Source organism: Mytilus galloprovincialis, chromosome 3, assembly GCF_965363235.1.
Source record: "Mytilus galloprovincialis chromosome 3, xbMytGall1.hap1.1, whole genome shotgun sequence".
NCBI classification, from domain to species: domain Eukaryota; kingdom Metazoa; phylum Mollusca; class Bivalvia; order Mytilida; family Mytilidae; genus Mytilus; species Mytilus galloprovincialis.
In genome coordinates this window covers 17,376,155-17,520,333 of record NC_134840.1, presented here as the reverse complement: position 1 = coordinate 17,520,333, position 144,179 = coordinate 17,376,155, and the positions used below count along the sequence as shown (strand labels likewise).

The following is a 144,179-nucleotide window of genomic DNA, read 5'->3' as shown; positions in this document are numbered from 1 at the left end:
GTCCCTGAATGACAGACGCCCCATATTTCTTGGTCACCTTCAACATCTTGAGGTATCAGCCTAGCGAGTTGATAAGCTCAAGATACCAGCCTTGAAAGAGACATGGTTACTTACACAAGAGTGCACACGCTGAAATGTCTCGCCTTCTTTACTAATCATTGATATTATGTTGATAGTCCTAAATATAAAGCTTTATTACAACTGTCACATAAACTTAACCAAGAAAACTAAACATTGAACAATGAACCATGAAAATGAGGTCAAGGTCAGATAAACCATGCTAGGCAGGCATGTACAGCTAACAATTCTTCCATACAACAAATATAGTTGACCTATTGCACATAGTACAAGAAAAACAGACCAAAACACAAAAACTTAACACTGAGCAATGAACCGCGAAAATGAGGTCAAGGTCAAATAAAACCTGCACGACTGACAAATAAATATTAAAATATTTCCATACACCAAATATAGTTGACCTATTGCAATTAGTATTACAAAAAAAGACCAAAACTCAAAAACTTAACTTTGACCACTGAACCATGAAAATGAGGTCAAGGTCAGATGACACCTGCCAGCTGGACATGTACACCTTTCAATCATTCAATACACCAAATATAGTAGACCTATTGCATACAGTATAAGAAAAACAGATCAAAACACAAAAACTTAACTATAACCACTGAACCATGAAAATGAGGTCAAGGTCAGATGACACCTGCCAGTTGGACATGTACAGTCCTTTCATACACCGAATATACTAGACCTATTGCTTACAGTATCTGAGATATGGACTTGACCACCAAAACTTAACCTTGTTCACTGATCCATGAAATGAGGTCAAGGTCAAGTGAAAACCGTCTGACAGGCATGAGGACCTTGCAAGGTACGCACATACCAAATATAGTTATCCTATTACTTATAAGAGAGAATTTAACATTACAAAAAATGTTTACTTTTTTTTTCAAGTAGTCACTGAACCATGAAAATCAGGTCAAGGACATTTGACTTGTGACTGACAGAAACTTCGTAATATGAGGCATCCATATACAAAGTATGAAGCATCCAGGTCTTCCACCTTCTTAAATATAAAGCTTTTAAGAAGTTAGGTAACGCCACCACCGGATCACTATCCCTATGTCAAGCTTTCTGCAACAAAAGTTGCAGGCTCGACAAAAAATGACATATTGTTTGGACCACGAATAAACAAATGTCTGCTCTAATTCTAAACTGGTGTGTGCTTGGCAGAGAAGAAGAAAACATTGGACTTTGCAAAGGATTTAAAAACCCATGACCTCTATCTTTGGCAAATATGAGACCACTAAGGAAGTAAAAAGGAGTAGGTTCAGTAAGACCCCTTTTTGGCCCCAAAATATAGCAGTTTTACAAAATTGTTAAAATGTAAACCTTTAGTAATTCATTGGACAGTAGAATGCTTCTGCTACATAAATATGGGCTGTTTTTGACAATACAATGCACATATATCCGGTACTACCACCATTAAGTCATGTTAAATTACTGAAATCCTCATAATTCTAGCATTTTAGTTAAATTTTAGACGGTTTTCGTGTAAAGCGAAAGTGGCCGCATTCGTGTTCATCCTTAATATTGAAATGTAAGTTGTATTTTATGATAATACATAACATATATAAAGGTTGAGGATGAACACGGATGCGGCCACTTTCATTTTTACCAAAAACCATCTGAAAAGTGACATTTTTCGGCATATTAGGTAGATTTTTCATATTTGAGCTTGAATCGGATCGTTTTTAATGACTAAATCTGTTAAAATCTTTCATATAAACTAATTAATTCAAATAAAATAGACACTTAAGTGTTTAAAAAGTGGTCAAAATCTTTCGTCAGATGAACCTGAAATTTGAGGCCAAAATCGGTCCTTACCGGACCTACTCCTTTGTATGAACATACTATAACTGTAGACAGTGGTCTAAGTTCCTGTTACATAATGGACACTGAAATAATGGTTGACAACTGTAATAATGATTTATTTAGATTTATCTGTGTTTTCTTTCAGTTCAGTTAGAAATGTTCTACATTTTTTCATCAGGACTTGTACAGCTTCACATACCAGTACATCTGGTGTTAGGACACCTGTAGACTCTACACAAACTGAAATAATATGTAACATTTTTAGTTCATATCAAAAGTGGCATTTTATTATCATTTATTCTGTTTTTCATACTGTCACTTTTACAGATTCTCAATAGTAAAATAATTATAGAATAACTAATCGAAGAATTCAAAGAGAGAAAAAATTTTCAACAAGTGACAAAACAATACATTAATCCACAAATGCATGTAGCGCATGAGTCAATTATCAGTGTTGTTCGGTCAACAGTTGAATATTTACGATATTCTTTTTATTACATTGGCAAATAGTTATTTTTATGAAATTAATGTAGAAAATGTAAGAAATTATATTTTTTCCTACACATTCACAATTTGTTTTAATCCGACTTTATCGACGTCTTGACAATGCCTATTGTTGTATGACGTCAGAGGAGGGAAAAAACACATTTATTTCACATGTGAAATAATTGTTTCTTTTTTCACTGGGAAATCAAAGTAATTCATTGCAACCAATGTAATAATATACTATATGTTGTGTTTATGAATATTTATTATTATGTACACATAGATTCATTGGAGAACAGTCAGAAAGATAACTTCCTTTGTAATATCAGTTCCCAAGGAAAGATGAGCCTCAGTGGCCACAGTGTGTAAGTGGTTTAACTACTGTACCAGTCAGAAAGATAACTTCCTTTGTAATATCAGTTCCCAAGGAGAGGTGAGCCTCAGTGGCCACAGTGTGTAAGTGGTTTAACTACTGTACCAGTAGCCTCAGTGGCCACAGTGTCTAAGTGGTTTAACTACTGTACCAGTAGCCTCAGTGGCCACAGTGTGTAAGTGGTTTAACTACTGTACCAGTAGCCTCAGTGGCAACAGTGTCTAAGTAGTTTAACTACTGTACTGGTAGCCTCAGTGGCCACAGTGTGTAAGTGGTTTAACTACTGTACCAGTAGCCTCAGTGGCCACAGTGTCTAAGTGGTTTAACTACTGTACCGGTAGCCTCAGTGGCCACAGTGTCTAAGTAGTTTAACTACTGTACCAGTAGCCTCAGTGGCCACAGTGTCTAAGTAGTTTAACTACTGTACCAGTAGCCTCAGTGGCCACAGTGTCTAAGTGGTTTAACTACTGTACCAGTAGCCTCAGTGGCCACAGTGTGTAAGTGGTTTAACTACTGTACCGGTAGCCTCAGTGGCCACAGTGTGTATATGGTTTAACTACTGTACCAGTAGCCTCAGTGGCCACAGTGTCTAAGTGGTTTAACTACTGTACCAGTAGCCTCAGTGGCCACAGTGTGTAAGTGGTTTAACTACTGTACCGGTAGCCTCAGTGGCCACAGTGTGTAAGTGGTTTAACTACTGTACCAGTAGCCTCAGTGGCCACAGTGTCTAAGTGGTTTAACTACTGTACCAGTAGCCTCAGTGGCCACAGTGTCTAAGTGGTTTAACTACTGTACCAGTAGCCTCAGTGGCCACAGTGTCTAAGTGGTTTAACTACTGTACCGGTAGCCTCAGTGGCCACAGTGTGTAAGTGGTTTAACTACTGTACCGGTAGCCTCAGTGGCCACAATGTGTAAGTGGTTTAACTACTGTACCGGTAGCCTCAGTGGCCACAGTGTGTAAGTGGTTTAACTACTGTACCAGTAGCCTCAGTGGCCACAGTGTCTAAGTGGTTTAACTACTGTACCAGTAGCCTCAGTGGCCACAGTGTCTAAGTAGTTTAACTACTGTACCAGTAGCCTCAGTGGCCACAGTGTCTAAGTGGTTTAACTACTGTACCAGTAGCCTCAGTGGCCACAGTGTGTAAGTGGTTTAACTACTGTACCAGTAGCCTCAGTGGCCACAATGTGTAAGTGGTTTAACTACTGTACCAGTAGCCTCAGTGGCCACAGTGTCTAAGTGGTTTAACTACTGTACCAGTAGCCTCAGTGGCCACAGTGTCTAAGTGGTTTAACTACTGTACCAGTAGCCTCAGTGGCCACAGTGTCTAAGTGGTTTAACTACTGTACCAGTAGCCTCAGTGGCCACAGTGTGTAAGTAGTTTAACTACTGTACCAGTAGCCTGTCAACACTGATGTGTAACTTTGAATCCTACATTTTGTAGGTGAGTTCAGCTCCAATCGTATTTGGGGGAAAAAGTCCATTATAGCGTTGGCATAATTAAGTACAATCCAATATTCTCCTAGTAAGAATCTAGATATCTCAATTTTTTCAAGTAGATTTTTAAATTCTAATTTGTACTTTGAAGAATCTTGCAACAGATGAATAAATTTGTTACAAGAAATTTATTCAGGATATAATGTTTTTACTTAGATAGATATTTATTCTCATTTAAATGTTAAAAACTTTGAATGGCTTAATTATATCTTTTGGCAGCCAGTTCTTTTTTTTAAATATAGTTAGATGTACAATATTTCACACCAGGGATCTTTTTGAAAAGCATAATATACCAAAACATAGGAAAAACAGATGTTTATCAAATGTTTAATTTCTCATTACAAAGATTAAGTTTTTTCTGCAAATTTCCCACCTATTTTCACAAAACAAAAATGCACAATGTGGCAGTGACACCAAAACAGATCAGGTCATGGTCATAACCTCCAGATTTATACAGGAGAAATTATACCACTTGAGGTCTGAATGATATACTTACATATAAAGTGATCCCTTATTCTTTCTAACTTGACTGTATCTTTCAGATCTTCATGACGAAAGACTTCACGACTACAGGTATCTTTTCTAGAATTTGCTACTCGAGCCTTCTTCCTTCCTAAATCAGTACAATCTATCTTAATACCTAGCTAATTATAGGTGTTTTTCAATACAATGGTAAATTGCCAATATTTGTGCCACTTGAATACCAATGAAGGACTAACATTGCTATGTTTCTCAGTCTGCATGTTATATTATATTTTCGCTATGCTCTGGGTCCCTATTGCTTATATTTATACAAAGTAAGTGTTATCATTTCACATTTAAAATTGGACAAATATTGATATAACCAAACTAGGATATAGCTCAGGATTACAAATATGCAAAAAAATTATTCCTCAGATGCTATTTTTACGCAGACTTCAGCTTGTCCACGAACTTTACGCACAACCCTCGTACAGTCGTAAAGCTCTATTCTTTTATGCAAACATGGTTTAATAATTACACAACTTCATGTTTATCAAAATCACATCTGCAATGAACCCTTAAAGGGGCACTAGCTGTCAAATACATGTTCACCTATTCTAATCAAATTCTCATATTTGATTTACAACAATGTAAAACATTTATCCAAACTATTAAAAGTACTCTCAGATCAGCACTAATTGTCTTTTTGTTGTTTGAATATACAAGTTCCCAGTCACATTCAAATGTTTTTGTCAGATGTATTACTATTTGTATCCATCTGATGAGTTAAGCCTTTTTCAACTGAATTTTATAGTTTGTTCTTATGTTGTACTGATATACCACTGGCCCATGTAAGGGGAGGTTTGGGATCCCGCTTACATGTTTAACCCCACCACATTCTGTTTGAATGTGAAGGTTCCAAGTCAGGAACCTGTAATTCAATGGTTGTCGTTTGTTTATGTGTTACATATTTGTTTTTTGTTCATTTTTTGTACATAAATTATACCGTTAATTTTCTCTTTTGAATTGTTTTACATTCATCATTTCAGGGCCTTTTATAGCTGACTATGCAGTATGGGCTTTGTTCATTGCTGATGACTGTACAGTGACCTATAGTTGTTAATGTCTGTGTCATTTGGTCTCTTGAGGAGAGTTGTCTCATTAGCAATCATACCATACCACATCTTCTTTTTTATATCCTACTTAATATGAACTGCTCATAACTTAATTTTTTCATACCTCCCTTAACTCTGTCTATTTCAATGACACCAGGAGAGAAACATTTCTGTAGTTTTTCTGCTAGAGAGCCCTCTACCGTTTGAAGTAATGTTATTTCTGGTAGGAGTCTATATGATGCTGTTGCTGAAAAAAAAACCACCAGATAAATTAATTTTATTGTACTGATATCAAAAGTCAGCATTTGTGTTATTATAAGACTTTTTATCTTTCTCCAATTTTCTAGTATTTGCTCAAGATATTTTTAAAACTGCTCCTTGTTTTTGTACTATTAAATTATATCATGTGCTTTTTAAGTTGCTCACTTTAATAAGTTGAAATATATTTTAGTTTACTAAAAAAAATTACACTGAAAACAAGAAAAGAAAAAACGAGATTAATTGACATAAAGTCATAAGCCTTCGTCATTGACGTTGCTTTGGAATTTTTTTATTACACATTAGCTGTTCCAAATCTTATATTTACCTCTTATGTTTTTTCCAGCAGTGAATATTATGACTGTGCAAAGAAGACTGTGCTTTTAGCCGAAGAGAAAAGAGACATTTAAAGTCATCTGATAAAATATATTCTTTCGAAAACTAACTTACCAACTGGTGAGAACTTTGCATGATCTTTACCTATACCTTTAACACAATGCATTCTGATGTCTAACTCCTAGAGTGAAAGAATGAAAATTACTAGATGGCATTAATGATTGATTGATTGTTGGTTGCTTAATGTCCAGTGGCAAATAGTTCATGCATATTTGGGACGAGAACAAGTTCACAATAAATACAATAGAACTTAGCCTGAAGTCTAAGTTCCAAACCTAAAAGTAGCCTGAAAGTCTTTGGTTTATAGGTAAATCAAAAGTCTAGGATCAGGTAGGCTGAAAATCTCTGTTTAGCTTAGTTTAGATCTCACAAACATTTATTAACCCTGCAGCAGTTTTGTGCCTGTCCCTGGAGCATCTGGCCTTGGTAAGTCTGTTTTTTTTTGTTTTGGTGCATTTATATGTTTCAAAGTTTAGTGTGACATTCATTTTTGTTGAGTTAGTACACATTCTTGTTTAGGGGCTAGCTGATGAGGGCCTCCAATTGCAGGATTTCCTTGCTGTGTTGAAGACCCATTGGTGGCCTTGGTCTATTTCTGCTCTTTGGTCGGGTTGTTGTCTCTTTCACACATTACCAGTTTCCATTCTCAAATTTATTTGAATAGACAAATAGGCTTTAAGACTTTGGTAAGGTTAGCTGTACATAAGACTCAGGATTTTGCCAATAAAATAAAATTAACTGTCTTTCGGTTATTTTTGTCATCAGGTTCCTATCTCATTGACCTATAGGATCCACATCTTCTTTCACTCATATTGAATTGTAAGAAAACTTCAAGGCCACTGTTACTTAAAATAGAAACTTTTGGAAAAATTGTTTTTATAGATGGTAACTAAGTTCTTCTTTGATGGTTTCAAATAAAACTTGACTGAAAAAGAGGATATTTGTGGGTTGTGGTTGTGAATTTTTTTATTTCTGTACTTCATTGCAGATATATATATATATCCATGTTTCACTTCTACGTTTAGTTCAGAAAATTCAATAAATTTGAAACTCATTTGATTTTAGAGGAAGTTGGTTCCAAAATCTATGCTTCATAGCTATAGGTATAATGCTTACCTGCCCTGGTCTTAACTTTGCTATCAAAATATCATCATGGACTGGCCTGATTTCTCCTTCTTTGAACTGAAACAAAGAATGAATGCATTGATATCTATGTATTACAAATAGTTGCATTTCTCAACAAGCATATATACATGATATTAGCACAATCATAATAAGTAAAATAACTGTGTTTTCCAATGAATTTGGTAGTACCATTAATATGTTAAGATAGACACAGTAGTCAGTTGATTCAAGTTTTATTTGGTTTAGCTGAAGAAGTTGCTGTCAGATGCTGCTACACTACTACCTGATGAATCCTTACAGCAATGTTTTAAAACTAAGCAAGAAAATAGTCCTGTTGCCTCAATTTTTTATTTTAATTTTTAGAGAAGATTTTCCCCCCTTTTCTGTCACCAAAAATGGTTTTCAATGTACCAATCAATTTTGTACAACAGGCATCTTGAAAATATTCTCTGATATTTTGTGAAAAAAGCATGATAAAAATGTAGCTTAAGCTGATTATTAAAAAAATCCTAATTATGATAGATAGAACACTTTGAATGAGGGCTATTCCAGAAAAAAATGTAGGGGGGGGGGGGGGGTGGAAGGCAGTTTTTGTCAGCACCCGCCACCCAGACAATTGTAATTTAGAATTATAGTGCATTATAGTGTGAAAAGTTGCTCCGATACCCATCACCCATGTATTATTAATACAATGTGCCTTCCAACCCCCCAACCCCCCATACATTTTTTTCTGGAATAGCCCTGAATACAATTATTTTTTCAACTCAGCTATTCAAGGGGAGATAACTCAGTTTTTTAAATAATTTATCAAAAAGATGTTTAAATCATGTTTTTTTTATTCAAAAATATAATACTTTCAATATTAAATATAATAAACCAGAGTATACTCATTCTTAAAATATAACATGTGGCCAAATACACAACTTCCAACTGAGTAACTTTTTACCAAGATAAGTTTACTTGAAATACTGTGCTGAATTTTTACATCAAATAACAATTCAAAATAAACTATTAATACTGATGTCAATAAATCAAGCACTTAAAATCTTATACTTAAAGAGGATTTTAAGTAATGAAAAAACTTACAATTTCAGCTTGATTTCCTATTGGAACCCACTTCAGATGTTTTGTTGTCACTGAAATATCATAAACAGCAATTATAAGATTTTTTGAAAATAACCAGTCTTAATACAATAATTTATGTACATGTAGCTAGTGGATATAATATTCTCATTCTATAAAAATTCTATTGTTGAGAAATGGAATTTCTTCACTTGCAACTAATCTATAAATTTTACGATCTGAGGCTTAATATATAAAAAAAAATTTTTTTTATTGGACTCAGGAAATGTTTTCTCCGTGAATTATATAGTGGGAATTACATTTTTCTCTATTGTTTTGAGGATAATAGTTTGGTAAATTTCAACATTCTCTCCAAACAGTCTGTACGAAATGTTGTTTTTGTAAATATTAATAACCTTTTCAGACATGGTTTAATTTTCAGGCAATCACATTGGTAAATTTAGAGAGTTGCAGGGAAATAAAGATCTTAAAGATATTTAAATATCAAGACAATGAGTGCTGTAAACTTTTAAACTACCTACGAATAGGAAATGTCTGTATGTAGAAATGGTTTACTAGTATAAATCTGCAGAACAAATATAAAATAATTCCCTTTCATAGAAATTTAGGATAATTTGACAAAAGTCTTCTACCAAAGGTTTTTCAAATGGACAGACCAACAGACTACAGCTGTTACTAGACCTGCTTTTGCACTTTCAATTTGTAAGTTTTAAAAAACCGGTATTGCTTATTTATTTTGAAAAGAAAAATATATGACCATGATGACACTGAAGATGAATTGTTGGAATTTTTATTTCTATAACTTACTATGTATGTTTTTACTCTTTTAATACATCCTTTCCTGTTTCATTCTGTATTTTTCTTTGTTATATCATTTGTTATTTCATTAAATGCATGGTATAATTGTGCCAAAAAAATCTAGTTACTTTAAATAAGTGTGGATCAATTGTTATGAGATATCAAGTGACTCAACGTTTTTGGGGGATTTACCAGAATTTTTAAAGGACATGGATTTCTGATGTGAAAAACCTAAGTATGAATTTGGACTATTTTTCTTGATTCAATAAACAATTATTTCCAATTCTTGTCCGAACTTTGTGAAATAATTAAAATCCAGAAATCAATATACCTTTGTGGTCTTTATACAGATCATCAGGATCTGTTGTGTCTGCAACCTTCAAACACTTTGTACATTTGACCTTCAACTGAAATTCTAAAGTATCACCAGCTGTTCCCTCTGTATCACCTGAAAAGGTAAAATATTATTTTAGAGATAAATGTAACTAGGTGTTACTGCTAATGTGTTGAGGGCTTTATTTGGCTATAAGTCCTGAATATTTTTATTTACTACCTATTGATTGAAAAACCCCATATCCATATCTGCCTGTCTGATTTTAAGGCACAACCATAAAATCAAACATATCACAATTATAAAGGATGGGAATGTTTTAAACCAAGAATCGTCAAATAATAATTTGTTGTTTCTGAACAAAATATATAAACATAAAAAAGACCTTATCTGTGCTAATTTTGATTAATATTTTTTCAGCAAAAGTAAAACAAATTTTGTTCTTTTTTATTTCATTCACATAGCTTCTATTTTAAAAGTGTTAAAGCTTTGCTGGTGTCTGTCTTTATTTTATTGTTGAAAATACCAGTATCATTTCATTTCAACTCTGTGTAATTTATGATTTACAAGATGGTTGATCTTAAAAATCTGTGTTGAAAAAAATGAAATCAGTCTTAAAGTACATCTGTATGACATCCCTAATTCTTATGAATACCTTCCTGTCGATATTCAAACAGTCTTGGATCAGCTTTAATAGGTATCAATCCCAGTCTGTGTGCTAATACTTCATCTTGTATTATAGAGGTATTATTGTAAATAAACACTTTTTCTATGGCCATTGTGGGTACCTTAAATAATAAATAATAGTAGTGTCAATCCATTACAAACATCTTTTAACATGTATCACTTAAAAGATCTGACTAATAGCAAGAATATGAGAAAACACTTGTTTGAATTTTTGTGTGATTACTTAGTCAACTAGACCACCAGAGCTTGCGTTTATGTTGTTTATTTACTGATTTTAAATAAAGTCAATTGAATTGAAAGTGGCTTTGTTTAATTAATTCTAAATGCTTTGGCTAAAGAGGCATCACTAGTGAGATTTGGGGTTTAACCTGCTATCTTTTACTTACTTCTGAAAGAAGAATCCTTCTAAATGCATTGGCTATAGAAGCATCTACTCCTACCATGTCTACACAAGTGTGAGTTTGGGTGTAACTTGCTATCTTTTACTTACTTCTGAAAGAAGAATCCTTCTAAATGCATTGGCTACAGAAGCATCTACACCTACCATGTCTACACAAGTGTGAGTTTGGGTGTAACTTGCTATCTTTTACTTACTTCTGAAAGGAGAATCCTTCTAAATGCATTGGCTATAGAAGCATCTACTCCTACCATATCAAATTCCAGTTCATCATGGCTCATCTTTACCATATCAATTCTGAACTTCTAAAAAAGTATAATGGTTTACAACTATAACTTTGTTCTAACAAACTACATGCATTGTTCCATTAGTTTAATGTCTTTGCTTCATTTTTCAATACTTTGCAACTAATATTTGTAGCTTGTTTTTATGGTGTACTGTTATTCGACTGTCCCAGTTTAGCGGTGGGTTGGCGCCTTTAAACAAGTTATAACTTTAACTGCCACATTGTATGTGCCTGTCCCAAGCCTGTAATTAAGTGGTTGTTGTTTGTTGCTGAATTAGAATATCATACTTGTTTTTTTATAATTATTTTGTAAATAAATCAGGTAGTAAGTTTTCTCTTTAGTTTTGAATTAGATTTTAGCTGACTATGCGGTATGGCTTTCAATTATTGTTGATGGCCATACAGTAACCTAGCTTTATACAAATCTTACCTTTTCAAATTTTTTCTGACTCCAGGAGTCATCATAATCTTCATAATTTCCAGGAAAGTCAGAGCTATGTGTCTACAAATATAGTTCATGAGTTATGTTTAAATTCCATATTTAGAATAAGAACATGTACCTTAACATAAACTACACAACCACAAAATATCAGGTCTGTCACTGAATTTAAGTACCTTTGCCTTATTTTTAGCATTTGTATGGTCATTTGATAAAGTCATGCTGATTATGAACTTGCACACAGTTTTCTCTGCTTTCTTTGTTTGAACTCGTGCTGGTTTTCTTACTACAACCAGAGACTAAATACTTGTAGTTAAATATTTTTTGGCCAATTATTGAATTTCCTATTGTTATTCCCTGTATAAGGACAAAATTCAGGTGTGATTATGACCTGTGTATATAGTGAATTTTAATTCCAAATACACCATTTTTGGTGGTGCGCCTGACAGAGATAGAATGTACAGATTAGGAAACAGGTGCAGATTGTGCAGTATGTTGACTGACCATGCACGAAAGCATATAAGACAAGGATCGATAATGGTCTCCAAGTTAGAACATTTTTCTAAAAATTTGCACTGTCAAAAGCTTTCTTTAAAGAGTGCTCAGTTCAGGGCGATTTTCAGATACACTTCTTCTTCTTCTTTAAGTTTCTAGCAATCCTTCAATTATTGAAGATTATTCGCCAGGCGTCGACTAAAAAAATTATAATTTACACTATAGCAAAATAAAAAAATCAAAAAAACGTATGTACATTCGAAAAATAAATTTTGATAAAACTTTATACATTTGATAACAGAATAGTTACGGGTAGAATATGGGGATGAGAGCAGATTCTGTGATCATACTCTTAAATCCCATTACTGTACTGCATGATACTATTTGTTGTGGCAGATAGTTCCAATTTATAATTGTTCGTGGATAAAATGAATATTTATAACTGTCTTTAGATGTTTTTATTTGCCTTAATGAGTGTGGATTGCTATGTCTGGTTCTATTGTCTAGTGGGATCAAAAAGTTATGTGTAGGGACTGCAACAATTTCAATTCATGAATAATTTTGTAAATGAAAACAAGTAAATGCCTAGTTTTTTGAGTGGGTACCAATTTAGGTCCGTCATCATTTCAGTAACTGAGCTGGTGTTATGGAAGCAGTTGCATGAGAAGCGTGCTGCTCTTCTCTGAACTTTTTCAATTTGTGTAATTTGCTGTTTTTGATGTAGATCCCAGATTGTTGAGCAGTACTCTAATTTTGGTCTAAAAAGTAACACAGGCTTTGCAATACAGGTATTTACAAATTTATTATTAATTTAAAATTTTTCATTTGAGTCATATTTCGTACTTTCGGTCATATTTTAAGATATTTTTTTCCTTTAATTTTGGTTTCAACTTTTTCATTTTTTGTGGTTGACTATTAATTGGAATGAGTCCTGTTGTGCCATAGGTATCAAACCGTTATTTATGATTATCTATGATTACCTATAAAAAAAACATAATAAATCATATAAATAGAATCATTGCCGGGGAGCGTGTCTCTGTTTAATGCAGAGTATACAAATATCAAATCATTGCCGGGGAGAGTGTCTCTGTTTAATGCAGAGTATACAAATATCAAAGGTAATAATCCTTTAATTAGTACATGTGACTGCCAATTATCAAACAATGTTACAAATATCAATGTGAATTTATATATTTTGACATATAATATTATATTTGACGTTTTTTTTATATTTTTTTGTGCAAAAATACACTATTATATTTTGTATCATAATTTTAAACAAATGTTTTTCGTTCAGGCTCCAGTAGTAATATAAGGACCACCATCACCCTACCAGCACCAGCTTCTACACAACCACTTGATGATACCAGACCATTCATTTAATATTGCACTAACTTTATTGAGTTCATGAATTAAATGATCATAATATAGTACATTTTGGTATGTTTAGTGCTTAAAATTTACTTTTTGACTTTGATAACTGCATGTTTATGTATTTAAGTAAAGTTATGAGATTGTTACTTGAAAAAATGTATATAAGATGAATGTTCTATTGCATATGTATATATGTATTTTCTTACATTTTTGATTTTCTACATTCCTGACCGAAGAGAATATTATGTATGCTGTATGGTTTATATGTTTGTTGTATATTTGTTTATTTGTATGACTAAAAAAATTTTTTGAGGTTAAAATAATCAAAGTTGATGAAATATTCTTCTAAAGTGGGTACAATGTAGATAGATATCATGCCAAGCGAAGTGTGGCGAGAAACATTTGTGGTGAAATGAGCGAGAAATTAAACTTTTAATCTAAAACCGCATAATTTAAATGATAATCTACATTAACCATAATTAACCAAAAAATCTTTTAGTTTCTGTTCATTGATTACCTCTATATATTTACCAGAAAACAGAACTGAACAAAAGTAGAAAAGAAACAATTCTGAGTACACAAACTGATTCTCCATATTAAAAAAAGAAACGAATTATGTCAATGGTTGCTGGGAAAGAGGTAAAGCAATATGTCTCTGTTTCTGCAAAGAACCTTTGGGGTATGATGACAAGGTATCCTTAAAAATTGTAAAATCAACAAGCTACTAACAACCCTAACTAATTTCTGTAAGGTCTAAGGGATTCATAATGCGTATATATATATATCTATTGAATGATTCAAGTTTTATTAAGCCAATGGATTTAATAGTAACATTCGTCTAGGATATTTCCTAGCAAACATGTCCAGAACAGCTTGGATGTCAATGTCAATATCCTTGTGGACAATCAGCAGAACTAAGGCATTAAACCGATCCTCACTCATAGAACTTCTGAAGGAATTCTTTACGAATCGAAGTGAAGAGTTTGCTCTCTCTACTGAACTAGCTGTAACGGACGTAAGCAATAGCAAATTCAAGACCTTTGTAATGTTCGGGAACAACAATGGGCATACTCTGCTGTCGACAAGAGTGTCTTTGATGTTATTGGGTTTATCCGTCTGTGAAGACCATTGCCTTTGCCATAAATTATACTCTTGTTGAAAGCTTGAAGCCATCGGCAAATCATCTTTGTAAACCTCCAAAAGATCGTCTAAAGCGTCTCTGTTGGTTTGTTCTAAATGAGCCGGTATCAAAGCCATCGCTTTAACTGCCTTCTGAGATAGACTATTAAAACGACTACTGTACTCTTGGATCAAAGCATCAATATATGGTAAATAAATGGCCCTTTTAAAGTAAACTTGTGGAGTATCTCCCGGGATGTTACTTCGCTGAGTTTGTCTACCACAGCGACGAGGTATAACAAGTTCGGTGTCTGCTACCTCAGCCATCTGTTCAGCTTTTTGATAAACATTATCATACTCTGAATCATTTCCTCTTGCCGATATCAACATACTCTTAATGTTATCTACCATTGAGTAACCTTGAAGTTAGTCTAATGCAGTGCCTTGCAATTTCCTACTCAAACCATTCAAATAACCGTAATAGTACATGGCAGTTTGGAAACATACAATAAAGGTTGCATCTGTAATACGTTTTAGAAGTCCCTGTGACTCTGTAACGGCTTTGGTATCCCATCCTCTTTCTGTACCGATTGCTGAAAGACAGTCAATAATGGGTTGATACATTGCGTTAAAAACTTGTATTGTAGTAAACTTCTCTACCCATCTTGTTTCACAAAAAATTTTAAACTTGGCACTTTTGATTTTTGAATCTTCCTCCCTGGTGTTGTTTACATCAGTTATACACTTTTCTAGACGTCGACATCTTTTAGGAGAGTATCGAAAAAATATCCCTAACTGTTTTAACGCATCCAGCATAATATGGATTTCTTTTACTTTGCTACTTTTGCATAGTACTAAGTTCAAATCATGTGAACTACAGTAGTGGTAAACGGCCTTTGGGGAGTGTTCGCGGAACTTGGCAGCACAGCCATTATATTTTCCCGACATGTTACCTGCTCCGTCCATGGTTTGGGACCTGCAAAGTTGAGTATCTAACCCAGCATTACTAAGAGACTCTATCAGTTTGCTTGCAATCTCCACTCCAGTAATAGTTTCGCATTCTATGAACTCTAATAAACGCTCCTTTGGTTGCCCATGGACAGTATAACGGATGACAAGACCCAGTTGTTCCCAATTACTAGAGTCTGTTACTTCGTCACATTGTATTCCGTAATACGGGCCAATACCTTGTGCTCTAACTTCGCTGACAATTTTGTTCTGTATGTAATTCTTTAAACACAATAGTAAGTCGTTTTGTGACGTTTTGGAAGTGTAGGTAGCGTTTTTCTTACAAGAGTTAAGATGGTTTTCTAGAATGGAATCACCAGCTTCCACTCTGAAATTAAGCAATGCTTTGAAATTTCCTTTGTTAGTACTGCTTCCCTTATCAGTATCGTCATCCCTGAGGCCACGCAAGGCAATACCTTGTCGTCCACAGAATACCAATGACTTGATTATGGACATGAGTATCTGACGGTTTCGCTGAATAATTTCTTGATTTCCAGAAGTAAGTGTTGCATCAATTCTTGATGAAGGGTCAAGATGTGTAGATCGAAAAGCCTCAAGTTTTGCCATCGATGACTGATGATAGTAAGTTGTAGCGTGCATTTTCATGTCTTCTTTCGCGTGTTTCCAATCTCTGTAGGGTTCTCGTATTAATTTGATGGGTCGTCGATGCGATGAATCCGGAAACAAACGACAGGGCAAACAATATAGACCATCTTGAGAAACAGAATATGATACAAAATTAAAAACGGAGAACCATTCCCGCACACATGATCTTTTGAAATTTCCAGATTTCCTTCTTTTATCCGTGTAAGTTTTGGACGGGAACTTGAAGGAAATATGTGGTTCTCTCTGGAAGTATAAAAGGTATTTCATGTCATCTGGAGCATCATGATCATAGTTATATATATCACATAAAATAGAAGCAGTACTATTCAGTTGAGATTGTGTATTTATATCATCAATGGGAACGTCGTCGTTCTCTTCATGGTCACTATTATCACTTGCATTTTGCTGAGATTGAGTCACAGGTGTACTTTGTGCACTGCTTGTTGTTGCATTTTCATTCACTTGTGAATCTACTCTAGCTTCAACTGAAGGATCTTGAACGTCTTCACATGGTACAATCGGTGAGTGAACAGTATCTAGTGGATAACATGCTATAGAAGTTGCCTCGAACGGCATATCTGACGAAGACAGCGATTTCGCACATTTCTCTGATATAAGTAACAAGCTGATCTAAGGAACGAAATCTTAGTACAACTGCTTTCCCATCTGGGACCGATTTTCCAGATTCATCTCTGCTATGCGAGTCCATTACCAAGTACATCTGATCAGCTGTCTTTTTTGTACCAATTGTATAACTTGGATAGTTCCCAACTGTCATAAAACACATATCTGATTCCTCATAGCACCGCTTAAGGGCTCCTTTGATACTAAAACACAAGGCGTCCAAGTCGTCTACTGCATGAGCTGTTGATCCGCCTCTAGACTCTATAACACGAAATTGTAAACTTCTTCCCGCAAGATTAACGGTACTAGGTATTTCATTTATAAGCATATAACCCCCATGTGTGGATATTGAGTGGTAAAGATCTGTACCAAGTTGAAGGATATGATCAACGTCAGACGGAGTAGATGGTTCGATGGTGACAGATGACATGAAACACAGGGAGACACAAACGCATTGTCTTCCACCATCTACTAGCATACCTTGATGTTGTGATCCTTTGCAAACCAATCTACAATCATGACATCAACACTTGTTGTGAACTCATCTATATAGTAATATTAGGTAAAATATACACTAAACCTTGCAAGATATGACTTTTCTCATTGTTGAAGGCCGTATGGTGACCTATACTATAGTTTTTAATTTCTGTGCCATTTGGTCTTTTGTGGAGAATTGTCTCATTGGCAATACAACAAATCGAAGTTTTAAACGTTTAAAGCCCTTACACGGCCGGTAGTTGCGACCTAAAGAGATACAGGGTTTCTACAAAAATAATTATCTCTTGTTTTGTACAAAGTCGATGTGTCTAAGCTAACTGTACATGGTTTCAATAATGTGGAATTAAATCGGTTAACTTTAAAATTACTTTAACTCTCCATAACAACTAGCCCTGCCAAACTTGGTTAAGACGAAGGAAATGTGAAGAGTTGACAGATAGACAGGCGGACCGACAGACGCAAAGTGAGACGAAGCAAATGACAATAGCTTATCTGACCAATATAAGATTTTGAAAACGAAAATTATTACTGGTACAATTTTTTTATCAATTCATAATACGTGTTTTTATTTTTGTTCTATTTTCGGAGGTCGTGCTAGACTTTTTACATACTGTAAAAAAAAATTGGCCGGCCCGCTAACCACTAACATCAAAATGAGATCCTTAATAAATGGTGCTTATTTTTTTTGGGATCCCATGTAATACTGCAGTACCTACGGGTTTGGTCCTTGACCGTTTAGCATGCTTTGGCAATAATTTATATGTTGCAAGTGAGAATCATATATTGTCACAGATATTATTAAATAATGAGTCAAATTATCAAACTAACCTCTTGCATGAACCATAATCTTTATCTTTCCTTAAGAAAGAATCTAACTTCAACTGCTTTCTTGGTCGTGCCATGATGAAATAACCCAAAAAGCGGGTAGGGCACTGCCACCTTCTTCGTGGGAAAGTGATGTAGGGATGTTTTTGAACTTCGATTATCAAAGAAATTGTTTATTAAAACTGCAACTACAATGTCAGAATTGTTTTATTCTAACTGCTGAAAGCCTATGATATATTTGTCATCAAACGCAGTACCGCGTTTGACACCTTCCCTTTGAAGTGTAACATTTTTATAGAACTTAAATAAACAATAGGTTAGATGATTAGTAATCACGTTAAATAATTCTGTTAAATTACTGTTTTATATAGTAATACTTGTTTGAATGTTAAAACAGATTAAATGCGACGACATTAGGCTAGCTTTAGTCGTCTCTTCGGATACTTATTACGTGCGGACAACCCATGCTTTGCAAATTTTAGGGGGGCGCACGCCCGCCACGCCCCCGCCTAAATCCGCCCCTGCAGTACAATGATGAAACAAGGAAATGCAAAGAGACTAGTTGTTTCAACATATATATATATATATATATAGGCCTTAGGAACAGGACCAAGACATGTATCTTTTCCTCTTTTTATACAGTAATTATAAGAGACTCAAAATTAACCAGAAGCTTACAACCTATACTATAGTATACTAGTTCCATATAAATGCTGGAAAAAACATACATTTTCTACAGCATGCTCCCGAAGAGTAACTTTCCTCCTGACGTCATCTATTAGGTCTGTCATGTCAGACTTGTGTATTTTTTCTAAGCAACATGCATGTTTGTAAACAGCTCCATGTGCTTGGTACTTTAAAAAGATCATCTAAACGCTTTGTAGCAACGTAAAACTCCTTGGTATAAAACGTTCTTCTGACGTTGAATGTGGGAGGTTAATCATTTCCGGTATACGAAATTATTCAGAAATGGTAACATTGCCTCTTTTTATTATATTTTATTTTAAGGCATTACTCATGATTGAATACAAATTATTTGACTGTTACACTTTCTCAGTTGATAAAAACTTGCAATAGTGCTAGGTGTATTCGGAGTTGAGATCCACATTTTGATCTGTTGAGTGTTGACTGTTGTTGACACTGTCACTTTTGACAGAAATAAATAAGCATTTTTGAATATTAACTTACAATACAATTTCTGACTGGTTTAATCTAATATTTTTTGGGAGTTCGTTGCCTATTGATGCTTTTCTTCTGCTTCTACATAAAAAGGCATTAAGGCATTACTCATGATTGAATACAAATTATTTGACTGTTACACTTTCTCAGTTGATAAAAACTTGCAATAGTGCTAGGTGTATTCGGAGTTGAGATCCACATTTTGATCTGTTGAGTGTTGACTGTTGTTGACACTGTCACTTTTGACAGAAATAAATAAGCATTTTTGAATATTAACTTACAATACAATTTCTGACTGGTTTAATCTAATATTTTTTGGGAGTTCGTTGCCTATTGATGCTTTTCTTCTGCTTCTACATAAAAAAAACCTGGAGCCGTTTCTTTCTGCTGAAAGAATAAAGTTCTGACTTCTGTTGGGCTACTTCTGTCTGACAGGCGCACACAAGCAGTAGGGACACATGATATATGTCCACGTAGACTGTGCTGGAGGAACACATATGTCCATGTTTTAATTTATGCTTCTCATCATTACTGTACCTCTTTCAAAATAAAAGACCGAAAATTAAAAAGTGTAATATGTTTCTACAATGACTCTTAAATGTAACTGTCATAATGGCATGACATCATTGTTTGGCATGTCACATCACAAACATTAAGCGGTCATATTTTCTGGCATAATATGATATGAAATGCAACCCTGAAAAACAACTGGCAGCAAGATGTTAGTGCATATACATTGGTATCTGTCTACATGTGCGTTAATTGAGCCTTGGGTCTGTTGCACCTGATTTTTTATTCAAATTTATGTCACTCATGTACTGGTTGGATAGACCACTTTCGAGTTATATCCACCACTGGAAAAAATCATCAATTATGCACACCTTTTTGACAATTGCTGAAATTTAACATAAAAGACGGGCATATACATGTTACATGTATGTACCTATATATTTTGAAGCTTTATTTTAGAGTTATGTGTATTCTGAATTTTTCAAGAGACAAATTCACAAAGGCACGTGGAATATATGACATCTGACTTCCACTTCAAAGGTTCATAAGGTATTTTTATCTTTACTGGTCTTGTGAAAAATGATACCAGGATATATCAATGTTGACCAATGTCCAGCAGTCTGCTCAAGTAATTTAATTAATTAGTTATATATAAAAATTTGCTGCTATATAACTTTATGGTATTAACTGATAATTTTTTCTAGATTCGTTTTATCCTGATACAGAACCGGGCTGGCAAAACCCGTCTGGCTAAGTGGTATATGCATTTTGATGATGATGAAAAACAGAAACTAATTGAAGAAGTGCATGCTGTTGTTACTGTCCGTGATGCTAAACACACTAATTTTGTAGAGGTATGCTATGTGATACTAGCACATGTACATACAATACCCATCATATGAATAAACAAACAATTATTTTTTAAGTGTCTCTTATACAAAATTTTATAGTAATGCAATATAATTCTTGAAAAAAAGTGGACACAGTAAGTTTCAAGTGGTGATCGAATCATAAAAATGCTGAAACATCAACTTGAAACTAAGCACACTTATTACAATTTGAAATACATGTATATAAAAAAATGCAAAATAAAGATTTCGATGCTCATTTTATGGTTCCCTAAACATAGAAATGTTGTTGACACTTTTAATTGTTATAAACATGAAGATGTGGTATGATTGCCAATGAGACACCTCACCACAAGAGACCAAATAACATAGAAATTAAATATTTGTCACCTTATAATATAACCTTCAACAATGATTGCCCATACTGTGAAGTCAGCCACAGAGACTTTGAAATGACACAAATGTAAAACAATTTAAGCGAGAAAACTAAAGGCCAAATGTATTTACAAAATAATGAATAATAATGAATGCTTAACAGTAGTTGTGATTTTCAAATGTATAAGATTTTTTTATTTATAGATATACCTGTGTATAATATTAATATGTATGATTTTTTTACAGTTTAGGAATTTTAAGATTGTGTACAGAAGATATGCTGGTTTATATTTCTGTATCTGTGTTGATGTAAACGACAACAATCTGGCTTATTTAGAGGCAATACACAACTTTGTAGAAGTGCTTAATGAATATTTTCATAATGTCTGTGAATTAGATCTTGTATTCAACTTTTATAAGGTAAAGTATTTATATTGTGTCTCAAAGTTTAACCTTCATTTTGGATTCAAAATTATAAATGTTGAATAATTATTAATTGAGTAGTAATGACAGTATTGAAATTTGTGATCTTCGTTTTGTTCCTTTGCTTCCTCAACCAATAAAGCTTGTCACCATGATTTTGCTGAAAGTGATGTTAAACACTAACAATCAATCTATCAATCTTATCTTATCTTTATGATGTTGTAACTGACAGAACAAGCTAGTGTTGTTCTGATGATCGGAATAAGTCGGAAATCAGTTGGTTGGGCCTGGCGATGTCGATAATCGATTGGGATTTTGTTTAATCGATTGTCGTTAAAGTTCCGGACTTTAAATATCAACTTCCGGTCCGTTTGCGGTTTGCATTTTATATGCGCAGTCAAACAAATAATAACAAAAAAAAATCAGGATCGATGACAATAACAATGTCAAACATCCTATAATTAAAGACTTAACCAATTTCCTTTTTTATAAACGTGACAAATGCATTGACTATAAATATTTGCTGATTGATGGAATGTTATTTAAAATTAATAACTTTGTATGAAACACTTTCTTCCAATACCGGTAGATTCTACTTGTTACTTGAGAGCGTACATAAAATCATTCTGAGTTTAGACAAAATAATTTCTTTGCTTCATTAGAACGTGTTGCAAATTGCCTTTTATTAATGTTTTATCCATTTGTAGCATCAAAAACGTCATATTCCTTTTCAAATTGCTTGCCAAACATCGTTTATTTTTGTAAATTTTCCGAAATTTGTCCGCCATATTGAAAAATATAAGAATCACAAATCGGATACGGTTCAACTATGAAATAATTCCGCATTCTTGCAATTATAAGTTCAGACGCACGAATGACACAATTGACAGAAAAATAATGATCACAAAAGTGAAAAAAAAGCATTCTACACGAATTAACAGACATTGGCTTTGTTTACTGTATATATTATAATGCAAATGCATTGTTTTATTTTTTTCTGTTAATCTTAATTTTTTTAAAGTTAAAAACTTTATATATCTTTTTTTAATTAGAAGCACTCAAATGTTTATACAGCTGTGTTATATTGAAATTGTATTGTGAGTTACACCATTGAAATTTAGAAATGTTAGTGTCACTGTCATACTGTTGGTAATTAATGTTGTAATTATGAGATAAAAAATGTTCAATAGGAATCTTGATTCTTATTAATTCTTTGTTTTAACTGCTAAATAAATAGTTATCAAAGGTACCAGGATTATAATTAAGTACGCCAGAATATATGAAAAGGAAACAAAAGATCAAATATGAATATATAAACTATACAATGAATATACACATTAGACATGTACAATGAGACTAAATGCATGATTTCATTTAAAAAAAGGGCAAGGTATTATGATGCGATTATAACCGATAGTCGGTTGGTTGCTGTTAACCGATTGTAATAGATAATCGGTTGGTAATTTCAACCGATTATCCAACACTAGAACAAGCCATACAATTACAGAATGGACATTTTGAAGTTTCAACTACATTGTTTTTATTTTCTATCTTCTGTGGGTTTTTTTTAGACCCTGCTCCCTTAGGTTTATGGTCAAGAGACTTTCAATCAAATTCAATTACGTTTCCTGCTTGAGTTAGTGTGATAGGATTTAAAAATAAGATAGACAATGCTATTTTCTATAAAGTTGCATTAATTAATATCATGACACAGTTATAAGAAAGTGTGATATTAGTGCCAATGAGACAACTCGCCTTTCAATTCATAATTAGTAAAAAGTAAACCAATATAGGTCAAAGTAAGACCTTCAATACTGAGTATTGGCTGATACCAAACAGCAAGCTATAAAGGCCCCCAAAAATGACTAGTGAGTAGTTTAAAACCATTCAAACATTAAAACCAACGTTTAATCTATAAAAAAAATATGTATAAACCACATCAATGTACGACAACCACTGAACAATAGGTTCCTGACTAAGGACAGGTGCAAACAGGTGCAGTTGGTTTAAATGTTGAAAGTCTCAGTTTGTCAACCATTTAGAAGCCCTGTTACTAGTTCATGATCCTGCAGCTTTGATTTAATTAGCAATGTTGCTATCCATCCGATGTCTTTTCCTGAATTTTCTGCTGACAAACATGACATATATCTGTGTGTCAACAGTTTATTTAATTGTTTTTAACATATTTTGTTTTATTTTCAGGTTTACAGTGTAGTGGATGAGATGTTTTTAGCTGGAGAAATTCGAGAGACAAGTCAAACAAAAGTTTTAAAACAACTTCTTATGTTATCATCATTAGAGTAAATACTGTGTTATAGGACTTAATAAATATAGACCAAAGTGTTGTAGACAGAGATGTCATGCTTGATATTGTGTATGATTTTATAACTATGAACTTTATAATAGTTGGTTGTTTTTCAGAAATGTCACTATAATCAGCTATTTAGATTAATGTCTTAGTCCATATGTAAAAATCTAATTATGTTTCTGAAGACATCATTTGAGTTTAAGGTAAAGAATTTGCCTAAAAAATGGATAAAACTAGATGTGATTAGAGTGAAAAGTGTAGTTTTTATTTTGTTGTAAAGTGATCATTATATTATCCAAATGTTGTTTTGTTGAGAAATGATAATAATGAGAACGTTCATAGATATTGTTCAAATGAATGATACATTCCAAATCACCTAATTATTGTTAATGAAGATACAGAATATTATTGCATCCTCAAGCATGGTTTTGTGTTTCATGCTTTATTTGAGAACTGTATATATATATATATATAGTCAAACCTGTTTAAGAGACCACCTGTATTCATCCAAAACTTGTGTTAAAAGACCACCAATTTTAGATCCCTCTAAAGTACCTTTCATATAAATTGAATCTGTAATAAAAGACCACCTGTCTTTAAAAGACACAACTTTTTTACTCTCCCTTCAATGGTCTCTTAAAACAGGTTTGACTGTATATACTTATCAGAAAGGAATGGAAATTTAGGAAAACAAAATCTAATTGCCGCTAAGAAAAATTGATTAGACTCTTATTATAGAAGTAAATTAAGGCATTTTGGTGAGAAACTGAAGAGGCCTCTGAATAAATTGCATAAATCCCTATATACATGAAACACTATTAATGGTAAATACTCATTTATTCATTATCTTTATGAGTATTGATATATCAATTATAAATTAGAGGTACAAAACTGTTCTTATATTTATGATAACAAAGGTGAAATAAAACCAGAGGTCTTTTTGCCTCTGGTATTTGCTGCAATGGTTTATTGTCATAACTGCAGCATTATAAATACATGTAGTACCATAAAATGGGAATGTGCAATGTACATCCTGAAAATAAAGTATGTAAACATACATGTATATATTGTTGTTTTATATGCATTTATTTGATATTGTTAGCAAATTCTGATCAGGTTGATTTAGGACATATCCACTGTTACAATTTAAAAATGAGATTAGCTTCATTGTGTTATAAGTCTGTCAGTGTCGGTCCGTCAAATCAGTTTTCCGTATTATTTTCTTCATGCTTGAAGATATTCATTTGATATTTCATAATTTGGTGTATTGTTTTATTATGACAAGTTATAGTTTAAATTTTGTTCCGATCTAATGATTTTGTTCATAGTAATGGTCCGTTGACTAAGAAAATTAACTAAAATTACTAGTTTTCCACAAAAAATTTTTAAGATTCTTGAAGATATTGATTTGATAGTTGTGTAGTTTTATCATAAGTTACATTTCGGGTTTGGATTTTGTGCAGAGTTATGTTACTTCTACCTTTATTGCCATTAAGACAACTTTCCACCAAAGACCAAATTATAAGACATTGAATATCCTTCCTGGTGATTGTAATACGGGAGAAGATGTATGAAATGCAGAAATTTCAGAAAATAAACTATAAAACACAGTAAATATAATATTGTTAAAGTAAAGTTATATAGTTTGAATTTTGGAAACATGATTTTATTATAAGGTGTTATTGGCTCTGAGCAAGCTTTTGATAATCTATGTCAATAATTTTGTATCGGTAATTTGTATTGGTTATGGGCATTGCACAAGATAGCATCTTCCTGTATTGTTTACTAGTGTTGTATGAAGTACATCTGCCAATATAAGAGTGTTTGATGGAATGATTTATGTATGAGCAGATTTCCTCTATTTGGCCTATATACGCCTGGAGTTCCAGAAATCTTCACATCATAATCATTGTTTGACTTTATCCTTCCTGGTAATGTTACTTCATGCACTACTTAATTGTAAACATATCAATGCAAAAAATGCAAGACCTCGGAAATAAAAAAATGAAACTTTTTTTATTTCCGAGGTCAATGAAATGGTCTGATAGATTTTGTCTTGTTTAAACTAAAAGTTCTTCTTGTTGGGACATAGGTTATAATTTACCAATCATAGAAACAGTATTGTTAAAAGTAAAATAATGATATTACCAAGCTCCAAGAAAAATTCAAAACAAAAATTTTCTTGATAGATGGCAAAATCAAAAGGCCAAACACACCAAGAGTTAGTAAACACTAGTATTTCTCAAATTTATATTAAATTGTTATTTTGATATCAAATGCTTCTTTTTACTGGCTTTAAGGTAGATTGGGTGCCTAAATTATAATCCTTAGAATTAAAACAAAAACTGCACCACAGAATTTTGAGATAAAATATGAAAAGAAAGCTTTAATAGTATGCTTTCAGATAACAAAAAGAAAGAAAAAATGAGGTCACCGGACCTGTTTTCTTGCTACAAAATAAAATTTAGAAATTCCTAACACGTTCTATTGTAAACCAAGTTTAATCCACCATTTTCCACATTTAAAAATGTCTGTACCCAGTCAGGAATTAACAGTTGTCTGTTGTTGTTGTTCATTTGTTTTTGATGTGTTTTGTCATTTGAATTTTGCCATGATTAGGGACTTTTTGATTTGATTTTCCTCTTAGTTCAGTATTTTTGTGATTTTACTTTTTTTGTAAAAGTACCTTTATCTGAATTATCTGCCCTTACATTTGAGTTGCCTGCCTTTATGTGGCAAAGTTTGTAAAAATTGAATCAAACAAGTTCTGTTTTTTTGTAAAATACAACCATAAATATGATAAAACATCTCATTTTCTATCAAAGATCTAGACCAATGTTTTCTGGTATTTCAAAAATCCAATCCTCCCTTTCTACCTTAAGGTAGATAGGGTGTCTTCCTCCATCTTGGATTTTGAAAATACTAGAAAACAAGGTCTAGATCTTTGATGAAATGTGCAAATTTTTATAGTAGTAGGTAATTCATGTGTAAGAATTTCAATTACAATATAGAAAATGCCATGTTTGATCATATTTATGATTGTATTTTACAAAAATAAGAATTCTTTTGTTTGATTCATTTTTTTCCAACTTTCTCAAATAAGGGGAGGCAACTCAAATGCAAGGGCAGATAATTCAGATAGTGTTACTTTTACAATAGAATGTGTTACGAATTTACCCATTTTTACATGTAGCAAGAAAACGAGTCCGGTGACCCCATTTTTTCTTTTTCAGATGAAAGCATAATATTGGAGCTATCTTCTCATATTTTATCTCAAAATTCTATGGTGTGGATTGCGTTTTATGGCGGAAAAATGGGTTTTCCATGCATAATCTATGCAAAATCTTGACAACTTTGCACAACCTGTAGTGTGAAAATAAGTCTGGTGACCCATTCTTTTTATTAATGTTTTTAAACAAGCAGGATATGAACTACATTTTGGCAAATTATTAAAAGATTCTATGGATTATAATTTAGACACCCCATCTACCTTAAGGTCAAGTAACAGTAAATGAACGCCGTCCAGCGGATTCCGCGAGATATTGCGACGTTTTGTACGAATTACGTCCCTTTGACCAGATTTTGCAATGTTAAAATTGCACCTGGCGACTTTTCGATGGGACAACGTCAACGGTAAATTTGACGGAAAGTGTGTTACTTCTAGTAAATTAAAAATTGAAAATGAATATGAAAACAGTCCTGAAGACGATCTTCAAAATGAAAATCAGGACGTAGGGTGGTAGAGTTTGTATATCTGCCGACCAGTTAAAACAAGTGTGAAAACTGTTGCTCACTACTATTTCTACATAATTGTGATGAGAAAAAAACAGTGTGGTCTCGGAACTATTCTATATGTAGTATGTCAAAACTGTCCTTTCAAAAACCCTATATTCACTGGTAAAAGACATCGTCTAGCAGAAAATAACCAGAAGGGGTGCAAGTTTGGGACATTAATTAATATTAAAGTTAAAACTTAGTATTGTACGGTAAGACTATATATCTCCCATATTTTGAAAACTATCACACCAGTCGGAACAAGTAAAAATATTTTCAAATTAGAGAAAAGGAAATGAACCACATAAACTTAACTTTTTGTGTACTATACATATGTGGATATCTATTTTTCTTTTTTTTTTTCTTTTTGGGCTGCTTGTTTGTTATCTATATCAACCACACTTGTAATAAAATGCATTAGTATTAAAAAAAAACCAACATACTATAGATTCTTTATCTACGTATTCTTTAAGAACTTAAATAGTTCTCGTTTAACTTTTTTTTTTTTTTTATCTCATTGTTTGTATTGTATTATGAAAAAAATATTGATGTTGTAATGTTTATGCCCTTTGGGGCCAATAATTGGAAATAAAAATATCTTATCTTATCTTATCTTATCTTATACTGGTCATAAATTCGCCGCTGCTGTCAGTCAGTCATAGATGGCACTTAACTATGATACACTTAAATTAATTAACCTTGTTCACGGTTGGAACAATAGTTTAATATTTATACACAGATTTTAGACTATAACAAATTAAAAATAAGCAAAAATGATGTTTCACGATCATTAATCCATCGTTACATTTTGTAATCGTTGTTTTTTGTTTTTTTTGTAATGGTGCTTTCTTTCACGTCCGCAATTTCGATGTTAAAAATAGAACACAAATCTTTAAATAGATACATGTATAAATAGTACATGGTTTGAAGATTTATACAGGGCTTAGTATAACTAATAGTATTGATTCGTATGGTTGTCTCCTCAAAGTAAATTGTTATATATATATATATATGGGTAAAAATTAACCGAATAAAAAAAAATGTACCCTAGCTGAAAGTAGCATCTCAAATATACACTAATGACACTAATGAATAAAAAATCACTGGTCAATTTAAAGGTTGTTGTAAGTGATGCAATATATTCTTATTTTCCTGTTCCCCCTTATGTAACTTCCAGTTTTATCAAAGTTTACATTCATCAAAGCCTTAGTTTAATTTAGTTTCCTGTCATTACTACCTCCCCCCTTTTATTTGTCACATGTTGTGTATCATGGACTGATTCTATATATACTTCTAGCATACATATGTACACTTATGATTTCACTTATGGAACAATAACCATTTAGTAAACTTTCTAAAACGTTTTTGTAGACTTGTATACAATAAATTTTATACAGAACAAAAAAGATATTAACAAAGATGTCAGTTTGTCTGCGTGTTTTACTTGTTAACTTGAAGATGTATAAATAACCACACGACACTCTTTCAAGAATTTGTAGAATCATTGATATAATGTTTGCTTATATATGCGATGTTAAGCAGCAGTATATGGACAGAACACGTTCTGTCGTGATGACGATGATAGTACCAAAACACAAGCTATTACATGTTCCGCTGCTAAAAAAAAACGGTTTTTTTTTCAAAAGTGGCCAAATCATATATCGGGACGGAGAAAAAGTGTAAACAGATGACTTACAAGATAGTCTAAGAGATTTATGAATTGGTTACTCAAAAATGACAAAGTTCAACTATCTCTCATTAGAGCAAATATTAATAAAGATCAAAACCCTGACCACATGCAAACAGACAGTAAAGTACGTTCTAGGATTCAAAGTGTAGATTTTTTGCGGAATAACTATAAACTATAAAGGGGGACGGACGGGCGGCCAGACGGAATGACGGACAGACAGACGTACAGGGGTAGTTGAGGGGGGGCATTAAAAAATATAGCTTCAATTACATCTTTTATTGTGTCAACTTGTAGACAGTAACTCTGATGATTTCTTAAGTTTTTACCATTTTTGCGTTCATGTACTTACAACGTATTTTTGTCTGAATTAGTAATTGTTTTATATATGTATATTGATAATGAACATACAGGTATCACATTTTTTACAACGTATAATTTCTTTTTAAAATGTTCCATAAAAGAGGGTCTGATTGGGGTTTACGGAATACAGAATACTGGGCAAAAATTGCAGAATAAAATGCAAAAAAGAAAAAAAAAAGAAAAAGTGTATAATGGGGTGCTAAAATATAAAGAATAAAGAATATTGGTAATACTAAATAAAAATTTATGATAATTATCCAGACTGTTATGATAAAAAGAATCTATCAATACGAAACACATAATCATCGTGCATAATCAACACGAAGAACGTTGGAAATTATTAGCATGATAACTTGACGTTATGTAATAAAAATTACGACGTCACGAATTTTGATGGTTTTTTTTTTTGCCAAAATGTTGGGTTTGCGTTGCTTCTACAGGGAAAACGAAGTCGGTGACCATATTTTTTTTTTAATATCATCTAATTCCTAAGACAAAGAGGAAAAAAATATTAATTTAAAAAAAAATTCTATTGAGCGGTTCTCGTGATTTATACCAGAAACCGAAAATTGTAGAAGAAAAATATAGATTTACCCTATATATGCAATGTAATTTAGTACCCTCTCGGATCATTTTAAAAATGGATTTTTCTTGAAAACGAAGTCACTGACATATACTTTTTTTTACATTTTCTGATGTATATTTTCAATATCTAATTGAGTTCTAAATTTTAAAAAAATCTATGGACTAGTTTATTTATTGATCCTTGACCTTAACAAGAATTAAGAAACCAGTGGTTTTCACCTTGATCCATTATTATGCTGCAGTGGTCTGATGTGACCCCTTCCATAACACAGGCACTTGTCTCGGAAATGTATTTCCTATATACCTTAATATATATTATTAAAGTATATAGGAAAAAAAATCTGAGACAAGTGCCTTTGTTCCATAACCATAGAACGAAGATACATAGACGGATCTAGGCCCCCTTTATGAAAAGTTATGGATCCAACACTGAGATAGGCCCGTCTTACTTTTCGTTAGACCTTTAGCTCTATTTATCGCTGTGCACACTGGTCAGGTTAAGTTTTCTTTATTAGATTTGTTAACTCATCACCATACACAATGAGTGAACGAAATTTTGGTACCAGTGAATGGATAAGTAACACGAGTTTTAGTCTGTCTGATGTCATTTCATTGGGTTTGGTCACAATATCTTGCTTTAGTGACCAGGGTAATTTGAGGACACTGTCTTTACTGTCTTCCTATGATTAAGAGCCCATTTATGCCCTGCTTTGTTGAAAAAATTTAATTACTTGAAACAGTGTTATGTTTCATGAGGGGGGCAAGGGGTTTAACTGTTATGCTTTTATGGGGCATTTTTATTCTTTGTTATCTGTTATTCTGAAAATATATTTACTGTTAGCTGTTATTGTCTTGTTCTTTGTTAGGACTATTATCTATTTTGTTATCTGTTATTGTGAGAATCTATTTGCTGTTAACTGTTATTGAAAATTGGAATGTTAGCATTTTGACATCCAATCTTCCGTAGAAATTGAAGATAATTGAAAATTGTGATTTGAATGGATAATAGTCTCATTGGCACGCTTACCACATCTTCTTACAATGTATATCTATTGGGGTCTTTCTACTGGTAATATCGGGTGACCCTGTATTTGCAGAAGAATTTCAGTAATATACATCACATAAACATATAAAATCAATTGGACCGTGGACCATTCCAGTATTTATTATTATTATCCTTTGTAATAAATTCCATTGTCTGTGAACATGTAGCATTTTGTACAAATTATAATTCACTTATTACTTGTACAATAACTTATAGTATGGATTTTGTTATAAAAAAAGCATTGGTACACCCTATAGATTTTTTTAATCAATGACCACATTATAATCTTTATGTTGTACTATTACACCACTGTCCCTGATTAGGGGAGGATTGAACACCAACTAGCATGCTAAAGTTGACGCAGTCACATTCTGTATGTGCCTATTTCCAATTCAGGAGCCTGGATTCAGTGGTTGTAGTTTGTTACTGTGTTACTAAGTTTCTAGTTCACTATTTTGTGGATAAATTAGGCAGTTAGTTTTCTCCTTTGAATTGTTTTACATTACTAAGTGGTGTGGGTTTGAATTATGGCTTTGGGAATTATACACAATCTTTTTCTTTTAGCATTTATATTATAAGTGCTACTCCCTCTCTTTTCATTTACATGAAAGAGAACCCTGACCACCATATTTTTAAAAGCTTTTTAACTGCTTCACATGGCGAAAATTGAAGCTCAGAAACCATTGATGCAAATACAGATGTGTCTTCATTTTAATTTTTCGACAAATATCCTTTTTAAAATCCTACAGCTTCTCCAATGCTGTACCCAAATTTTCCATATTCTATAATTTCACATAAGATACATGATTGGTGTTTCACTTGGTGTCATCCAAATTTTCACTAGGTCCAATTTCTATTATACTATCAGAATTGTCACTTGAGTCAATTTCTATTATCAGAATAACCATAACTGGCATGCATGTTTCAGTTACATATGTCCTGTCTCCACTGATCTGGGTATTTTTGTATTTTATAAGTAAGTTTTATCATGAGGTCAAAAATAAAAAAAAAATATATTGTGCATCAATGTTTTTTTTTATTACTTGTAAAGTATATATATTGCTTTTCAGAAAAAAATCTAAAAATCAAATTGATAATAAAGTGTCACTGGCTGCACTATTTTCAAAAATTAAATAAAAAAACCTAAATCATTAAAAATTGATCCCTCAAATGCCCTAGATTAAAAATATCCCTATATCAAAAACAGAAACTAGAAATTTCGTTCAGAAAAAATCAACATCCATACTATAGGGTTATTGCATGAATATTGGGGAATATTGTCCCGAGTAGAATTTTATATTGCACGAGCTTGCGAGTGCAATATATGTTCTACGAGGGACAATATTCCCTAATATTCATGCAATAACCCTTTTATTGTATAGCAATATAATATTTGAAAGTAAAAATTGGTTTAAACTAAGATTTAAACGTTGATGACGTCATGAATTTTGAAGATTTATTGCACTAGTGCAATATTAGAATTTATTGCACGCTAACTTTTGGTTACGTTCTATGGGAAATATTATATTGCTATACAATAATATAGGGTTATTGCATGAATATTGGGGAATATTGTCCCGAGTAGAATTTTATATTGCACGAGCTTGCGAGTGCAATATATGTTCTATGAGGGACAATATTCCCCAATATTCATGCAATAACCCTTTTATTGTATAGCAATATAATATTTCAAAGTAAAAAAGGGTTTAAACTCAGATTTTGTCGTTGATGACGTCATGAATTTTGAAGATTTATTGCACTAGTGCAATATTAGAATTTATAGCACGCTAACTTTTGGTTACTTTCTGTTGGAAATATTATATTGCTATACAATAATATACAATTACTGTCTTTTGATGAGGTAAATATGCGGTTTTATTGACTTTTGAAAAAATGATATCCTTGAGGCTGACGACCGAAGTGAATATCAGTTTTTCAAAAGTCAATAAAACCCCATATTTACCGAAACAAAAGACAGTAATTGTTTTATTCCATAGTCCGAGAGAAGAAAATGTATCTAATGACAATCATATACCAATTTTTTTTTTACATGAAACATTTTACCATAACGTTGCATATAAAAGCGCGTGACGTTTAGGCAATAGCGCGGTGAATAACACTTTCTCAGGTGAATATGCTTTTTTATTCAAAATCCAATTCATATAGAGAAACCTACTAAAATAATACCAATATGGAATAATATAACTTATTGTACAAGTTACGGACAAAAATCAACCAAGGCAGAACTGCCTCAACGGCCGAAACGTCTTGTTTACACAAATTACAATTTTCTAGGTCCATACCACAAGTTATATACTAAGATCTACGAGTCATCTACTGGATTGGTCCTGGACAGATTTATTTTCATATTTCATTTACTGTTATCTGTTATTATCCCTTTTCAATTCCTTGTTATCTGTTTTTCACCAAATCAATTCACTGTTTTGCTGTTATGGGTACCCCCTTGCCCCCTCTTTCATGATAATTTCTTTATCATAGTTTGGCAGAAAACATCAGACATATACGGTGTATTGACATTTTTTAATTGATTTCCAAATAAATGAATTTGCGAAAGTACAAAACAACACACACAAAAACATCAACAAATGCAATGCAACTTGGAGTAAAGAACGAGGGGACAATTCACTATATACTGCTTTTTTCTTTCAGAGTAATCTTGAAGCCATTTTGCTACCAACACAAATTTTCGTCTCTACGCAATATCTCAATTACAGCCAATTGCGTTGATTGCGTAGGTAGAGTTAGTATCTTTGGTTAGCTTGCTTGCTAGCTGAACCGTGAAGTCATTATTAAGTAAGGTACACTGCCCTCCTTTCGAAGTAGCCTAGTCCTACAGACAGATATATTGATTATCGGTCGGACTAGTCTACTCTGAAACGAGAGTAGTTTACCTCTAACCAAAGATACTTCCTCTACCTACACACTCAATGCAATCGGCTGTAAGAGATGGTTAATTTCTATGGAACTTCAAATTGTGCGAAACTTACACGCTAGTATGTTTCATTGTCTGAGAAGATTGCAGAACTATCATTGATCTGTGTAAAATATGAATGTATTCTTCTTTCTAATCATTATGATAAATGTACTAGTAACCTATGATAACTCGCATTCACACGTTGAATTTAAATATTCTTATGAAGTTCATTAAAACTTTGACGATAAACATTCTTCTGGAAATGGCTGTTTCAGCATACCAAGGATTAATTTGATGCTCAATTCGCGCTTCAGGCGCATCACAAAATCATCAAATGTCGACCTCTGCGTGTCCTTTTCGAATTCGAATACGTCTGAAAAAGGTAGAAAAAATGGATTCAAGAACCTCTTGTCAGAAAAATGCAGTAGATACTGATATACTTTTGCAGTGATGATCGATGGATGTACATCTTGCTCGCCATAGTTGTTTTTCATTTCTAGCATGGTGTAAAATATGCAATTTTTCAACATATAACTTTTTATTACATTGGATGGTTTGGCTGGCAGGGGTTTCTTCTCTTCAAATTTTATCTGATGAGTTAACAGCTTTGTCCATTTACCTATAGCTTCTAGCTCCACCTTTGGGCAAATCTCTTTGCTTTTCAAAATTTTGGCTAAGGCGTATGCTCGTCGAAATACCACAGGAAGCGATTGCATCAGACATATTTCGGCAGGAGCAGCCGACACACGCAGCATTCGTCTCAAAGATCTATCTGTATCATTGTTGCAAGTGAAACATATATTGCTATCAAAAAGATGTTTCTTTGTATTGAATTCGTTGGATCGAGACTGCAGAATTAAGAAGCAGCCTGATTTCTGGATTGCTTCAGTCATTAAAGGCATTTGTTTAAAATTAATATTAGCGGGCCAAAAGCCTCGTTTGTATACTGCTGGAACGAGATCAATGCTTATTTTAAGTTGTTTGTAGACACATCCGACCCAGTAAACATCAAAATTAAAGACCGGCTTTCCTTTAATAACTTCCATCTTATCCTCATAATTGTAGTATAAATTTCCACTGTTCCAAATGCTACTTTCGTTCAAAGCTCTTTTAAGATATCTGTTGAAATGCTGTAGAAATGGAAAAGCCAGAAAATATCCTTCGCTGTCGCAGAATGACTGAAACGCTGCCGGAACGGGGTTATGGGTAAATTTCAAACATGCAAATCCGCTTTCGATGCATTCTTTTATCATGACTGGTTTGGTTATTTTATTTAGCTGATCAATACATAATACAAAATCAAATTCATCAGGTCGGCCGACTTTGGTTTGTTCAGCAGAACTTCCAGTTGGAAAAATAGACATTTTGAAAATCGGATCGTATTTACAGATTGCACCACATAGTGATTCGACAAGAGAATTAACTTCCATTCCTATTCTGTCCACTTCACTTGAATTTTCAGGAGTTCTATCATAATATGTCTGCAGTAAATAATCCCAGAAAGGTATTCGATGTTCTGGTAATCCCATCGCCATGTCTATTTCGTGCAGAGATTTCACGTTTGTTGATTTGATAGTTTTCGGTAGTTCAAGAATTATTTCATCGTTCGATCTTTGTCTTGGGTACATGTTCTCAATCCTACTGGCAATGTCAAGAAGATTGTGGCATCGATAACTGCAATGGCGCCTAACTGTGTCAATAGGTTTATCTTGAAGACTATCCTTGGCATTTATGTCAGCACCAAGTTCCAATAGCAATTGGACTTGCTCTTCATAATTGTGGTATGCAGCAAAATGAAGGGGGGTCGATCCGTATGCATCTGTCCTATTTATATCTGACTTTCCTTCCAGTATAACTCTGTATAGAAGGTCAGGAATTGGCCTATGCTTCATCATTGACATTAAAGGGTTACGACCCCATCTATCTTGGCTGTTGAAATCCATTTTGTGCATGTTGAAAATATCAAATGCAGAATCAAGAAAAAGAACGAAAGCAGGCGACTCTCCATAGATATTCTTTTTATTAAGATCTGCTCCTGTGTTAATAAACACCTGAATCACGTCCGTAAGAACGCAAGCGGCTGACACTCCAGCTATTCTATGCAAAGCTGTGTTTCCAAGATTGTCAGACTTGTTGACTGAAACTCCATAGTTTAGTATTGATTCAACTGTTCCACCAATTATGTTCACAGTATCAATAAGGTACACCCATGGTGTTCTACCATAAACATCGACATCCGATAGCAATTCTTTAACAATCGACGAAGAACGCATTTCAGCTACTACTGCCAAAGTCTCTACAATTTCTTCACATACTTCGTTGGTACAATACACATGTATAAAATTTTCTCCCATGATATTTTTCGGGGTCAAATTCATTTCGGGGAAGTTAGAAATCAAGTGTTTAATCAGGGGAGTGTTGTCATCTCTCGTTGCAGCAAAGTGAAGAACACTTTGGTCAAACCGTGTTTGACAGTTAACTGAAGCACCTGCCTTGATTAAGTTTTCCGCCATTATGATAAAACTAGCATTCATATCCAAATCGTAGCTTCTATTAGCGTAATAATTGGCAGTTATTTCTTTATTAAAACTAAAACAACAGTGTAGTGGAGTGAATCCATTCACGTCAACGGCATTAAGATCAATACTTGGTAGTTTCACCAACTCTAAAACGTTTTCCTGCGCTCTAGCAATAACTGCATAGTGAAGCGGTGTTTGTCCCCACTTATTTTGTGCATTGATATTTGACCCTGCCCCTATTAAAATTGAAATTATGCGAATGCTGGATTGAACTCGTAACTTCACAGCAAGATGTAAAGCTGTATCTCCTCTCAAATTACCAGCGTTTACATTAGCCGTGTTTACCTCGTGTTGGCATGCGTGGACGTCATTTGTTACGACTGCATTATGCAGTGCAGTATCTCCAATCTTTGAAGGTATTTCTACGTCTATATCATCAATTTGCACTTTCCCTAGAAGTTGGTGCAATCTAATATTTGAAAAGTTCAGAATCTCCATCTCTTTTTATACTGAATCTTCTTTCACTTACTATCACATCTGAAAATGAACAAGATGGTCAATATTTATAAAATTGTTCGTGAAAAAGAAACTATGTTATCTATGCCAAAAAATGGTTGAAAATGTTGAAACAAATTGAGGAAACTGAAGAAAGAAATTCAGTCATACCGTTTCATTAACGAGAGGAATTTGTACATATGTCCTGTTTTTTTTTTGTAACTTTTTAAGATGGAACAGGGTATCATTTGAAAAAAACATAAAAGTGTAAAGTTATAACAACTGGGAGGCATAAACATATCACATATTATTACCTTCTTCAGTTTTAAGCTTCGAAATACCGCCCTACACACTATATATAGTTTAAACATTCACCTATACGATACTGGGGCCTCAATGTTTTTTTTTCTTTTTTAAAACATTAACTTCAAGAAGACTAGTAACAAGGAAGTTCAAAATGCCAAATTAAAACATGAGATGATACATGTCTCATTATAACGCCAGGATCTCAGTCTATTTACTATTTGTCATGTTCCAATTATTTTACATACCTGAAATATGTTAGACAGTTTTCTTGATTTTATAAACAAAGACAGCAGAACCGAAAGTTGACTCCTTCTGCACTACTGCACATCATTATTTCAATCGATAATATTTTCAAGGTTAGCATGAACAATAGGCTGTCTATTCTATATTTAACCGATAACACATTTAAATCATAGTACTGAAGTACTGAACATCGGATGACCGCAAGTTCTTATAGATGGTCAAATAAGCACTTGTCAAGTAGAAAAAAATCACAAAGCTATACCTGAAACTGAGGTTAATGTACAGAGATATATTTTTTTCTGAGACAAGTTAGTGCATGGATGATGAATAAATGACAGGAAATTCAACCTCATACGGTCCATAGGCGGATCCAGGGGGGATCAGGGTCCGCCCCCCCACCTTTTAACCTTTTCGTGGGAAAAGTTTGGTTGATTATATAGGAAATCACTGAAGCATGCCTGGAGTGGGTACCCATTAGGTCAGTCAGCGGGCCCCCTTATAAAAAGTTCTGGATCCGCCACTGCCGAATATATTATATTGTAGTGATACAAATCAGTATACACTGGTTTGTTGTTATATATCAAATTAATATAACAGTTACATGTATATATAATTTTCTTCCATTTGTGTATAATTCTATTCTACTATTCTAACAATAGTGCAGTGCAAGTGCATGGTGGACACTCTTCTTCGATTTTTCTAAAAGATTGGGTATGTGTAGGCATTCATATTTTCCCGCAAAAACAATTCAGAGTTACCGGTCCTTGTCAGAATTGTCGCAAAACGTTCTTGAGATTTTATTTCGCATGCATCACAATTTTTCGGTACGTGTGCATAGATATTATCCAATGATTTTTTTTAACTTATATATATATATATATATATCTAACGACAAAACATTTTCATATTATTAATTTCTGTTCTAAACAAAAATATTTTTATCACTATTCATTGAGGAGATGTATTGATAGAAAACGATACGGAATGTTATTTTGCACTCGTTAATATCAACGTATTTATCATGTTTATAGATCGGTTATAAACCCCAAACGAAAGTTACGTAATGGAAATCTAGGCGATAGCAATACATCTGAATGCCCTCACGGTTATCGCGATATAAAAGTAGCAACGAATGAAAGGAAATGTAGGTATGCGTTCATGAAAAAAAAATACTGCACCCACAAAATAAATATAGCATACTGTTTTTACAACATAAAAATTATAACAAAAGATGTGTTGTAAACGTCGACGAGACAAGATATGAGTGGCCGTTCGTGTCATTTGCGCGATATTCTATCGCGTTATTTTTTATCGCGTTATTAAAAATAACGCGTTAATTTACTTAACTATCGCGTTACTTTACAACAATAACGCATTATTTCTCCATTTTATCGCGTTAGTTTCCAAAACTAACGCGTTATTATACAAAACTATCGCGATATTTAATTTTTGCTATTAATTTGAAAAATTATCAAACTAACGCGTAAGTTTTCATAATTAACGCGATATTACTTTTTCAAGTAATAACGCGTTAGTTTCCAAAAACTATCGCGTTACTTTCTCAAACTAACGCGTTATTTCTTCATTTTATGAAAACTATTCAATTAAGTATGGTCCAATCAGAGTCTTTGTTATTTCCATCTTTTGGCAATAGAAGTAAAGTGGCTTGAATCCACGATCCGAGATAATTTTCAGTTTCTTTAAAATCATTGTTTTTGATTTTTTTGTTCGAAAACAAGATTTATATTGAAAATCAAAGATTTTTGTATCCCATTAACAACATTCTAACTTTAGTTTGTAGATTTCTAATTAATTAGCATTTATACAATAAAACGAAATCAGGACAACGATTCAAACAAAGTATTATCTGTTAAGTCCAGGGAGTGATTCGTATTTGCGTCGTCAATTCTTTATGGCTAGGGATTATAAAGACTGCTTTATAAAATAGTTATTGGATAGTACTACATCGGAAGGGTAAAGTATTTCTGGGGTAAGCGTTCTTATAGGGTAAAAATATCTATCGAAACATGGAAATAAAGCCAAATTCTATACAATACGTATTGGGGACTATCCGACCCGTTGTCCCGGTAGTTCTTTATGGCTAGGGATTTATAAATAGAACCCAAACGTAAAGATATTGGATAGAACTGTAACGTGTGGGTAATAATTTCTGGGGGAAGCATTCTTAAAGGACGAAAATAACGCCCTAAACATGGACATAATGCCAAATTCTATATATAAAAAACGCATTAGGGATACCCACTTGACCACACTTGTCACTGTTAATTCTTAACTGTAGAAAAAGATCAACTCCACAAAACTTTTGCCATGTACATTACTTGTCTCTGCTTTTGCAAGGAGGGTTACATCGTTAAAAAAGAGAGGTCTAAGATACCAAAGGAACAATCAATTCAAAAGTCGAAAACAAACTGACACAGCCATGGCGAAAAACAAAAACCGACGAGACGACAAACAGTAGTCCACATAAAACAACATTGAAAACTAAAAACTAAGCAACACGAAACCCAACAAATAAAAGGGATGATCTCAGGTCTTCCGGAAGGGAAGTGGATCCTGAATTTTGGCCCCGGAGGATTTTTCAAACAAGAAGGTATATTTGTGCAATACAATTAATTTTTAGAAAACTTAAGACTCTATTAGTCTTAAATGTTGAGTTATAAGGACATCAAGATTATATTTTACCCGTTTTATTGAATATTTTCTGTTTGAGTGTCCGTATTTTTCTTTGGTTAGAATTTAAAAAAAAATTGTAGAATAAAAATGAGAAGATGTGGCCAACTCTCATCAAGACACTAAACTGACATAGAAATTAACAACTATACGTCACCGTACTGCCAAATGTTTAAAAACACTTTTTTTCAGACGAAATTTTGACGCAATTTTACCACCAAAATGAGACGAAAGGCAAGTGACTTGATATATATATGTAAACAGTTTCAGACACGGTATTACTTAAAGGGATTGGTATTCTACTTTTAGCTAAATTTTAGGGAAATATGTAAAATCCCTACCCCCCTTGTTGCAATATGTTTTAGCAAATACATGCACGTTATTGTCATGGATACACCTAAACAGAAATTATCTTTAACCATTCAACTACTGGATATGAAATCTATGGAAAATACTGACTAAATACACATAGATATAAGAAGATGTGGTATGAGTGCTAATGAGATAAATCTCCATTCAAGTCATAATTTGTAAAAAAAAAAATTCAATATATATATGCACATATATGACACAAAAAGTATGCGTAATTTATAAGAAAGCAAGGAAAAGAGGATCGTAAAATTTATATATACAAGTACACTCCCGTGATATCGCGGGTCCGTGACTGAATTAAAGTATATAACTATGCCTTAGCCTTATTTTAGTAATTGGTATTGTCATCTGATAAAGTCATGTCGATTATAAGATACACAGTTTTCTCTGCTTTTAAATCTTTCTGTTTGAACCCGTCGACCTGGAACTTATCAATTATTGGAAATATTAATTATTTGGAAAACAAAAGGTCCAGGCTATCCAGGAATGGGGTATTTTTTAATCAACAGCATTGTCCTATATTAGTTATCTTAGAAAGTCTTGCTGATTGCTGAATAAAGTTACAATAGGGAACAATTTGACAATGATTGAATTTAGTAGTGTCAGCCCTTTGATTATGACCCGTGTATATAGCAAAATCCTAAATACACCGTTTGGTGGTGCGCCTGTCAAATGCGGAACGTACAGATAAGGTAATAGCTAACAGGTGAATATACTATTGGTATCGGTATCGGATTAGACCCGGAACTTGTTAATTATTGGCAATATTAATTATGTGGAAAACAAAAGGGTCTGGAGTGGTGTAATTTTTAATCTACACCATTGTCCTTTATTAGTTATATATAGAGTTGAATTCTTTGATTTGTCGTTTTTACCCGATGACGGCTGACAAATTGGACCTCGTAATTTTAGTATTCCGCTCTTTCAAGTCTCTCGTGCCCCTACAGTTGTCCCCGTGTCAGCCACTGCCTCACATAGATTGTTGCGGTTTTCACCTTCTTGTTCGTCTTCCGAGCTCTCTTCACGCTCCGTCACAGCTTTACCATATTGCCAACAAATTCAACTGCTTTTATTTCCTTGAAGATATCTTCAAGGATTTGTATATCTTACTATACAAATCCTTGATATCTTAAATGTATGATTTTACTCAGACCTTCTGTAAACTACCAAATATATCCAAATAAATGGAGAATGTGTCCATAGGACACAGATAATGCCCTCGCTTGTATATAACGTTATAAGGGGTCATTACATAAGGAATGCTTACTCCAGAAACTCTTTGCCCTCATATTGTAGTACTATCAAATAGCTATTTATTAGAGCAAAGTCTATAGTCCTAGCCATACAGTACTGCCGAGCCAATGGGTTTGAACAAGTGGGTGACCCCAATGCGTATTTTATCAAATTTGACCTTATTTCCATGTTTCGTACGAATTTAGCATTTTATTAATGGGATAAAAAAATCTTTGATTTTCTATATAAATCTTGTTTTCGAACAAAAAAGTAAAAAACTATGTATGATTTTAAAGAAAAAGAAAATTGTCGCTCAAGTAGTTTTCCATGCAAACGCAATTGCAGGATAGCTTTTTATAAAGAGCATTGCAGGATGAGAATTTCTCGATAGCTTGACATTAGTCATTAGAGAAATGGCAGGATGAGCAACTTGGCAAAAGAGACAGGTTGACTAATAAAAAAAGGCAGAACAAAAAGAGTGAAAAATTAAAGGCAGGGCAGAGATAACAACTAAAAAAGGCAGGACCAAAACTTTACATCCTTTCTTTATGCGAATAAAACAAGTGTCTGTTCCCGGACTGTTCATCCCCCTTTTTCAACATCATCATCTGCATCAACCCATATGGACCAAGCACTTGCAAACTCCTATCCAAAAAGAGGAAAAATAAGAATTACTCTAAAGCGAAATCCTCATCTTCGTGTTCTGGATCTTGAGCAGCCCTCTCCCTCTTGTCCGGTTGAGCAATCCTTTAAGTTGCGGCAAAAGTAGCCAATTCTTCTGTTATCTCCTCTCCTATCCTCTCTTCGTATTCAGTCTAGAGGAATAGCACTTGTGATTGGATAAAAAAAATAACATAACCTATCGTGTATTTTCAATAAAACTAGAACACACCCGCGAAATCGCCGGCATATACAGCTTGTGAACTGTTGTAGGATGATTTTTTTGTAAAAGATATTATGTATGGAGAATTACATAAATGGTATCTCCCTTTTTCCAAAGTCCTATATCTGTTTCCTTTCTGTTAAATTCAATTATTTTCGTGTTTCTGGCCTACGACCACAATTATTCTTCTCCTTTGCTACAATGCTTTTTTTGGTAAAAGTCAAATCAAATGAAAAATTTGCACCGTTTCAAACATGAAATAAATTTAACTGCTTATATATAGACCATTATTAGTCTAAAACATATGCTTCTATGACAATTCATCAGTGCTTTTATTTTAGAAAGCCTTATTAACATGCCAATGGTAGGATTTGAATCATGTATAAATGACTAATACCGACTAAGGCTAATTTGAGGGGTTGTCGATCGGAGTGGTCCTGATCCCGAAATCCCGGGCTTAAAACCATGAAATCCCGAGATGCAGAATTTAAAGAAATTTATATCCCGAAATCGAGCTTAAAAACACCCGATCCCGACGCCCCGAAAAAGGTCCTGCCTCCCTCTAATCTCTACCTTACTTTCATTTTTTACCAAATCACTATTTTCCCTTTTAACAATAAATTTTTATGTTCCAATTGTGAGCATTATGTTGTCTTGTCTGTGCGTTCGTTTGTTCGGTCATCCTTCCGTCCATCCGTCTCGTCCGTCTGTCCCACTTCAGGTAAAAGTATTTAGATGGAGCTGAGCATGTTTTACTTGTCTAATATATATGCAAGTGGTATGACCCCTTAAACAGTAAACATTTTTAAAGCTTGAAGAAAACAGTAAACAGAATCAGGGACTTTCTATACTAACATAGAAATTTCCTGACAGAATATAGAGTCTCTCTATATATTAAAGTAGTATAATCGTAGTTTACATGTAGATAAACGCGAAAAATATTTGTCTTCTGTAAGGAGGTATAATAGTTGTGATTTTTGGGATCTTAACACCATGATATGGAGAACGCTCTACGATTGGTTGTACTTGTGTCACATGTTTTACTTATTTTAATATAAATGCAACTGGTATGACCCCTTGAATAGTAAACATTTAAAAAACAAACAGTATACAGAATACAGAGAGTCTCTATATATTAAAGTAGCATCGTAGTTTACATGTAAATAAACGCGAAAAATAATTGTCCTCTCTAAGGAGGTATAATAGTTGTGGTTCTTGCGATCTAAACACCATGATATGGAGAACGCTCTGATTGGCTTATCTATTTTTCATTTTTGTTATCTATCATACGATTGGTTGTATTTGTGCATGTTTCAAACCGGAAGTCACGGTCCTATCTATGAATAAAAGTCAGTCTGATGACGGAATCATATCCGGACTCCTTTTTTGTCGTTTTTCTCCCAAAATAACTCAATCTGAATAATCATAAGAATGGATGACAAATGCGACTATGCAAGTAACCTATAGGACACAGAGGCATGATGATTGATTTATTGTGGAAGGAAGAGAAGCGACACACAAAATGAGGTCTTCTCGTTTAATAGTATAGATATCACGTTAGATTACATTTCTAGAACTAACGCGATAGTTTTGGACATTAACGCGATAAAATGTGGAAATAACGCGTTAGTTTTGCAAAGTAACGCGATAGTTAAACAAAATAACGCGTTATTTTTTACTATCTCGTGATTTATAAATATCGCGTTATTTATGAACATTAACGCGTTAGTTTGATAATATTTCAAATAAATAGCAAAAATCAAATTTCGCGATAGTTTTTTGTAATAACGCGTTATTTTTGGACACTAACGCGATAAAACGAAGAAATGACGCGTTAGTTTAACAAATTAACGCGATAGTTTTACAAAGTAACGCGTTATTTTCACTAACGCGATATTATTTTCACTAACGCGATAGAATATCCCGCAAATGATATGAACGGCCACTCATAACAAGAAGACAATATAAATACACAAAAAAAAAAGACACACAGAGGTCGGTATTTTGCAGTATCGTACAGTTACTATATAGATTTTTTGGGGGAAAGAAGCGATAAGTTAATACGTTTTCACAATATAACATACTAGAACGCCAGCTTTGTATGAACTGGACATATAATGCATATGTTCAAAACATCATAGATTTTCTTGATAATATTGTAAAAAGTAACCAAGAGCAATTAATAAGTTATCACCAACTTACATTTTCTATATACAATACGTTTAGTGGTAATAATTTTGTGAGTTTTTGTATTTTGTTTTCCGTTATAATATGCAATTGTCAAATTTGGTAAATGACCAAGTACGCCAATTAAAGCCTTCATAGTTGAATTTTTACCAGTTTTAAGTACAAATGTACAAAATGTATTGTAAAAATTATTATAAAGAAAATATCGATTTAAAAGGGAAAGTCCGTTATCAAATTCAATGTCTTTCACATGATGAAGAAAAATCCATATCTCAGAACCATATATCTCAAGATCGAGTCTACTATAGACTATCGAACGACGAACATTCAATATTTTTGTTGAGCTGGTATGAGTTAAAGAGTGAGGCAAATAAACTCATCATTGTGCCTTATTAGCTTGTTGGGATAATATATTTTGACGGTTTGCCGAAATTCACCGTTTTAGTAAGAGTGCTTGTCGTAATACAATAGACGTTAACTTTGAAAGAATAAAGATATATTTTTAAGTACCTTTATATTAACAATGATAGTAGTCCTTTCGTTTTTGCTGCACTGGGATATTTAACATATTGTGTTGAATTCTGATATGTTTTTACCAAGATAGAATTGCATTCGAATACGTAATGGTCTTCATTAACAATAGCATTTGAACACACATTTCATTATCTCGTCTTTCGAATTATTGTACCAGCTAACCACCTCTACTGGAGTTTTCACATTACAGCATCTCAATTTAGAAATATATTTTAAAACGTTTCAATTAAACAGACCGTAAAATTCTTCTCTGAAAGAATTGTCAATTTGACAACGTCATTTTTGAATATGTGCATCTTTAAGATTTTGTTTCAGAACGATTTTTGGGTGATATATTAGTACATCTTTTTACGATTGTTTCGATTTTATCTTTATTCACTTCGATGTTCCATTGTAAAACATAATTTCTAAAGTTTGTGAAAAAGTTGCTGGAATGCCTCTATGATCGGAATCCAAATTTGTAACATAATCATAACTAGCTTTTCATTCTCTCCAGCATGCTATTAGATGTGTGTTTGAAATATAAGTAAATTTCTTAAAATGTATACTGACAAGTATTATTGGTCTATAATTAATTGGGTTTACAAAGTCCTTTTTCGGCACAGATATAAAAATTCTATAACTTCGATTTTCAGGATAATGACCATTTACCCCCAAAAAAGTAAAAATGGCACAAAAAGTTCTGAATCGGACAGGAACATTTCTCCTATAATTTTATGAAATCTAGCACTTTTACCCATTCGAACATTTTTAATTGCATCTTTAATTTTAAATCTGTGATAGCGCAGTCAAGTTTATCAATAGATAAATTGTTCATATTTGGATCTTCCAATAAATTTCCGAATTTCTGGCCATATTTCCAAGGCGAAGAACAAATATTCTTTATTTTTTATTCAACTATTATTCCTCATTATTACAACAGATTTATTAGAGCAAAAACTAAAATACATATTTTTTACAAAAGAGATTAACGTCCAGTGGCAAATATTTCATGCATATTCAGGACATATTTAAAAAAAAGAGAAGATTTGAGTTTACTTTTGATTTTTGGTCCTAACAGAAAACATAACCTTAATTTTCAAGAAAATAATTTTTATTTTTCATTCATAAATCATTGCTCATCTCTGTCATATTATAGTATCTTGTCACCTTTCACACTACTAATTGGTAAACAAACATAGGCTTTAATTTTCTTGTGATAAGTTAATGACACCTATCATAAATCCCACCTTTCCATTGACTTATCAAGTCATTCTGAGGATAAAACCGGAAAACCATTGTTACCTAATTATTACTCAACACTAACAGATATCCGGTATTATCCGTATATAAATCGATGCAACTAATATATTTTATTACTCCTTAATTATGCCTTCGTTTCTTAACGACTTCAAATCGCTAGTCATCAGAGAGAAGAAGCCCTCCAAGTTCGACATATTCAAGAAAACGGACTATTGTTTCAACAGAGCTTGCCAACAAGTAAAAGCTTTAAACATTAGATACGCCGAAACTAGCACCAGATACAGGAAAGCTTTAACCACGGGAATGATGAATGAGGCTTACCATTTATACGTGAAGATAACCATAATCGAAGGGGTGCGGACAGCATATCACCAATACACTAGACAAAAGGCGCTTGAGCTGGCAAACCTCAGACTGGAACTTTTTGGTGAAGAGGTTGATATAGTCGAAGAGTCTGATGATATCTACTGAGAAGCAGTACATGGCTTAACAATGATGAAACAGTCCTTTTCATGGCTTTACAAATTATTCAGAAAGAATCTTCATTTGTTGTACCTTTACATGACTTATTTCAAAAGAAACCCACTTATAAACTTCAGTTGTTTGTTAATTTTTTCTAAGCATATTGATTTTTGAAACTTTTTATTATTTTTTTTATAAATCATAGATCTCGGTCGAAATTTTGAAATATATTTGCAAATGCATATCGGCTAACCTGAAACGTTATTATCCAGAAAAGAAAATAACTATTTATGAACTATATCACTTTCATTTTATGTTACAAGTCTTTAATAATCTGTATATTCCACATACGTTTTATATATTTTCCTGCAATCAGCAATCTCATGAAGCTATTTGACAAATGCCACGACTTGTACAAAAAAGTCGAGCGCTTTTCTGTCTACATATTATAATTTTCGAGATATTTGGCAAAACTTCAAACAATTTTTTGGGTAAACTTCATAATTTAACGGTAATAACTGTTTAAAAGTCGTTTGACATTATTGAAATAAATAAACAATATGAAGATCTCACATTCTGATCTTTTTTGGCCTTGTCAGATTTTCTCTAGTACCATGCATATGCATATGATAAGATAACTTTTCTCTTGTTTATTTCTTATGATTACTTGAACGTTTTCTCATAGATTCATCAATACCCTTTAATAACGGGGATATGTAAGTTCAGTTTGTCATAATTATAAATTATCAGTTTTCTGTTAATTTACTCTTCGTTAGTATTGGAATTATTTTTTTTTTAAAAGTGTAGACAGTGACATAAAAACGAGAAAAGTATAGGATAAAATGCTTTATTTGACACATAATCTGAGTTTTATAATTTTTACAACGTTTATACTGCAATTTTGAGCACTTACAATTTTTGACCAAAAATAAATGCTTGAAATTTAATAAATGTTCGGTATTTTGGCTTTTTTGTATCTTTTTAGAGGTACTCTAAATGTCACTGATTTTTTGGTGTCAAACAGCTCAGCTTCTTCCTCTAAAAATCCCTTTGTTGTTATTCTCGGTAGACAAATGTCGTCAAATTCATCGCCTCCTTTGCTTTGTTTTGTTTTAATCTTTTTCTCTTTCTTTTTAGATTTCTTGCCGCTGTTTGATTTTGAAGATCTATGATTTTGTCTCTTACGCTTAGAATAAAATGTTTTTATTCTGTCTTTTAATCGCTTCATTCCGTGGTTTTTATTTTTCCGAAGACGAAATTTCAATATCCCTTTTAACTGTCTCTCTGAACTGGTTGATTTATTCAAGTTTCTATCAGATTTATTTGCCATCTTCTCCTTTTCCCGCGCTAACACACAATTCAACAACCCAACTTATTACTGGACACAATAATGTGTCCATTTCTTTATTCTGAAAGTATAAATTAGAAGTATATATTCATTAATTGAAAACCAATGAGCAATTTAGAATAGTGGAAGGACTAAAAGTAATAATAAAAGAAAGCATGCACTCTTTGTCTTGACTTCTTTACTGATCATGTTTCTTGAAATTGATTTTTAGCTCACCTGGCCCGAAGAGCCAAGTGAGCTTTTCCCATCACTTGGCGTCCGTCGTCCGTCGTCGTCGTCGTTAACTTTTACAAAAATCTTTTCCTCTGAAACTACTGGGCCAAATTAAACCAAACTTGGCCACAATCATCATTGGGGTATCTAGTTTAAAAATGTGTGGCGTGACCCGACCAGCCAACCAAAATGGCTGCCATGGCTAAAAATAGAACATAGGGGTAAAATGCAGTTTTTGGCTTATAACTCAAAAACCAAACATTTAGAGCAAATCTGACATGGAGTCAAATTGTTTATCAGGTCAAGATCTTTCTGCCCTCAAATTTTCAGATGAATCCGACAACCCGTTGTTGGCTTGCTGCCCCTGAATTGGTAATTTTAGGGATTTTTTGCTGTTTTTGGTTATTATCTTGAAGATTATTATAGATAGAGATAAACTGTAATTTCTAACAGCAATAATGTTCAGCAAAGTTAGATTTACAAATAAGTCAACATGACCAAAATGGTCAGTTGACGCCTTTAGGAGTTATTGACCTTTATAGTCATTTTTTAACCATTTTTCGTAAATCTTAGTAATCTTTTACAAAAATCTTCTCCTCTGAAACTACTGGGCCAAATTAATCCAAACTTGGCCACAATCATCTTTGGGGTATCTAATTTAAAAAAATATGTCCGGTGTCCAACCAAAATGGCTGCCACGGCTAACAATACAACATAGGGGTAAAATGCAGTTTTTGGCTTATAACTCAAAAACCAAAGCATTTAGAGAAAATCTGACAGGGTTAAATTGCCTACCAGGTCAAGATCCATCTGCCCTGATATTTTAACATGGATCGGACAACCCGTTGTTAGGTTACTGCCCTGAATTGGTAATTTTAAGGAAATTTTGCCGTTTTTTGTTATTATCTTGAATATTATTATAGATAGAGATAAACTGTAAACAACAATAATGTTCAGCAAAACAAGATCTACAAATAAGTTTTCATGACCAAAATAGTCAATTGACCCCTTAAGGAGTTATTGCTCTTTATAGTTAATTTTTAGCATTTTTCATAATTTTTTGTAAATTTTTAGAAAATATTTTCCACTGTAATTACTGGGCCAAGTTCATTATAGGTAGAGATAATTGTAGCAACAAGAATGTTCAGTAAAGTAAGATCTACAAACACATCACCATCACCAAAACACAATTATGTCATGAATTTATCTGTGTCCATTGTTTAATATGCACATAGTCCAAGGTGAGCGACACAGGCTCTTGAGAGCCTCTAGTTTGTTTTAAGACAACATTTTGTGTTTAATTTCATTAATTGATGATGACACTGTATGCCATTGTGCGATAGCTGACACAATGACGGTTCATAACTTCTTTTAGAAATTATTAACCTTCTCGCTTGAAATATCTGAGTTGATGTCGAAAACGGCTTCAGTACCGTGATATAATAAAAGTAATTTGTAAAGTAACTTGTACAAGTTTATTAGTTATAAACCAGAAGTTTATTCAGCTAAATTGATCATCGGTCTAGAAAGAAGCATGCATAGTTAAAACTTGATAACAAAAAAAAAAAAATACAATAAAAAAATAAAAAACAATTAACTACATACAACTGTTTTTCGTTGACCAAAATTGTATAAAATTATATTTAAATGTTATTAAAAGTTTGTTTCTTAAGAAGTAATGAAACTTACGTTGTCTGGACATTTATATCACAAAGTGCAATATACTACTTCTACTCGAAAGTGACTTCGAAAAGGTTACGTTTCTAGGCGACGATAGTGTGCATGCACCAATCATGTCACAATACCCTCCTTGACGACGTCAGGATTTTTTTTTTAGTTTACGAATTTCATGTTTTGATGTAGATTGGAGAATACGATAGAATGGGTAATACTTTGCCAAATTTTAGTTTCATATTATGTTATTTTAAAAAATTATAACAAAAAGTATGGGTCAAGGACCTTTTTTTTTTTTTTTTTTAGAAAAACCGATGGGACTGCACTACGCAATAACTACCTGAAAATATTTCGCCAATTTTGCAGACAAATGTAAGAGATAAAGATCTTGTTTACTGATCATTGTACAGTTTCACACAAAACATGGATAACAACTTGATATGTTTTTCAAGAGCATTAACTCATTAACAGGAATCGATTGCTGATTTTGGTTACATGGAGTTCTTTGTACCCGAAGATCTATTCCTGCATTAAAAGGAATCGTTGCTGATTTTGGTTACATGGAGTTTTTTGTACCCGAAGATATATTCCTGTTGATAATTTTTGCCATAATAAACAATAATGAATTATTTCAGTTTACCAATACCACGGTTTCATAAGCATAGGCAGCCATTTTGGCTATCAGGCGGGATTATACGACACATCAGAAGATACATCAAGGTGGATAGTGACCATTTATGGTTCCAATTGTATTGGTTCAGTAGTTGCAGAGAACACTTGAGATTTTGTTTGTTTGTAAAAGTTGATTCAAGACTAGAATGCTCCATTGGTCTTTGTGTCATCTGAACCTGGGACTTTCTTTATCATAGAAAGTTTGAGCTAAAAATGAGGATACATGATTATTAGAAGTGATTTGTAAATGGTCAAATCTGGATCGAGGTGAACAAATGTGCAGATGTAACATTTATCTGTATACTATAGTAGTATGAAACAAATCCTTTATTACAGAAAAATATTTTAGCTCTTTTATCCATTTATAGATCCTGCCATCATGCCACAGGCACTTGTCTTAGAAATTTTTTTCATATATACCTTATTATAACAAGGTATATAGGAAATTTTTTTCTGAGACAAGTGCCTGTGCATCATGCACACATTTCTGCTGTGTAAAAATTGCTCTTCATCTACTATGCATTTGCCAAAAAGTAATGATCAAAGAACAATAACTGCCATAAGGAGTCAACTGAGTTTTGAGCTGTGTTGACCATTATGCAGATCTTGTTTTCCTGATAATATTTAATGTTAATTTCTTTCTGTTCCTAAATTCACCAAGTATTATACACAACCATTTAAGGGCTAACAACTCAGTGCTGTTAGAAATTGACTGATGCATTAACTCCTAACAAGTTATCTTGTAGTTTTAATGTAAGTGGACTTTTTAAATCTCATCATTCTGAACTTTTATCAGATTTTCTCCATCTTCATTGGCCCCCTTGCAATCGAACCTGCTTACGAGAGCCTGTTCTATGTTCACTTATTATTGCAATTTTTGAAGAATGTCAGTGGAAATCTATACAGATATATGTAGTTACCAGACTGCAAATTCTTATCAGAGAATAGTGACAGTCACTTTATTCTCCTTGCATTAGTTGCTGAATTGACAGTACTGTAATTAGCCTTCAATTCACGAGTCATATATATTGTTGAAGGGCTGTCAATATGCCTTTCAGTAATTTGAATGACATTATTTTGTGTTACTTGGAATTCTGTAAAACTATCATACAAGTGAGAGGTTTAACGAGCTATTCAACCAGGTTTAATCATCAATGTTCAATAGAAGAAAATGCCTGTTACAAGGCAGGAAAAAGACAGTGGTGTTCAATTGACTTGACCTGTTCCAAGCTTTTGATTTTGACCTTTGGTAAAGGACAATTTCCTTGGATTTTTTTAGGAGACCATTTCATTAAAATGAATGTAAAAGGGTAGAAAGGGCAGTTTTATTTTTTAGGCATCCGTCAGTAATGGTTGTATAAATTCAGTAATTGTTGTATGTATAAGTTGTGTGTATTCTTATCGAAATTATAATGTCAAAATCTGTGAAGTATACATTATAAAAAAGAAGATGTGGTATGATTGCCAATGAGAAAACTATCAACAAAAGACCAAAATGACACAGACATTAACAACTATAGGTCACCGTACGGCCTTCAACAATGAGCAAAGCCCATACCGCATAGTGAGCTATAAAAGGCCCCGATAAGACAATGTAAAACAATTCAAATGAGAAAACTAGCAGCCTTATTTATGTAAAAAAATGAACGAAAAACAAATACCTACAAACTTATATACTTAAAAATCCAAACAGCTATTCAGTAAGCATTGATGTATTCATGGATCAAGTTCCAATCTCTGCATGTTGTCAACAGAGCTCTGAACCAGGATCCTTAGCTAATGGTTGCTGGTCTATAATAATGATATACAAAGTATTGCCACAACTACAAAGGGTGGTTTAGGTAACATATATACTTCACAGATTTAAGATGTTTTAGTAAAGAAAATACAATTTTTGTTGAAACAAGCTTTTAGTTTTCAGATCTGTTTATAACATTAAATAAATCTAATTTTATAATCAATAATAAATCCTGTAAATGATTCTGTTTTAATATAACACTTCTTGAGTTAATATGATACTACTATAATAGACAGACTATTAAACCATAGGAAGCTTTCATTGTATAGAATATTTCTCATGTACATCTAATCCAAATCATTTTCATGAAAGGAAAACAACAATTCTAAAAGTCAATAAGATTTTATTTTCTGTTAAAACTTATAAAATGTTCAACATGAAAATATAACATATGATGAACACATAAGACATTGAAATGGTATTTCATAACATCTGAAATGAAAGTTTCATCCCAATCAAGAAAGAGTTCTGTTTAAAAAATCTGTTTTCAGCATTGTATCAGACTTTACTCATATTTACTAGAAATATTGTAAGCTTAACCAATAACTTTTTCTCCGATCATTAACTGAGGCAGCATCGACTACTTAGTAGCTGCATATTCATCAAATGCCTTAACAAGCTATATGCATTAATATTAATGATCATGAACGTTTTATTCATAACCAACCTTTATTTTTGAACTTTATTAGAAATCAGTTAGGAATGCAACTTTTTTGCAACTATGTAAAACCTTGCCATTTAATAACTGAAAACTGTTACATATTCAGCATTCATGGTCAAGTCAACTTTATAATGGTGAAGTTTCTAAATAAACAGGTCTATTTCTTAATAATCAAAACAGATCAAAAACAAGATTATAGCTGCCTAGAGACAACAAAATTCTATAAAATACATGTAACCATCACAAAAAAATGGCTAGATATAAAAAAATGTTTCCTTTGAGCCAGAAAAACAAGACATAAAATTTTTAAACTTTTAGCAAAAAATAAACTTTGTTTAGCTCTATTTTTATCAATTCTAATGAAACCTTCAAGGTGTTCACTGTGGCTCCCTTATATATTCAAAAAGATGGTAGAAATGTTCAAATTAAATCACTTATAAAAGCAATTCTTCAAATTCAGAATGTCTGAACCTGCATCATAATATTGCTTTGTTGTTTGTGTCTTTGGGTTGCTGTCTTATGACATATGAAACACATCTCTTTTTAACCATAGTGGTTACACAAGGGGTAAACAAAACTTAAAATCATTTAACAGTGGACTAGATATGAAAGTGAATGAACAAATTATGTTTTGAGAATACTAATGCATTATAAAACCCATGTAAATGTTGTATTTATTGATTTCTAATTCTCTGAATATTTCATTTGGTCAAACTTTTCTGTTCTTAATAAATTTCATAACAACATATCTAATAATGATATCAATATAATAGGTAAACACCGGCTTTCAAGATATTTTACTCGTATCTACTGCCTTAAGCCATAACTGGTATTAATACTTTAGTAGTACAAGTATGTATTCTTAACAAATCTGACAATATTTGTCAAGACAGTACTTTAGTAAACTGTATTTTCTACATGACATAAGATGTGACAAGTCGTTTGAAGTGTCTTTATTCACTTTTGTTTATATGGTATGTTTTATTCATCAATCACTACTGTCCTCTTTCATTTTCTTATGTTTCTTTTTCTTCTTCTTTTTCTTGTCTGGAGAAACCTGCAAATAATGTTACATAATTATATTGCATTTAACTGTGACATTTCTATGTTCATGATCTTAAAATAATCTCATTGGAAAAGACAATTAAATAGTGGGCTTCCATGGGACACAGCTGTCAAAATATTTACAAGCTCATCCAAGACATTGCTGAACCTTGGATGTAAGTTTTGTAAAAATTGCCTCAAAAATATAAGTCTTGGAGCACTTATAATGCAGTGTCCCTTATCATTATAATTTCTAAGTGGCATAGCTTAAAAAGAAAAAAGAACACCAACCACTTTTGGATTATAATGCAAAACTCTCAAAAAAACACATTGAGAAACAGATAAATACATAAATAACGTACTTCTTCAGAACTTTCTTCCTCATCATCTTTCTCCTTTTCCTTGTCTTTCTTTTTCTTCTTCTTCTTTTTCTTTTCAGAATCACCACTAGGTGTCACTGGTGTGGCTGGAGCACTAGGTGTACTGTCATCTGAACTACTGTCTTCAAACTTTCTCTGAAATGATAATATGAAAGTTAATAATGACTTGATTTAATAAAAGAAGGCGGACTATATAATTGTTCAAGTGACAGTGATAAATGCAAGTTTATAGTGTTTCAACCGATACATCAAAAAGTTTAACTCAATCAGATGGCCCAATTTTCTAGAAATCTGCATTTTATAAAAGTTGACTTTCAAGCCAATTCTAACATTTTATAGAAGATAAGGAGTTGTGGTATTTTTGCTAACATGAGAATTATTCAATGAGTCCTAAAGTTGTACATGTAAGGAACTCAACTTATCACTACTTGAGAGAATTTCTTGTTTTTCTTTACAATTCACTTTTAACTCTTAAATCTAATATTTTCCAATTTCATAATCTGATAAAATATAGTTTTTCTAAAATAATATCTTTAAAAATTTGAAGGTAAAGTAAAACTAGTGTAAAAATAAGTACTTTTAAACCGTTAGATACCTTTCCTGGTGTAGCAGGTTCTGTCTTCACTGGCGCATGGTTAGAACTGTAAGTAAAACATTATAATGTTAACTTTACAAGCAAAAAGTGGATTCTATCTAAATCTTAAACTTTAAGTAACCTTAATCTAAAATCTGTACAAACAATGAAGATTTTTTTTTTTAATGTTTTCCTAGTTCACCACACCCCCCATGGTGGTCCATTAAGAAAATCTGCTAATCCTCACTATCATTTCTATTACAAAATACCCAAATCATGTTGTTGGTCATAACTTCAGACCATCACTTTTCAAGAATTCTGCATTATTAAAATGACATTAATTGATAGCAAGGGTTATATTATGACTAAGTTAGAGTAGAAAAAAATCAATATTAAGTGTACTTCATAGTAATGAATGTAAAACAGGAATATCCATATATGTCTGAAAGTGGACACCTTTAAATGATTGTGGAGAAAATATGTTCAGGTAGCCCAGAAATACAGCATTTGTCTTTTTAACCCATTCCCTCTGCAAAATATCTATAATTATGAATTGCCAAACATCTTTGATGTAGAGTTAAATGTAATTTAATCTATAACTGGTTGAAAATATAAATTAAACATAACTTTTAATCATTACATTTAATTTTGTGCAGCTTTTAAACACCCAATGCTTAGTCTCAAAATATATGAATAGAAAATGCTCTAAAACATTGCTACAACCTGAACATGCATGAAAATATTTGTCACTGGCAATAAGCAGCCAACAATCAATCTTTAACATTGTTCAATACAAATTACTCCAACTTACTTTAAACCTTCCGATACAGTTTATATCTTGAAGTATACATAAGAACATTATTATTACTCTTACTAACTTTAAACCTTCTGATTTGACCCATTCTGCTGGAGTATTTTCATTCGGTTTTCCATGTTTTGTGAGCAATCCTTTCTTGATCATTTCTTTCTTCAAAGAAGCCTAATTGAGGAGATTTAAGGATTAGTCAAGTCATTCTTATATAAATAGATGTATCAAAAGTTAAAAGATACAATATCATGTGACAATTTTACACTTGTTATCTATACATGATGCACAGTTTTGTGTATATAATAAAATTCTGTGTATCAATAGTTGTAAAATAAAATTCTGTTCACCACTTTACCTAATAAATTCTCTCTTTTTTTTAATGCAAGTGCTTTGATGTTCATGTCCATCATCCAAAAAGAAGGGGATAACTTAGAAAAACTAGCTGCCACATATATTTTGAAGTGTTTCCCAATCTTACGAGTGATTGTTCATACAGCTTCTATCTTCGAGTTGATTATTCAGTCATCTCTGTTTTGTTTCTTGTCAATATTAGGTGACCCCTGAGATATTAATTTTCACAGCTGATGGACTAGAAGTCAGAATTTCCTTAATCCAGTTGTAAATGTTATTTTATTTACAAAATAAGTCATATATACATAGCATCAAAAGGCATAATTTACAAAATATTTTGAGGGATGTTATTAATACCTTTGGACCAAGTCCCCATTTCCTTGGGTATGTGTCTCTCTCCATAATAACTCGTTTGATCTTGGCTACGATCCCATGATCACAGGTAGCCATTACTGCTGTCGTCATCTGAGCTATTGCTGTAAGTAATAATTAAATTTATTGTAAATTTGGCTGTTATCTGCTCTATGGTTGGGTTGTTGTCTCTTTGCCATATTCCCCTTCCATTCTCAATATTATTACCATGATGAATAATGCTAGTTTCTATTTGTAATTGATTATTTATACTGTAATAAACTTATAGTACAAAGAAGAATGTGGTGTAAAGTCTCCTGGATTAAATACCCAATCTCTTGCAACAAGGAAAGACAATAAAAATCTCAAAAGGTTTACAAAAAAAAAATCATTAGATACTTATGAGGGTTTAAAAATAATGGGGTTAATCTTTCAATTTGAGTTCTTTACAGTGATCATAATTTTTTTTGCAATGTGCTACACATTAACTAGGCTATGGTCCACTTTCGTTTGTTATGAAAAGTATTAAGATTTATATTGACACATATCTGTGGAGGAAACAAAATAAAATCCAAATTCTGAAAGAAATGACTGAATGATTCTGTCTATAGAGCACTTGTTCCTAATTCTTCAACTGGATTTTAATAACTTATTTCTCGACAGTATCCTAAAGGGCATGTTTTATTTTAACCAATACTTTTTTGAAACCCTCCTTTTTACCAGATATAATAATTTCTTTACCTAAAGCAACTGCCTCTCCTTTCGTTGTGACAATTACTATTTCCTGATTGACTTCAATACCATCTTCATACCGAAGAACTCCAGGTAACATTATCTTGGCACCATAACATACAGCATTCACCTTAAACCGTAACAAAAAATGTTATATCATTTTGTAAAGAATTTGTATGATAAAAAAATTGGGTAATAATCTAATTTAGCAAAAATTAGAAAGATTATACTATAGGGAACATATGTACTAAGTTTCAAGTTGATTGGACTTCAATTTCATCAAAAAATACCTTGACCAAAAACTTTAACCTGAAGCTCCCACTTTCATTTTCTATGTTCAGTGGACCGTGAAATTGGGGTCAAAAGTCTAAAAGATCATATCATAAGCAACAAGTGTACTAAGTTTCAAGTTGATTGGACTTCAGCTTCATCAAAAACTACCTTGACCAAAAACTTTAACCTGAACGGACGCACAGACGGACGGACGAACGGACCGAAGCACAGACCAAAAAACATAATGCCCCTCTACTATCGTAGGTGGGACATAAAAACTCTACATTTCAAGTACATATATGTATAAATGACTAAAAGTTTCTGTATACTGAAAATGCTAGTGAGTACACTAAATACAATGAATCAAATTATTGTTCTTGCTGATGTTCAACTGAAGTTTGTTAAGGAGTTAATGTCACTGCATTTGTCTTTTTTCATTACAATTTCTGTAATGCCAAAAGATGTTTATACAAGCCATGTTCAAAGCTACGATAATTTTACAAGTTCTATTTTCTTTTTACATGTTCTTGTGCCAATAACTATATTCCTTATTGTTTATTTAATTTGCCAATGATAAAATGTTGCTATCATGGTATTTCAACTCCATCAGCACAATTTTGGATGAATTCACATTGGCCTAAAATCAATTTCAGGTTATCCTGAATAACTGTTATATTTGATAACAAATTCGCGTCACATCATATTGAGGGCATATTAATTATATGTTATGGTCTTTAGGTTGAATGTATGACTTACTGCTGTATCTTTCATGATGATACGTTTATGACCAGTTAGTAGTGCCTCCAGTGGTTTAATTGCCCGCCTGAGGTAGGTTTCGTCTTTATGGTTGTCGTATAACCACTGGGCATCCATCACATCATGCATGGTACACATTCCAACCTGTAAAAACAAACAAATATTAGTGTGTAAAATTATTATCAAACCTAATAACCAAAGGATTATACAAGGTTTTTTTTCTTTCTAAAGTTTCTTATGGTATTAAGAGATCTATTTCAATTACTCTAAAAAAAAAATTTGAAGATCAAAAGTTTGAAACTTCTGTGGATTTTAGCGATTCCAAATTTTCATCATTGCTGAATAAGATTTCTCGTCTTTAATGAAAGATACAGATTTCACACTTCACCACAGGCCGCCCTGCAGTTCAGGCTTGAAATATTGCTTCCGGGCTCGTAAAAATCTACAAGCCACCAGAATGTAACAAAATTTTTCCAAAATATTGAGCTCAAGGTCTGTATATATTCAAAAGTTTATTGTAAACTGAAGATGACTGTTGTATTGATCAACTGACCTTTTCTGACTGAATACCAGATCTGACTCGACGAAGTTCCTGCATCTGTCCACCACAACCCAGGAAGAGACCAAGATGTACACACATTGTACGAATGTAGGTGCCTGCCTCACAGCTAACCCAGAATATACCTGAGTAAGATATGAAAGCGGTCCATTTAATGTTACAGCACAAGCTGAATTCAATTCATGATAAAATGTTGATCTGTTCACTAATGTTAAGATAATCTTTAACTCTCAATGAGACATTTTTTTCAGTTTATTTTTTCTATTTGTGAATTTCCATCCAACTTCAATTGAATATTGAATTCATTAAATTCAAATAAATTGACCAATAGTATTGTTTGTTTCATAAATTACAAATATGTCTAAAATTATTAAAGAAATCGATAATCCTGATAAACCTACTAACCCATTCCTCTTTCCCCATCATATTCCCTCATCTTTACTTCATACACTGTTCTGATACGTAATTGTCTTTTTACAGCTGATATCAATGGGGGTCTTTGAAACAAAGCACCAGTCAGTTTCTCTAATTTCTGGAAAAATATATTTATTAATTTATACAATTTATCACAAAGAAAATGATGCATGCGGGATTCTTTCCTGTACATATGTAAACCAATAGCACTTCAAAAAGTATAAGTATAAAATCTGTGTACAAAAAAGAACTATGTAGGTCATGAAGATTGAGTGATTGAATTTAAGTTAACTGCAATTATATTCTCTCTGACTTTAGTTATTTTAAATATACTGAACTTTCTTTTAAATACCTGATTTTTTTTGGGACAAGAAACTAAGGTATAAAGACAAGCTAACAATCATCAGCCTATTTATTGCAACATAACAGGTACATAATATATACTTAATTGAGATTCTCAGACATACCTGACACACAAGTCGTTCATCTTCTATAGGACTGTGTAGTCTAAATATACACACATACTCCTTTCCAGCACCCTGTTGTGATTTGACCAATCGTGTGGCTCTTTCTATACATACAATCAGACATCCTGTAACCTTTGGATCTAATGTGCCACTGTGGCCTGTTTTCTCCACACGTAATATTCTTTTGATCCATGCCACAACTTCATGAGAAGATGGATTGGCTGGTTTATCAAGATTTATAAAACCACACCTGTAATATACAACAATGTATGTAGAATTTACTCAAATTACTTCATAGATTTCTTATGTCTCCTTTTTATATTTACACAAATGTATGTTGTACTATGTCATGTAAACTTTGAAGCTTAGGGTACCATCTTAATGTCTAAAATACAAATTTGATGTTTTATTTACTAATTTGGTGCTTTCTCAGACGAGCATATTAGACTTCAGAGTATGTCAGAAATCAGGGTTCAAATTTTTAGTCATCACAGAAAGCTATTAGATTATTACTCAAACTGAATCATTAGAACAATTATTCTGTCTGTAAACCTTTACCAGTAATTTTTCTGGAAAAAGTCGTCTTTAGCAAGAAATTGATTTGATTTATTTCTCCAAACTTCAATCCCTAACCTCAAAGTTCTTGAAAAAATGAATAATGTTTCAAGTTTTCAACTTTTTTTAATGAGTCTATTGGATCTAAATTTTTGAAAGCAAAACAAAAAATAACTAATATGTTCTTTAAAACCAAAATATTTTTTCCAAGTAACCAAAATTTGCAGACCCCCCCCCCCCCCCCCCCCCTTTTTACCCTTAGCAAATGTGTGTACAAGTCCTTGTGCACTTTAAATTGACGACTTCAAACAGTAGAATGAGTTAAAAACTTAATAACCCAACTATTTGACAGGGACATAAAAAAGGGTCAAATATGTTGTGCATTTCTATAATAATTCTATTTTTAGAATCACACATGAGCATGGTTTCATGACAGTTTATCATGATAAAATATCCTTTCAGAGAAAAATATTAGAGTGATTGACATTTTTAAAATCATAGTAGTTCATTATTTTTCAATCATCATGAAGGACATTCAGCAAAACTGTTTCATTGATATAAGGAGATTTGGTATGAGTGCCAATGAGACACCTCTCCATCCAAGTAACAATTTGTAAAAGTAAACAATTAAAGGTCAAAGTACTGTCTTCAACACATATCATACATAGAGATATAAGGCAAAAATAAATAATACATGTGTTTCCACTAACCCTACCTATCTGAATATTTAGTGCCTACTCTTAACACTTTTTATGCCATTTTGAAAACAAGCACGGTTAAAGTCAGACTGACTCCTTAGTAGTAACCAGCTAAAAAAACGTTAGTAAAATATAACGATATTGCCTACCTACCGACCATATTTTTTTACAGAACCTTAGCGGAAACACAAGTTTTGTTTTTGTTAGCCTAATTACAGTGCCCGGAAGCGCATAGGATTATAGACTGATTCTATTCTGTGTGCCCAACAACCTGACACTAGTTTACAATCAGGACTAGATTTCACAAACCAGGTGCTCCGCAGGGCGCAGCTTTATATGACCGCAGAGTTCGAACCCTGAACATTTGGGGCAAGCATGGATACAACATACAAGCTTGATACAGCTCTGAATTTGGATTGTGATCAAATTCTTGACATATGAGTTTCTGACACAAAACAAATGTCAAGATTTTACAAATCTAGTATGCAATATTGTGTATCTAAAGATTGCTTCTTAAAACTTTTCAAAAGTTTGGAATTTGAGAAACTTTGAAAAAAAATTTGAAAACTACTATCACCCAGGGCTTCCAAAATGGTCATATATTCTGGTCATTTGTATAATGTCCGATATAAGTCTGGCTGGGCAAAGCATGAAACGGTCATATACTTTTTAGTTTTCAAGGCTTTTTCGGTCATTTTTACATAATTTACGATCTTAGAACAATGTGAAAACGAAAGTAAAGTTTTTGACAATGTCATTTTGCACAAATAAAAAGTCTAAGGCAGATATGAGCACGCTGATGTGCACACTTTGAATGATGCACTGCCAATTTAACAGTTACATCTGAACATCAAATTCATATCATATCAAAGTCAAGTTTAAAATCGTTTTATTTTAATGTAATGTCAATCATTGGAATGGCCATCTGATTACCATAATTGCCTTTTGTGACTAAGTCTTAAGGGATTAAAATCGGGATCAGATATGAAATGTCCGGCTGGCTTCAATATTTTTTTGGTAGCCCTGCTATCACCCCTTTTTTTTGCAATAAGTCCAAAACCTGACATTTCTTTATACATTATTTACAAGTAGTGTAAGGGAGGTAAATTGGAACATACCAAACATTCTATGTTAACTGTTTACCTCCCTTACACTGCTTTTAAATTGTCTTAATTATCCATTGATCAGAAAAACCTTGTTCCCCCCTTTTATTTGCCCCCAATTCCAACACATTTTGAGTAATAAATGCCCCCAAAGTCATTACTAACCATCCCTTAATGGTATGGAAACTTGTGGTATAATTTCAGAGAGATTCATCCACTTATACACAAGTTATTGTTTGAAAACTACAAAAATGCTTATTTTAGGCCCCTAATTCCCATACTATTGGGACCATAACCCACCAAATCAATCCCAACCTTCCTTTAGTGGTATTGTACCTTCTGGTAAAAATTTATAGTGATCCATTCACTAAATCAAAAGTTATGTCTGGAAAACCTTGTTTTCCCCCTTTTATGCCTCTAATTTCGCCTCCAATCCCAAAACATTTTGAGCCATAACCCCACCAAGTCATAATTAACCATCCCTTTATGGCATGGAAACTTGTGGTATAATTTCAGAGAGATTCATATACCTAAACAAGTTATTGTTTGAAAACTACAAAAATGCTTATTTTGGGTTGTTTGAAAACTACAAAAATGCTTATTTTGGGTCCCTTTTTTGCCCCTCATTCCTCAGCTATTGGGACCATAACCCCAAAGTCAATCCCAACCTTCCTTATGTGGTATTAAACCTTTTTGAAAAAATTTATAGTGATCCATTCACTAAATCAAAAGTTATGTCTGGAAAACCTTGTTTTCCCCCTTTTATGCCTCTAATTTCGCCTCCAATTCCAAAAGATTTTGAGCCATAACCCCACCAAGTCGTAACTAACCATCCCTTTATGGCATGGAAACTTGTGGTATAATTTCAGAGAGATTCATATACTTAAACAAGTTATTGTTTGAAAACTACAAAATGCTTATTTTGGGTTGTTTGAAAACTACAAAAATGCTTAATTTGGGTTGTTTGAAAACTACAAAAATGCTTATTTTGGGTCCCTTTTTTGCCCCTAATTCCTCAGCTATTGGGACCATAACCCCAAAGTCAATCCCAACCTTCCTTATGTGGTATTAAACCTTTTGGAAAAAATTTATAGTGATCCATTCACTAAATCAAAAGTTATGTCTGGAAAACCTTGTTTTCCCCCTTTTATGCCTCTAATTTCGCCTCCAATTCCAAAAGATTTTGAGCCATAACCCCACCAAGTCATAACTAACCATCCCTTTATGGCATGGAAACTTGTGGTATAATTTCAGAGAGATTCATATACTTAAACAAGTTATTGTTTGAAAACTACAAAATGCTTATTTTGGGTTGTTTGAAAACTACAAAAATGCTTATTTTGGGTTGTTTGAAAACTACAAAAATGCTTATTTTGGGTTGTTTGAAAACTACAAAAATGCTTATTTTGGGTCCCTTTTTTGCCCCTAATTCCTCAGCTATTGGGACCATAACCCCAAAGTCAATCCCAACCTTCCTTACGTGGTATTAAACCTTTTGGAAAAATTTTATAGAGATCCATTCACTAAATCTAAAGTTATTGTCCGGAAACTAAATGCGTCTTTGGACGACGACATGATATAAAAATAAATCGTAATTAAAATTGTTTTAAAAAAGTCTTAATCAATTCAGTCTATTGACAAGCATTATTTCATGTTTGTACATTGAAAAGACTGTATATCATATGACTAAAACAGTGTTGATATCCTTTCAGAGAAAAATATTAGAGTGATTGACATTTTTAAAATCATATTTGTTCATTATTATTCCATCATCATGAAGGACATTCAACAGTTCTGTTTTAAACACTGATATATATATACACGCCTGATGAAGCTAATTTGTTTAGCGAAATATTGCGTATTTCTATTTAAAATCTAATAGAACTTTTAATGTATTATTTAGCGTGTTTAAGTTATATTCTTAGACATTTATATAATTTTAATTCAGTGATCCACGCTTAAATAGATTGAATGTTGAATGTTGCTATTTTTAGACATTATATATATATATATAATATATATAAGTACGTCTGAGTCAGTGACAACCCTACAACAGATGTATCCATCGGATCGCCATCAATGATGGTGATACATGGCTGTGTACATAATGTATATACAACTCGTCTAAACATCAACCCAACAATGTTAGATCTGTAAATTTGCTTTCGCAAAAGCAAATTTACAGATCTAACATTGTTGGGTTGATGTTTAGACGAGTTGTATATATATACAAGAGTGCACACGCTGAAATGTCTCGCCTTCTATACTAATCATTGATATTATGTTGATAGTCCTAAGTATAAAGCTAAGCTTTAATACAACTGTCACATAAACTTAACATTAACCAAGATAACTAAACAAAGACCAATGAACCTTGAAAATGAGGTCAAGGTCAGATGAACCATGCCAGGCAGACATGTACAGCTAACAATGCTTCTATACAACATATATAGTTGACTTATTACTTATAGTTTAAGAAAAATAGACCAAAACACAAAAACTTAACACTGTGCAATGAACCGTGAAAATGAGGTCACGGTCAAATAAAACTTGCGCGACTGACATAAAGATCATAAAATATTTCCATACACCAAATATAGATGACCTATGGCATATAGTATTAGATAAAAAGACCAAAACTCAAAAACTTAACTTTGACCACTGAACCATGAAAATGAGGTCAAGGTCACATGACATCTGCCCGCTAGATAGGTACACCTCACAATCATTCCATACAACAAATATAGTAGACCTATTGCATATAGTATGAGAAAAACAGACCAAAACACAAAAATTTAACTATAACCACTGAACCATGAAAATGAGGTCAAGGTCAGATGACACCTGCCAGTTGGACATGTACACCTTACAGTCCTTCCATACACCGAATATACTAGCCCTATTGCTTGTAGTATCTGAGATATGGACTTGACCACCAAAACTTAACCTTGTTCACTGATCCATGAAATGAGGTCGAGGTCAAGTGAAAACTGTCTGACAGACATGAGGACCTTTCAAGGTACGCACATATCAAATATAGTTATCCTATTACTTATAATAAGAGAGAATTCAACATTACAAAAAATCTGAACTTTTTTTTCAAGTGGTCACTGAACCATGAAAATGAGGTCAAGGACATTGGACATATGACTGATGGAAACTTCGTAACATGAGGCATCTATATACAAAGTATGAAGCATCCAGGTCTTCCACCTTCTAAAATATAAAGCTTTTAAGAAGTGAGCTAACACCGCCGCCGCCGCCGGATCACTATCCCTATGTCGAGCTTTCTGCAACAAAAGTTGCAGGCTCGACAATAATATATATTTTTGGTAAATTTTTATCAGGTGGTTACACACAGGAAATAGGACCATTCTGTATATTTCTATGTGATTCTTGGCACAGTAATAATATACAATAATTACTGTGCCAAGAATCACATAGAAATATACAGAATGGTCCTATTTCCTGTGTGTAACCACCTGATAAAAATTTACCAAAAAATTGTGATTAAAATTGTTAACAAGTCTTGAACAAATTAGTATACTTACGATCAAATTAGCTTTTGTGAAATACATGTACAGGCCTATTCTAAATTTTAAACATGGCTACTGTGTTTAGAAGATATAAGTATTCTGTAAACAGGAAGTTGATGAACAATATTTCACAAACTGTGTGTCATGAAGCTTTCAAGATCTTATAACAAATTTCAGGAAGCTATCAGTTATTGTACTTGAGAAAAATATGACTTAAATTTCATCAAGGCTATAATGTTTAGACTATACAAGTAGTCAGTAACTAGACAATTTCAGACAAATCTGATTTTTAGTTTCTAAGAAAAAGCAACAGAATTTCATGGGACAGACAGAGGTAAAACAGTAAACCCCACTTTTGGATTAGAAGTATAAATACTATTTAGCGCTATTTTGTGCATTTTTCCTTTGAACTATTTTTGTGATAATTTTTCATATCATGCTACCCACATGAGATGGAGAGTTATCGCTAGAAACTAAGGAAGCGCATGGCGTTTCTAAGGAAATTGACAACATTGTCATAGGTAAAATAGCGATAAACAGATAATCATTGGTCCCAGCGCAAGCGAGAAAACCAATCTTGTTGAGATGATCAATGATCTAGAAGTACAGGCTCATTCCTTAACCTACACCTTCTTCATGTCTTTTCTCGAAGAAAAAATTAGCTGGCAAATGATTTATTTACTTATTTAGAGCTTTCTCAGACTCGCATATTAGACTTCAAAGAATTTCAGAAATCAGGGTTCAAAGTTTCAGTCATCACAGAAAGCTATTTCATTAAAACTCGAACTGAATCCTTAATAGATTACAAATATTCTGTCAGAACCAAAGCATAAATTATTATTTCATAATGTTCTCTTCAAATTAGTAATTCTATGGCCAAATAAATCAAAGTATAAACAAAGTTATTATACAGCATTTTATTTTGCTATGCAAACATTTTCTCTCTCTCATTTTTATTATTTTTTTCTTCATAGCAACTCCTTTTAAACATTTTAATGCAGCCATCAACTTCATTGAATGTATGTAAACTTGAACTAAAATCAAAGAAAATATGAATAAAGGATGATGGAGTTGGTACATGTATGCGATCAAGTGTAAAACCGATTTTAAACCAAATGACTGAAGTACTATGTGAGAGGGCAGTAAACAATGTCAAAGATCAAGGTAATTCTCTTCACTATTTTTTTGGAATAACATATGAGCATGGCTTCAATTATTCTTGCAAATACATAGGGAAAGAGACATATGGGGTGCACATATCATGTGACTGAAACAGTATGAATATCCTTTCAGAGAAAAAATATTAGAGTGGTTGACATTTTTAAAATCACAGAAGTTCATTATTTCTTCATCATCATGAAAGATATTCAACAAAACTGTTTCATACAAGAAGGGAACGGGTTGTGTGAAATGATACCGCTGTAGTTTCACTATCATGACAGACAGTTTTAACATTGCATGACTTACTTGATATATTCTTCTATAGGTCTTTTCAGTGGAGAACTACCAGATGGTATGGGTGTGTAGTGAGCTGTCCTAATATTCAACTTGTCAAAATTCTACAAATTTACAATCATCATTAAACTTGAACATCTAATTGCAGATCTTTTTGACATAATAGCGGACTAATAGTTGATTCAATATTGGTATTGTACAAAACTTTGATTACATAAAACATTAAAGAACCTTAGTGAGCACGCTCACATACCCCATGTCCCCACATTGTCATTGGAGAAATTAAATAAGTATAAGAAAAAAAATTGTATAAGAAAAAATATTGAATAATAATTTCCTGTCAATATACATAGTATGTCCTTATTATCTACAAAATTTCATGAAATTCTGTTGTGTGTTTTCAGAGGAGTTGAGATGACAAACTGTTGCAGAAGTACATTGAAGCAAATAAGTTCAAAGGGGCATAACTCCTAGAAAAAAAATTTGAACCGTAATTTCCTGTCGATATGCACATCTACATAGTATGTCCTTATTATCTGAAAAGGTTTCATGAAATTCTGTTGTGTGGTTTGAGAGGAGTTGCGATGACAAACTGTTGCAGTAGTACTGTAACGATTTCGCCCCTTAAACCGAGTGGTAAGTTTAAATGAATAAGGAGGCTCGATCGAACATAATTTGCATGGATCCTTTGAGTTGGTATATGGTTGAAATAATAACTAAGTCAGGTAACATTTCATAGGTATTTTATATAATATCTATATATAATCAAATATTTACAATTGATCATAAAAACATACATTCATATTTATAAACAATTTGCCGTAATCATCTCATAAAGTTTCTCTCTGCTAAAGTGAAAGTAGATTTCCAGAAAACCTCTCTCATCGTATTTATAGAAAGTTGACTAAGTGGAACGACAGCTGACGGGACTTTCCCGTAGGTCGAAGGTCGTCTTCTTCTTCTTCAAAACAAACAATTGCCATGTGTAAGAAGGTTTAGTTTTCTTAAAACATTCAAAACCTTCACACTAAATTATAAAGACATCAAGACAGCATAAATTCCGACTGCTCTTGCAGGCGGTGAGATTAAATCTAAAGTTCGTTTCGTCAACCTTCTATTTATAATTTTCCGGTCAATGGATCGACCAATCAAAACGCTTGTTATGTTCACAGGCAATCTCGTGTATTAGGCCGCCAATACACAAATAAATATGGCTTCTCTAGTAAATAAACTATGGCACTGCTGGTATTTAGACGATTACGGCTAAAACACAAGTTATAACATTAAGAAAATAAATATGCAAATAAGGTAAACACATTATCGCATCATGTATCATTGAAATACATGCCAACCAACCGTGAATATTCTGTACGAGGTGACATTCCATCGTAAAAAATAGCGTAGCAAAAACGTAAACAAAAACAGCTGATTCATAAAATTACTACTGTAAACTATGGATAACACGAGATCCATTAATTTAATAATACGATCACTAAATCGTAACACAGCCCCCTAACCACTAGGCGTTTGTCCTCAAATGCACAGAAACTATCTATACATTAATTAAATTAATCTACTAATTGGCTCAAAACTTGAAAACAAAATCGAATAACTCATAAGACAACAACTGTCTAACAAGTTACAATATACATTTAACCGAAAACTCATGTATTCACCTAGAATTATTTAGGTAACACACATATAAATATATAACACAATGTTCATTTCTTCCAATAAATGTTTTAGGCTGACTGTTCAACATCTTCTGTACCGCAAGCTCCACATATTTAATTAAACCAAACAGGAACATTTTCTCCAAGATAGGGCTTCAATCTGTCTTGGTGCACCACCTTAGGTTTCATCTTTGGTCCCTTCTGTATTCTATATATGACATCATTAAGTTTATTTACAATAATATATGGGCCTTCCCAATTATTTTGTAACTTTGGACACAATCCTTTTACCCGACGAGGATTGTGTAACCATACTGGATCTCCTGCATCAAATGTTTGCATCTTAGTTCCAACATCATAATTTCTTTTCATCCTGTCGCTTGACAGTTTTAATTTATTTCGTGCAAATTTATGAATTACCTCCAACTTTTGGGATAATTCATAGGCATAAACAGTTTTTAAAAGCAAAGGTGACTTTTCAGTCTCTGGTCTACCCAGAATTAAATCTACTGGAAGATTTACTTCTCTTCCAAATAACATGGAACATGGAGATGTACCCAAACTCTCATGTTCTGATGACCGATAGGCCAACATCAATAAATAAATATATTCGTCCCAATCTCTCTGGTGTTTGCTTACAAAAGCAGATAACATCGTCTCAATGGTTGAATTTGACTTTTCAACCATACCATCCGATTTTGGTCGGAATGGTGTTGTACGGGTTTTATGGATACCCAAAATAATACACATCTCTTTGAACACATTAGATTCAAAAGTAGACCCTTGATCTGAGTGGATTGAAAGAGGAACCCCAAAAATGGTTACTATTCTTTCCACAAATTTCTTAGCCACTGTCACTGCTTCAGTGTCTGGAATTGGTATAGCTTCCGTCCATTTTGAAAAATAATCCTGAACTACCATCAGATAGCGATTATTATTGACACTTATTGGCAAAGGTCCTAGAATGTCAATAGCCATTCTTTCCCAAGGAGCACCCACAAGATACTGCTTCATAGGGGCCTTAGGTTTTTTACAAGGTGCTTTCTTAGAAGCACAAATATCACATTTGGTACACCAAAATTTAACATCCTGTCTCATTTTATACCAAAAATATCTCTGTTTAATTTTTGATAGAGTCTTTCTAACACCAAGATGACCACCGGTCACTGTGTTATGTACTTGGTTCAACACGAACCTTTTAAAATTAGCTGGAAGAACAATATGTAGATCATAATGTTTTCCATTATAGCTTTCCCACTTTCTATATAAGATTCCATTGACAAGAATTAAAGAATTTAATCTTGACCAATAAAATTTAACTTCAGGACTCATATGGGATACATCTGCCCATATGGGTTTCACTTCATCTATTTTCCACTGGATAATTATACTGATTACATCATCAGATAATTGAGATTCTGAAACATTTTCAAAATTTACCTCCTTCTCTGGGTCGTCCTTCTTATTTTGACTGCAACCATAATTCTTAGATCTGGTACAAACTCTTACTATTTTAGACTGAACAGGGAGTACATCAGGGTTTTCATCTGGACCCTTACTTCTAAATTCATTATGAATTACATGACTTTTTACTTTGTGGCAAGTTTCGTCACTTGTCATGTTTGGCCAATCTTCATTTTTACAGCTAATACTAGTTGTTGTAACTGATTGTTTGACACTAACATCTTGAACATTTCTGCAAGATTCACGAATAGTGACATTATCATTACATTTTTCAACCGTTAAAACGTTTTTATGAGTTGGAACCAATTCATAATTAATTTCTGCTCTAGCACAGTGAGGACATTCTTTGTTATAGCAAGGACGTCTACTTAGGGCGTCTGCATTATTGTGGGACCTTCCAGCTCTGTGCTCAATTTTAAAATCATATGATGCCAGGACCTCGAACCAACGAGCTAACTGACCTTCTGGATTCTTAAAATTGAACAACCAACTTAATGCACCATGGTCACTTCTAACCTTGAAGTATTTACCATATAAATAATGGTGAAAATGTTTAATAGAGGCTACTACAGCTAGTAGTTCTCTTCTCGTAACACAATATTTTCTCTCAGATCTACTGAAAGTTTTACTAAAGTAACAAATTACTTTTTCTACTCCATCCTGGAGTTGGGATAGCACTGCTCCCATACCAACATTACTCGCGTCGGTATCCAAAATAAATAAATCCTCCCTGGTAGGGTAGGCTAAAATAGGTGCACTAATTAAAGTAGTCTTTAATTCCTCAAAAGATTGTTGACATTCTTCTGTCCAGACAAACTTTTGGTTTTTCTCAGTAACCTTATACAAAGGTTTAGCTTTATCAGCATATTTCAAAATAAATTTTCTATAATAGGATGTTAATCCTAGAAAACTTCTCACATCTTTTATACTTTTGGGCACTGGCCAGTCCTTAACTGACTGAATTTTATTAGGGTCAGTAGCTACTCCACTTTCGCTAACAATGTGACCTAAAAATTTAACTTCTTTCTTAAGAAAGTTACACTTCTTGGGATTCAGCTTTAAATTAGCTGCTTTTAATCTTTGAAAAACTCCTTTCAAGTTTTTCATATGTTCCTCAAATGATTTTGAGAAAACAATTATATCATCTAAATAAACTAAACAAATTTTCCAGGTCAAACCTGATAAAACTGTCTCCATCAATTGTTCAAATACAGGGGCACTATTACATAGACCCATTGGCATTCTCTTGAACTGCCAGAGACCACCCCCTGGAAAGGAAAAGGCTGTTTTTGGTCTATCTTCTTTGGCTACTGGAATCTGATAATATCCTGACTTTAAATCGACGGTTGAGAAGAACTTGGAGCCTGACAAGGAATCAATTGTGTCATCTATACGTGGCAGGGGATATGATGGGCGTAAAACCAATAAATTTACGGCGCGAAAATCAATACAGAATCGCCAACTACCATCTGACTTCTTCACGAGAACAATATTGGAGTTCCAGGGACTTGTAGAAGGTTCTATAATATCTTGCTTAACCATTTTCTGAATTTCAGCTTCAGCATCCTTCATTCTAGCTAGGGGTATTCGTCTGGGTCGCTGACGTACTGGAGGGTGATTTCCAGTATTTATGGTATGTTCAACTAAATCAGTTAAACCAATGTCCTCAGAGGACTTTGAGAATATGTCACTATATTCTATTAAAAGGTCTCTAAATTTCTCCTTTTGATCTTTATCAAGATTAGCTTGATTAGACTCAAATACTTCATGTAAATAATCAGGTAATTGTCTCCCCTTATTTACTATAGCTTGGCCACCAGCCACACTATTTACAAACTCAGAAGTTTGAATATCTTCTTCGTCTACTTTATTGCAGGTTGCAATAATTGTACCCTTATATAAAGTGCAGGGCTCTTTATTTAAATTTATTATCCTCAAAGGAATGTTATACATCTCTGGATGTACAATTGATCTTGCCACTAATAAACCATTTTTCTCTATAAACTTCTCATTAGGTTCTATTAAACCAGCTAAACCTCTAAAAATAGGCTCATCTGACTCCCCAGAAACAATCATTTCTGAGTTAGGAGGCACATCTACTGTCTCTTGCATAGCCACTCTATAACAAGATTTAGCACTGCTTGCATAATGATAACATTGAATTATCTCCCCTTTAATCTTCAATTTATTTTGACTTAACAAGACATCACAGTCATGAGTCACAAGAAAATCCATTCCAATGATACCTTCATTGGAAATATCAGCCACTAACACATTGTGGTGATAAATATAATTTCCAAGACAAATTTCAACATCAATTTGTCCTATAAATGGTGAACTATCACCAGTAGCAGTAATTAAATTAATATTTACAGGATTCATTTTTGGAAGTAATGAGGGATTTATTTCATTAATAAATTTCTTACTTAAAATAGTAACATTTGCTCCAGTATCCACAAGAAAAGCTAAACATTTATCATTAATTTTAGCTCTGACAAATAGTCCCTCATTATTTGCCAAAGATTCATTAATCTTTATCGACTTGGGCCATTCTGTCCCGGCCTGGCTCCGACCCCTGAGTCCGACCTCAACTGGTTTCCCTGTTGATAATTATTCTGATTCTGACCAAAATTATTATTTCTCTGGTTAAAATTTCTATTCCCCTGACCAAAATTCTTATTCTGGTTATTATATCCTCTCTGACCATTTTGATAGTTCCTCTGTTGGTTACCTCCCCCTTGGCTATTCCTATTTTGGTTTTGGGACATACCCTTTATATTTCTGGACAATGAGACCAGTTCTCTTTTAAAATCACTCAATTCATTTTTTAATGATTTTAAATCTTCCCCCTTGTCTTCATTCAATTCTGTATTAAATTTAGTATCAGTTTGAACTGAATCTGTCTGTCTAACCATCCTCCCTTTTTGTCTCTCTGCTAACTTTAACGTCTCTAGCCTAACAGCTAGTGTTTCTGCTTCATGTATGGATTTAGGGTTAGATTCCCTAAGTCTTAATCTTAAATCAGCATCTTGTAAAGCATCTATAAAATGTTCTAGTGCTAATACACTAGTTATTGTGGATTGGGCACTTGGATAAGCTTGCCTAGTCAATTTCTTAATTGACTGAGCTAACTCAGGTAAACTTTCTTCTTTACCTCTCATACGGGTCTGAAGTTTTGCCCTAAAAAGTTCTGATTTCTCAGCTGAACCATATCTATTGTCCAAAACTTTTACTAAGCTATTATAATCTTTCCTAGATTCCTTATCTAGTTCATTTAAAAGAGCTCTTGCTCCCCCTTTTAAACTACCAGCCAAATATAATGATTTGGTTGCATAATTCCAACCGTTTATTTCAGCTAAAATTTCAAATTGAGCTAAATATTCATCTAAATCTTCATCTCCCTCATACAACTGTGGCTTCATGGTTACATTACTAGACTTGGGTAAATGGGTATGGGAATTGGTCAATCTTGGAACCTTGGGTCTATCCAGTACAGCATAGTTTTGATTTATGTCATACATTTTATCTTTATTAAATGAATAAATATCATCTGTGTTTTGTTGTTGTTTTTCTGTATTTTGACTTGTCTGATTAGCTTCATCAGGAACTGCTTGCCCATCACCTTTAGATTTGTTTTCAGTGTTTACAATGTCACTCTTGTGATTATTGTGATTTACTAAATCTTTATTTTGTTCAATCATTTTATAATTGGTAGAAATATTTCTCTTGTTTTCATATACAGCATCTTCAATTTTGCTTATGCGGTCTTTAATACAAGAAATTTCCTCTTGAAAATCTCTTTTTATCTGATTTACAGCAATGATAACTTCTTTTTGACAATTAGAAAACTCATGGGTTATCTCCCCTAATTGGTTATGAAATAAACTTTTAAGGTTTCTTAATTCATTCATAAATAAGTTTTGTTCTTTGTCATGGCTTATTGTCTGCTCTGCATAGTCAACACTATCAACCTTCTGTTCATTTAAAGGAATGGTAATTTCCCCATCATTTTCCTCTTGGAAAGAATGATTTATAGCTATAATTACTTCTCCAGAATCATCCATAATGTACTAAAATTTTATTAATTCTTATTATAAAAATTTAGTGAAATAGTTTAACATCAAGTAAATATACTAAAGCTTCTTTAGAATAAATTTTTAAATTATTTATTTCAACCACCAAATTCAAAGTTTTTAGAATCCCACTTCTGACACCAATGTAACGATTTCGCCCCTTAAACCGAGTGGTAAGTTTAAATGAATAAGGAGGCTCGATCGAACATAATTTGCATGGATCCTTTGAGTTGGTATATGGTTGAAATAATAACTAAGTCAGGTAACATTTCATAGGTATTTTATATAATATCTATATATAATCAAATATTTACAATTGATCATAAAAACATACATTCATATTTATAAACAATTTGCCGTAATCATCTCATAAAGTTTCTCTCTGCTAAAGTGAAAGTAGATTTCCAGAAAACCTCTCTCATCATATTTATAGAAAGTTGACTAAGTGGAACGACAGCTGACGGGACTTTCCCGTAGGTCGAAGGTCGTCTTCTTCTTCTTCAAAACAAACAATTGCCATGTGTAAGAAGGTTTAGTTTTCTTAAAACATTCAAAACCTTCACACTAAATTATAAAGACATCAAGACAGCATAAATTCCGACTGCTCTTGCAGGCGGTGAGATTAAATCTAAAGTTCGTTTCGTCAACCTTCTATTTATAATTTTCCGGTCAATGGATCGACCAATCAAAACGCTTGTTATGTTCACAGGCAATCTCGTGTATTAGGCCGCCAATACACAAATAAATATGGCTTCTCTAGTAAATAAACTATGGCACTGCTGGTATTTAGACGATTACGGCTAAAACACAAGTTATAACATTAAGAAAATAAATATGCAAATAAGGTAAACACATTATCGCATCATGTATCATTGAAATACATGCCAACCAACCGTGAATATTCTGTACGAGGTGACATTCCATCGTAAAAAATAGCGTAGCAAAAACGTAAACAAAAACAGCTGATTCATAAAATTACTACTGTAAACTATGGATAACACGAGATCCATTAATTTAATAATACGATCACTAAATCGTAACAGTACATTAAAGTAAATAAGTTCAAAGGGGCGTAACTCCTAGAAAAAAAATTGAATCACAATTTCACGTCGATATGCACAACTACATAGTATGTCCTTATTATCTGAAAAGGTTTCGTGAAATTCTGTTGTGTGGTTTGAGAGGAGTTGCGATGACAAACTGTTGCAGTAGTACATTAAAGTAAATAAGTTCAAAGGGGCGTAACTCCTAGAAAAAAAATTGAATCGCAATTTCCCGTCGATATGCACATCTACATAGTATGTCCTTATTATCTGAAAAGGTTTCGTGAAATTCTGTTGTGTGGTTTGAGAGGAGTTGCGATGACAAACTGTTGAAGTAGTACATTAAAGTAAATAAGTTCAAAGGGGCGTAACTCCTAGAAAAAAAATTGAATCGCAATTTCCAGTCGATATGCACAACTACATAGTATGTCCTTATTATCTGAAAAGGTTTCGTGAAATTCTGTTGTGTGGTTGGAGAGGAGTTGCGATGACAAACTGTTGCAGTAGTATATTAAAGTAAATAAGTTCAAAGGGGAAAAATTGAATCGCAATTTCCCGTCGATATGCACAACTACATAGTATGTCCTTATTATCTGAAAAGGTTTCGTGAAATTCTGTTGTGTGGTTTGAGAGGAGTTGCGATGACAAACTGTTGAAGTAGTACATTAAAGTAAATAAGTTCAAAGGGGCGTAACTCCTAGAAAAAAAATTGAATCGCAATTTCCAGTCGATATGCACAACTACATAGTATGTCCTTATTATCTGAAAAGGTTTCGTGAAATTCTGTTGTGTGGTTGGAGAGGAGTTGCGATGACAAACTGTTGCAGTAGTATATTAAAGTAAATAAGTTCAAAGGGGCGTAACTCCTAGAAAAAAAATTGAATCACAATTTCACGTCGATATGCACAACTACATAGTATGTCCTTATTATCTGAAAAGGTTTCGTGAAATTCTGTTGTGTGGTTTGAGAGGAGTTGCGATGACAAACTGTTGCAGTAGTACATTAAAGTAAATAAGTTCAAAGGGGCGTAACTCCTAGAAAAAAAATTGAATCGCAATTTCCCGTCGATATGCACAACTACATAGTATGTCCTTATTATCTGAAAAGGTTTCGTGAAATTCTGTTGTGTGGTTTGAGAGGAGTTGCGATGACAAACTGTTGAAGTAGTACATTAAAGTAAATAAGTTCAAAGGGGCGTAACTCCTAGAAAAAAAATTGAATCGCAATTTCCAGTCGATATGCACAACTACATAGTATGTCCTTATTATCTGAAAAGGTTTCGTGAAATTCTGTTGTGTGGTTGGAGAGGAGTTGCGATGACAAACTGTTGCAGTAGTATATTAAAGTACATAAGTTCAAAGGGGCGTAACTCCTAGAAAAAAAATTGAATCACAATTTCACGTCGATATGCACAACTACATAGTATGTCCTTATTATCTGAAAAGGTTTCGTGAAATTCTGTTGTGTGGTTTGAGAGGAGTTGCGATGACAAGAAACAGGACTGACGGACGGACGGACGGACGGACGGGTCAAAAACATTATACCCTCCGCAACTTCGTTGCATGGGGTATAATAACATATTTCATATCACTTTTGTTCAATATTAAGTATTTCTTTGAGTATTACATAACATAATTCATCTAAGAATGCTTCTAATTTCAATAACTGTTAAACACAGTCTTGACCAGGGTCTTTCCATTTTGAATTTTCTTTGGAGTTAGGTATTTTTGTTTTTTCTCTACTTTTTAATATCATAGTCACATTAAACTGTAAATTTTAGTATTGTTTCAAAAGTGTTTCTGTAGGCAGAAAATTTAGCAGCCACCATAATATGGAATAAATCATTTGACAAAGATGATTCCATATATATACTGACTGATTTAAACTGAGATGTGTAAATAATTACCTTGAGTAATAATGGCCATTGTGATGTGTCTAACTTTTCTACTTTATCTGATGGTTTCAGCAAAAAGTTCTCAGAATGCTGTATATCCTACAAAGAATAATAAAAATTAGCACATATTTTCATATTTGAATACAACAAAACATTCACTTCAGCAGCTTAACTATCTGACTGTGTACCTAATGTGTTAATTTAATTTTACTACTTTTGGTACTGTGATATTTTAATAAAAGAGTAATCCATGAAAAATAAATGCATGTGTTTGACAACTCTTACTACCCCCCTCTTTTTCCCAAAAAAGGGTCTTGTTCCTTCTAAAGGGTTTTGCAAGCTAAATTGGTGGATATTGAAAAAATTGTTCAAACCATAGTTGCTATGAAGTTAACCCGGCTAAAACTAATGCTAATAAAATTCATAGTTCGACCAAGGACAGGAGACAAGACAATCGGTGTGACTTGAAAAAATTTTTTTTTTTAAAACAAATTTGAATATCACTTACTGCTATACTTTCTTGTTTCTTCTTTTTCTTAGCTGAAAACAAAAAAGAAAAACAAAATTAGTGGATTAAAACAATGTTCAGATTACCTTGGATTTAATTTGGTCTAACATGTGGTGTGTCTATGTACATTGTAATCAACATGTAAAAATTATTGCACAAGTAAAACACATTTTTTACTGTCTGTGAAAGTGAAGAATTTTGCTATTTTATTTTAAAAAGTAAGTCTTGGTAATTTTGGCTGAAAGAGTATCTTTAATCATTGTATTGATACTTTAGAATATTCTCATTTTTTCCAAAGAAGCTCATAAACATTTTGGGATATACACTGGTATCTTGTAGTTTGGCAACTCCACTCCTTTACTGATTCTGCAGACTCTAAACCCATTCACAAAGCGGATAAAAATGTGAGTCTTAATTACATATCAGAAGACTGAACCATGGCCATTTTATGTGACAAGACTACTGACATCCTAATTTTTTCCACATCGTAATTTTCTTTTTTTTCCGGTTCTTAGCCATATTTTTTTCCCCCTTTAATATCATCAATTTCTTCATTTACTGTATATTTATTGACTTTGAAATTTTTGTTGTTTCCTTCTTCTGGAATTCCTTTCTTAGTTGTCCATTGTCCATTGATAATCATCATAATAATTTTCCTTTGTTGTTTGTTAATATATAATAAACTGGCCCTCCATAAATTTATATGTTTATCAATTGTAAAAGAAAGACCAAAGCCTATTTCTATATCTATTCATTAAAAATTCATGGCGAAATCAAGTCAACATAATTATGACTACTTGTTGGGCTATTTGAATGCATTCCTACCATGCCACAGCAAAATATTTAAATACCCATTTAAGACCTGATAATTGGGTGCTTTTTTTTATGATACGCTTGAATTTTTTTCCAAAAAATGACCCCAACGAAAATAATTGGATCAGGATCAGACCTCTGTAGTATAACAACAAGGATATTTCGATGAATCAAGGATACATTTTAACCAATTTGACACTAATGGTAGCCGAAATTGACCGTTTGAAATACTCAAGTTGCAAGAGCTGAAAAATAAATTAGCTGTATAAAACACATTTTTTTCCAGCATATGACATATCATTGGAAAAGTAACAATAGTCAGTATTTGATTATAAAGGTTATAACATCAATGTACTATAACTTTTAAAATGCAATTAAGCGATTTCTAAAAAAAACATTGTTTGCACACCACCACGTGGTGAGCTTGTATTGTTTTGTTTATGACTATGTTTAAAAATGTATTCTGCTTAAAATGCAACGTCTGCAGTATGTTTCACATAAGCAAAAATATGATTGACAAATGCTGACAAGGGCATAAACATATTCTTGTGAGATGTTATTGTGGTAAATATACAAATTCAAAATACCGCTTGTGTCGGCCATGGTCTGTTTTCAACACGTGTTTGTACTAATTAATGAAGAGTCACGAGAACAGTGAACGTAAAGTAAAGTTAAGAGAAATCCGAGGACACAGTCTCAGTTAGTTAAGCGTTTTAGCTCATATCCTTTTACACCTCGTTTCTACGATTATTCAATACATTGATTTACTGAATTGGCGAAAAATTGGAAAATCCCTCAATCAACAAAAAAATTTGCAATAGTACAAAATGTTTTGATAGATTTTTCTGTAGATCTTTCAAGTCTTGAAATTTCAGATTCTTCTTTGGATACGAAAGGTGGCGGGTTAAATACCATCAGTATCAAGGGACATTTCTCCTGTAAGCGCAAGGAAATTTTGTTAACATAAATTTAGATTAATTTACACTTTTTCATCAAAACAAAACACTTAAATTACGCTTTGACATAAAAAAAACTTGAGTATTTATCAATAGCAAGTAATAGCTTTTAGAAAAAGGCTAGCCGTCTCATAGATGAAAATGGAAAATGTTCTGGCTTTGTAGATTAATATTAAATTATAGCCTTGCATATCAATCAACGCTTTCGCGTCGATCCGGCCCCACGTCGATCTGGCCCAAGTCGATCCGTCCCACGTCGATCCGGCCCCACGTCGATCCGGCCCAAATGTAAAGTCGATCCGGCCCCAATAAAAAAATATATTTATAAGGAATAAAAATAAAGATATATATTAAAGTAATTCATAAATGTTTATGATTTTGATTATAATGTTAAAGGTGTACGGTAAAAAAAAAAATAAAAATATTTTCTTCAGATGAGTATAAAACAACTAGGTTGATTATGCTTTTATTACAAGTTTTCAAGATTATTGGGTATAATTACATTAAAACAATTCCACAGTGTAGATACTATTCTGTACGCTATCCGGAAGTCGCGATTTTCGAAGCGATGATTTCCAACTGGCTAACAGGACGGTTTTGCCTACGGTAACTTTTCTCATCATTTGTTTACTCCTATATCTACAACGTGCTTTGAAAATCTTCAAGGTATATATAGCATCATAAATATGAGTTACTGTAACAAAAACATGCATTAGAATACAAAATATACGTGTGCATCACATCAACTTGGTAGAAAAAAAGTGAAATCGATGGACAATTTGCTCTCGTAGTACAAAGCAAATAATCTTGTATTGCAAATATTTGCATCAGTTTACAGTTAAACATATACTGTTTCAATATTCTTTTCGTATTTAAGCAGAATATTAGTATTTCCCATAAAAAATATGTTTTCCTTGAGGATCCCAAAATAAATTACTGTACGATCAGTCTAGAACTGACTGTATTCTAGAAGCGATTTCAGATTTTTTGACTGTATGACCAGTCGTGATTTTGAAGAAAAAACAACAGAAATTGAAGGTATATACGTGTATATGTGATATTATGAACTATCCAGGGAACTATAACGTGTAATTACTTTTTATCAGACAATACAAATATATTTCTGATGAATTTTTTAGATGGCAAAATAATTGTATTTTTGTTCCAACAGTCTTATTTAAAATCGAATGCCTAAAAAGTAATACATGATTCGCTTGTGGACTTATAGTGTATCGTTACAGTTATCTGTTTATAGCTATTACATTTTTAAAGATTATTTACACCGTCCTCCGTTGACCAATTGATGATAATATAAATCAAGCTTGTCTCTTTTAAAATAACAAAAAATGGATAAAGACAGCTTTGCGTAGGGGGTTAATTCATGTGATATAATTTTGAAATAGAAGGTCCATAATGCATTAATCGAGTAAAAATGGAGCAATTTCAGAAAACTTTAATGATTGGTTTAGGAGGTGTTGGAAATACCTGATATGGTGCCCCCATATAATGCAATGTCCAAGTCCGTATCTTATATAAAGTAGCCCCATAAAAGATTTTTACTAAAATTCGAAATAGACGGAGCACAATACAGTCATTATCATTTATGATAAGGAATCTGAATAAGATTAATTAATAGTTATATCAGTGACGGATTCAAAAAAAGGGGATCTGGCAGTTTGAAACCCTTTTTTAACTATCAATGCATTTGTATGGGAACATATATTTGAAATCCCCTTTTCTCCTGGATTGGACCCCCTCTCCATTTAAAAATGGCCGGAAACCACAATGTATATAAAGTGGTTTATGAGGAGATGTGCTTACAAAACCGGCGAAACATATTGTACCGGTCCAACGGACGAACGGAAAGACGGACTTCTTTATCACTATAACCCCCCGCTTAACAAAGTGGTGTACAATTGAGTGTCAAAGAGACAGCTCTACATCTTAAACAAAGTGAAGGAACTGCGATCAATTGTAGGCTACAGTACGGCCTCGAAGGTGTGTAAGTACATGCATTTTTATATAACAACTAAATCTGTGTGTTTGTACAATTTTAAGTATAACGGAGGACATTTCTGAAACTTATATACTAGTATACATTCGTGTTGTTTATTCTTTAGTTTTCTATGTTGTGTCGTGTGTGCTATTGTTTTTCTGTTTGTCTTTTTTCATTTTTAGCCATGGCGTTGTCAGTTTGTTTTAGATTTATGAGTTTGACTGTCCCTTTGGTATCTTTCGTCCCTCTTTTAAACCTTCCTCTTATTTTAGCAACATTTAAACATCCTTATACTTAATGTTATAAGTCGAGTACACCCTACTAAGCTAAAAAATGTTTCATAAGTTTTCAGGATGTGACTGTATTGAAATAAGTAGTAGTGCTGATATTATATTTTAGAGTGTGAAAACGTGCATTCAGTGTCATTGTTTTGTTATCTTCTTGCGATAAAGAATAATGGATACTCATATAACTTGTGTTTTTTCTACACACAACTATTCAAAATACTGTCAAATTTATGAAAAATATATCGATATAGGAAGATTTGGTGTGATTGCCAATGAGAAAACTCTCCATCCAAATAACAGTTTATAAAAGTAAACCATTATAGGTTATTATTATATACACCAAACAAAATATCAATCTATAAAGACCTTGTTGATATTATAAAAAAACAAGCAAGTAAATAGAAGCCTGTGATGTTACCTGAAAAAAATACAATTTATAATTATTATATACACCAACCGAAACCAGAAGATCAATTAATCAAGATTTGATTGAATTAAGTGATTACAAGTGGCATTACCTTAGTTCACAATCATCAGACAACTGTTGAATAAACAAACCAATTATAGACTAATGATTTGATTAATCAAGTCATTATGATGAGTTAAATTTAATAGGTTCCAGTGGACTGTAAATATTTATTTAGATATTCTGTGTATGAACAAAAAGAAAATGAAATCGCCATGAGTTAAAGTTAAAGTTATCATGGAAAATAACTTCATATTTTAAAATATGTTGAAGCTGCTATACAACCAACGACACAATAACAATCATTTTCGTATCGATTTAAAATAGTTCTTTAACTGGTACTCCAATACTTCACTTACCTGTTGTCATCCATCATCGGACACTTTTTGCAAATTCCATTTATACTGTGTCACAAATTCCTCCAAGATCAATATAGTTATTTCTTATTTTATTATGGGGCCGGATCGACTTGGGGCGGGGCCGGATCGACGTGGGCCGGATCGACTTGGGCCGGATCGACTTTGGGCCGGATTGACTTGGGGCCGGATCGGTTTGGGGCCGGAACGACCGGATACCTCAATCAACAAATTAAAGGAGAAGGTTCACGAAGGGTTAAAATTGGCATTAATTTTTTGATGTTATTTAAATCAGGCCATGAAATTAAGACAAAAATATATTTTTTTGGTACCTGTCACAGAAGATAAGTTCCTTCATAATATAAGTTCCAAAAGGAAAAAAATATTCTGGAATGTTATTTCCATTGGAATAAATATCACAGTATATGTTCCTAACGGAATAATTAGTATAGAATATTTGTTCCAACAGGAATAGGTATTATGACATTGTTTATAACAAAGTTTCAGTGGAACTTCTGTTAGACAGAACAAATACACGTTGACACACCTACACATGTACCTTTAAAATTAATGAAGCTAATATGAGACAGGAATTAGACACCCCTGACCAGTGTTTGATAACGACCAGAGCTCGATAACACACTACAGAAATGATTTTTTTAATAAAAATAAAACACTTTTGAGTTAAAATATTTTTTGTATTTATACATGTACCTTAAAAGGAGCTTTACATGAAATGTACATTTCGCATGATCTTATCAACTTAACTGGAAATTAATAGCAGATGATGAATCGACAGTGGTGAATTGAAGTTGAAAAGATCGCTCTTGGAATCCGTTTTAAAAAAACACTTTGATTTAATATTTAGTAGTTTGAAATAACATGAATCGATTATAAATTCATTTACAATTTAAATGATGTGATTCCTACAGTTATACTCAATCCAGGGTGTTTGTATCATCATGTTTTGTCCCCCTAGAGCCCCTTCATATTTTCACTTGATCACCGCCATTTTTATGTAAACAATATATTTTTGGTAAACTTGCTTGTCCCTTCATGTATATTCCGGTTTGTGTGTTTCATACATGTATGTCACTGATGAAAGATTTAAATTCTTGTATTAGTGTGTTGAGACTGATATAATTAGAATTATTGTTAAATTTATAAGCGACATGTACATTTCTAGAAATGCTTTATTAAGTACTAAATAACTTTGTGGTACCACCTCCTCATATAATGTTTATGGATTTGGTATGATATATATATGTATGTATGTTTGTGTATAACAAATTTGTATTGTCTTGGTATCAATCCTGTAATTTTGGATTTTAAACCAATAAAACTTTACTTACTTACTTACTTACTTACTTACTTAATTTTGGATTTTAAACCAATAAAACTTTACTTACTTACTTACTTACTTACTTACTTACTTACTTACTTACTTACTTACTTACTTACTTACTGATGAGCCGTGGTACTGCAATGTTTGTGTGCAGTGTGAGGAATAATCAAATTCAGAATCTCTGAATTTCTGTGAATATATTACCATTTCAGTAAAATTTAAATGCCAATTATCAGAAAAATGTTCATTTTATCAAATAGACATCATACTTCTTATTTTATTTTTATTCTGAAATTTTTATAACATTATCGAGAATTGGTCAAGTTGTATTCAAATTTGGAATATTCTTAGCATGTCAATTAAGCATGCCCCAAGGTGACATCCTAATAGGAATTAAACAACCAATCAGGTACTTTTATTTCAAATATGGTCAATTTTGATCAATTAAAAGGTCAAGAACCTTGTCCTTTTACCATACACGTGAGGTCATACATTATGATGTACAAATGTAGTATATCAATTAACCATAGATTTATTAGCCATGGTTTAACTTTGTGTGTGTTTACAAAACTCCAGAAGATTTGGCTATTGTATGGGGACGAAGTCCCCAATAACAGTAGAAAAATCAATAAAAAAATTTTAAAAAAAATCTGGGAAAATTTTCCTGAAATTTTCATTATACTAATAACTCAAAATCGTTAAATTTTTTGGATGTCATGTTTTGAGTTCCTGCATCTGCGCAGAAATTTACAATGTACTTCCTTTTTCCGGTCTCGTTTGTATGAAACTTTAAGTACTAATGTAAAATATATGTTTATCAATCTAGTATAAAATAGGAAGGAACGCAATACCAATTTCATTTTTAATAATTCCTTGATATGAAAAAACGTTACCTGATTATAGAGTTTCTTTGTTTACATTGCATATGACGTCATAACTTAAATAACATCATAACTAAAATCCTTAACAACAGAACCAAAATCGGAAAAGTTACGGTACAATGTATTTCCATTTTTTTTTTTAACAAATATTTAAGTTACAAAAAAATAATTCATACAGACTTCGTCCCCATTTACAGGTCATGCCTGCCTCATATTAGATAAAAGTTACCTGTGTTCAAATATCATGAATATGCATGATTAATGACCAGGAAAAATCTAATTGCTAAAATAGAGAGGACAAATCCGACACTCTATGGGATTGAAAGACATTTACTAGGTTTGGATTGTCCTAACCAATCAATGAACTTTGATTTTTCACATCTTGTAATATCTTCCAATCAGGTAGTAAGAAGCATTCAGCGCACTGACTGTCCATCGTCCAATTCTTAATAACATCTCTCATTGGAGACGTTAATAATTGCATTTAATAATGATTAAAGTACTTTACCATTACAACAATATCTATATGTTAAAAAAATAAAAAAATTACTAGATACATGTGTACGAATAATTGTTACAATATTGTACATGTAGGTGACAAGTAGTAGTGGTGAGTAGGGAAGTCTAAATCCTTTTTAACTAAACCAATACTTGGTACATGTATGTGTGAACTAACAAGATACAAATATTCTCATGAATTTTCATGTATATTTCTGATGTCAAAACACTATTAAATGATAATATGTGTGTTCAGTTTATACAAACTAGTTCAATCTTGATGGCTCTATGGACTCACCAGTTTTGAAAATGATGAATCTAGACAGTTTATCATGAGTTCAGGACTCGTGCACTCACCTTAGTAAGAACCCTGAATTTGTGTCAAAATCGCTTAAGGTTCAGATAAGCTAGCATTTAGCCAATCAGATATGACCATACATATGATGCTAGCAACAAAATATAAGAAAACTCCAATATACTATTATAACATCTGACATGAATCCATACATGAATAAACACACAATTAATTGAATTAAAAAATAGACTGAAAAACTTTTATAACTTAGAGTTATACAGCAAGAAAATACATCAAAGTTTTTGAACTTGAAAAACTTTGGGCCCTATGCTAATTATTTATCCTGAATGGTAATCTAACAACCAAATTCAGTCTGCACCAAAAACTTTTTCAACCACTAGTCCATAGACCAATATTCTGACTTTTTTCTTATTTGGCCAAACAAAGTTTTGCAAAAACTTACTAGTCCGAATGAAATTTTACTAGTCTGGGGCATCGGACTAGTGGCTAACTGTGCAGACTGCAAATTTGTATCAATATATATTGTTTGGCCTATTTATGGAACAGAGCAAACAACATGTAAAATATGCATAGCACATGTAAAACTATTCTATAGATATTTCTATATGAAGAGATTGTGAAATAAGAGAGAAAGAGCGAGAATCAGAGAGAAAAAAAGAGATTTTCAAAAAAAAATATAGTTTAGTTTGTGTAAAACTTGATAAAACAATAGTGTTTTGTTGTTATATATTTGAAACCCTGCACCTGTAACACCTTAGTCAGGTGGTGCTGTAAGGGTGATGTTAAATCCTGACTTTTGAAAAAACACACAAACAGGTAGCTTTGATTAACCAGCCTTTTGAGCACTTCAGTACCATGAGTACCTTATCAGTGGAATAATATAACACACAATGTCATTAAAAAGCGCACAACTTTATTGACAGTAAGAAAAGCATCCAACTCCTCTGTACTGAAACCACTGAATACCAAACTATAACAAATACCATTCATACCTGATTTAGATATAAACTAAAGCTAATCAATGATGATGAATTTACATTAAGATAAATAATTACATAACTTATTTTTTAACTTCAAAATTTTATTTAACAGTAAATGTGTAAACAAAGATGGGAGTCCAAGGTTTATGGCAGTTACTAAACCCAACAGGTCGTCCAGTATCATTACAATCACTAGAGGGTAAAATACTTGCAGTGGGTATCCTTTACTAATATCAGTATGTTGTTGGTTTGTATGGTCAAAACAATGTGGATGTTCTTAGAATAGATTGAAAAAATATATTAAAATTATAAAGAAAACTTGCAAACAGCTCAAACTAACATTTATATCTTATATTACATAATAAAGCCTACAAGGACGTGATAAAAAATACTAGAAAACAAAACTGTCTGGCACGCTTTACATCTGAAAGTACTAATACCACCATACTTCTATACATGTAGAATAGATCAGGTAATATGATTTGCTTCTTTAAAATTAATGGTAAGTTAGTTACATGTATATTTTCTATACATTTCCTTAACAATACTCTTAGATGTTAGTATATGGTTACACCAGGCAGTGAAGGGTATGAGGGATAGAGATGGCAATCCTCTACCAAACGCTCATCTTCAGGTCCTGTTTAACAGACTGTGTAAACTCCTGTACTATAGAATTAAACCTGTCTTTGTGTTTGATGGAGGTGTTCCTGTACTCAAGAAACAAACAATGGCAAGTTAAAAAAAAGAGAGCGATGAATTTATTTTTTGGGAAATTGTAAAGGGTTTAATTTTGAAGAAGAATGAGCGATAGTTTAGTTTGTTACATGATAACTGTATAAACACAAGTCTATGATTTCAAAAGAGAGGAAAAAAATAATTCTTTGATATCCCATTGTTAGTAACAAAGAATCTTTAATAAAGTAAGTTGGTAATTTTGCATCATGCTGAATGAGAAACATCTACATTGCTAAAACAAGATGAATACTGCATGTAACTGAGATGTTATCACGATAGTGGAAAGAAACCATGATCTTAAATAATATGCGTGAAAACAGCATAAATTCACATGTTTTTGTTATATATAGGCTGGTAGAAGAGAAAAGAAAGAATTTGCAGAACTAGAAAGTGATAAAGCAACAAAAAATCTTGTGCAAAATTTAATGAAAAGCCATGCAATCAATGCAGTGTTGAAAAAAGATGACAGCAGTAAACACAGTTCATCTGGACCAAAACCCTCTACCTCAAATCAAGGGAAACCAGATATGTTTGAGTTACCTCCCCTTCCAGAGGAATTTAAAAGGTAATAATCTCATTCTTGTGCATAAACAAATAATTTTAATTACTGATTTAAATAACATTGAACATTCAACAGTATTCCCCTATATATTGCAATTATTGCCCAGATTTAGGGAAAAACTCAACTAGCTGTTGCAGTTCTCTAGCTAGAAATCAAAAGGGGCAGGGTGCCAGTGGAGGACAGGGCACTTTTTATGATAAGAAAAGGCACTGCTAATTTTTTGTCTACGTTTCTGTGTGTATCACGAGTTAACGAATCTCTTTTTTTTGTTTTTACTGTATATGTTGTTTTTTTTAAATAAAGATGCTTTTCAACTATAGTCTTTATTTCAATGTTTGTGTAGTTATGAATGATATAGTACATCTTCATCAACATATGTTTTTCCAGTTTAACTTCACTCTACCCATTAATATGTGGGTTTTTTTTCTATGTAGGAATTATAGCTTTTAATGCATCATATGATTTAAAAGGAGAGCATTACTAATTTAACAATGTTTAGAACATGGATTGCTAAAAGTATAATTATCAAGTAGACATTGCAATATATATTTTTTAATATGTTCAAAGACAGTTAATATCTTTAAGGTAACATTATTATGTTATTATATATTCAATTGGTAATTTATTCCTTTTTTTGATACTAGATAATATTTTAAGAGCACAAATTTGTAATAAGCTAAAACAGGGGAAGTAACTCCAAAATCAATTTCCACCACTTTGGGTTAATTAAAAACTGTGCTTGTCGCTAACAAGTTGAGATGGAAGGCATTTCTGTATAGTTTTATTTTGATGACTTAAATTCAATTCTAAAGTCATGAAAGTCTTCACTTATATACGCTCTTCCATTGTGACTTGGAGATCGAAAATGCCGACCCAAGCTAAACACACTCGCTGACACATTCATCAAAAGTATGACAAAAAGATACATTGTCCTAATTAAATTACCTAGTTATTAACACCTTTGAAGTCTTTATCATAGTAATTGAGTGTAATGACATGATTAACCTGGGGGCAATCACACAGGTGTCATATATGTAATTAACTTGGAGATCAGAAATCGATGAAACAAAATTTTACCAAAACGGCACAAGATAATTTTGGAAAAAGACGTCAGGGCAGAAGGGCACGGATGAAGGCACCCAGGGCGCGGCTGAGGGCACCCAGGGCGCGGCTGAGGGCACCCAGGGCGCGGCGCCCTTCTATTTTGGGCTAGCGAGACCACTGTGTTAAATGGTATGCCTTTTTAAACTAAATTTTTTCATTTTTTCGTTGCAGTATCTCTGAAGAAAGCAGGAGAGCAGAATTTTCAGCTCAAGAAAGATTGTTACTGGTACATGTTTATCTGTGAATTAAAAAAACAAGCACAAATGTGATAATTTTGGGGGTAATTTGTTGCTGTGAAATCATTATTTCAAATGTAGATGTTCATCAAATTACAAATTTGCGCTATAGTGATCAGTCTGTCCATCCGTACATAACAAATTGTGTCCTATCTTTATGTAGTGAACCATTTCATGCTTTGTATTAGACATGTATGTTAACCAACATCAGAGGGTGTGTCATAATGTTTGTTTAACTTCTACATGTATGTTAACCAACATCAGAGGGTGTGTCATAATGTTTGTTTAACTTCTTAGGTCAAAAACTTTAGTTTCAGTTTACAACCCTATGTCTTATTGTACATATCAAGTCCGCTCTTTAACTTGAGAACCGTTACGATTTCAAAGTTCATTCTTGATGTAGTATTATTTTATTATTTGTCACCAAAAAAATAGATAGAAAAAACCATGGATTGGATGAACTTTTGTAAATATGATATATTGCATTAAATGTTTTTGCAGGATGAGGTTGATTTAGATCAAATTGACATAGAATCAGATGTGTTTAACAGTCTGCCATCAGAAATGAAACATGAAGTCCTCACGTTGTTAAAAGAAAAGAAGAAAAGACATACATGGAATCAGATACTAGAATTACCTCAGGTACAAGGTGTATACATCTTAAAGATAGTTTTGTTTTTCAGGTAAAATCTACATTTTGCATGAATGCACAGTAAATATAGATTGGTTTCCCAATACAAAACACTGTCTAAGTAATTACAACAAATTTTACCAATGTATCCAATCAGAACCACTGCCTGAGTATATACAATATGATAGTGTTACTGTAACAGATAATCACAAAGTTAGAAAAACATTCAAAAGTCCAAAATAATTTTCCAGTGAACTGTATTTGGACAGGATCATATAAAAATATCAAAGAAACTGAAATAATCAGTGATGCTTGCAAATGACTGAGGCAAAACTGTTTAAACAATGCAATCAAACAATTAAAATGTGCTGATATCACCAATAGCATATACAAAGATGTGGCATGAGTGTCAATGAGACAACTCTCCATCCAAGTCACAATTTGTAAAAGTAAACCATTATAGGTTAAAGTAAAGCCTTTAACATGGAGCCCTGGCTCACACCAAACAGCAAGCTATAAAGCACCCCAAAATGATTAAGGTAAAATCATTCAAACAGGAAAACCAACATTCCAATCTATAAAAATGAGAAACAAGAAACACTAATGAACCACATCAACAAATGACAACCACCAAGATGTCTATCTGCTAATATTATCCCCTAAAGTGATCAGTCTGTCCGTCCGTCCATCCATCCGTCCATCCGTCCGTACATCCGTCCGTCCGTCCGTCCGTAACACTTTGTGTCCGCTCCATATCTAGAGAACCATTATGATTTCATACTTTATACTTTACATGTTTATTAACCACCACCAGAGGGCGTGTCATGATGTATGTACAACTTCCTAGGTCAAAGGTCAAGGTAAAAAAACTTTGGTTTCAGTTGACAACCCTGTGTCCTGTGGTGAAGATCGTGTCCGCTCTATATCTTGAGAACCGTTATGATTTCAAAGTTTATACTTGACATGTATATGAACCAACACCAGAGGGTGTGTCATAATTTATGAACGACTGCCTAGGGCAAAGTTCAAGGTCAAAAACTTTGGTTTCAGTTGACAACCCCATGTCCTATGGTAAAGATTGTGTCCGCTCTTTATCTTGAGAACCGTTATCATTTCAAAGTTTATACTTGACATGTATATAAACCAACACCAAAGGGTGTGTCATAATTTATGTGCAACTTCCTAGGTCAAAGGTCAAGGTCAAAAACTTTGGTTTCAGTTGACAACCCCATGTCCTATGGTAAAGATCGTGTCCGCTCTATATCTTGAGAACTTTTATCATTTCAAAGTTTATACTTGACATGTTTATAAACCAACACCAAAGGGTGTGTCATAATTTATTTACAACTTCATAGGTCAAAGGTCAAGGTCAAAAACTTTGATTTCAGTTGACAAACCCATGTCCTATGGTAAAGATACAATTTTTTAATGCACATTACTCACAGCGGGGCCCACAGAGATGGCTCCCATCTCAATGATATCTAGTTGGTACATGGTAAAGTTGAAAAGATGTGATATGATTGATGAGAATATATTCAAAAAAGGATAAAGATGACCATACATGTTTCAACATTTCTGAACAAACCTAATTTTTGACTCATACTAATTCATAATATGAAATAAATATAGAAATAAGAAGATATGTTATAATTGCCAATGAGACAACTCTCCCTAGAGACAAAATGACAAAGAAGTTAACAACAATAGGTCATCATACAAAATACATAAAGTGTATATGAAAATGCACATCATATTCAGATGTTTACTATTACTATTGTATACATTCAGGAATCTAATGACTTTTCCAATTTTCAAATGGCAAAGTTGATGAAACAAAATAAGCTGTCCTCTCGATTGGCTGATGTTACAAAGGAAATGAATGACAACCGATCAGGGGACTTAACTCGTTTCCTTGGAGACGATTTTTACAGTGATGCTATAGAAACCAGAAAAATAATGTCAGACGACACTGCACACTCTATATTGATCAAGGGACTTGGAAGTAAGGAACAGAAAGAAGAAATGGAAAGAATAAGACTTGAATTGGAAGAAAAGAAGAAAGAAGAAAACTCTGATGAGAAAATTAAAGATAAATTGGAAGAAAATAAACTGAATATTTCAGATAAAATTGATGAAATCATTGAAATTGAAGAAAGACAGCATGATTTAAATAAGATATGTAATAATCATAAAGCAGATGAAGTAATTCAAGGTAATAAAACTGCTGTTAAGAAAGATAGTCCTAGCAAAATAAATTGTCCAACAGATGTAAATACTGAAAGACAGGATATTTTAAAAGAGCTTCACCAACGTATGAATGTTTTAAAGGATAAAAGTTCAGACGAAGATTCTATGCCTTTATATGATACAAATTCTGTTGAAAGGAATGACCATAAAAATCACCTTCACATAGGAGGAGGCCAGACGGTTAACTTGGTTGATGAAAGTGTCAAAGTTATTGATGATGTCGAAGTAACAGCAAAGAGTGAAGGTGTACTAAAAAATGTGAATGTAGAAAATTCTATTTGTGAAACCCCTGCCATTGTCAGCGATCAAGAAATTGTACAGTCAAAAATAAAAGATAGCAGTTTATCAGAAAACAATAAGTCAAATAATTCATCAGATGAAACTGTAGTGAAGACTGATAATATGTCAATTGTCTCAACAGAAAAAGCAGGAAATATGTCATTTGTTTCACCAGAAAAAGCAGGAAATATATCATTTGTTTCACCAGAAAAGACGGGAAATATATCATTTGTCTCATCAGAAAAGACGGCAAATATGTCATTTGTCTCACCAGAAAAGACTGAAAAAGATTTGATATCAACCCGACAAAGTATTTTAGATGAACTTCGTCAAAAAATGACTGTTCTTAGTTCTGATATGGATATCACTGAGGAAGATAATATGGAAATTGATAATGAAAAGAAAGAGTTTGAAATGAAACAAGTTATTTCAGAAAACAGGAAATGTTTATTAAAGAAACAGTTATCTCTTGAGGAGGAACAGGAAGTCAAGAAAAGAAAATTGAATCAAGACACTCCCCCAGAGGACAATACAGAGTCAAATAAACCTCCATCAGAGAATAACAGTGAAAGTGATTCTGAAGGTATGAAAACTTATTCTGAAAGGAGTAAGTTCAGTAAGGGCCATTTGGGCCCCTATTATAAAGTTCAATGTTACAAGACAAAAAATGTTTTAAGTTGACTTAAAGACATGTGAGAAAGTTAAATAGAACTATTTTTGTCAAATTTAATTCTAACACGTTGATTTTTATATCCCAAAAAAGTCAAGATAAGAGATTTTGGTGAAATTTGACAAAATCACTGGATTTCAACCAAATTAAGGACCAGGAAAAATGGAGCGCAGACGTCGACAAATATCTTTGTTGTCGACGTATGCGCTCTATGTTTCATATCCAATAATCTATGAAAATTTACCCATTTTCATTAATATTTTCGTGGAAAATCAATAGGAGTAAAACTTGTGACGTCATAATAAAATGCAGGAACTTAAATTTTCAAAAAAAATAGCTTATTTTCTATCTAGTCACTGTATTAGCTAAAATTTATTGTTATATGCCAATAAATCCGAATTTGAAATTTACGCTAAAAAAAGGGGCCATTTTAGGACCTTATTAATGTTTTTATTATTGCGGAAATCGTGAGAAAATAGATTCTTTTCCTGCATTATACACATTATATTCAGCACTTTTCACTAACAATATAGGAAAATATTCATCCCTTCTAATATACCCAGTAAAATAAACTTGTTTTACATGGTATTGATAATCTTTACACATCGCTTGAATTCACAACATCTTAGTATCATTCACATGAAAATGATAATACAATTGGTTTATTTTCAGATGAAGGGTTTATTGAAGTAGTCCTTGACATAGATAAAGCCCAACCAGATGACCTATTTCCTGCAGATATATTTCAACCAGCACAGATAGTGGAAGAAGACCTAGACATTGTCTCAGATGAAGAACCAGTCTATCAACAAGACCAGAAAGAGGTTGACTCCTCCCCTGATGCACAAGAAGTAAATGAAGACTTACAGTCAGTGATGTCAGAAGATGAGAATTCAAAAGAAATTATATCAAATTACAGTATCGATGAGGCAGAAGAGGAAAAAATACATGGAAAATTAGTACAACAATTCAAAAATTTCACAGAGGTTTGAATTTTAAATTAACATTAATATGAGTCGTGTATAACCTTCAAAGGAGTAAAAAGTCCTCTATAATCTTGTCATGATACTAATAGTACTCCAATATTTTGAATTTGTTGGAAATTGTTTGGCAAATACAACATGTCAGACTCCATCAACAGTGTAATGTGCAAGTGTGAGTGAAAATTTTTACAGTTTTGTATTTACTAGTATATTGATTTTAACATTGATTTTTGTTTTAAATGATTTTATTAGGGTTTAATAAACAGTTATGGTTTTATACTTATTTTGAACAAAGGGAGATAAAAAATGAGAAATGGTTGTAGTGAACAAATGTATCTCTTTCTTGTTCTAGACAATTTACTTTTAGTCTTAATAATGTTTGTTTCAATTATCAATTATCTACTGGCCTACTTCATTTGACTGTAGAATGATATGAGAGATTATCAAGAGAATTTAGAGGCTGAAAGTCGAGATCTTCAGCAGGAAAGGGGAAAACAAGAAAGACTGGCTGTGTCAATCACAGATCAAATGTACACAGAAGCCCAGGTAAACAGTTATTTCTGAAATTTATGAAACAACAATCAACTACTGTAAATTCAGAAATTATAGCCAGATTTTTATAAATACGAATAATGCGACTCTGTGAGTATCGCAATAATAAGAACTTGCATTTTGATAACTAAACCATAGATCTGTATGTAGATTTTTCTTAAATTGCAATAATTAAACTTGCATTCTTGTCCATTTTTGAAAAATCACAATAATAAAAGCATGCAACAATTTCTGAATTTACAGTATTATTCATGTAGAAATTTTAGAAATGTTATATACTTCGAAATTATAAACTGAAGGAAATCTCAGAACTATTTGATATGAAAAGAAATGTCATTACACAAATTTAAATGATATAAATTTTTCTCTAAATTTAAGTTTTCTAGAGAAAATTTGACTGATGTATATTGTTATATCTTCACTCACTGAGTGGATAGTATACTGCAATGTCTGTCCATTTATATGTTTGTTCGTGCATCAGTTCATCAATCAAATACTTTCCATTCATTATTTCTCAGCCTGTCTATGTTGAAATCAGTTGCTATTTTGCTTTTTACTATATGCACAGAGCAAGTATTTCTTGTTAATGTTTTATATATACTTTTATAACAAGTAAGTTAATAAGTATAACAACTTCACACAACATAACTTCCAAATTCTTGATGACATATGCACAAATCAACTTTAGTATTTTTGCCAGATCTTCTAATGCCTAAATACTAGCACTCAGGATTATAATTGAAGGAATAAGAATCGGTTAATTTCTTATAATAAATAAGACTTTGAATTTTAATGTGCATATTGTTAAGAGTTTACTTTTCTACATTGGCTAGAGGTATAGGGGAGGGTTGAGATCTCATAAACATGTTTAACCCTGCCACATTTTTGCACCTGTCCCAAGTCTGGCCTTTGGTAGTCTTGTATTATTTTTAATTTTAGTTTCTTTTGTACAATTTGGAGTTTAGTATGGCATTCACTATCACTGAACTAGTATATATATTTGTTTAGGGGAAAGCTGAAGGACGACTCCGGGTGCAGGAATTTCCCGCTGCATTAAAGACCTGTTGGTGACCTTCTGCTGTTGTCTGTTCTATTGTCAGGTTGTTGTCTCTTTGACACATTCCCGATTTCAATTCTCAACTTTATTTTTATTTGAACATGAACATATGAAAGTGTATACATGGTGTCCTATGAACACATATTCTTGTTTAGCTTAGAATATTGATAATGGAGTATATTATGTATATACATCTATTTATAACCCCTTATACAGGAGTTGTTGGATTTGTTTGGTGTACCGTATATTGTAAGTCCAATGGAGGCTGAAGCTCAATGTGCCCAGTTAGATATCTCCAACCTGACACAAGGCTCAATAACAGATGACAGTGACGTCTGGTTGTTTGGTGGAAAACGAGTTTACAAAAATTTCTTCCAACAAGACAAACATGTAGAATTCTTCTCTGAATTGAGTATCCACTCACAGTTAGGTAAAACATGTTAGATTTAATATTCAAGGGAACCGCACTAACCGGTACCTAAAATTTTCATAATTCAAAAAAAAAAAAAAAAAAAAAAACAGATTTAAATAATTGTAGTGTTACAGAAAAAAAAGCTGTTACGTTTTTACTTGATACAGAATGTTTAGTTTTATGTTTATGTTTATATAGGTTTTTTTACATTTCTCTGTTAAAAATATCAAATATAAATTTGTAAATCTTTTGCATAGTGTGTATAAATTTGTACTGATTTGAAAAATCCACCACTGATTATTGTTGAAGGTATTGGACGAGATGTTTTCATAAAACTGGCCCTTTTATGTGGTAGTGACTACACACCAGGAATTCAGGGTGTAGGGCCAATCACTGCTATGGAGGTACTAACAGAATTCCCTGGAGAAAGCATAGAAGGATTAATGGAATTTAAGTGAGTTGAATTGCATATTTTGTAAAACTTTTTAATGTTTCTGTTTACTTGATGTTTATAATACTAACCGAAGAAAAAAAAATACTGTCGTGTGTGAATGATATTGGCGACAAGCTCAATCTTTTATTTGAAAAGTTAAATTCAACAGCAAGCCAATAACATAGAAATTATGTTCTGACGTTTATCTTCATTTGAATATGTTTTTATTCTCCCCCTTTTTTTTTTTACGATGAAAGTGAATTCAATTAACAGTTATACGAAATTCTAAAATGTTGATAGTATAATTTTCAGATATTGGGAACATGAGGATTAGAGCAAATAATGAAAACAGATTTTGTTTACCTCCTGACAGGAGAACCACATGTATTATCTTATAATATCTTCTGATCTTTATTATAGGAAATGGTGGGATGAAGCTCAAAAACAGATAACAGCTCCACTAGAACCAAAAATCAAGACAAAATTGAGAAAATTAGAGGTTCCAGAAGGTGTTTATCATAATATATATTAGTGGGAAGACAGCTGTATGTTAAACTAATTGTCTTGTCATTCAGATACACTTGAATTTATGTAAGAACTTCTTGTATATCTTTACCACCATGAAAAATACACCAATATAGGAGGAAAGTTACTATATTGGACATCATGGATAAACATGTACAGGGATATAGACCAGATAAATAATGATCTTGCTCAAAGAAGACTGTGAAAGAAGATGTTGTGTGATTGGTAATGAGACTACTCTTCACAAGAACGTATGGTGACCATTAAGATGTTTTTAGTTTTCTGTGTATCTTAAGATGTACTACCAACATTTGCTTTTAGTCATTTGACTTATTTTTTTGGGATATTTTAGTTGATGTTTGGGAAATTTGAAATAAAACAACTTTCAAATGCAAAGAGATAATCACATTTTTTTTGGGGGTCAAAATTGTACATTTTCATATAATTCTTTACAAGATTGGGATGTATAGTATTAACAATCAGACAAGAATAAAGACTGTAGTAAAAATATATAAACAATATCACATAGAATTAAGTGATGAGTTATTTTAAATCAATTGAATTCTTTCATATACATAATCTATGAGAAATATGCAGAATAGTAAAAATATATAAACAATATCACATAGAATTAAGTGATGAGTTATTTTAAATCAATTGAATTCTTTCATATAAATAATCTATAAGAAATATGCAGAATAGTAAAAATATATAAACAATATCACATAGAATTAAGTGATGAGTTATTTTAAATCAATTGAATTCTTTCATATAAATAATCTATAAGAAATATGCAGAATAGTAAAAATATATAAACAATATCACATAGAATTAAGTGGTGAGTTATTTTAAATCAATTGAATTCTTTCATATACATAATCTATAAGAAATATGCAGAATAGTAAAAATATATAAACAATATCACATAGAATTAAGTGATGAGTTATTTTAAATCAATTGAATTCTTTCATATAAATAATCTATAAGAAATATGCAGAATAGTAAAAATATATAAACAATATCACATAGAATTAAGTGGTGAGTTATTTTAAATCAATTGAATTCTTTCATATACATAATCTATAAGAAATATGCAGAATTGTATACCCAAAACCTGTTAATCTCTTGTTTTTCTATTCCAAGGTTTTCCTAATGAACTTGTAGTATCAGCCTACATGAAGCCTGAGGTAGATGATTCAGAGGAGAAGTTTGCCTGGGGACAACCAGAACTAGATCTTATTAGATTGTATCCTTAAAATACTTTAACGGTGGGAGACAAATTAGTAAAAGATTTTTTGGAACTTGTTTCCATTTCCCATATTTGACTGTTATGTAAAAGTTATACTGCTTTATTGTTATAATTTTTCAATAAATTTTGTTTAAACTAAAAATTCCGATTACAGTATATATGACTTTTATAATACTTGTATAACAACCTTTTATGTCATTGTGGTGTGTAAATGTTAAAATGTAGTCCCTTGTATTACTATGTTATGTTCCTTATAGTTTGAATACAGATTTACCAAGAAAAAATTTGGATGGAGTCAGGAAAAATGTGATGAAAATCTTGTTCCAATGATGAAACAGCTTAATTTGAGACAAGTATGAAATATATTATGTTAAGTGTGTGTGAAAACTGTAAATTTAATGAAAAAAGCAACTATCTATGTCAAAGTAACATGTGTTGTCATGTTTGATAAGCTAAAATTGATTAAACACTTTTGGTAAAAACATGGTTTTCTCTCCAGTGAAACTAGTATTTATTTTAAGAAAGAGTTTTTCTATATCGTCGCTGGGCTTCTAACATGTCGTATATGACTTTTTTGGCTAAAAATACTTTTTGACACCAATGGGCTGGGCGGGAGGAAATCTTTGGTATTACTAAATAGCATGCAGTTAGACCAATCAAAATGTGGGAAATAAGACATATTACAAAATTGCCAATGTCAGTTGTTTGTAAAGTTTGCTTCCAAAATGTTGTATGAAAACTTGAAAATCGTTGTAGAATGGATTTGGGAAAAAAATAATTGTACATTTCTTTATTTCTGTGAAAATAAATTAAGTTCTTGGATAATCCAGAAATGTAAAAGTTTTTATTTCACTGCTATTTACAAAAATGTTCAAGTTTACATACGACATTTTGGAAGCATGCATTTTGCCAAAATTTTCAAAGCCTGTTTGTGAGATATTTTTTTCTTGAAAAATTTGTCATTTACAACATTTTAGAAGCCCAGCGACGATATGCTATTATTTCAGTTGCAAGATATTTTTAACTACCATTCATGTTCATTCTACTCTTAAATAAATCTGTATTCTTTTATAGACACAGACAAGAATACACACTTTCTTTCAACCAGAACATTTTATCCAACCAAAAAACATTAAAAGTAAAAGACTGCAAAGGGCTCTTAATATAATGCAAGGCAAAGTCACTGATGAACCAGTCCAATCTTCTGTTAGCCTAACAAAACAGTCAGTAAGTTCTCCAGTTATGCCAGGTATGCAGCAAGTTAAGTCAATGGCAAGACAAATCATGGTTGGAAAAGGTCGAGGCAGAGGTAAAGGGAAGGGAAAAGGTAAAAGTTCAGTAGGACAAAAGAAGACAAAAGTGACAATAAAAAATGAAGTAAATTTGTCAGAGAGCAGCAGTGAATCAAGTGGTGATGATTTAATTGCTAGTTTAGATTATGAAAGTATGATTGGAGAAAGTATAGAGCAGTCTAATTCTAAACTAGGATCCAGTAGTCAGATCATGATTGGTACAAATATCGGAAATGTGAAAAATAATTCCAAGGAAAGAGCTAAGAAATCAGTTGGAAGTAATTCATCATCTACAAACAATAAAAAGTCTGCTATTGAAACAAATATAATGTCTCAGTCAACCTCTGTTAATACTGCTGCATGTAATAGCAATAGTACATTAGATACTGGTTCTCAGAGTAGCTCAACTGCTGATCAGGGTACCAGCAAAGTTAGAAGGACTAAACCAAATATAACAGTGGGTAAAGCAGGTCATGCCACTGAAGACTTTTCTCTAGATTTACCAAAGGAACCTATAGCTATGAAAGGTTTCTTGGAGGATGAAGTTCATGCCTTTGATAAAAAGAATAAAATGAAATCCAAAACCGAAAAAAATAAGAAAGAAGAAATAAAAAAGCAAAGGTCTGAGAAATTAAAACCAGATAAGACAATAGAGGTGAAAAAAAATGACAAAGGTAAATCATTAGTGAAAAAAGGGAAAAGTAGAGTTAAATCATCGAAATTAAACAGAGAAGAAACTTCTAAATCTAATGTTAACATGTTTGAAAATGATAAAAATTCTAAGTCAGCTGTTACAGTTAATGATCAGGATGATTCAGTAGATGTGCCTTTTGATTTGTTGAACAGAAGAACACGAAGTTGTAGATCAGGGACTGTAAATAGAGTGATGGTTGTATCAGATTCAGATAGTAATTAAGACTAGTTTACATATTTTATAAAGATTGTCATTTTGAACCAACTGAAGGATTGATTTCTAATGTTTTTTGTGTAATTTTTGCCAAAATATTTGTGAATAATGAAGTTTTATTCGCAGTTCAACAAAAAATTATACAATTAAGTTTAAGAGTGCCATAATCTGATAAAGCTTTATTTATTCTACCTCAATTTATTTTTATTTAAGAAGGTATGGGTAAACTGCTGTACTTGTAACCAATTTTTTTTTTAATAAAGTTTTCAGCAAATTCATATGATAACTTCCTGGTACTTTGCTTCAAGCATCATTTTAGCTAGCTATAACATGTATTTCATTCATTGACTTTTTTAAGACTAAATGTATTGCCTTTTAATGACATGCATATATAGAATATATGAATTAAACAGCGTTTTTCATATTGCAAAAATTAAAATCGCAATTTAATCTAAAATGACAAAATGACAATAATAAATGTATTCATTAATTTCTGAATTAACAGTATTTCAATTAATGGTTTAAATGGACTTGTATTTTTGTCCTCTTTAATTTTTTGCAGTTTCCCTTTGACTTACGAATTTTGGATTTGCCTTTGATATTTTCCGCTTTTTTTTTGGTACTACTTGCATGGGTTGAAAAGTGTTATAAATGCTATCAAACATACATATATCTATAGAAATCAATGTTATTTTTTGTTCCCAACCTACGATAGTTGAGGGGCATTATGTTTTCTGGTCTGTGGGTCCGTTTGTATGTCTGTCCATCCGTCTCTCTGTCCTACTTCAGGTTAAAGTTTTTGGTCAAGGTAGTTTTTGATGAAGTTGAAGTCCAATCAACATGACACTGAGTATGTTCCCTATGATATGAAATTTCTTATTTTAATGCCAAATTATAGTTTTGACCCCAATTTCATGTTCCACTGAACATAGAAAATGATAGTGCGAGTGGGGCAATCTTGTACTATGGACTCATTCTTGATATGTGTGGCCTATATTAGTAAGGGAGCATTATATTTTCTGATCTGTTTCTGCCTGTTTTTTCATCCCTTTGTTCTTCTATTCCTTATCAGGTTATGGTGAAGGTAGTTTCCTATAAAGTTAGGGTCAAATCTACTGGAAAGTGGAAACTTGATACAAATGTTCATTATGTTAAGACATTTTTAGAATATATACCAAATTTTGGTTTGACCAGGAACATATATGTTAGATATACTGTTCCCAGGTTTGACCAGGAACATATATGTTAGATATACTGTTCCCAGGTTTGACCTATATTTTGCAGGTCACTGAACTTAAAAAAAAAAAAATCCAATTTAAACCATGTTTCCTGGCAAAATTAGACAAAATTTATTTGTACAAATTTCTAAATTACTTGATTTTTTTATTTTTATTTGTATGTTTGCCTTTTCAGTTGTGGTTTCATAATAGTTTAATCTTATAATATTCATTATTGTACAAGGTATACAGAACTAAGAATTGTACAATTTACAATATATTTTTTACATCTGTAAACATATATTTATGAGTAATTTACTTGTTGATTTTATTGCATTTGATACCTAAATATTTTTTTGACCTAGTTCTCAGGATCAGTAATCTATTTGTATCTAGAACTCTACAGACCAGCTTAACACAATGTTATATTTATGTATATGTTAATTTATTCAGACATTAAATTTTGATAGATTGATGATTTTTTCTTTAATGATAAAACCTGGAAAATATTGAGTTTGAAACTTTACATAAAAGTTAACTGTGTTTGTGTAAAAAATATTAAGTCAAAAAAGTATCCTGAAGTTTTTATTGAAATAATACATGACAAAAGATGAATACAGTGTTTATATTTAAATAATACATGACAAAAAAATATTACAGTGCATGGATATATATTGAAGCAATACATGACAAAAGATTAATTAAGTATTTATATTGAAAAAAAATACAGGAAGAAATGTTATCACAGTGTTTTTATGAAATACATAAGTTAAAAAGTTATCATTGTGCTTTTATGAAATACACAAGTTAAAAAGTTATCATTGTGTTTTTATCAAAAAAATACATGACAAAAGTTAAACACAGTGTTTTTTATTAAAAAAAAAGTAAAAAGGTTATCATAGTGTTTAATTGAAACGATACATTACAAAAGGTGAACTAAGTGTTAATATTGAACAAATATCTGACAAAAGGTTAACATAGTGTTTGCATGAAAAACCTTAAAGCAAAAGCTATAGGGTTTTTGTTAAACAATACATGACTAAAGATAAACACAGTTTTTAAATTGAAAAAAAACACATGACAAAAAGTTTTCATAGTGTTTATATTGAAACAATACATGACAATAGGTGAACACAGTTTAATATTGAAACGACACATGACAAAAGTTCCATGAAATATTATTGTTCAGCCGTTATAAACATAAAATGCTTGCTTTTGTCAAAGGACACAGACAAATTAAATCGTCATTTCACGAACAAGAAAAAAACAGATCTGCGTAGCTCTTTATTAATTTCAGGAAACTTCGTGAATAATAATCTTTAAGCATGAAAACTAATAAAAAAAAATTGCAAACACATTGTATGAAAATAAGCTAATAGACTCATCCAGTGGAAAGACAAAGACATTGGATTCATGAGTTTTCAAGCAATTCCTGTTTTTGATATCCAAGATTTTTTTAATTAAGGAATGACTGTAATATTTTTTCTGTCTATGAAGAAATAACATAAAAAATGTGGTGCACACTGAATAACGCGCGTAGCGGGTTATTTAACAGTGTGCACCACATTTTTTATGTTATTTCGAATAGACAGAAAAAATATTACAGTCATTTCTTATAATTTAATTCTAAATTCTATTTTAAACCGTAGAAAACCTTGAAAAAACGTTGATGACGTCACGGTCACATGATTAAATTATGTCTATGGGCTCATAACAAAATAACGTCATCCAATCAGAAGACGCGTTACATCCAAAATTAAATTATTTATCTATGAAATTGTTTGTGAAAAGCTATAACTTGACATCCTCCTTGTTTGGATAGGTCCATTTTATCTATGAGATTATACATCTTACAGAATTATCAAAAAAAAGAAAAAGAACTTATTGTAATGGGTAATAAACACAGGTTTTGCTACACAACATTATTTGTGCAAACAACATTTCAAGGTCAGTTATGATTGATTTGTCTACTTTTAGATACAAAAAACATACGGATTATTTTTGAATTTTTATTTTTTCACAACATAATTTGTTATCAATTCTGTTAGTGTTTAATGCATTTCATTTCATAAAATATTTTTTTTAATTTATATTTCAGGGATAGGTATTGGTAGGGTTGGCGGTAATAAAAAAGCATATATATGGAACATCACTGAATTTTATTATTCTGTATTTCGGAAAAAAGGGTCGGCTGATCAGTAAACCAACAAATTAAAAAAAATCTGGCCTTATATTAAAAAGATATTGGACCAAAAATTAACACAGTGTTTATATTGTACATATTTTTCTATTATTTTAAAAAACTATATTAAATAAGTGAAAACTGAGAACAGCAAAAATGATCATGTATACAATAATGCCAAATGACCAAAACTATCAGATGACTGCTTATAGAAGTTATTGCCCTTAAAAGATTATTTTGTTTTTTGTCTTATTTTAGAGGTATTTGCCTCTAATATTGAAAAATATGATAGATAGCTAGAAACTATTATCAGCAATTCTGATTGGTATACAAAATATATATGTGTGCCAACATGACAGAAACCATTGCCTGACCCCTTATAGTAGGAATAGCAATTCAAAGATTTTTTACCTACTGTTTCAATTTTTGACAGGCGAGTGACTCAGGCTCTAAGGAGCTTTCTTGTTCCAATTTTATTCTATAATAAAAAAAAAAAAACCTAACACAAACAATATAGATACTCCAAGCATTTAATAATAATTTATTTTAGTAACCACTGTTGATACAACTGCACATTATTTGATTGGACTTCTTTACTTTTTCAGTTTACATTACAAATATTAAAATCAGATACAATTTTCAAACCAATCAAATGTCCATCATTATGCAGTTGTATGCATGTATATATACAATATAAAAATAGATGTGGTATGATGGCCAATGAGACAACGCTCCACAACAGACCAAATGACAAATAAATTAACAACTATAGGTCATCGTATGGCCTTCAACAATCAGCAAATCCCATACCACAAATAAAATAAAGCCCATTGTGGACTTCTCACCTTATCTTGTAGATTTATGAATATTTCACATAATCTTTGAAAAAATATTTGTATACAAACTTTACACTTTAATTGTTAGAATAATATTATCACATTACTTTCTTTTTTACTAGTGAGGCCAGTCAGGCCACTATTGATTGTAATTGCTAAATATTAAATGTTTGGACCAAAGGTTAAACTAAGTTTTTTCCAAAGCCATTGACTTATTCGATTAATCTGGTTGATGTATATCATAACAAATCATAATGTTTTATTTAGGACAAACATTTTAAAATCTCTAAAGTTTAATAAATAGTCAATTAAATTATAGGATCATTTCTTTTCATTAAAATTAAAAGGCTTTCATATCTTTTTTTCTATTCCTTTTCTTGAGGTAAATATTTTTGGTGTTGGCTTGATGTTAAATGTAAACTCTTTCCTGATGAGCATTTTTCCATGTCTAATCTTCTATACCTTGATGGCCAGGTTTGATGAAGTCTAAAACCAGTTTACAGTTGGTGATGTTGGACTGACAGATGGGTGAGGTTGGTTAGGGATAAGAGGATACCCAATTTTTATATGCCTGTCAAAATTAAAACATTGTTGCACAGTAACTTGAGAACGACTTATCCAAATTGCATGAACTTAACATAGTTCTTTATTATGATGGTCAAACGATTAGTTTACTTTTTGGTGAAAATAAGATTTAAACTTTTTGAGTTATGTGACTTTGTAAGTAAAACAGGGGTGGTGTTTTTTTCACATGTCGCGCTGTATCCCAAAAACAATTCATGATTATTGCTTAAAACTTTACACACTTCTTAATTATATTAATCTAAAGATCTGTATACTTTTTAGTGATGATTCTTATTTAGGGTTATTGAGTATTTTGTAAAAAAAAGAGGGGGGGGGGGTCACATGTTGCGTCGTATCTCAGGAACTATTTATGACTAAAACTTCACACACTTGTTATTTATATCAATCTGAAGATCTGTATACTTTTTCTTGATGATTCTTTATTTTATTTTTGAGTTACTGACTTTTTATTGAGCTTTTTGGTAAAAAACAGATAAAACATGATGTGAGCATTTTTTTTTTCAGTCTCTTATAAAAATTTCCTATCCAGCAGGAATAAGGTATGAGTCAGGATATACTTAGCATGACTTCCTGTACAGCAATGTTTTAACTAAATTTGGATTGCTGGTTGCTAAAATCTAATGATTTTATAATAAATACTTAAGCCTATAATGTGATAATGCACATTTGTCAGTGACTATTTTAGTATACATTCACATCTTGTCTGAAAAAAAAAGCACTCAGAAAAATACTCTTAAGAAGATAAGGAGGAAAAGGAAGAAAATAAACAATTCTAAACAAACAAAAAAAGTACTTTATACATACTGCAAATGCAATATGTTCTAAAGAAAACAAAATAAAGAAAAAGAAACAAATTTGCAAACTTACTTTACAAATCTGTATTTTTTAAGTTTTATTCTAGGTAAGGTGACTCCAGGAAAAGATTGACAAATGATGCCAGAACAGCAGATAGGATTAAGGCTCTCAGTAAAAGGGTGAATTATTTAGAATTTGTTGAAAGGTAAAAATATCATCTTGTTGGCAAGATAATACTTATTCTTTAATTTTGAAAATGAACTATATGGAGAGTTGTCTTATTGGCAGTCATACCACACCTTCGTATATCTATCTATGTTAGTTTATAATGAGATGTAGTATAAGCATTTATGAGACAACAACCCAACAATGCAATAAATTATAAACATTGTAGTCTTCTCACAGATCTGAAATGAGAGTTGGAGGAATCAAATGAATATTTTAGTGAAGTTTGTAAAGTAAAAGCATCTAGATTCAACATTTTAAAAAATGCATCATTTGTTGATGATATACATTTGGCTTTTAAACTTGTATTGGTATGTAATTCATTGAATAAACCACTTTTCTCAAGAAGAAAAATATTGATGTTTGAGTAACATAACTAATTTTACCAAAATTGGTTGTAGAAGTTCCTGTTGAGCTGTTGTTTGTGTGTTATGCAGAAAAACACTTTTGTTTACACTTTCAATACACATTTAAGTAAATAGATTAAAATTTTAATCCATCATTTGATAATGTTTTATGGCCTTATAACAATAGGTTTAGAATTGTTCCAAGTGGTGACCTATTCAGTACAAAGAAGTTTAAAAGGACCATTTCCCTCAGGACAGGTTAAAGACATTACATTTGTTCTTTTGGGCCACAAGCTTGATTACAAATTGGAATACACATCACCAAGTAAGTGTTTTATTTTCATGATAAATGATACTAATTGCTGATTTTATTCAGGTAACAGGTACTCAATATCCTGATAGTAAAAAGATGAAATTATCATATATTTGATTAAATTCAACATGTATTTGTGTAAACTTCATTTAAACAGAAAACCAAAAATAAATGGAAACATCCCAAGTTGGCTTTGATATTTGATATACCGGTAAGTGAAATATTTCCAAATTAAAGTATTAATACATTTGCTTTCTCTTTTGATAAAATGTTATTTTATTTATGTGAGAGTATACTGGTAGTAATAAATGCATTAGTAAGTGTAATTTAATATTACATTTAGTTTCTTTAAAAAAAAAATTTTCTTAAATAATTGGATGCGATTATCTGATAATCTTTTGTGAATATTATGTATTAAGTTAACTCATAATTAGCAGTTCTATTCAATTTTCAAATAACTAGATTTAAATGTTATCAAAATTTAAGGATATCTTAAAGGTAAATCTAAAATGAATTAAGAAATGTGTGATGGAGAGTTATTTTTTTCTCACCCCAAACACCCTAGATTGTACTCTGTTGGTCAGAATAAAGACTTCCAGAAAATGTTAAATGACACAATTGTTAATTGTATACTTTGAATAAGACATCATTAAAGACTCTTGAAGGATTTTTTGGCAAAGATAGACTCAAAGTAAATGCATCAATAAAATTATTTTATTAGGGAAGAATTCAAAAAAATATACTTCATTTGTAAATACATTTTTGGTTGAAGGTTGTGCTCTACCTTATGACACAACATATCGTAATCAAAAACGTCATGATTTTGGAGAGTTTTTGCCATTTCACTTAATTTTCTCTCTTCTTAAATCTGTATTTAAAAAAGATAGATTTTTAGAAAAACAAGAGTTTTATTGCATTGAATAGATTAAACATTTATTTTGGAAAATTGAAGAATTTCAAATACTGTTGATTTATTTATGCTAAATTTTCCACTTTAACAAAAGCAAATTACTTGTGCATTATTAATTATTTTGCTTAAACTAAATGAGATACCATTTGAGTAATCATATGATAATAATTTTATGGCAAAGAACCACTGTTTCAGGCACATTCAGAAAGAACATACCAGAAAACAGTACATACTTTGGAACATAATAGTTCCTACACATAGTTGTAACTTTGTAATTAGGTAAAATATTTGGGTTGTCATATTAAATAAAAGCATTAAGACTTGGGATCACTGTAGAAGTTGCTTTTGAATAATGAAAAAAATGGGAAATTAAAAAAGTGGGCACATTTTTTCTGTTGCTCTGATCCGACGTTCATGCTTTTGTCAAGCCTTGACTTTAGTTGAAAAAGTGAGACTAAGCGATCTTACATTCCATTTTCGGCGGCGGCGGCGTCCACAAATATTCACTCTGTGGTTAAAAGTTTGAAATTTTAATAACTTTCTTAAACTATACTGGATTTCTACCAAACTTGGACATAAGCTTGTTTATTATGATCATAAGAAAGTATTCAGAAGTAAATTTTGTAAAAATACAATTCCATTTTTTCCATATTTTACTTATAAATGGACTTAGTTTTTCTGCGACGAAACATTACATTCACTCTGTGGTTAAAGTTTTTAAAATTTAAAAACTTTCATAAACTATCCTTGATTTATACCAAACTTGGACAGAAGCTTGTTTATGATCATTAGATAGTATCAAGAAGAAAATTTTGTAAAAATAAATTTCTTTGCCAGAAACAAAACATTCACTCTGTGGTTTAAGTTTTTAAAATTTTTATAATGTTCTTAAACTATCCTGGATTTCTACCAAACTTGGACAAAAAGCTTGTTTCTGATCCTAAGATATTATTCAGAAGTAAAAAAAAAATTCTACTTTTTCCGTATTTTACTTATAAATGGACTTAGTTTTTCTTCCAGTTAACATTACATATAGTCTGCAGTTAAAGTTTAAAAAAAAACATTCATTAGATTCATAAACTATCCTGGATTTTTACCAAACTTGGAAGCTTCTTTCAATCAAAAGACAGTATGGAGAGGGAAATTTTTATTGATGTTTTTCCTCATTTTTGTTGATTCTAAGATTAACAGCAAAAGTAGGTGAGACACTGTGTTCCGCGGAACCCTTATGAATTTTTATACTTCCAAACTTCTGGGAACCAGTGCAATATGTTATATGCAGTTTCAGCTTTGTTGAATTTTTAATACAGGTTAGGATAGTTGTGACACGACATGACTTTTATTTTATTTGAGCTCAAGACAGAAAAGCTTATATGCTTGATGTTGCAGAATTTAAGATAGAGAGCAAAGTGGCTATGAATAACGGTTCAATTACTTTGTAAAGAAAGTGTAAAAAACTAGAAACAACTGTAATTATGGTTTTGATTGATGATTATAGGATATCTATTGTTTGAAAACAAGAGGAATTCTTTTTAAATATGATGCATTGTAAGTTGTCCATTATGGTACATTGTAAGTTGTTCATGATGGTACATTGTAAGTTGTTCATGGTGATACATTGTAAGTTGTTCATGGTGGTTCATTATAAGTTGTTCATGATGGTACATTGTAAGTTGTTCATGATGGTACATTGTAAGTTGTTCATGATGGTACATTGTAAGTTGTCCATGATGGTACATTGTTAAGTTGTTCATGATGGTACATTGTAAGTTGTCCATGATGGTACATTGTTACGTTGTTCATGATGGTACATTGTAAGTTGTTCATGGTGATGCATTGTAAGTTGTTCATGATGGTGCATTGTAAGTTGTCCATGATGGTACATTGTTAAGTTGTTCATGATGGTACATTGTAAGTTATTCATGGTGATGCATTGTAAGTTGTTCATGATGGTGCATTGTAAGTTGTTCATGATGGTACATTGTAAGTTGTTCATGGTGATACATTGTAAGTTGTTCATGGTGGTTCATTATAAGTTGTTCATGATGGTACATTGTAAGTTGTTCATGATGGTGCATCTAAAGTTGTTTATGATGGTACATTGTAAGTTGTTCATGATGGTACATTGTTAGTTGTTCATGGTGATACATTGTAAGTTGTTTATGATGATACATTGTAAGTTGTTCATGGTGATACATTGTAAGTTGTTTATGATAAGTTGTTTATGATGGTACATTGTAAGTTGTTTATGATAAGTTGTTCATAATGATACATTGTAAGTTGTTCATGATGGTACATTGTAAGTTGTTCATGATGGTACATTGTAAGTTGTTCATGATGGTACATTGTAAGTGGTTCGTGGTGGTACATTGTAAGTTGTGCGTGGTGGTACATTGTAAGTTGTTCATGGTGATACATTGTAAGTTGTTCATGATGGTACATTCTAAGTTGTTCATGGTGGTACATTGTAAGTTGTCCGTGGTTTCATGGTGTTACATTGTAAGTTGTTCATGGTTTCATGGTGGTACATTGTAAGTTGTTCATGATGGTACATTGTAAGTTGTTTGTGGTTTCATGATGGTACATTGTGAGTTGTTTGTGGTTTCATGATGGTACATTGTAAGTTGTTCATGGTGGTACATGTAAGTTGCTCCTGGTGATTGTAAGTTGTTTATGATGGTACATTGTAAGTTGTTCATGGTGGTACATGTAAGTTGCTCCTGGTGATTGTAAGTACCTCATGGTGATACATTGTAAGTTTTTCATGGTGGTACATTGTAAGTTGTTCATGGTGATGCATTGAAAGTTGTTCATGATGATACATTGTAAGTTGTTTATGATGGTACATTGTAAGTTGTTCATCGTGATACATTGTAAGTTGTTCATGATTTCATGATGTTACATTGTAAGTTGTTCATGATGGTACATTTTAAGTTGTTCATGGTGGTACATTGTAAGTTGTACGTGGTTTCATGGTGTTACATTGTAAGTTGTTCATGGTTTCATGGTGGTACATTGTAAGTTGTTCATGATGGTACATTGTAAGTTGTCATGGTGGTACATTGTAAGTTGTTCATGGTTTCATGGTGGAACATAGTAAGTTGTTTGTGGTTTCATGATAGTACATTGTGAGTTGTTTGTGGTTTCATGATAGTACATTGTAAGTTGTTCATGGTGGTACATGTAAGTTGCTCCTGGTGATTGTAAGTTGTTCATGGTGATACATTGTAAGTTGTTCATGGTGGTACATTGTAAGTTGTTCATGTTGATGCATTGTAAGTTGTTCATGATGGTACATTGTTAGTTGTTCATGATGGTACATTTTAAGTTGCTCATGGTGATACATTGTAAGTTGTTCATGGTGATACATTGTAAGTTGTGCATGGTGATACATTGTCAGTTGTTCATGGTGGTTCATTATAAGTTGTTCATGATGGTACATTGTAAGTTGCTCATGGTGATGCATTGTAAGTTGTTCATGATGGTACATTGTAAGTTGTTCATGGTGGTACATTGTAAGTTGTTCATGGTGATACATTGTAAGTTGTTCATGGTGATACATTGTAAGTTGTTCATGGTGGTTCATTATAAGTTGTTCATGATGGTACATTGTAAGTTGCTCATGGTGATGCATTGTAAGTTGTTCATGATGGTACATTGTAAGTTGTTCATGATGGTACATTGTAAGTTGCTCATGGTGATACATTGTAAGTTGTTCATGGTGGTTCATTATAAGTTGTAAATAGATATAGATAGTAGCTAAGCTAGTTACACGTTCATTAGTAAAAAATCTACATAGACCTATGTAGCTGCTAGGATATTGAACGCAACCCAGTTGTAATGATTAATTAAAAAAGGAACTGAAATAGCACAAAAATAGATTATCTGTTTCAATTATATCATTGATAGAATGAAATTATTAAAACAGTGACGGACCCAGCCATTTGAAAAAAGGGGGTTCCCAACCCTGGACAAAAGGGGGGGGGGGGGGGTTCCAACTATATGTCCCCATTCAATTGCATTGATCATCAAAACAAAAAGGGCGGTTCCAACCCCCGGAACCCTCCCCTTGGATCTGCCACTGTAAAACATAGTATTTACTCTTAATTTACTCTTTAAACTAAATAAAGGTTTTTGAAACTTTTTTGTCCAACCTGTACATTACACATTTTCTTGGCAGATTGAATGCTGTTAATTTTAATGTTAACTATTAAGGTTCATGAACTTATATGATATTTATTTATAAACCCAAAATAACCAAATTCTTTAATAATTGAATTTAATTAAATTAGAATTATGATGCTTATCTTTATTTTGTAGTATGTTATTATTGGAGAGGGCATTTAGCCAAACTATTTGAATATAATACAAGGAGAAAGGCATAAGTCATGTATTGGTCATTCACTTTAGTTGAAATTTACATAAATAATAGTATAAATTCTTGACCATGTGATTGGATGTTACATATAGATCCTTTAATGATTAGTTTGTTTTTGTTAGGTTTGTAAGTACTGAAGTTTTGATGAGATATTTAAACTCCTAATCCATGAGAACATCCATCAGTCTATTTTTATGTCCATTATTTAATACTTTTCAAACCTTTTCTAATGCTTTTATTTTTTCAAGGCCAATCATAAAATAAATACGTTCTAGAAAATTTGCTCTAAAGATGCTAACCCTAGAAAGTGATGATTTAACCCTGATATTTGATCTCTTATCTAAAAATTAAATACAACATAATATTTTCCAAAGAAAAAAAAAATGCATTTAAGTTCAGTGTGACATTTCAAATGCACATCATGGATAGAGTTGAGCATTTAGACACAATTAACCTTCAAGTTTTCTTGAAACATTGGCAAAATGTAATGTTGTAAACGGATTTTGAAATTATTTTTTCCACCACATTTAGAAAAAAACTAATACTAAGCATAAAATGTGGTTGAAATCCCTGCAGTTTTTAGCTCACCTGGCCTAAAAGGCCATGTGAGCTTTTCTCATCACTTGGCGTCCGTCGTCGTCGTCGTCGACGTCGTCGTCGTCGACGTCGTCGTCGTCGTCGTTAACAATTTTTCAAACATCTTCTCCTCTGAAACTACTGAATGGATTTGAATGAAACTTAACATGATTGTTCCTTAGTATATCCTGCACAAAATGTGCGCTTCGATTTTTGATCCGTCAAAAAACATGGCCGCCGTTACTTAAAATAGAACATAGGGGTCAAATGCAGTTTTTGGCTTATATCTCAAAAACGAAAGCATTTAGAGCAAATCTGACATGGGGTAAAAATGTTCATTAGGTCAAGATCTATCAGCCCTGAAATTTTCAGATGAATCAAACAAACCATTGTTGGGTTGCTGCCACTTAATTGGTAATTTTAAGGAAATTTTGCAGTTTTTGGTCATTATCTTGAATATTATTATAGATAAAGATAAACTGTAAACAGCAAAAAAGATCAGCAAAGTAAGATCTACAAATAAGTTAATATGACCAAAATTGTCAATTGACCCCTTAAGGGGTTATTGTCCTTTAATGACAATTTTTCACAATTTGTTCATCATATTTGCTAACTTTAAAAAATCTTCTCCTCTGAAACTACTGAATGGATTTGGTTAAAACTTAGCATGGTTGTTCCTTAGATTATCCTGCACAAAGTGTGTGCTTTGATTTTTGATCCGTCAAAAAACATGGCCGCCGTTACTTAAAATAGAACATAGGGGTCAAATGCAGTTTTTGGCTTATATCTCAAAAACGAAAGCATTAAGAGCAAATCTGACATGGAGTAAAAATGTTCATTAGGTCAATATCTATCAGCCCTGAAATTTTCAGATGAATCAAACATCCAATTGTTGGGTTGCTGCCACTTAATTGGTAATTTTAAGGAAATTTTGCAGTTTTTGGTCATTATCTTGAATATTATTATAGATAAAGATAAACTGTAAACAGCAAATATGATCAGCAAAGTAAGATCTACAAATAAGTCAATTTGACCAACATTGTCAATTGACCTCTTTAGGAGTTATTGCCCTTTAAAGACTTTTCACAATTTGTTCATCATGTTGACTTACTTTAAAAAATCTTCTCTTATGAAACTGCTGTATCAATTTCAGCCAAACTTAGGCTAAATGAGTTTCAGAGTTTCAGAGTATCTAGTATAAATTTTATATTTCATTTCCTTGTATGTCAAGAAACATAGCTCCTATGGCTAAAATAGAACATAGGAGAAAATGATTTTTTTTTTGCTTTTGAAGAAAATAGGACGATTCAAAGAACATTTAAATAAATTGAAAAGCCAAAATAATCATTGATGAGAGATTAAACCAAAAAAATTCAGGTGAGCGATTCAGGCTCTTGAGAGCCTCTTGTTTAAATTTTGCAACAAAATCTCTATTTTTGCCTAATTGGGTTGTGAATGTCAATGCTTTTTAAGAAATAAGTTTATATTAATTTCTTACTTGTCTTCATCTAATTTAACCAACTTTTATCTGGAAACAATAGATAATATGAGGCAGGCATAACCTGTGAATGGGGATGAAGTCTGTATGCTTTTTTTATAAATCAAACATGTTAAAAAGAGAAACGGAAATACCGTAGCGTTTCCGATTTTGGTTTTGTTGTTAGGGATTTAGTTGTTACGTTATGACGTCATATTCAATGTAAACAAAGAATGTAACGTTTCCGATTTTGGTTCTGTTGTTAGGGATTTTAGTTGTGACGTTATTTAAGTTATGACGTCATATTCAATGTAAACAAAGAAACGTTGTCATCAGGTAACGTTTTTTTTTTATAACAAACAATTTTTAAAAATGAATTAGTATTGATTTCCTTTTTTAGACTGATAAATATACATTTTATTCAAAGTCTCATGCAAACAAGACCGGAAACAGAAGTAGATTTCTGCGCAGATCCGGAAATTCAAAAACGCGACAAAAAAAAAAATTGAACGATTTTGAGTTCATTAGTACTATGAAAATATTGTGAAAATTTTCCCGATTTTTTTTTTTTTTTTTTTATTGAATTTTCTACTGTTATTTGGGACTTTGTCCCCATATAATATATGCGGGACCAAATATGGTGCTTTCTTTTGAAAAGCTCTTGTTGTACAGCAAACTGAATTTATTGTCTTGTAATTTGTATTAAGCTATATTGTTATGCCCCTGTAGTAACGTAGCAGGCTTTTTGGTTTTACCTTGTCAGTCTGTACATCTGTACCTCATGTAATTGGTTTGAGTTCTCTACCATGTCAGTCTGTACATCTATACTAGATGTACAGACTGACATGGTAGAGAACTGAAACCAATTACATGACGTACAGATGTACAGACTGACAAGGTAGAGAACTGAAACCAATTACATGACGTATAGATTCTATACGTCATTGGTTTCAGTTCTCTACCTTGTCAGTCTGTACATCTGTACGTCATGTAATTGGTTTCAGTTCTCTAACTTTAGTTTGTTCTAAAACTTATACACAATGCTTAATACCACAAAACATTGTCATTGGGTTCTAAAAAAATAACGGTATTTCAATATGGATTATTTTGAGAAAACTATTGTAAGGTGAATGAAGTGAAAACTTAAATTTGAATGACATTTTAAGAGCAATATTTTATTTACATTGTGTAGGATCATATTTTTTCCGGGGTTTGTAAATCCATCTCATATGAAGATAGTTAAGAATTGTCCGACGTTATTTTTTATCCAGAAATCAATATTTACTGAACAAGCTGAACAAAGGAAATGATAGTGTGAGCATATTCTATTGTCATAACAATGTCAAAGGTCAAGGTTAAAACTCAAGGTAGTAACAAGACTTCACTTTTGCATCTGACCATTAGCAATACTTTTTCCATTGCTTGTCAATGTGTAGTACATGAATAATGGTATATTTTAGGGTCAGAGATCAAAGGTCAGGGTCATGTGACTTAGTATTAAATATTAAGTGTGTGCTGTTCAGCTTTAATCTTCTTACAGCACCTTCTAATTTATGACCATTTAATCAAATAATCTCAAATTAAAAGACATAGTTTCTGTTTTCTTTACAAGAGTCAAAGTATTGTTAAAAAGGGGGAGACATTTTAAATATTCTATTGCAGAGGTGAACCCATAGGCATTTGTCTCAGATTTTTTTTTACATAAATACTTTTATACAAAGGTATATAGTAAAAACAATTCTAAAACAAGTACTTGTGCCATACCCTACTTTTTATAAATATATCCTTAAAACTCAAGTAAATTGTCAGTGCTACACCTCTTACCATTTATCATATAAAAATTTTATGAAAGTGAAGTTAGTTTTCCACAATATTAAATGTTAAACATGTTTTGGTTTAATATATTTTGTATTGAAAGGATAAGCAGAAGTTGTTAACAGGTCACTAATAAAATTATTGTATTAAGACTCTTTATTTATTTAATTCTTTATAAAAATATTTGATCATGTGTTACTGATCTGTTTATATGACGTAACACTATGATCCTCTTACATTTAACTTTAGAGTTGATCATAACAAATCGTATACTTAAGTTTCTGCTTAATTAATTTTATACAAAATGCATGTTGTGGAAAACCAAAATGATTAAAAGGGCCAAGTGAGCTTTTCTCATCACTTTGCGTCCGTCGTCCGTCGTTGTCGTCTTTGTCATCTGTTAACATTTACAAAAATCTTCTCCTCTGAAACTACTGGGCCAAATTAAACCAAACTTGGCCACAATCATTATTTAAGTATCTTTTTTAAAAAATGTGTCCGGTGACCCTGCCAACCAACTAAGATGGCCGCCATGGCTAAAAATAGAACATAGGGGTAAAATGCAGTTTTTGGCTTATAACTCAAAAACCAAAGCATTTAGAGCAAATCTGACATGGGATAACATTGTTTATCAGGTCAAGATCTATCTGCCCTGAAATTTTCAGATGAATCTGACAATCTGTTGTTGGGTTGCTGCCCTAAATTGGTAATTTTAAGGAAATTTTGCTGTTTTTATACGACCGCAAAAATTGAAATTGAAAATTTTTTGGTCGTTATATTGGTATCACGTTGACGTCTGCGTCGTCGTTGTCATCATCGTCGTTGTCGTTGTCGTCGTTGTCGTCCGAATACTGTTAGTTTTCGCACTCTAACTTTAGTAAAAGTGAATAGAAATCTATGAAATTTTAACACAAGGTTTATGACCACAAAAGGAAGGTTGGGATTGATTTTGGGAGTTTTGGTCCCAACATTTTAGGAATTAGGGGCCAAAAAGGGCCCAAATAAGCATTTTCTTGGTTTTCACACTATAACTTTAGTTTAAGTAAATAGAAATCTATGAAATTTTGACACAAGGTTTATGACCATAAAAGGAAGGTTGGGTTTGATTTTTGGAGTGTTGGTCCCAACAGTTTAGGAATAAGGGGCCCAAAGGGTCCAAAATTGAACTTTGTTTGATTTTATCAAAAATTGAATAATTGGGGTTCTTGATATGCCGAATTTAACTGTGTATATATAAAAAAGAAGATGTGGTATGATTGCCAATGAGACAACTATCCACAAAAGACCAAAATGACACAGACATTAACAACTATAGGTCACCGTACGGCCTTCAACAATGAGCAAAGCCCATACCGCTTAGTGAGCTATAAAAGGCCCAGATAAGACAATGTAAAACAATTCAAACGAGAAAACTAACGGCCTTATTTATGTAAAAAAATGAACGAAAAACAAATATGTAACACATAAACAAACGACAGCCACTGAATTATGTAGATTTTTAATTTTTGGTCCCATTTCAAATTGGTCTACATTAAGGTCCAAAGGGTCCAAAATTAAACTTAGTTTGATTTTAACAAAAAATGAATCCTTGGGGTTCTTTGATATGCTGAATCTAAAAATGTACTTAGATTTTTGATTATTGGCCCAGTTTTCAAGTTGGTCCAAATCGGGGTCCAAAATTAAATTTTGTTTGATTTCATAAAAAATTGAATAATTGGGGTTCTTTGATATACCAAATCTAACTGTGTATGTAGATTCTTAATTTTTGGTCCAATTTTCAAATTGGTCTACATTAAAGTCCAAAGGGTCCAAAATTAAACTAAGTTTGATTTTAACAAAAATTGAATTCTTGGGCTTTTTTGATATGCTGAATCTAAACATGTACTAAGATTTTTGATTATGGGCCCAGTTTTCAAGTTGGTTCAAATCAGGATCCAAAATTATTATATTAAGTATTGTGCAATAGCAAGAAATTTTCAATTGCACAGTATTCAGCAATAGCAAGAAATCTTCAATTGCACAGTATTGTGCAATAGCAAAAAAATTTTCAATTGCACAGTATTGCACAATAGCAAGAAATCTTCAATTGCACAGTATTGTGCAATAGCAAATATTTTCAATTGCACAGTATTGCGCAATAGCAAGAAATATCCACTTGCACAATATTGTGCAATAGCAAGAAATTTTCAATTGGAGTTATCTTTCTTTGTCCAGAATAGTAGTTGAATCAACTTAAATCATTGTTTTATACAATATACAATGTATATTCACTTTTACTACCAACTGATAAATTAAAACAATATTTTACATTTTAATATTTTATGATGTATTTAAATGAGTAGTTATTGTTGCAAACTCCATTAGAAATTTGAATTGAGATCAGTTTTGGAAAAAGGGAAAGGGGATGTGAAAAAAATGGAGGGGTGTTCAATTTTTCTCATTTCAGATTTCATAAATAATAGAAAATTTCTTCAAACATTTTTTTGAGAGGATTAATATTCAACAGCATAGTGAATTGCTCAAAGGCAAAAAAAAATTTTAAGTTCATTAGACCACATTCATTCTGTGTCAGTAACCTATGCTTTGTCAATTATTTAATCACAATTCAAACTTAGAGCTGAATGCAGCTTGAATGTTGTGTCCATACTTGCCCCAACCGTTCAGGGTTCAACCTCTGAGGTCGTATAAAGCTGCGCCCTGCGGAGCATCTGGTTGGTTGTTATCTTGAATATTATTATAGATAGAGATAAACTGTAAAATGCAATAATGTTCAGCAAAGTAAGATTTACAAAAAAGTCAACATGATTGAAATGGTCAGTTGACCCCCTTTAGGAGTTATTGCCCTTTATAGTCAATTTTTAACCATTTTTCGTAAATCTTAGTAATCTGTTACAAAAATCTTCTCCTCTGAAACTACTTGGCCACAATCATCATTGGGTATCTAGTTTAAAAAATGTGTCCGGTGACCTGGCCAACCAACCAAGATGGCCGATATGGCTTAGAATAGAACATAGGGGTAAAATGCAGTTTTTGGCTTATAACTGGAAAACACAGCATTTAGAGCAAATCTGTCAGGGTAAAATTGTTGATCAGGTCAAGATCTATCTGCCCTGAAATTTTCAGATGAATCGGACAACCCTTTGTTGGGTTGCTGCTCCTGAATTGGTAATTTTAAGGAAATTTTGCTGTTTTTGTTATTATCTTGAATATTTTTATAGATAGAGAGAAACTGTAAACAGCAATAATGTACAGCAAAGTAAGACCTAAAATTAAGTCAACATGACCAAAATGATCAATTGACCACCTAAGGAGTTATTGTCCTTTAACAATTTTCATAAAATTTGTAAATTTTTACTAACATTTTCCACTGAAACTACTGATCCAAGTTCATTATAGATAGAGATAATTGTAAGCAGCAAGAATGTTCAGTAAAGTAATATGTACAAACACATCACCATCACCAAAACACAATTTTGTCATGAATCCATCTGCTTCCTTTGTTTAATATTCACAGACCAAGGTGAGCGACACAGGCTCTTTAGAGCCCTTAGTTTAGTCTGATTATAGATTTTGCAAATATGGAATTGGTTTGCCAAGGTTAGCACATCAGATGCCAAAGTTTAAGTGATATCTATATGTAGTATTACTTCCCCTTACATACTTTTTGTATTGATTTAAAATAAAGAAATAGTAGTTAAAGATCAAATATATACATCTGAATCAGATCTTAAAAGTTTTAATGCTCCATTATGATTTAATGGCAAATCACTTTTGATGCTATTAAATGCTATATTGTTGGATTTCAATGTCAAAGGTTGACCAGGGATAGATATTTTACATAATTTGTCATAAACTACACTCAAAGCTTACCAAATTTCATAGTGCATTCCAATGATAGTGAATTTTAAATAAATATTTATTTTCTTTTACCTGGAGTCCTCAATAAGGTATTTAAAGTTAATTGATGATAAATTGAAAATCCAATTAAATATGTAATTAATATGATCTATTCAAGAAAATTTTCAAACTTTATTTGGAAATAATTTATTTTTGAAATTGACTAAATGTCTTAGTTTAGGTCAGCTATGTTTAAATTTTATTACACATATTGTCTTGTTAAATTTGATAATGAACAATAACAAAAACAAAAACTATCAGATTTAAGTTGGGAAGAATTAATTTGTTTCTTCTCTTCATACCTCGTCTTACATTAAGGACCTAATGATGGATGAATAGTAAGTTTAACTAATAATCACTCTCTATTTTTTGGATGGACATCGTATTTGCTGATTTATAGTTTGAAGCAAGATTAATATGTTTATTTTTATATACCTGCAACAGATTTTGTACTATTTGTTTCTGGCTATTCAACAAGATTGTGTCATCCTGTACTATTTGCTCTATGAAATCCTTCTGAGGTACAGCAACTGATAATAGTAGGACAAATGATTTCATATCAGAGGGTTAAGTAGGTTTATCTTACTTTTAGTGATTCCATTCCCTGATCATGCTGATTAAGAACAGCATGCTTTTTTTATAATTTGCACTAGTGTTTTTGTTTCTTGTATATTGTTCTTTTAATGACTGTTCAAAGTTACTTGTTGTTTTAAGTCATGTTTAAATGCTTATTTTTAGATGGAAAATTGGGTTTTTAATCAACCTTTTTAGATAGGGAAATGCCTGTACCAAGTCAGGAATATGACAGTTGTTTTCCATTTGTTTGATGTGTTTGAGCTTTTGATTTTTCCATTTGTTAAGGGACTTCTGTAATGAATTTTCTTTGGATTTTGGTATTAATTATTTTACTTTTTGGTATAATTTCAATTTATTTTATTTTCATATTTATATAGTCAATGAGAGTAGAATATATTACTACATGTACTTGTCAATAAAGATACAATTAGTTGACTTGAACATGTGTTCGGGGAGGGGGTGAAGGTCATCCTGAATTCCAAGAACCAAAACCTGGTACATCTTGAATTCCTGATAAATCAAGACTTCTTTCACAGACACTGAAAATGAAACACCATGAATATATCCTACTGTAATCATATGTCTCTGTATAAGGTTACAACTCTTAATTATTAAAGAATTTTGCTATACATTTAATAAAGGTAAAAGAATGATTAATTTTTACAAATGTTTTCGATTGCTATAATCTTTTCTTTTTTCTTACTCAGGTGAAGAAAAGATATAACAGCAGCATCAACATGAATACTGAGGTAAACATTAGCATCCTATAATGATAATAAGGTTTGTATGTAGCCATTATTTATAATGATAATAAGGTTCGTATGTAGCCATTATTTATGCAAATAAAGCTACTCTGTGAGTATCTCCTTGATAAGGACTCACATTCTGATATTCGGTTCATATCTGTAAGTAGCTTTTCCTAAATTCACAATAATTGAATTAGAATTTTATTTATTCCCAATGCATGCAATAAAAATTCTGAATTTCTAAATTTACAGTATTCAAATCTTATAGTTTACCTCTGAACATTCAGTGATTAATAAAGATCCTTTATTTTTTCATCAAACTCAATATGTGACCCCACATATCAATATTTTGAACGTAAAAATTTTAGTTAACTATTTATTAATATCTTTTTCTCTGCAGAGGTTAAACAAGTTAAACATGCTGGTATTCAAGCAAGCCAACATTAGAAAGATGCAGGACGCTATAAAAAGTCTGTTTGACATCTTCCATGATATACTGGAGAAGGATTTTGATTATGGAGCATACTATTGTGCAAGCGAAATACTACAAAGGTTACAGAGTGTGGTAAGGTTAATCTAGAAACAGTGGTAGTACTAAAGGAATACACAATTAAATCAGTGGTAGTACTAAAGGAATACACAATTAAATCAGACTAATGTGGTCATCATTTGGCACAAGACATGTAATCATTTTGAAGTTAACTTACGGTAATAATTTAAATTCTTGTTGATGTTTCAAATAACTCATAAAAAAGCTCAGAACTTGTGGAGGAAAATCCAGTCTGTTGGGCTGGGGACAGAGTATAAAGACAAATAGAGTGACATTTGTAAATGGCTATCCAAATTGATTGACAATTCATAACATTTCTAAAACTGGCTAACAGAAGAGGCCTATGATGATAAATGAAAAATAATATTCACCTGTAATTTGCCTCTAAAAGTATTGACGCAAATGAAATAAAAAAATCAGTCAAAATGAAAGAAAAAAATTGTCGCAAATGAAATACAGATCGACACAAATACAAAACGCTGGTGAAACTTCAGCCTTGTGAATTAAAATGCATTTAACCTGCATTACATTAATTAGCATTTAAAATTGTAGGACCAGAAATACTGGAAAGATATCCGTAACCTGTATCTGCATGATGAGTATTATGGGTATAGTGATGGGAACTTCTCCGACGATGAAATGAACAATCCTGCCAAGTTAATTATGGATATGTTATCTGTACTGTGTAAATGTAAAGAGGGAGTCATGGAAAAAGTTGAGGTGAGTCATATTGGTTATTGTACCAGATAGTTATGATACCACAACTTTAAGGTGCGACTATATTGCAATCACCTTGTCTGTCCATCCATTTTGTCCATCAAATATTTTTGTCATTCTTTCTTTAGATACAGAACAATTATTTGATATATGGTTAGAAATGGCTCGCTCAATCATGGCCATATGCTTGATTACAGATCAAAGATTAAGGTTATTGTGACATATAAAAGCACAATATCACAATAAGACATCTTTATATTGATTTTAAAAACACCTGAAGTTTACATATCAAATTTATTAAATCAATTTTTCTTTTCATTGTGATTTGTATATAAATCAAACCTGGTATCTGCCAGGATTGAATGTTATTAGCTTTTTAAGATTCAAATTTATATAGTTTGGTGTTTATTCGAAAAATTTTGCTTCACTAATCTATTTTCATGTTTTTTCAGCAAAAAACCCAAGAAATGCAGCAGTTGGAAGCTAAACATGATGAAATGAGAAGTGAGTGATAATTGTTACTTAGATAAACACAGTATGGTATTTGGTTAAACCCATGACTTATTTCTTATCCTTGTTTATGGTATGGTATCTGGATAAAAGGAAAGGAGAGGAAAAAACAGAACTCTATGCTATGTGTGTTTTATACATTGTAAACTCAGAAATGTTTGCTCGAATTTATTAATGCATTTGTTGAAAACAGACAGGAATGCGAGATTGTTGACTTTGGGGTTTGTCAAAGCATTACCGTTGCTATTTCTCTATAGACAATCTTGTCCTGATCATGCATGAAATATTTTCTACTGGACGTTAGGGAACAACAATCATGTACAGCTAAAATTGGAATTGATAAGTACGCATAAATTGCTTGAAATCCTTGTTCTACATGCAGTGTAAGCTTTCCACACCACATATCTCAGCAGTTTTATGAGCTAAAGATAGATCAGTAGTGTAACATTTTGTTATAAGACAATTAAATTGGAATGTTATTTTCTTTCATTTTATAATTTGTGATTTGTAGATAAAACAACAGATTTGTATCAACAATTACTTGATGAGAAGAGGGAGAATGCTGATAGAAAGATGGAATTTGCTAAGTTACAGGGAAAAGTTAACCTGATGGAAAGAATGGTGGAAGAGAAAACAAATAAAATTACAGAGTAATTACACCATTTTAAAGTGAAATAATTTACTTATATTCAAACTGAAGTTGTTTGAATGTGAAACTTGATAGTGTTATCTATCTTTAGTTTTTTTTTTATTACTGTTTGTAACTGGCTCAACTATAATCATAATTGACTAAGATTGTAAGTTTTCAGGAAGGTCAGTGGTTCTCTCTGGGCACTACGACTTCCTCCACCAATAAATTCTTACTGCCATGAAATAACACAATAGTACTGAAAGTGCAGGAAGGTCAGTGGTTCTCTCTGGGCACTACGACTTCCTCCACCAATAAATTCTTACTGCCATGAAATAACACAATAGTGCTGAAAGTGCAGGAAGGTCAGTGGTTCTCTCTGGGCACTACGACTTCCTCAACCAATAAATTCTTACTGCCATGAAATAACACAATAGTGCTGAAAGTGGTGTTAAACAACAATCAATCAATGAATTGAAACTACTTATTTAATTGGATTGGAGAAAAACAATGTTTAGAAATGTCTGCTATCATGTAGAAGTATTCATCAGAACATTTGTTATATTGTAGGCTACTGAAAGACAAAACTGTGCAATTATCTGTAAAAGAAAAGGAGAAATTGTTAGAAAATGCAAATAAAAAGTAAGTTTCTAGTATGATAATTGAATTCCTTCCGTGTGGCATACCTTAATAGATTTCGTTTGTTTATATATTGACTTAAATTGAACAATATTTTAGAAATTTGAATAAATAGAAATATACAGTATATGTAAAAGAGACAGCAATCTTAAAGCACAACAAATCTATGAAAGACATCTAAAGAGTTAATTTTCTGCCAGAATCGACAAGTGTTTAATAGCTATTTGTTCCAGCAACGCAATTTGTTAAGCTCAGAATTGTCAATCACTGATCTGCCATGATTTCCAAATTTTAATTAAGACAAATTAAGCAAAATTATAGTTTAAGACAACCTCTGACTTGGGACAAGTAAGTAACATATTAGCGGGTTTAATCACTGTTTTACTACCTGCCACCTTTTAAACACATACACATCCTTATGAACTTTTCATTTTAATGAAGTAATTCCATCAGCACCTGCCTATAGAGTATATATCTCCCAGTTGATACCATATTCCAGGGCTTGCATTTCCTATAATAATTTGCTCTGTAGAGGGTTGCTGCTTAAAAAGAAGCTGTTGCACAAATGGATCTAAACAGTAAAATTTAAGTCATCTCTCCAGTATTTTCCCTGCCACCCTTATGATTTGATTGCATGTTTTTTTTGGAATATTAGTGTCACAGATGGCCATTTATAACCTTGTAAGAAACTATATCTTTATTTGTGTGTGTATTTGTTTGTTTGTTAAGGATTGACGAATTGGAGGAAGAAATAATGGAGATGAAAGCCAGTAAACAAAGAGCAACACGGAGGATGTCTGTAAGTTGTTAGCCAATTCTACTTGGTGTTTTGTTTTGATAATTTGACACATGTCAATGTTATCAATGAATTGTGACTTTATATAGAGCATTTACTGGATCTCCGAGAAATGAGACTTGATTCAAAGTGGAAAGTTCTTTATCGAATGACAAAATCAAAAGCTCAAACACATCAAATGAAAGGAAAACAACTGACTTGATACAGGCATTTCCTTAGTAGAAAATGGTAGATTGAATCTGATTATTGCTAGCTAAACCTCTCACTTGTATGACAGTCGCATAGAACATTCCATTATATTGACACAAATGTGTGAACAAAACAAACAGACATAATAGTTAAAATTGTTAAAAATTGGGTTACAGCAGTCAATATTGTGTTATAATCTTAATCACTATAAAAACAAATAACTATTTTAACAAAGAAAAACAAAAGGGCATACAGTAATATTCATAAAGAATGAATTAAATGACTAAATTCTGTGAAGTTTTAGAATTTCACATGTACAGATGTCTATTTTTTATCTTACAGTGTATAGATGATCAAAACAAGATTTTGAAATTGAAACAGGAAAGAACAAGCTATGGAGGTAAGAAATTTAAGAGTTTATGCAAAAAGAATCACTATATTTATTATCCATACAAACAACCAACAATTCTATTGATAAATTTTCTTCTTCTGCATAAAAATAAGTCTTCAAAGATACCAGTATTATGAATTTGTTAGACATAGGTTTCATTTACAAAAGACTCTATGACGATAAAATCAAAAAGTTAAAAGGCAAAATAAAGAGCAAAGTGGAAAAGCATTCAGGATCCTTTTTTTTTTTTACCAGATACAGCTAAGGTTACTAAGGTCATTACACTTATGATATTAAATTGAGAACAAAACAAACCGACACAATAAGTACAATTGTTTACAACCAGTCAGTTTTGTTTGAATCAAGACTTATTCAGTGGTTGTATATGGTTTCTGTATATCATATTTGTTATTTTATCAAGACTTATTCAGTGGTTGTATATCGTTTCTGTATATCATATTTGTTATTTTATCATTGTTATGCACAGATTGTTCTTGTTTTGTGTTGTTACAACACGTCACACTCTATATGTACCTGTCCCAAGTCAGGAGCCTGTAATTAAGTGGTTGTCTTTTGTTGCTGTGTTTATAGATATAAGATGTGGTATAAGTGGCAATGAGACGATTCTCCATCCAAGTCACAATTTAAAGAAAACCATTATAGGTCAAAGAACAGTCTTCAACACAGAGCCTTGACTCATACCAAACAGAAAGCTATAAAGGGCCCCAAAAATGATTAGTGTAAAACCATTTAAACAGGAAAAACAATGGTCTAATCTATATACAAAACAAGAAACAGGAAACACTTATGAACCACATCAACAAACAACAACTACTAAACATCAGATTCCTGACTTAAAACAGATGCAAACAATGCAGGGGTTTAAAGGTTTAAATAGGTACCAATCTTCACCCTTACCTGAAACAATGGTTTAACATCACAACATAGAAAGATGCATTCAACAGTGGTTTGATGCTTCTGCTACAAAAGTGCATTGACAAGTTCAAACCCTATTGTCAAAAATGGAACAAAAACATATATGAATAAAAATAGAATTTGGGTAAAAGCAAATGCAACAGCAATCAAACTTTACTTTTTATAAAACTTCATATTAAAAAGCTGATAAAAGTTTACAAAAGAAGTCTTGAGAAATGAAATTTAGACATTTTTATTTGTTTCTATCTATTTATTGCAAAGAAGGGATTGGCCAAAGAATAAGTGGCATAAAAAAACATTTTTTTTAAAACATAACTGTACTTTGTTTACTTTTCAAAGGATGAGAATTTTTACATATGCTTATCATTTAAAATAGGCAAAAGATACAGTAAGAAAGCTTTACATTTAAGAATACTATAGACATGAACATTTCATGCCAATGAGTGTGAATTAAAAACTTGTATAACAATATGAGATATGTTTTATGTTAATTCAAGGATTTTTGTGACTTGTATTTATATGATATATATCTTCTGTTAGAGGATTGTGTGGATGGTGAACTAGGTAAACATACTACATTAACATTACCTAATTTGCATCGCTTTGCATTTAGCTTGATATATATCTACTTATTCCTTTTCTTTCTCTATAGAACTTCTTGGTATTTGTTATTCTTAAATATGTCAATTAAATTGTAGTTTCAAATCTCCTTACTTATGAATGTACTAGTGTTTGATGTTTGCTGTTATCCCATTTTTAAAAAGAAAGAATATTAGGGACTGCACTTTCAGTAACAATAAATAAATCAATCTGAGGTGTAGGGCTATCAACAGTTTTCCATCTACAAACTGTGTCAATCTTTGCACATTATAGATGTGCCCTTATAATTGGATGTGACTTGCCAATCAATGTCAGTGCATTTACTCATAAACTGTTCCACCAAAGCTTTTCAAATTTTAATATGATGTTACTGACAACAAAATGGAGGTAAAGTTCAGGAGTTGGGGTTCTCGAAAGATTGAAAAATGGTGTTTCCAGTTGTGACGTCCTGTAATTCATTAACTGTTTAGTCAAAGCTTTTCAAATTTTGGTATGTTGTCATTAATAACAAAATGGAGGTCAAGTTTGATATTGACAAGTCACTATCACTTTTCTGTTTTTTACAAAGTCCTTTAAAATTGATTATTATAAAATGTATGTTACTTTATCTGGTAGCACTTCTTCTAGCTCAGTATTACTATTTCATAATATCCTGCTGGCTTTCCTTTTATATTTAGAATTAAAAGTTTTATGTAACAAATTATTAGCTCAAACGCACTACATTCCAAAACTGTCTAAGACTCTACCAGTAGTTCTGTATTGTCATAGTTTTAAACATGAAAGTTCCTAGTTTTGAAATATTGATTTTATAAAAATATGTTTGTGATTGGTTCTTATTAAATTAAGGATGTTAGTTGTTGATTTGAACAAAGACTTTTTATAATAAGATTATTATCAATGTATAATTAAATATATAGTTCAAGAAAAAAGGAAAATGACTTATGAAAAGAGACTAACCCGTTTTAGTTTTGTTATTAAGATAGATGTCTTGAAGAAATTGTGTATGAAAAAATTAGTACATGTGTATGAAATAATACACTATTTTCTTTTTGTATCTTAGGAAGTACAGATGAAGTACAACAATTAAAACGAGAAATCTATGTTAAAGATAAGGTAAGGAGTATAAGGACATATTACTGTATTTACCACTGTTTTGGTTATAAACGAAATTGAACTTCAGTTTTGTTTTCTGACACTTTCATGTTGATTTTCTTTTGCTACTTGATTGAAAAGTATTACAACAGTGCTTGCCTATGGATTAAATACATAATTTCAGATGAAGCATGTCTGAACTTTGTGAAAGACTTATTTTTGAAGTTTTGTAATATAAGATGCCGTTGAAGATGCCTAAAACTAACTACACTAGTAAATAAACAGTTGATAATTTAACAAAAAAGTTTTATCATATTTCAAACTAAACTTTCATCTTGTTTCTTGTTTCATAAAACAATTGCTTCCAATTGGAGGATTGAATCATTGTTGCAATTTTTTCTATATAATACAGGATATACCGGTAGCTCATTTAGAGGATCTGTTTTACTCAGAACAAAAAGTAGTTTTAGGTATATAATTGGTGGGTTATATCTTCTTTTTCTTTTTCTATTAAAACAGGATATAGCTCATTTAGAGGATCAGTTTTACTCAGAACAAAAAGTAGTCTTGGGTATAATTGGTGGGATCAGAACTGATGTCAAGTAAGTAAGGGTATTTCCCCACATTCTATAGATATAAAAAGATGCAGTCTGAGGGCCAATGAGACAACTCTCTATCCAAGTCACAATTTGTAAAAGTAACTACTATAGTTCAAAGTTCGGTCTTCAACAAGAAGCCTTGGCTCACATCGAACAGCCATCTATAAAGGGCCCCAAAATTACTAGTGTAAAACCATTCAAACAGGAAAACCAATTGTCTAATCTATATAAAAACAAGGAACAAGAAACATTTATGAACCACATCAACAAACAACAACCACTGAACATCAGGTTCTTGATTTAGGACAGGTACAATCAAATGCATTGGTTTTAATAGGTAACAGCCCTTACCCTTATAATGGTGTAACATCACAACATAGAAAGACACACTATAAAATATCAAATGAAATAGCTTAACTCAATAAGCTATTTAAACATCCTTAACTTTCAAATATTTGAGTGTTGCTGATGAAGGGTAATCCAAGAAAGCTCTTTTGACAAACCAAATTTATGCCCTTCTGTTTTCATTTCCCAGTACTTGGTCGAACTCCACTGCTAGTGGACTGTTAGTTCCCTAGGGTATCATCTCAGAAGTAAGTGTTTAGGTTCAGACATGATTTATAACATATCGTTTTAACTCGACACCTACGACTCTTTTCACAATAAATATACTATTAAAATTGATCGTAAGTTATACTGAAATGTGTATGACTTATGAGTATTTTTACTCAAGATTTTTTGTGAAATAGCCAGAGGCTCATAGGGACTTTCAGAGCCCTAGATAACTTAGCCATCTATAGGTCAACCAACAATCTTCATCATTCAAGGTTCTAAATATAATATCTCAAGTACCAGACCCACATTAATTTGAGAATTGGCATGAATTGTATCTAGTATAGGTTTGGTTTGGAAAAATGTTAAGTTGCAACAATTAGGTGTAAGACCCTTAACTTTTGAAGTTTTTGCTGTACAGTCATATAAACAGCTGATGCTATATATTTGTAATATAGTTAGGTATGGTTATGCTGCACACATTGGCAGTAATTTTTTTTAAAGTATTTTCTTATTTTACAGTATTTTGAGTGAAAAGTTTTACATAGAAGAAGAACATATCAGGGATCCAGACTTCGTTAAATTGACAAAATATATTGACAAGATTTATAACAGTGCTACTGAGGGACGGCTTGCTATCATAAAGAACATGTTACCACCACATTATACATACTATGACAAGGTAAATTAACCTTATTCTAAATGTCTTAACATATAGACAAACTATGTAAGGTATACTAAGCGAGGAAGATGGACAGAAGATGGGAAATTCAAAACACATAAGTCAAAGGAAACTGACAATGACGTGACAAAAAATAAGACAACCAAAAGATATACACAAAACAATGCATACAAAACTAAAAATTGAGCAACATTAACCTTTCAAAAACTAGGAGTAATCTGTTGCATAAAATTGAGTGTAGGATTGAATTTATTTCACTTGTGAAGTGTTTTTTTTTTTGTAGGAACTAAAAGTTAAAAAATTAAGACGATTGTCTAAAGCAGCATCAGTACCCCATATGATGTAAGTTGATTTACAAACAAACTTATTTATTATTATCGAAGGTTACAAGGAAAGTGTGGTAGTGGATACATAAGATATTAACCCTTTCCATGCTGAATTGTTTTCAGAAATTGTCTAAATTTCTAGTATTTGCAAAAATATGCAAATGATATGCAAATGAGCTGTACCCTGATGCTGATGCATACTGATTGCAATAAATCTAAGATAGGGGATCATGGGGTAGGGTGGTCAGGGTGAGGAGGTAGGGAAGGGTGGGCTGGAATTTGCCCCAAAGTTGGTCCTCAGGTGCAAAAAGCGTCAATTTTGATGTTTTTTTCGTTCTTTTTCTCCACCTGTAAGTTTTAAAGATGCTAATAGATGCATCCATCTGTAGTTTTCATGTAGAGTGGACCCCAGTGAACACTGTTATCACAACAGTTGTTATGATCTTGGATCATCAGTGTTAAGAACGTCATTTGCAGCAAAATTCACAAAATTTCCGATTTTTTCCAATTTGAACTTTAACTGGACTTGCAACCGGAAGTAGTCGTTTCCTTGGCATATTTTGATAATAAACACGATCAGTCGTTATGTGCCTTTAGGATAACAGTATTTGTCAAGGTTTCAGTCCTCTTAACTCAGTGTTCCAGACCTCGAAGGTAAGCCTAACCGTCCAAAAAACCCAATTTTGTCCGATATCAAATTTTGAATTTCGTATTTGAGCTGAAAATGAATATTAAAAGTGAGAAACATGACAATCAATAGTGTCAGATTGAGGAAATGTGCATACACTATGAATTAAATGGCATTACCATGACCTCCAAATGTATGGAGCGCCATTGATGTCAAAGTAACGGTGGTTTGGGTACGGCCGTAATATAACGGCCCCCTCACAACAAGGGTTAATGAATTTATTTAGAAATGAAAAAGCATGTAGAAACTTAGTGGCTATAATACAATGTTGGAACTTGATCCTTTGGTCAGATCTTTTCCATTACATGTTTACCCCCTTCATGGAAAATTAATTCCCTTTTATTTGATAAATGCAAAACTGTAAAATGTACACTGGGTTAGGGATGTGTTTTTTTTTTAAACTGGCATCAATGGTGTCATTGTTGTATCAACCTCTTTCATACACGTTTGTTGCTCAATTATCTATAATTTTCTTGTCTATTCTCCAAACATAAACATGTGCACAGACCTCCAGAGATTAATAGGACACCACTACCTACAATTGGTGCTGCACTGGGAACATTAGGTAGTAGGACTAGCAATGGGCAAATTACCAGTATACCAGAAACACCTACTCCAACAAGAAAGTTAGATGTTGTTTGTATGTATTAAAAATAAACTGTGTATATGGATATTTTCTCTAGACAGTATTTTACAACTTTCTCCATATATCCTACATATTTTTTTTAATTTGAAATTTCTTCTGATTCTTTTGGACAGAGAGATGTAACAACCTAAACTTTGGTTGAAAGGATTCCTTTTTTCCCTTTCTCCGACATTATTCCTTAAAAGTAGTCATGTGTCTTTTAGAGACAAATAATGGTTCAATCAGAATCACTAGCAATTAACCAATGTTCATAGATGGCATAGATCCATTAGGAAAGAACAACTCAAGGCGAAAAAATAATTTAAAACTGAGGAAATTGTATGACCTAAAGACCAGGTATGCGGACAGTCAGTGTTAGAAACTCCTGCTATGGATAGACCACCTTCCATACAGATCTATACTCATGTCATTTTCAGTATTTTGGTATGACAGATCAGATAACTAATATGGTATCTAAACATCTAAGCCCAGGCCTTGGAGTCATAAATCTTTTGAGTCATTTTTTTGTACTCATACTCCAAAATCAACCAATCAAAATACTGGATTTCACGTTTTGAGCATGATTTTTTATGCTCCAAGCACCGAGCAAAGTTTTATGACTTCAATCCATGGAAAACATGTTGCTAGTAGTTTAAATCACATACACATGGTTCAGATCAACCAATTCTTGATGGTGACTGTAAAATTTATATATGATGTCTATATTAGACATTCTACCTAATAACTCTGTTTGAGCAGTATCAACATAATAAACATTTGCACAATAAAGATTGTCATATCTACCAGATATGTTGTTTTATTTATTTAATTCAATAAATTAATACTTGGATTAATTAGTATTTTAATTGTATTAACATATTGAGTAATAGTATACTGATGAAGGGCTTTATTTTTTTGTATTTTCATGATTTAAATGTTTTCAATTTTGTCTTTTTACTGATCTAGTTGAATTTCATTACAGGTGAGAATCCAGTGATAATTAATCCAGGTACAGGTAGAATCAACAGCATGGTATACCTCATGCACTTTCCTCATATGGCACAAAATTTTGTAAGTAGTCACCACAAATGTAAACATACAATATAAGAATGCTATTTTATAAGATTATTATCCTATCTAACTCTTATTTTCAAAAGGTTAATATTGCAAACATTTTTTAAAACATACTTTTTTTAAAATGTTGTTTTACAAAATTTAAATTATTATGATAAAATCAAGACAGTTTCTGTCATTGCTGTTTTGTTTATTTGCTTTTTGATAATTAACCAAGAAAAACAAATGTTAAGTCTGATTCAATAAAGATTCTTTTTTCCTTTATGGAGATTTTTTTTTGTACATTACAGTTTCTGTGTCACATGGGATATTGTTACAAAATGTTGGAAATAAACTTACTTTTAATAGTATAAAAACTTTGAAAAATATGATTACTGCAATTCTAAACAGGTCAACCACTTGAGAAAATAAAGCAGGTCATACAAAAAAACCATCAAAGAATTTCATATCATACATTTCCAAGCATGTACTTTTGACATTTGGTACAAATTTGAAGAATTCTGACAATTTTTGAAGGCAAAAGTTTCATCTGAGGTACCACACAGTGGCACCAAAAGGCATCATTATGAAATAAAGGTGGAGGCATCATAAGACATCATTATAGAGGAGAGGGTTAAAAGCTCCCTATGAATTAAAAATCCTTCTTTTCCAGGTCCTTGATCATTGGAAAAAATTTAAAGAATATGATACAGATAATGATTCATCATTAGATCTCCTGGAGGTAATATAGAAAATATGGTGGTCTTGGAAAAAATATATACATTATAATTCAGAACTGACGAAAAGGTATTACCTTACCTCCTATACATTTCTAGGAATTAACTGACCCCATATATACCGTATTAGGTCACTAGCACACTATGTAATTATTAATATACTGATTTGATTTGTAAGATAAAAATGATTGTCAAAAATATAAAATGTTTGTAATCACTACCAAAAAAGCTTCTCATGGGAGAAGACATTATAAGTTTGGTTAACTTGTGTCTAATCCCTTTTGCACATTAATGAAAATAAAATATATTTAAGCTAAACTAAACTTGAGAGAAAATTTTGACTAGTGTTGCTCTTTATTTTGCTTCTTAGCCACCTTGAAACAAATTTTATATACTTTCTAACTATTTATATTTCATTAATTTTATATTTATAAGAACTTTTCAGTGAACTTTAAAGAAATCTTTCATCAATAAAATGTCTAAAACATTTTGGGAAAAATGTTGATTTAGGTCAGATAAAAAAAAAATGATAATATTCTAATAATCTCTGGCATAGATTACCTTGGCTGTATTTGGCAAAACTTTTAGGAATTTTGGTCCTCAATGCTCTTCAACTTCGTACTTTATTTGGCCTTTTTAACATTTTTTTGGATTCGAGCGTCACTGATGAGTCTTTTGTAGACGAAATGCGCGTCTGGCGTATATACTAAATTGAGTCCTGGTATCTATGATGAGTTTATTCTTATGATTTCAGGTAACAAAAATTTTGCAAAATATAGGATGCCAGTATACTCCAGATCAAATTGAGGTAATTCAGTAACAGTTAGTCTTGTATCACCACAGCTAATAATACAAATGATATATTTATTTGACAATCACAGTACAGATAACCATTATAATTAACACAAATCATGTTTTTATAATAACTTTGACGATATGGTTTTTGAATATAAATGAAGATTGTGAGGGTAGATTACTACCAGGGTATAATGGCTATGACATCTAAAAAACACTTAAGAAAAAAATGGATTCAAAATGAGCCCAATTCACATTGTATTCCGCATCAAATCTTACCCAATAAATCACAATTTTTTGAAAACAAGATACAATTTGAGTATTGTGGTAAATTTGAATAACATTTTATTCTCTCTTAAGGAAGCAATAGAAGAAGTAGACAGAGACAATTCACACACACTGGACTTCTTTGAATATTTACTAGTGGTAGATAAAATCACCAAAAAATCAGGTAATACATTTAAGTACAACAACATTTCCAGTAAGCTATGTGTATAAACCTGTATTTTTACCATGAAGTTTTGGAAAATTAATATAAATTTTTCCTTATTACTAATTCCTATAAGGGGGAGTTACTTATTGTGCCCAATTATGATTTTGTAATTTAATCAAGTTTGTTTCGGAAATGACTACGATATGGTTTTTGAATATAAATGAAGATTGTGAGGGTAGATTACTACCAGGGTATAATGGCTATGACATCTAAAAAACACTTAAGAAAAAAATGGATACAAAATCATAAATGAATTTAAAGATCTATAAGAATTGTCTGATTATAATTACTGTAAACTGATTATTATTGCAATATGACATAAATCAACCACTTATAAATTTCCTGACTTGACATTAGATAGGATTCTAGTCAGGAATTATCAAAGGGACTTTTGATCCAACCAAAAAAACACTTAAGTCTATTACTTTAATATGTATTTCATTTATTTTTGCAGGAAAGGGTAAATTATTTCAATCGGGCTTAAAACAGAACCAGGAGGCATCCAAGGCTTGTGTTATACAGTGACTGTACATTTCAGCATTAGTGCTCATAAGAGTAGATCTCAAGATATCTGTGATAATACCTCTGTTTAGTCAAATCTCATCTTATGATTTGTAAGATAAAAATAATTGTCAAAAATATAAAATGTTTGTAATCACTACCAAAAATTATTTCAATCGGGCTTAAAACCGTAAATTATTTCAATTGGGCTAAAAACAGAACCAGGAGGCATCCAAGGCTTGTGTTATACAGTGACTGTACATTTCAGCATTAGTGCTCATAAGAGTAGATCTCAAGATATCTGTGATAATACCTCTGTTTAGTCAAATCTCATCATGACTCAGGTTGACAAGGAAGTAAATTTGACTTGAAAAAATACTTAGCTCAAGTAAACCAGACTATTTGGTAAATTATGACTCACCCTGATAACAACAGTTATATTAAACTTGCCCACACATACCATATCTTATTCTGCCTAATTTTGAAAAACAAGACACTTTATTTTATCTTGTAAAGTTAAATTCCAATAAATCAGAAAATTATTTCATTAAACTACTCAGTTTATAATATCTTTATATAAAATAATTTACTTTATCTTTTTTGCCAAAGATTTAAACTCAAATTCCCAGACAGTATTTTACAAAGTGAGGTCAGTGGTCTTCTTTGCTTGCTGAAAACTCCAAGGAAAACTCAAAACTCAAAGTCCCTAATCAATTGGGCAAAATCAGGAGCTCAAAAACATCAAACAAATGGAAAACAACTGCCATATTCCTGACTTGGTACAGGCATTTCGTTATGTAGTAAATGGTGGATTAAACCTGGTTTTATATCTAGATAAACTTCTCACTTATGACAATTGCATAAAATTCCATTATATTGACAAAAATAAAGTATTCCATATATAAATATGAAGACATTTTGACAAGTTTAATTATTGTCAAAAAGAAAAATACTTACATTATAGTTCCAACATCTTTGGTTGAAACAAGCAATAAATGTATATTTGAATTGATTCATATTTCTTTGATGATTAGTTCATAGTTTTTTACAGTATCAAAGATTTACATAACTCTTTTTTTGTCCTTTGATATTCAATGATTTTGCCATTACTTTGTTGAACAGCAGTTTTCAATCATATTAAGTACTGTAAAAACTAAAGTCATTAGCACCTTATTGATGTACATATTGCAGCTTAAGGATTGTAAAATATTTTGTTAGAAGTGAAGCTTAAACTTCGTACCACTCCAAATTACTCTAGGTACTTTCCTTTTTTACTGTGATATGTTTAAAAATATTTGTTTACGGTTGCTTTAAAGATTTGAGTTTGATACCACCTAGAAAAATGCACATATGTGTACATACAATCTTATGATATATTATGACTCACGTCATGTGAGATTAATACTATAAATGCATTTGTCCTTCAAATTTGAATTTAATATTATTAATTTGTTGAACCCATGACTTGTTTCTTTATTTCAAAGATGAATTGGTGTTCAGGGCCTCACTAATATTGGTTTAATCAATATTTTATTCAAATAAATTAAATTGGATTGGGCAACAGGCATAGCCTATGTAAGCCCTCTCTACAAAACAAGGTACAATATATTACATTCAAACAAAGCAACACATACACAAACATAATGACAAAACAGAATTATTTTTTCAAAAATACCTCTTAACTGACTGGAATGATGTTTCAAATAGTTAACTCAGATCAACAGTATGACTTTTTTTAAAATGCTTCATATGTTAACTCACAAAAATAAGAAAAAATAAAATATGAAAAAAGTTTTAATATTCTAGGTGATAAGCTCCAGCATAGATTTAGAGGTCTCACATTAAATTAAATGGTCTCCAGTCAGCTATTTAAAATAATAAATTTTATAACTCATTTTTAAAACAACATGTTTGATATCATGTACTTATTTTTACTAAATTATTGCACCTGAAGAAAAACGACAGCGAGTAATAACCATATTGATACACTAAAGAATTATAATAATATAAAAAGAATTTAGAATGTTAATAATAAGAAGAGCAGTGTTCTCCCCAGAAATTTTGGATAGCATCACATTTTGCGTAAATAAAAATAACTGTATTTTTTTTAATTTTGTTTGTCGCGTCGCGTTGATGCTCTATTTCTTTAATATGTTTTAGTTTATATTGTTCAATTCATAACTGAGAATACAATTAAACTATAACCACAAAAACAGTTGTTTCAGTTTATGTTTTCTTTATTCACTTATAGTTACAGAATTATTTTTTTCCTCTTGTGCCAAATAAAAATAAATATGTGGTTTCAGTTACCCAACAATAAGTCAAATGAATGAATGGTTCATTATAGATCAACCTGTATATATACAAAACTAAATATCTAGTACACAAAATTAACTATTTTTTATAGTATATCAAGTAAAGATAAAGTAGCAAAAGTATTAAAAATTTAAAAACTTTTTTTTATCATGTTTATGAAATTCATTGTTTCATGGCACTTAATGAATTAGTTCCAGTTGTTTCTTATTTTTACATTAAAATGATATATTTTTAACAAAGTTATCTAACAAATAGTCAGTTAAAGCGTAGTTTTCTCTCTTGGTATATTTTTTCTGTCTACTATCCCATCTGTTGTCATTATCGTGAAAATGCGGATTTTTGTCATATCTGGTCCGGTTCCGATCCGTAGATTACACAAAATGTGCAATGGCGGCCGTAGAAAAATTTACGAAAATGTGTCCGAGAATAAAGGCCACAGACCACAATTAATTCCTCTATCAGTTCTTTATAACGTTTTGTATCATTAAAAAAATTGCACCATGCACTTTTGTCAAATTTTTTGTGTGTGTAATGTATAGCCCTAGTCCAAATATATATCCAAAATTCAGAAAGATTGTAGCAATCACTTTTACAAATTTAGCCAATACACATCCATACCCCTATTGACAAGTCAAGAGATGTTCCGAAAACTGTAAATATGACCTTTTTGCACTTGGCCTAATCACTCATTCCATATCAAAATCAGTTTAAATACAACATCCAAAAATTTATTTCACCTCTCTTCTTTCATTTCCACCCAAAAAAATCTAAGAAATGAGTGAGGAAGGGAAAGAAAAAAAAATAAGGAAAAATACACTCTAATTAAAAGGAACTATATTCGTGGACAACGAAAAGCGGGGTCATTAATTGTGGTCTTGGGCCTATTAGGGGCCTAAAACTTGACCAATTCTGATAAAACTTGGCATGATTTAAGCTTAGTATATTATAAAACAGTTTACAAAGTTTCAAAGCCATATGATACCAAATAAAAAAAATGTGGCATTTTTAATATCTGAACTTTGGGTGCTGAATTGTGGCGTTGAATTAGAACAATTTCAACTATCAAATTTGAGCTTCTAAAAACCAAAAGATACCAAAACTAACACTTTTTAATGTCTCTATGTATAAGTTATCATCTATTTAAAGCAACAGATAGCATACTTCATGTATCAGACTTATGAAAAATGGCCAGAAGTTAATTTTATATAAGCCTGTGCCAAAAAATAGAGGTTTTCAAATAAAGTGAGGCCTTATATCAAATGTAATATTTTTCACTAACCACAATTTTCTGAAGTTGTTAAGGTATCAAAATAACTTTAACATGTTATAAATGTACTTTTAATGGAAATATAAGTTTCAAATAGCATAACACATGTGGATAAAATGGTCTTTAGCAATGTCAAGCTTAAAAAAACAGGTTGTCAATTTAGGCCGTTCCCCACATTTGCATATTAAAAAGCCTATAAATGATATGAGAGATGGAGATATGCTTCTTTTTGCTTAAATCTGTGCTTAGATATGACAAAACATGGAGACTGGATGTAACAAGACTATAAATTTCAACTATATATGTAGACAGTATGGTCTGAGGCAAAGTTTATTAACTTTACTGTTTAAAACCTGAATGAAATTTCAGCCTCAAAAGGCCAATATTTTAACCACTAGCTATCCAACAGAAGAAAATAAAGGTAGTCTGTGAAACAGAAATGGTTAAACAACCAGTAATAAGTGTTTTTGATATAGATTCAGTGCAATCTGTTTAGGAATACAACTATTAAGTGCATGGAACTTCACATTTCACCTGCTACGTATACTGACCGTTAGACTTAGACTATTAAAACACCACATTTTGCACTCTTTTTATGTTTTTATCTACTTTTTTTGGTGTCCAGAGTTCACAAATGAGTAAAACAACTGAAATAAATACCACAAACACAAATAGATATCTGAAAAAACCTGTCAGAGAGAAATTAGGCATGCTGTTTTTGCAAAAATATTGAAAAAAGTGAAAAAGTTACATTTTGGTCATTTAACCTGAAAAGTGACTTTTTCACAAAATTTCTATCAAATGAAAGTGAAAATCATTTCTTCCCATGTAGTTTGACAAACAAATACCAATAGATCATTCAGAGAAGATGTTAAAGTAAAAATTCAAAATTTGCTGAAATGCACCTCTTAGGCCACAGACCACAATTAATTCCTCTATCAGTTCTTTATAACGTTTTGTATCATTAAAAAAATTGCACCATGCACTTTTGTCAAATTTTTTGTGTGTGTAATGTATAGCCCTAGTCCAAATATATATCCAAAATTCAGAAAGATTGTAGCAATCACTTTTACAAATTTAGCCAATACACATCCATACCCCTATTGACAAGTCAAGAGATGTTCCGAAAACTGTAAATATGACCTTTTTGCACTTGGCCTAATCACTCATTCCATATCAAAATCAGTTTAAATACAACATCCAAAAATTTATTTCACCTCTCTTCTTTCATTTCCACCCAAAAAAATCTAAGAAATGAGTGAGGAAGGGAAAGAAAAAAAAATAAGGAAAAATACACTCTAATTAAAAGGAACTATATTCGTGGACAACGAAAAGCGGGGTCATTAATTGTGGTCTTGGGCCTATTAGGGGCCTAAAACTTGACCAATTCTGATAAAACTTGGCATGATTTAAGCTTAGTATATTATAAAACAGTTTACAAAGTTTCAAAGCCATATGATACCAAATAAAAAAAATGTGGCATTTTTAATATCTGAACTTTGGGTGCTGAATTGTGGCGTTGAATTAGAACAATTTCAACTATCAAATTTGAGCTTCTAAAAACCAAAAGATACCAAAACTAACACTTTTTAATGTCTCTATGTATAAGTTATCATCTATTTAAAGCAACAGATAGCATACTTCATGTATCAGACTTATGAAAAATGGCCAGAAGTTAATTTTATATAAGCCTGTGCCAAAAAATAGAGGTTTTCAAATAAAGTGAGGCCTTATATCAAATGTAATATTTTTCACTAACCACAATTTTCTGAAGTTGTTAAGGTATCAAAATAACTTTAACATGTTATAAATGTACTTTTAATGGAAATATAAGTTTCAAATAGCATAACACATGTGGATAAAATGGTCTTTAGCAATGTCAAGCTTAAAAAAACAGGTTGTCAATTTAGGCCGTTCCCCACATTTGCATATTAAAAAGCCTATAAATGATATGAGAGATGGAGATATGCTTCTTTTTGCTTAAATCTGTGCTTAGATATGACAAAACATGGAGACTGGATGTAACAAGACTATAAATTTCAACTATATATGTAGACAGTATGGTCTGAGGCAAAGTTTATTAACTTTACTGTTTAAAACCTGAATGAAATTTCAGCCTCAAAAGGCCAATATTTTAACCACTAGCTATCCAACAGAAGAAAATAAAGGTAGTCTGTGAAACAGAAATGGTTAAACAACCAGTAATAAGTGTTTTTGATATAGATTCAGTGCAATCTGTTTAGGAATACAACTATTAAGTGCATGGAACTTCACATTTCACCTGCTACGTATACTGACCGTTAGACTTAGACTATTAAAACACCACATTTTGCACTCTTTTTATGTTTTTATCTACTTTTTTTGGTGTCCAGAGTTCACAAATGAGTAAAACAACTGAAATAAATACCACAAACACAAATAGATATCTGAAAAAACCTGTCAGAGAGAAATTAGGCATGCTGTTTTTGCAAAAATATTGAAAAAAGTGAAAAAGTTACATTTTGGTCATTTAACCTGAAAAGTGACTTTTTCACAAAATTTCTATCAAATGAAAGTGAAAATCATTTCTTCCCATGTAGTTTGACAAACAAATACCAATAGATCATTCAGAGAAGATGTTAAAGTAAAAATTCAAAATTTGCTGAAATGCACCTCTTAGGCCACAGACCACAATTAATTCCTCTATCAGTTCTTTATAACGTTTTGTATCATTAAAAAAATTGCACCATGCACTTTTGTCAAATTTTTTGTGTGTGTAATGTATAGCCCTAGTCCAAATATATATCCAAAATTCAGAAAGATTGTAGCAATCACTTTTACAAATTTAGCCAATACACATCCATACCCCTATTGACAAGTCAAGAGATGTTCCGAAAACTGTAAATATGACCTTTTTGCACTTGGCCTAATCACTCATTCCATATCAAAATCAGTTTAAATACAACATCCAAAAATTTATTTCACCTCTCTTCTTTCATTTCCACCCAAAAAAATCTAAGAAATGAGTGAGGAAGGGAAAGAAAAAAAAATAAGGAAAAATACACTCTAATTAAAAGGAACTATATTCGTGGGAAAAGCGGGGTCATTAATTGTGGTCTTGGGCCTATTCATTGTTTCACAAGAGATTGTGAATGAATAAGACGCTTTTAATGCATTAAATGGATTAAACATAAACTTAAGCCAATTATGATAACTTTTTAAAGAAGTATTAAACTTATTTTAGCTCAAAACCAAAATTCTCGCTCTCGTATTACCGGAAGAGAAAGAAAGTAATTTTTGGAGAGTTGCACAAATAAACGACCTTTTAAAAAAATATAAAAATCGTTTCAATCTTTGAAGTTTCGTAATACAAAACGTAGATTTCGAATTGTTTTGTGATTGCATTTTTCCATGTCGAAATTGGTTATTGCAGACACGTGGTATTAGTCGTGTCTCAAGTGTCAGCTTGGGATATTCGCATCCAAACAGTTATCACCCTGAGGGCAATTAACACCTGGCTATTTAATCTCTTAATTGCCTTTAGTGTCCGACTTAAAGGGATTACAATTAAAGGTGATATAATTTTTATGATCATAATCGATAATAGATGAAAGTTCAAAATTGAGGACAAGTAAAATAGCATCTTCAAAATAATTGTAGCGTCGCGGGAATTATTATAGCATCACGGTGAAAAAATATAGCGTCGCGGTACCGCGACGCTAAAACGGCCTGGGGAGAACACTGAAGAGAGAGAGAAAAAAATAGATTTAAGTAATTAAAGATATACAAATTGAATATATGAATGATATAGAAATAAACTAATATTGAATTTTAGTAAAAACTATCAAAGTCCGTTTGTTTGTCTTTAAGCTCTATAAGAAACAAATCTATTTTTTCCACTTGAAACATGGAAGCATAATGGATAACAAGCATGTCCTCTCATAACATGTACTTTCCATTTGAAACGGACAAAAATATTATTATTGTTTGAATGTATTTAAAGTTCATATAGTTTTCATGGAATATGTTCTGTTTGAATGTATTTGTGAACCAGATAGTTTTCATAGAGTATATTTTGTTAAAATGAATTTGTGAACCAGATAGTTTTCACAGAGCATGTTTTGTTTGAATGTATTTTTATAATGGACCAGATAGTTTTCATATAGTATGTTCTGTTTAAAAGCATTTTGTACCAAGTAGATTTTATAGAGCATGTTTTTAGTCATATTGAAATGCTCTGGAAATGTTATTTTTTAATTTTGTTTATATTGTTTCATTTTATTGCATATATATTTATATTAAAAGATTACATGATTGAATTTGTCATAAATGTACATCCAAAGTTGACAAAAAAAACTGTGAGCATTGCCCAGTTTAAAGGCTTGTTCAATTGACAGATAAATGATGAGAAAAAATACATTATTATTG

At 32.0% G+C, this 144,179-nt stretch overlaps 6 protein-coding genes and 1 long non-coding RNA gene across 11 annotated transcripts; 3 read left to right on the top strand and 4 right to left on the bottom strand.

Moving 5' to 3' along the window:
• Positions 1-1,985: 1,985 nt before the first annotated feature.
• Positions 1,986-19,056, bottom strand: LOC143067292 (DNA-directed RNA polymerases I and III subunit RPAC1-like). The gene is made up of 11 exons (XM_076240429.1): positions 18,899-19,056; positions 11,613-11,684; positions 11,094-11,201; positions 10,468-10,600; positions 9,813-9,929; positions 8,687-8,736; positions 7,592-7,657; positions 6,530-6,596; positions 5,946-6,068; positions 4,741-4,857; positions 1,986-2,130 (listed from the first exon to the last, which is right to left on the bottom strand). Exons 1-11 carry the CDS (start codon positions 19,037-19,039, stop codon positions 2,006-2,008), a joined length of 1,119 nt encoding a protein of 372 aa, XP_076096544.1. The 5' UTR covers positions 19,040-19,056; the 3' UTR covers positions 1,986-2,005.
• LOC143067293 (AP-2 complex subunit sigma) lies at positions 19,049-24,870 on the top strand. The gene is made up of 4 exons (XM_076240430.1): positions 19,049-19,142; positions 20,564-20,713; positions 21,329-21,502; positions 23,708-24,870. Exons 1-4 carry the CDS (start codon positions 19,140-19,142, stop codon positions 23,807-23,809), a joined length of 429 nt encoding a protein of 142 aa, XP_076096545.1. The 5' UTR covers positions 19,049-19,139; the 3' UTR covers positions 23,810-24,870.
• Positions 24,871-33,791: 8,921 nt separating this feature from the next.
• LOC143067290 (uncharacterized) lies at positions 33,792-37,899 on the bottom strand. Its single transcript, XM_076240427.1, has 2 exons — positions 37,768-37,899; positions 33,792-37,258 (listed from the first exon to the last, which is right to left on the bottom strand). The coding sequence occupies exon 2, from the start codon at positions 37,217-37,219 to the stop codon at positions 34,433-34,435; it is 2,787 nt and encodes a 928-aa protein (XP_076096542.1). The 5' UTR covers positions 37,220-37,258; positions 37,768-37,899; the 3' UTR covers positions 33,792-34,432.
• A 10,303-nt stretch (positions 37,900-48,202) lies between these two features.
• LOC143067289 (uncharacterized) lies at positions 48,203-50,751 on the bottom strand. Its single transcript, XR_012975911.1, has 2 exons — positions 50,620-50,751; positions 48,203-48,778 (listed from the first exon to the last, which is right to left on the bottom strand). It is a non-coding gene; the product is annotated as an uncharacterized LOC143067289 (long non-coding RNA).
• A 3,646-nt stretch (positions 50,752-54,397) lies between these two features.
• LOC143067288 (H/ACA ribonucleoprotein complex subunit DKC1-like) lies at positions 54,398-79,920 on the bottom strand. 2 transcript variants are annotated; one of them, XM_076240424.1, is made up of 14 exons: positions 79,848-79,920; positions 78,448-78,479; positions 77,952-78,038; positions 67,804-67,895; positions 60,445-60,694; positions 59,969-60,095; positions 59,558-59,688; positions 59,005-59,148; positions 57,985-58,105; positions 57,250-57,368; positions 56,612-56,712; positions 55,737-55,800; positions 55,142-55,294; positions 54,398-54,792 (listed from the first exon to the last, which is right to left on the bottom strand). In XM_076240424.1, exons 1-14 carry the CDS (start codon positions 79,861-79,863, stop codon positions 54,724-54,726), a joined length of 1,506 nt encoding a protein of 501 aa, XP_076096539.1. In that variant the 5' UTR covers positions 79,864-79,920; the 3' UTR covers positions 54,398-54,723. The 2 variants fall into 2 exon arrangements, with proteins under 2 accessions (XP_076096539.1, XP_076096540.1); XM_076240425.1 differs by having other exon boundaries at positions 55,755-55,800.
• Positions 79,921-80,013: 93 nt separating this feature from the next.
• Positions 80,014-101,366, top strand: LOC143067287 (DNA excision repair protein ERCC-5-like). The gene is made up of 15 exons (XM_076240423.1): positions 80,014-80,198; positions 87,454-87,558; positions 87,896-88,071; positions 88,427-88,641; positions 89,914-89,968; positions 90,480-90,620; positions 92,398-93,718; positions 94,478-94,791; positions 95,215-95,334; positions 96,614-96,827; positions 97,119-97,263; positions 97,663-97,751; positions 98,911-99,013; positions 99,285-99,369; positions 100,091-101,366. The coding sequence occupies exons 2-15, from the start codon at positions 87,471-87,473 to the stop codon at positions 101,222-101,224; spliced, it is 4,200 nt and encodes a 1,399-aa protein (XP_076096538.1). The 5' UTR covers positions 80,014-80,198; positions 87,454-87,470; the 3' UTR covers positions 101,225-101,366.
• Positions 101,367-106,951: 5,585 nt separating this feature from the next.
• LOC143067285 (uncharacterized) lies at positions 106,952-136,286 on the top strand. Of its 4 annotated transcripts, XM_076240419.1 has the most exons (21): positions 106,952-107,035; positions 107,590-107,727; positions 122,052-122,093; positions 122,491-122,655; positions 123,193-123,360; positions 123,810-123,861; positions 124,379-124,517; positions 125,066-125,137; positions 125,864-125,933; positions 126,462-126,519; positions 127,987-128,010; positions 129,107-129,159; positions 129,658-129,740; positions 130,812-130,971; positions 131,255-131,313; positions 132,492-132,625; positions 133,593-133,681; positions 134,337-134,405; positions 135,155-135,208; positions 135,556-135,646; positions 136,143-136,286. In XM_076240419.1, exons 3-21 carry the CDS (start codon positions 122,082-122,084, stop codon positions 136,211-136,213), a joined length of 1,623 nt encoding a protein of 540 aa, XP_076096534.1. In that variant the 5' UTR covers positions 106,952-107,035; positions 107,590-107,727; positions 122,052-122,081; the 3' UTR covers positions 136,214-136,286. The 4 variants fall into 4 exon arrangements, with proteins under 4 accessions (XP_076096534.1, XP_076096537.1, XP_076096536.1 ...); XM_076240422.1 differs by lacking the exon at positions 127,987-128,010; XM_076240421.1 differs by lacking the exons at positions 106,952-107,035; positions 107,590-107,727 and adding an exon at positions 107,907-107,926.
• The last annotated feature ends 7,893 nt before the right edge of the window (positions 136,287-144,179 follow it).

Bases quoted from the DNA above. Each gene is read 5' to 3' on its own strand.
- LOC143067293 (XM_076240430.1), top strand. The intron at 20,714-21,328 runs GTATGCTATGTG...ATTTTTTTACAG, and splicing joins AACACACTAATTTTGTAGAG to TTTAGGAATTTTAAGATTGT. The intron at 21,503-23,707 runs GTAAAGTATTTA...TTTTATTTTCAG, and splicing joins TTGTATTCAACTTTTATAAG to GTTTACAGTGTAGTGGATGA.
- LOC143067290 (XM_076240427.1), bottom strand. From the start codon at position 37,219: ATGGAGATTCTGAACTTTTCAAATATTAGATTGCACCAACTTCTAGGG.
- LOC143067287 (XM_076240423.1), top strand. From the start codon at position 87,471: ATGGGAGTCCAAGGTTTATGGCAGTTACTAAACCCAACAGGTCGTCCA. The intron at 88,642-89,913 runs GTAATAATCTCA...TTTTCGTTGCAG, and splicing joins CTTCCAGAGGAATTTAAAAG to TATCTCTGAAGAAAGCAGGA. The intron at 94,792-95,214 runs GTTTGAATTTTA...ATTTGACTGTAG, and splicing joins AATTCAAAAATTTCACAGAG to AATGATATGAGAGATTATCA.
- LOC143067285 (XM_076240419.1), top strand. The intron at 122,656-123,192 runs GTAAGGTTAATC...TTAAAATTGTAG, and splicing joins TACAAAGGTTACAGAGTGTG to GACCAGAAATACTGGAAAGA. The intron at 125,934-126,461 runs GTAAGTTGTTAG...TTTATCTTACAG, and splicing joins GAGCAACACGGAGGATGTCT to TGTATAGATGATCAAAACAA.
- LOC143067292 (XM_076240429.1), bottom strand. From the start codon at position 19,039: ATGATCTTTTTAAAGTACCAAGCACATGGAGCTGTTTACAAACATGCA. The intron at 6,069-6,529 runs GTAAGTTAGTTT...TTTTTTTTTCAG, and splicing joins TGCAAAGTTCTCACCAGTTG to CAACAGCATCATATAGACTC. The intron at 4,858-5,945 runs GTATGAAAAAAT...GTACTGATTTAG, and splicing joins AATAGACAGAGTTAAGGGAG to GAAGGAAGAAGGCTCGAGTA.
- LOC143067288 (XM_076240424.1), bottom strand. The intron at 59,689-59,968 runs GTTAGTAGGTTT...TATCTTACTCAG, and splicing joins TGATGGGGAAAGAGGAATGG to GTATATTCTGGGTTAGCTGT. The intron at 58,106-59,004 runs GTAAGTCATACA...TTACGGTTTAAG, and splicing joins TCATCATGAAAGATACAGCA to GTGAATGCTGTATGTTATGG.